At 37.8% G+C, this 100,991-nt stretch overlaps 1 protein-coding gene across 3 annotated transcripts; it reads left to right on the forward strand.

The window, feature by feature from the left end:
- Window positions 1–15,276: 15,276 nt before the first annotated feature.
- On the forward strand, window positions 15,277–95,714 carry PPP2R5E (protein phosphatase 2 regulatory subunit B'epsilon). Of its 3 annotated transcripts, XM_058162915.1 has the most exons (15): window positions 15,277–16,020; window positions 19,258–19,421; window positions 58,011–58,207; window positions 79,723–79,824; window positions 81,598–81,690; window positions 82,176–82,306; window positions 82,409–82,468; window positions 84,180–84,288; window positions 87,810–87,863; window positions 87,979–88,029; window positions 88,459–88,578; window positions 89,923–90,050; window positions 90,977–91,078; window positions 91,825–91,968; window positions 93,456–95,714. In XM_058162915.1, the coding sequence occupies exons 2-15, from the start codon at window positions 19,265–19,267 to the stop codon at window positions 93,553–93,555; spliced, it is 1,548 nt and encodes a 515-aa protein (XP_058018898.1). In that variant the 5' UTR covers window positions 15,277–16,020; window positions 19,258–19,264; the 3' UTR covers window positions 93,556–95,714. The 3 variants fall into 3 exon arrangements, with proteins under 3 accessions (XP_058018898.1, XP_058018897.1, XP_058018896.1); XM_058162913.1 differs by lacking the exons at window positions 15,277–16,020; window positions 19,258–19,421; window positions 58,011–58,207 and adding an exon at window positions 67,306–67,506; XM_058162914.1 differs by lacking the exons at window positions 15,277–16,020; window positions 19,258–19,421; window positions 58,011–58,207; window positions 91,825–91,968 and adding an exon at window positions 67,296–67,506.
- Window positions 95,715–100,991: the final 5,277 nt, after the last annotated feature.

The following is a 100,991-nucleotide window of genomic DNA, read 5'->3' on the forward strand; positions in this document are numbered from 1 at the left end:
ATCCTTTTTATATGATGTTGTGACAAATAAAATAAATAAATAAATACAACATAGCAGGTAAAGTGTTGTAGTGCCTCACATAAATGTATGGCTGCAGAGTACTGTGCTTAGGTTCTTATACAAAAACCTATGTCAAAAAGGTCACAAGAAATCAAATGTGTATTCTGGTATAAATTTGAAAATAGTAAGCACAATTAAAAAAAAGAATTTAGAGGGATTTAGCTGTCTTTAGTATCTTTAGAAATGTTTCTTGCTAACTAAAATATGGTATTTGTGTGCATCTCCATTTTAAAATTCTGTATGATTTCACAGGACTTTTCACCCAGAATGTTCCAAACAGAATTGTTCTTCAATTAGTTTCAGTGGAATTATCCCTGTTTAATAGACTCATGGGAAGCCTACACTTCAGGTTTTAGAAGACCTTGGAAGGTTTAGGACAGCCACAGGATTTAAAGTTTTGTTTTTATGGGATTTAAAATTCTGGTTTTTTTAGGTTGCTCACTTTATTTTTTTCATGAGAAATATGTTTTCTATTCCAATTCTTTTTCTATAGCCAATTTTTCTCCTTCAGAAATGGATTTTAATGACATAACACAGCTGAATACACAACTTCCCTTTCTAAAACACAGAAGTAAGAATTATGGAAAACATTTTACAAAGAAACAAAATCAGCAAGAAAAAAGAAACCAGGAGAAAATTTGCTGATTAAATTACAAGGTATAATATAAACATAATATCATGCTGTATTAGCAGAAGAAGATATGTGCAAGTAAGTAGAGTTACACATTGTTTCTTAGAAACTGGGAATATAAACAATATGTACTTCTAGCTGAAATTTAGTTGTTTATATGAACTGCAATACTTTTTATATGTTGCTTATTACTTAAATTACAATTCCAAATGAAATACAATTTGAATTGGATTTCAATATTTATGTTTTTGATATGAAAGAATTTTAATAGCAATTTATTTCCGTTATTCTCACCAATTTATAGCCTGCTTTTATCCAGAGTGGCAGCTAATCCTCTTCTAAGCAACCTATTCAATGTTTTTTGCTACCTTATGCTTCAGCATCTCCTCTACCTACTACATGGGAAAAATTGGTGAGAGTAGTAGTCACTGTATAACACTGCTCAGTTGCTCACACTATTCTTGTCAACACTGTTGTGCAAAACAGTTTCCCCCAGTGAAAATATTACAGGAAAGCATCTGGTTTAGTATCACTGCATAGACATTGTCTCTATATCCAGCATAACATTACTTTCTTCGTATCAAAAGCACTTACCTGAACTACTCTTATTGTTTTCAGTGTGATGTACTTAAACCTATATTGTAGAATCAGATCTGATGACATCCATCTGAACATTCGGATATAAAATTGCTCCAAGTAAAAGTAATTGATTTGTTCCTCATTCTTCTTTTCTTCTGTATCTAGATCAAACTTTAAACTGCCAGAATGAAGCCACCTTCTTGGCTTTGTCGCTGGCCAAAACAAGTCATTATCAATACATATTTATGGTAGTAGCTGACATACTAGCAGAAGGGATGGGCTCTGCATCTCTCCACATTTACATAGTGTGAGGACCCTGAATAGGTTGAGAGTTGGAGTGCCTAAGTGTAAAACCAATATGCTGAAGTGGAGGCTCTTAGCAGATAACAAGAGCTTCCACTTCACAGCATATTGGTTTTACACTTAGGCACTCCAACTCTCAACCTATTCAGGGTCCGCCAAATAGTATAAGGGACAGTACACAGAAGGGGCCTCCTTGAAGATTGTGGATCAATACTTCAAACCACAATTGGGCCTGTTTGTACCCTGTTTGCTGGCTAATCCTCCTCACACTAGATCAAACCTGGGAAAACCAAGGAAAGTATTCACAAAAAGGTCTTTGTCAAGACCAATTTTAACAATGATCTCAATAAAATTGAGGGATTCTCTAGCAATAAGAGTATCTTATTAGCAGATACGTGCAATTTGTTCCTCACATCTTACTCGGTGCCAGTGTGACACAATTAAAAAAAAAAGATGTAGAAAATATAGGAAAAAATGGTTGAAATGGTAATGAATGGTAATTAAAAACCCTTCTGCTTTTAGACTTATTCACAAAGGATCTTGACTTGAGTAAGTAATGAGCAGGAGAACACTGCAGATAGTGCTGAATTATTAAAAGTGGTAAATACCAAAATAAATGAGAAAAAAGTCAGAAGCATCTTTTTAAAATAGTCAATCAAATTTATTTATTTATTATTTATTTATTAATCACATTTATATACCGCCCTATCTCCCGAAGGACTCAGGGCGGTTCACAGGCAAGTAAAAACATATAAATACAAATTAAAATAACAATTAAAAAACTTATTCTAAAAGGCCGAATTATTAAAAAGCAGTATAAATAATAAAACCCATTAAAAACCAATATAAATTTAAAATCTAATCCAGTCCTGCGCGGATGAATAAATGTGTTTTAAGCTCGCGACGGAAGGTTTGGAGGTCCGGAAGTTGATGGAGTCCTGGGGGGGAGTTCGTTCCAGAGGGTGGGAGCCCCCACAGAGGCAAAAATGACAAAAATTGGATTTATTTTAAGTAACAATAAAGTGATGCATGCTGAGGCAAAACACCTAATTTCGTATGTGTGCTGGTGTCATCTAAGCTGGATCTTGGAGTCTTAGATAATGAAATTGACTTGGTGTGCAGGGGCAATGGAAAAAAAAAGGCGAATTCCAGATTAGGGTTCATTAAGAAAAGGATTTAAAAAACAATACCCAATGCTTTTATGCGAAGTTTTGGTGAAGGTAAATGTGCTAGTCGTTCCCAACTCTAGGGGGCAGTGCTTATCCCTGTTTCAAAGCCAAAGAGCAAGCACTGTCCGAAGACGTCTTTGTGGTCATGTGGCCGGCATGACTAAATGTCAAGGCGCACGAAACGCTGTTACCTTCCCACCAAAGATGGTCCCTATTATTCTACTTGCATTTTTTACGTGCTTTCGAACTGCTGAAAGTTTTGGTATAAACATATTAAAATACTCTGAGAAAGGATATAATAGAGCTGGAAAATATGCAAAACGTGAGCTGAGGAAGGACATGATAGACGTGCATAAAATCACACCTGGCATGTAGAAAGCAGCCATAGTTTGTTCCTCACCAGATGTTATCCAATAAAGCTAATTTTTAAGAGATTTAGAATAGGCAAAAGAAAATACCACATAATTATCTTTTGGCGTTTAAAAGATGATGTGGTAATAGTTTCAAATTGGTATGGCTTTAAAAGTGGTAAATACCAAAATAAATGAGCTGTGGCTCAAAACTGTTTCAAAGCCAAAGAGCAAGCACTGTCCGAAGACGCCTTTTGTGGTCATGTGGCCGGCATGACTAAATGTCAAGGCGCATTTAAACGCTGTTACCTTCCCACCAAAGATGGTCCCTATTATTCTACTTGCATTTTTTACGTGCTTTCGAACTGCTAGGTTGGCAGAAGCTGGGACAAGTAATGGAGCTCATCCTGTTACACGGCACTAGGGATTCGAACTGCTAGGTTGGCAGAAGCTGGGACAAGTAATGGAGCTCATCCTGTTACACGGCACTAGGGATTCGAACTGCTAGGTTGGCAGAAGCTGGGACAAGTAATGGAGCTCATCCTGTTACACGGCACTAGGGATTCGAACTGCTAGGTTGGCAGAAGCTGGGACAAGTAATGGAGCTCATCCTGTTACACGGCACTAGGGATTCGAACTGCTAGGTTGGCAGAAGCTGGGACAAGTAATGGAGCTCATCCTGTTACACAGCACTAGGGATTCGAACTGCTGAAAGTTTTGGTATAAACATATTAAAATACTCTGAGAAAGGATATAATAGAGCTGGAAAATATGCAAAACGTGAGCTGAGGAAGGACATGATAGACGTGCATAAAATCACACCTGGCATGTAGAAAGCAGCCATAGTTTGTTCCTCACCAGATGTTATCCAATAAAGCTAATTTTTAAGAGATTTAGAATAGGCAAAAGAAAATACCACATAATTATCTTTTGGCGTTTAAAAGATGATGTGGTAATAGTTTCAAATTGGTATGGCTTTAAAAGTGGTAAATACCAAAATAAATGAGCTGTGGCTCAAAACTGTTTCAAAGCCAAAGAGCAAGCACTGTCCGAAGACGTCTTTGTGGTCATGTGGCCGGCATGACTAAATGTCAAGGCGCACGAAACGCTGTTACCTTCCCACCAAAGATGGTCCCTATTATTCTACTTGCATTTTTTACGTGCTTTCGAACTGCTAGGTTGGCAGAAGCTGGGACAAGTAATGGAGCTCATCCTGTTACACGGCACTAGGGATTCGAACTGCTAGGTTGGCAGAAGCTGGGACAAGTAATGGAGCTCATCCTGTTACACGGCACTAGGGATTCGAACTGCTGAAAGTTTTGGTATAAACATATTAAAATACTCTGAGAAAGGATATAATAGAGCTGGAAAATATGCAAAACGTGAGCTGAGGAAGGACATGATAGACGTGCATAAAATCACACCTGGCATGTAGAAAGCAGCCATAGTTTGTTCCTCACCAGATGTTATCCAATAAAGCTAATTTTTAAGAGATTTAGAATAGGCAAAGAAAATACAACAGATATTTCATGCTGAAATGCATCTGGAAATGAAGTTTATAAAAATGATTTCTTAAGAAAGAAATAACATCCAAAATCAGACCCAAGATTTGAAACTTTGCAGCAGTGATTATTCAGGGAGGAATTGGTTATCTCAAATTCTATTTTTTATTGTTTGTCATTGATTTATATTTAATATTTTATCAAAGATTTCAAAACTGCAGTTATAGGATTCCTCTTTCATTCAGAGCAAGTCTAATCATATAGAGGAGGCAACTACATCATATTTCTTAAAACTATGCTTTGTATATTGTAAGACATTAAATGTATCTTTCTGCACTATGCACATAGTTAATTTTTTAAAGGAATTCCCATGCTCCAAAACATTTAGTTACTTTGTTCAGACTTTGTCAATATAGATGTGAATTTAATCCTTGAAGTTTTCTCAACCCAGAAAAAATGACTGAACCAACACAGTTTTCTTAAATTACTACTTTGGAAAATGAATGTATATACGTATGAAAGTACCTCTATTAAATCAGTAATAAATATTAATATTTTCCATCAGCAGAGATTGGTACCCTTAGAAGATTTGAATTGGGGTATAAGAATAAGAATTGGGTAATGTTTTCTAATCTTTGCAAGTTGATTTAAGAGCTGTTCTCAAATCAAGAATAGGTAAAATATTTTTAAAAGTAGAGGTTACTCATTCCAATGATGCCAACAGGCAAGATTTATGCAAATTATCTCAGAACCTTTGGCTAAGACAGTTGAGAAATAACTGCTATTTCTAGTTTTTTAGAATCTATCTGATTCTCAGAAAATTTCATTTGCTGAAATACAGTGTGACTAATCAGTTTCCTAGCAAAAGGTGCATGGGTAATAACTTAAATGTTAAATTTCTATTTTGGAAAAAAAATTGACAAGTATCAAAATATCAATGAACATTATGAATGAAATCCCACATTCCTGGGATTTTTATTTGCAAATCCTAGATATTAAACAATTTCAAATAATCAAGTCACATTTCAGTTAGCTTAACTCCTTGCCGTTGTACTTCTACTTTAAATATTGTACAATGCTCTAAAATTCTAAATTTAAGGATCATTATATTTAGGGATTATTAACATGACAAATGTAAAATTAATGAGAAAACATGACTATCTTTGGATTCTGGCTGTATATAAATAAGATATATACAATTAAACGGTACAATTTAGAGAAGTAATTTGAAGTGCACTGCTAATTTCTGGAAATGTTTCTAAGACTTCCCCCCCCCAACAATTTGTTTTGAATATTATTATTATATTTAATATTTTATCAAAGAATTCAAAACTGCAGTTATAGGATTCCTCTTTCATTCAGAGCAAGTCTAATCATATAGAGGAGGCAACTACATCATATTTCTTAAAACTATGCTTTGTATATTGTAAGACATTAAATGTATCTTTCTGCACTATGCACATAGTTAATTTTTTAAAGGAATTCCCATGCTCCAAAACATTTAGTTACTTTGTTCAGACTTTGTCAATATAGATGTGAATTTAATCCTTGAAGTTTTCTCAACCCAGAAAAAATGACTGAACCAACACAGTTTTCTTAAATTACTACTTTGGAAAATGAATGTATATACGTATGAAAGTACCTCTATTAAATCAGTAATAAATATTAATATTTTCCATCAGCAGAGATTGGTACCCTTAGAAGATTTGAATTGGGGTATAAGAATAAGAATTGGGGTAATGTTTTCTAATCTTTGCAAGTTGATTTAAGAGCTGTTCTCAAATCAAGAATAGGTAAAATATTTTTAAAAGTAGAGGTTACTCATTCCAATGATGCCAACAGGCAAGATTTATGCAAATTATCTCAGAACCTTTGGCTAAGACAGTTGAGAAATAACTGCTATTTCTAGTTTTTTAGAATCTATCTGATTCTCAGAAAATTTCATTTGCTGAAATACAGTGTGACTAATCAGTTTCCTAGCAAAAGGTGCATGGGTAATAACTTAAATGTTAAATTTCTATTTTGGAAAAAAAATTGACAAGTATCAAAATATCAATGAACATTATGAATGAAATCCCACATTCCTGGGATTTTTATTTGCAAATCCTAGATATTAAACAATTTCAAATAATCAAGTCACATTTCAGTTAGCTTAACTCCTTGCCGTTGTACTTCTACTTTAAATATTGTACAATGCTCTAAAATTCTAAATTTAAGGATCATTATATTTATAATATAATGGCCATTATATTTAGGATTATTAACATGACAAATGTAAAATTAATGAGAAAACATGACTATCTTTGGATTCTGGCTGTATATAAATAAGATATATACAATTAAACGGTACAATTTAGAGAAGTAATTTGAAGTGCACTGCTAATTTCTGGAAATGTTTCTAAGACTTCCCCCCCCAACAATTTGTTTTGAATATTATTATAATTAAAGATGCTCAGAAACATCTGATCTCTTAAATACTTAAAAAGCCTTATAAATATAATGGCCATTATATTTATAATATAATGGCCATTATATTTAGGGATTATTAACATGACAAATGTAAAATTAATGAGAAAACATGACTATCTTTGGATTCTGGCTGTATATAAATAAGATATATACAATTAAACGGTACAATTTAGAGAAGTAATTTGAAGTGCACTGCTAATTTCTGGAAATGTTTCTAAGACTTCCCCCCCCCAACAATTTGTTTTGAATATTATTATAATTAAAGATGCTCAGAAACATCTGATCTCTTAAATACTTAAAAAGCCTTATAAATATAATGGCCATTATATTTATAATATAATATAAATATAATGGCCATTATATTTATAATATAATATATAATGAGGTATATTATAATGACCTTTGTTTTCAGAAAGAAGCATGATGGAAGTTTTTCAATAAAGGGAAATATAGAAAAACTTAGTGTCATGCTCATATATCATCTTTACAGATGTTGTTAACACTATACTATGGCAGCATATGATGGTACAATGTTTCAATCAATTTCAGGATGAAAAACTCATCAATGAGGAGGAGGAGTATAATTTATTAACCTTGTATGATATCAGTTTCTCAAGGACTCTAGAAGGACCCGAGGAAGAAATCTCTGCCCCCTCCCCACTTTCCCTTTCCAACCCAGCCTTCCAAGGGGACCTTTGAGGGAGAAATCTCTGCCCCTCCCACTTTCCCTTTCCAAGGCAGCCTTCCAAGAGGACCTCTCGAAAAAGGCAGCTTTCTCCTGGCCGTTTACCACCACCACACCCTCCACGCTGGCCATCCTAGGCTGGGTTAGAAAACAAGGAGGAAGTTCAAGGACCACATCGATGGCACGAGCTCAGATTGCCGGCTGGGGATGATGGGCGCTGCAGTGCGATCTCGGGAGAGACTAGGGGAAGAAAGAATGACTGTTTCCCACACCCTAGGATTGGGGAAAACATTGACCCCCTTAGTTGCGGGAGAAGGGTTGCGCTTCAAAGCGGTCGCCTCCATCCATCAATCCATCCTTCCTTCCTTACTTCCATCCATCCATCCATCCTTTTTTTCCCAGCGAGCGGTGCGTGTGTGTGACATGCAAGCAAGGCGTCTCACAGGCGTGTGTGTGTGTGTTTGTGGTGGGGTCTCGTCCCAGCCACCCACCCACTCGCTCCCTTTCCCTCTTCGGGCGTGGGCTGTTCCCGTTCGCCCTGGCCTCCGTCCTCCGATCTCCTGCGCTGGGAGGCGGCGGGAGCCAGCTACCTTGCCAGACCTTCTACTTAAACTATGTTGCTTTCAGAGATAATTCAGAGATAACCTCAGAATTAGATAAATCAGAGCAAATATGATCTGAGCAAGTGAGCCACGGTGGTGCAGTGGTTAGAGTGCAGAACTGCAGGCTACGTCTACTGACTGCCGGCTGCCTGCAATTTGGCAGTTCAAATCTCACCAGGCTATAGGTTGACTCAGCCTTCCATCCTTCCAAGGTGGGTAAAATAAGAACCCAGATTGTTAGGGGCAATATGCTGACTCTGTAAACCGCTTAGAGAGGGTTATATAGCACTGTAAATCAGTATATAAGTCTAAGTGCTATTGCTATTGCTAAGATATAATGCATAAGCAGATATATTTATTATATTTGGTGTTCCTCATGTGTAACCTCATATGATTAGTTTTTATAAATGACAAAGAAAAGTTCACTTCCATTCATGTTCCACTGTTCTATCACTTCACAAACCAATTTAATTTTTGGTTTTGGTAACTATCTTCAAAGCGCTCCATGGCTTAGGGCCGGGCTACTTACGGGACCGTCTGCTGCCACCGATTGCCTCCCACCGACCCGTGCACTCTCACAGGGAGGGACTCCTTAGGGTGCCGTCCGCCAGGCAGTGCCGACTGGCGACACCCAGGGGAAGGGCCTTCTCTGTGGGGGCTCCCACCCTCTGGAATGAACTTCCCCCAGGACTCCCGCCAACTTCCTGACCTTCGAACCTTCTGCCGCGAGCTTAAAACACATCTATTTATTTGTGCAGGACTGGACTAGAATTTTAATTTTAAATTTAGTTTTAATGGGGTTTTATCATTTTAATTGTAATTCTAAATTTTGGCCTATTTAAATAAGTTTTTTAATTAATGTTTTATCTTGTATTATATTGGTATTTTTATCGGGCTGTAAACCGCCCTGAGTCCTTCAGGAGATAGGGCGGTATAAAAATTTGATTAAATAAATAAATAAATAAATAATTTCAGTACTGCAGATGACCAAGGCAGATGAGAAAACTACATGAAACAATAGATAATTATAATAAAGAAACAGAGTAAAGATAATTTTTTGTATATCAAGTCTTGTAAAACTTGGACTGCTTACTCCATTTTTTATACAGGATAACTATGTGAACAAAGAAGCATCACTGCTTCTCTCAAATGATTTACTGATTCACCATTTTGGACCCAATCCTTTCAAATGGAAGAACAGTTCTATACCACACTAAGTAAACTTGCTATACTGTAATGTAGTCCTTGACTTACAACTGTTAATTTAGTGACCATTTGAAGTTACAATGGCCCTGAAAAAAATGACTTATGACTGTTCTTCACATTTATGACAGTTGCAGCACCCCACTGTCATGTGATCAAAATTTGGATGCTTGGCAACTGGCAAGTCATTATCCCAGAGGCATATGATAACTTTTTGTGACTTTCTGACAAGCAAAGTCAATGGGGTAGCCAGATCCACTTAAAAACCATGTTACTAATTTAAAATCTGTAAAATGATGCAAAATCCACTTAATTGTCTTGCTCAGCAACAGTCAGTTTGGGCTTAATTGTGGTCATTAAGTCGAGAGCTACCTATATATAAATAACAATTTCATTTATCCCTGGTTAATAAAAATAAAAACAAAATCATTTATGTAAAAAAACTTCTGCTAATATAACTCATCACATAAACAGTACATGTAATCAGAACTGAACACAAATATAGGATTACTATCTCAATGTGAATAAGGTTTGCTTATGTGTGTAGGCTGGGCATTTTCAAATTGAATATTCTGAGACAAAATCAGAGGGTTTACTGACAGACCACATACATACTAAAGTTGATATAACAAAGATGATATATATAGCAAAGCTTGCTCTTTTTGAGGTTCAAAACAGATATTTATTTATAAATATAGTCTCTAAGAAAAGAAAATAAACTTCAGAATTTATTTTTTAGTGAATGGACACAAAATATAGATACATAATAGAAAAAATTAATGCACAGCAGTCTCAGTGAGGTACTTATACTTCTTCATATCTTTGGCTCCTGTCATTGACAATGTTGAAGTCAACAAAGTAACTACATAAGACTTGAGATCAACCTCAATATTGCCCCTGCAATACTCTTGGACCAATATCTTCACATACTGTAGGCATAGTCACTGCCTTCCCCTCCATTTTCCAAACAGGGATCGAAGTCTGTCACTTTCTACAAGGTACAGCTTTAATAGCATCAAATGATTACCCTAAACATTTTATATATTGTAAGCATTTTATGTTACATTAGCATTTTAATAAGGGTTACATTAGCATTTTAGCCTTGCAGTCTAGGCCTCTTTTCTAACTTTAGAAAAACAAGTTTCTCTTTTTCGCCAAGGCCATCTTTTGGTATGTGAGAGCTTGCCTTTTCAGCAGCTAAACAATATAGATAGCCTCAACTTATGACAATTGTGATATGGAATCTTGGTCGTTGAACAAAGTGGTCATTAAAACAAGATGTCACATGACTGCTTCATTCAATGACTGCAAACCAGATGCTTTTGGTTATGGTCGTTAAGGTTATTGAGCATATGGAGTACCAGGTAAGGCATATTGAGTGGCAGAGGGAGGTGGAGAAGACCTTGGGAGGCCTGGCACAGGCCACACACAAGTCTCCCCCTCCCCCATGCAACCCACATTTCTTATCTTGTTGCACTCTCTCTCTGCTCAGGAATTTAAAACATTGCTTGGATTTCTGGTCTCATTCATCTCTGGGGGCTGGTTGAAAAAGCTCCCTGCCAAAGGATTTCAGCTCTATCCCTACTTTGATTTCATAAGTGTGAATAGATTGCCAAGCACCCAGATTGTGGTCATGTGACTAAAGAGTGGTAATGCACTGTTTTGCAACAATCTGAAGTGCTTTACAGGCCATAAAGCACCCTTTCTGAGACCATCATTAAGAAAATAGTCCTAAATTGAGGATTACTTCTATACAGCATATTGTTAAAGTCCTTGAATACACTTCCAAGTTTTAAGGAAGATATAATAAGAAAGTAATGTAACTCACCAATTTACCACTAGTGCAATGTCACTTAAGAAGCAATGTTTTCTATTGTTCAATTCTCACACACTAATCGATTTTATTGTTTGATCACTTGCTTTCTGAGGTATCCCATACAATGAATATGTACCATTTTTTTCCTATATGTACCCAGTAAAAAATAATAATAATCCCCTTTAATAAATGCTTTTTGCTTTGCCTGGATTACTTGGCCATTCAAATTTTTGGCTGTGGGAAGAAGCCCCTTCCCAAAGGTCTCTCTCTCTCAAATTCAGGGATCAAATTCTTACCAACTCCATGCAAAATTCAGGGTCTCTGAATTTCAAGACATTAAGTCTTCCATTTTCAAAAGAAAATAAACTTCAGAATTTATTTTTTAGTGAATGGACACAAAATATAGATACATAATAGAAAAAATTAATGCACAGCAGTCTCAGTGAGGTACTTGTACTTCTTCATATCTTTGGCTCCTGTCATTGACAATGTTGAAGTCAACAAAGTAACTACATAAGACTTGAGATCAACCTCAATATTGCCCCTGCAATACTCTTGGACCAATATCTTCACATACTGTAGGCATAGTCACTGCCTTCCCCTCCATTTTCCAAACAGGGATCGAAGTCTGTCACTTTCTACAAGGTACAGCTTTAATAGCATCAAATGATTACCCTAAACATTTTATATATTGTAAGCATTTTATGTTATATAAACATTTTTTAAAAAATAAGTTATATAAACATTTTTTCCTTTTTCCAACCCTGTCCTAATATTAAAACATAAATTGAAACATAAATTAGAAAACAATTTGTCTTAAGAAACATCTGAGTTCTCGTTCCTTTTTTTTGCATGATAAATTCTTATGTCCAAAGGTTTTTGTTCACTATAGTGATGACTAATTGATGTGATATACTATGGCAGCCTATATAAATTTGCAGCAGTAAACTATCAACCACTGATTGATAACCTACTCTTTGGAAAGAAAAAAGCACAAAACAGCTCAAATAAGCAGATGTAATTTATTTATTTGATTTATATAGCTGCCCATATTCTATTTGACTTTAGTTGGCTTACAGAAAAAAATATAACCAAAATCATATTAACAAAAATCCATTAAAACAATCAAAACTATTACAAAGAAAACATAATCTGTGGAACAATGCAATCAATCTCAACAATAATCCAGCTATTTTGTGGCTTCTATACTATCACTACAAGAATTATAGGCCTGATGGCAAAATTATGCCTTCAGGCCCCTTCTGGAAGACTAGTAAAGTCAGGGCCTGACTGGTGAGTGAAATATGCTTAAACTGGCATAAAAAGAACAAGAGAAGAAATCTATATTAATGAGAGGCCAAAATGATGTATTGTAATGATTAATCTAGAATGTGTTGATCTTTTCTTTTATATACACTGAGAACATATGCACCAAGACAAATTCCTTGTGCATCCAATCACACTTGGCCAATAAAAAAATCTATTCTATTCTATTCTATTCTTTATATCTGTACTCAGTGAATTAAATTTTATTGGGTCTATTTTTCTTAACACCTAGCATCTTACAATTCTAATAAGCGGCATTTGTGTCCCCACAGCCTGCAGTGTTCAATTTCTAAGCAGCAGAGTGGAATCACTACCACATTAAAAAGTTCTAAACAGCCAATATAGGAATCTTCCAATCCGTCTTACCTGTTTCATGGATTATTCAAATGAAAGAGGTCAAAAACTAAAAAGTAACTGTTACGTTATTGCATTGAAGCAGTCTCATTACAACTGGTTCTTAATTTTCTCAAATGGAAAAGGTCTCACAAAAATCACTTTAGTCACCTTTTCAATTTGTTTCATAATGCTTTGTATAATTAAGCTTAACGTGCAGTTTGTTAATGCACACAATAGCTAGGTACCTGTCAAAATCCAATTCTACTTCATAGAACCATACTGCAAACCTTCAATCTGAAAATGTTCCATCAATTAAGAATTGCTAGCTTGGGGAATAAATGCAATATACTACTGTTACCTGGAATTTTAGGCTTCATTATTAGCATTTTAATAAGGGTTACATTAGCATTTTAGCCTTGCAGTCTAGGCCTCTTTTCTAACTTTAGAAAAACAAGTTTCTCTTTTTCGCCAAGGCCATCTTTTGGTATGTGAGAGCTTGCCTTTTCAGCAGCTAAACAATATAGATAGCCTCAACTTATGACAATTGTGATATGGAATCTTGGTCGTTGAACAAAGTGGTCATTAAAACAAGATGTCACATGACTGCTTCATTCAATGACTGCAAACCAGATGCTTTTGGTTATGGTCGTTAAGGTTATTGAGCATATGGAGTACCAGGTAAGGCATATTGAGTGGCAGAGGGAGGTGGAGAAGACCTTGGGAGGCCTGGCACAGGCCACACACAAGTCTCCCCCTCCCCCATGCAACCCACATTTCTTATCTTGTTGCACTCTCTCTCTGCTCAGGAATTTAAAACATTGCTTGGATTTCTGGTCTCATTCATCTCTGGGGGCTGGTTGAAAAAGCTCCCTGCCAAAGGATTTCAGCTCTATCCCTACTTTGATTTCATAAGTGTGAATAGATTGCCAAGCACCCAGATTGTGGTCATGTGACTAAAGAGTGGTAATGCACTGTTTTGCAACAATCTGAAGTGCTTTACAGGCCATAAAGCACCCTTTCTGAGACCATCATTAAGAAAATAGTCCTAAATTGAGGATTACTTCTATACAGCATATTGTTAAAGTCCTTGAATACACTTCCAAGTTTTAAGGAAGATATAATAAGAAAGTAATGTAACTCACCAATTTACCACTAGTGCAATGTCACTTAAGAAGCAATGTTTTCTATTGTTCAATTCTCACACACTAATCGATTTTATTGTTTGATCACTTGCTTTCTGAGATATCCCATACAATGAATATGTACCATTTTTTTCCTATATGTACCCAGTAAAAAATAATAATAATCCCCTTTAATAAATGCTTTTTGCTTTGCCTGGATTACTTGGCCATTCAAATTTTTGGCTGTGGGAAGAAGCCCCTTCCCAAAGGTCTCTCTCTCTCAAATTCAGGGATCAAATTCTTACCAACTCCATGCAAAATTCAGGGTCTCTGAATTTCAAGGCGACATTAAGTCTTCCATTTTCAAAAGAAAATAGGCGACAGGCAAGCAACACATTTCCAACCATACAGAAATGAAGCCAGGGAAGCGTTAGCGCTGAGAAGTAATTGTGGTAGCCTACAAAACCAACCTTTTGTTTCAGGAAACGGGGAACCCGCAGGAAGTGCCCGGTTCGCTTCAGTCAATTTTCTTATAACATTTATTGGGGTGGGGGGAGGGGAGAGGGGGAGGAGAAGAATCCAAACTTAGCCCCGAAAAGAAGTCATTTCATTTGCAAAAATTATTATTATTATTTTAATGGCAAGACAGCCGTTTAATTTGAAGACCGGTGGAAACTGACCATTCACCGAGGCGGGCGGCGCGCGGAACTCTTGTTGTCGGAGCTCTTCTTGTGCCTCACGGTACTGTCCGCGTCCGGGCAAAGAAATTCCCACGGCAATTCCAGGGAAAACCGGACCTTTCCCAAGCAAGTCCGTCAGCGGGAGAGCCGCTCAAATTTTATAGACGAAAAGCCAGCTTTCTTTTAATCGCCTTGTACACTTTCCCACAGAGAGCTCTTCCTCCTCCTCTCGGCGTCAGTCCTCCCCACAACCTCAACTCAACCCATCAGCACCACCATCCCTGCGGGCCTATCCAACACCACTGCGAGAGCGGCGGGAGGAAGGCCTGTTTGAGTGATTTTCTTGCCCAATGAGGCCGCGCGTCGTACTTCAGTGACAGGAGCGTCGCGCGCAGCCTAACGGCTCCGCCTCCTCCTCTGGCCCGTGGGCGTGTGCGCGAGGCGGAGCGGTGAGGGTAGCATGTTGGGGTGTGAGGGTGAACGGCTGGTTTGGGTGACGGCGTGAGCGCGAACGAGCGAAGGTGCGCGCTCCACGGAGAGAGAGAGCGAGCGAGCGAGAGAGAGCGGGAGAGGGCGCGAGTGAGCGGGCCATGGCCGGAGCTCAGTGACTGACTGACTGACAATAGAAACCAGCGAGAGCTGCAGAAACGCCCGCAGTCCCAGGAACAAGAAGAGGAAGGCCGCAGCCGCCAACAGAACGCCGCCTCTCGTTAGCTTTCGCCGAGCCTTCTTCCTCCCCTCCTCCTCCTCCTCCTCCTCGCACCCCGCAGGCAGCTCGGGCCGCGCTCGCTTAGCGCCCCTCCTTTCCCCAGGCCGACTCGCCGGGAATGTGAGAGAAGCAGCCGCGGAGAAGAAGGAGGAGGAGGAGGAGGCCTGGCAAGCGGCGGTCGGCTCGTCAGGAGGAGAAAGGCGGGAGAGGCCCCGGCCCGGAGCGTTGCATGGGACCGAGTGGAAGCTGCTGCCGCCTCCGATCCTGACTCCGCCGCTAACGTCGTCTTGCGCTGGGGAGGCCGACGAGGCCTACCAGGCTGCGGCTGCTGCTTCTGCGGCAGGGAGCGCACCGCAGAAAGAGAGAGGGAGGGAGAGACACGCGCCGACTAGGCTTGCCGCCTTCGCTTCAACCAGGGATCGACTTCGTCCTTTTCTCTCCTTTTCTTGTCTCCGGATTCTCTACCAGGAGGGATCAAGGTAACTTGCTTACCAGGCCGGGGAAGCCGACGACCCGCCTGCCGACGGGGAGAAATGGGGGGACATTATTAGAGAGGGGGCGGAGAAAAAGGAGCCGGTGGAAGAAGAGCGGCTGAGGGTTTTCTGTACAAACCCAGCACGCGAGATCTTTTAGGACTTGATCTCTTCCTTCTTGAGGGTCATCTAGCATAGGCAATAGCGAGCAGCCGATCGCAGATCGGGATTGGTGTCTCTTCTGTTATCAAAGGGTCCCTTCCCTTTTAATGCCCTTGGTATGTTTTTTTTCCAACCTCGTTTCCTAATTTTCCCCTTCTCCCAATCTCTGACGTCTGTGATAAATCAGTTGCTTTATAGTAATCATCTTTCCATCACCTCCTTTAAAAATAATCTTTCTCATGTCTGCACTGTCTCGGCGGTGCCGGTGGTGGGGATAAATGCTGCGGTTCACCTTAATAAATGGCAGTTATTTCAAGAATAATTTGTTATTCCCATTTTTAAAGAATGAGGTCCTATTTTAGAATAGAAGATATGAAGGAGGGGGTAACCCCTCTACAATCTTGTGTATCCTTATTGCTAAGGATGGCTAACTTAGAATGAGGTTTAATAATTTATAAAGCAAGAGAGAAGAACTGTTACTAAATTTATAGCTGAGAAGTGTTGCTTCTTGTTGACACAATGATCCTGCAGCTGAACTGATCTGCTTGAGGACTTGTCAGTTAATATAGTGAATGGTTCTTTTTTTGTGGAACTGTGAAAATATTTCTGAAGGGATGGAAATAATGTATTCTAAGAGTTATGGGCAGTGCAAATATAAACCATCCTTAATATATTCAGAACCTAAGATTCTAATCTAAGTACAGTTGGGGTGGGGGTGGGGCGAAGGTTTGTAGGACTTTTGGATTTAATGGCTGGAATTGTGCTGTCCATGTTACAGTATTTGGTGGGGATTTCTGATTCCCAGTGGAATTAAAGTAATACTTTTGTTATTTGAAGAACATTTCTCAGTATGCATAAGGTGCCGGTTTCATGCAACTAAAAATACCGATTGCAATGATACTCCTGTAGAAAGCCTACATATAAATTGTTTATGTTATGTTAAAATGATAACTATTATACTAATCAAGTATCACTATACTTTCATACTAAACTATGCAACTTGGTGAAATAATGCAATAGTGGCCTTGAGAATAATGACTTGATAAAGTAGCAGTTGATTTTGATAAATCTGCTTTTCCCACTGAGCATCAGTTGATGTGATCTTTGTAGTAGAAAAATAGCTCTTATGCACACAATTGTGGTTTGTCCCACTTATATTTTATAGCTATATTGTCATGCTAAATGTTTATAAATACCCAGATATCAAATTTCCAGTTTGATGAGATAAATTCAAATTAGTGTTCAGAAGTGTTTCATCATGGTAATAATACCCTTTGTCTTAAAAAGATTGCGTAGATGTCTCATTGTGTGGTCTTATTGACCTGATTAAATTTACTAAAGATGAATCTTGTAGTGATTTTAGTGAGTTTTTTTAATATGTAATTTTATTATTATGCTTAGTACCACTTGAAAATCTATTTTGGGCATAAAAACAGCTTGATTTAAAAGCTTGATATTATATATTTAATATATTGCCTCAGACCTACATCTCTATCAAAAAATCCAAGAGACCACTTTTTTTCTAGGAGTATATTTATATATATTTAAAGATAAAACATTTTTATTTTTATTATTTGGACATTCTTTTACTATATTTACTTTTCCATCTTTAGCATTATTGTCATCATTATAAGGTGGTAGCACACAAAATCTTTCTCTTATAATATGAGCAAGGTTGAGCTAAACTTCTCTGAATGCCAAGATACTCTAAGAATCTCCTCAGCCTCCATGTATTTGCTATTATATAAATAGATACTTTCGCATGAATGGACTGAAAATAGTAGAGGAGAAAATCTCTAAAACATGCAACGTGAGAAAAAGATCATAGCATGGAATTGCTATGAAGTTATGAGTTTGAAAAAATAATAATCTTGTGCTTATTGGAATGCTACTGCTGCATTTATATTTTCCTCTTACCCGGCTATTCCCTACATTTTGCTTAACTAATGCAGAGTGATATGTTTGGCTCACTGAGAAAGGTGACCATATGCCACATACCAGGTTTAGGAAGGAAGCAGCTACTTGACTGATAATGCTCATAGAGATAAGATGTGAAAAGTAAAAGTAGAAATCTGGTCCACCAGCTCCTCCCAGATCTGAATTAGTTGTGAGAGGGACAGTTCTTGAATGTGCAGGGAGCACACGTAATTGGTTTAGAGACTTGATCTATAGCTAACTTAGACAGCTTCTATGTTCCAACAGCATACCTCTGATTGAAAATCACTATCTGATGGGAAGGCTATGTAACGATGAAAAGGCTTTAATTTTAAGTTTAACTAGACAATTGAGTTATGTATCATCTACCGTTTTCCCTCCATTTTCTGTGAAGCAAAAGATAAAAGTAGCATAATAGCAGATATAGTAACTGTCTAACTTTTGCATAAACTCTTATTAGATAGGTGTCCTTGAATGTGGAATTTTTCAATTGTGATGACTGGAAGACACATACTCTTGCCAAAGTATAATGATTTTAGAAAAAATGTATTGCATGCATGTATGTATGTATGTATGTATGAATGAATATAAGTGTGTGTGTGTATTATTGGAGTGCTATTGCTATTAAGATATTACAGACTTGTTTTCTCTGCCTGTTAGTGGCAGATGAATGTAATAGATGCAGGAAAATTTTGAAGAGTATCTCAGAAGAAGGAGAATACAATGGTAATAAAATAAATTCATGGCCCAGGAAACTGAAATACTTGTAAAGCCAGACAACATTGAAAAGTTCAACTGTTGATTGATAGATCTGACTAGTTGCTTTCAAGATAGGGTAATCAGAACTGTATTAGGATAATACGGATTTAAAAAAGGTTAGTACATATGCCCAGTGTATTAAAAATACTCTTCCTCAAATATATTGAGGTTACCTTCCTGAATTGTCAGCATTGGTCAAGTTGGCTGGAGAATTCTTGATAAAATTTCACACAACTGGAAGGTATGCAGTTTGAGGAAGGATACACTAAACTATACACAGTAGTTGACTGTTACTTGGTACTGTGATCTGACTGAGAGAGTAAAACATGGACAGATTAGGATTTTTTTTCTTCATTTTTACTTAGAAATAATGTCTGTTCTTTTCAGTAGGGATATGTCCTCAGCACCAACCACTCCTCCATCAGTGGATAAAGTAGACGGATTTTCTCGGAAGTCCGTCAGAAAAGCTAGGCAGAAGAGGTCGCAAAGCTCCTCCCAGTTTCGGTCTCAGGGCAAGCCTATTGAGTTAACTCCACTGCCTCTGCTAAAAGGTAAGGCTTTGTAGCCCTTTTACGTATTGAGAAACATTGGTTATACACAGTCTATTTGTATGCACATTTACTATTGTGTTAGTAAATTTGAATATTTATATGTATGTATTCAGGTATGCTGTTCTTTAAGCCTGACAGGCATATACCTATGAATCAGGAATATTGCAGGCTCACCTCTGCTTGTAAAATAGCTGCTATTTTTGCAGGAAGTGCAAGATTTGTAAATTACTGCTTTATTATAACATCTATTTTTAAACATTTAATCTTTAATAAATTTGTAATTTAATTAGAGAGGAAAATGTGTGAAAAATATAAAACTATGGTGAATGTTTGTTTTCTATTCTGGGTGCAATTTTACTGGCAAACATTTCAGCCTATGGAAAAGTATAGTTCTCACTACATGTTATATTTTGTAAATATGGCAAATAGGTATTAGAACATTCTGTTTTGGTTATTTGAACCTATCTTCATTTTGTTCAACAGCTGCTCACATTTTCTCTTCCATCTGGTTATTTAGTTCATTTACAAAGAGCAAGGTGTAGATTGTAATTGAACAAAGATCATTTTCATTTTGCTAGAGTCAAATAGAAAAAAAAAGTTTATATGTATCTCATGGTAGTGAAAGTAGCCTGATAATTGTGACTTTGTATGGCAGAATTGGTTTGTATTGGACTTATGAACATACCTTGTTGATAGAGAGAGGTTGGGTCTTTACTCAAACTCAAGATCAATCAACTTGTCTACTTTTTAAAAAAACTTCAGATATTGGAGAAGAGAGGTAAAGGATATGTTGTCCTTTCCTAGTGCTATATAGTATGTCCTAAGACAAAGTAGCCAGATCCTCTGAAAATCCTATTGTATTTGCTTTGTAGGCTTTCACCAGTTTTCGCTATGTGCACACATATGTGTAGAAAACACTTCTGTTAGGACCAACTCATTATTTTAATATTTTGAGGAGAGCGCTTCGCTTACAAAATACCTTTTGTGATACTCTTTGCATTGCTCTACCAAAACACTGCAATCAACGTTCTTGCTTTAAAATATTTGATTTCTATCAATTTTGATTGGTTTTTATGTCTTGTTTTAAATGAAACAATATTGGATTTGAGTATTAAGTATTGTTTAAAGTTTCAGCATAAAATTCCATGTGACACTTGAATTTTACATAAATCTACCAAAACTAAAATATTTAGAAAGTAACGGAGCTGATTTTCCTTATATTGGGTCAAAAAAAAGTTGCAATTTGACTGATCAAATGGTGATTGAGACTAGAGAAATTATATAAGAGAAGAGGGGGTGGTAATAATTAGAAAAGTCTTGCTTCACAGATTTATAAGGCCTAAGCAATATTCTAAACTATTACGACCTAATTATTATAAATAATTTATGGATTGTTACAAATACTAGGAATTTAATATGGAACCTTCTGTATAGAAGATGCTCATTTTATAACTGAGCACACTTTCCAAGTATTGCAATGCCAACAGTTTTTTGAGAAGGTGGATTATTTTTATTAATTTTAAAAAATATTTATTTATTTATTTATTTATTATTTATATTTTTATACCGCCCTTCTCCGAAGACTCAGGGCGGTATACAGCCAGAATAAAACAGTAACACAACAATTAAAACAATATATCACTAAAAATCTAATTCAATTTGGCTAAAAAGTTAAAAAATAATAAAATAAAATTATAAAAACCCTATAAAACCCCATTAAAATTCCCATTAGGCCAGCCCTGCTCGATGAAATAAGAAAGTCTTGAGCTCGCGCTTAAAGGTCCAGAGGTCAGGGAGTATGTATAGCCCCACAGGTAGTTCATTCCACAGGGCAGGTGCCCCACCGAGAATGCTTTTCCCCTAGGAGCTGCCAGCCGGCATTGTTTGGCTGACGGCACCCTAAGGATGCCTATATTAATAAAAATTATTAATTTGAATTTGAATTAAAACAAACTAACCATCCCATAAGCAGAATCATTTTTAATGTGGAAGCAGTGATGATCAGGAAATTTCTTATCATGATTTAAAAGGGGAAGTATATTTGTATGTGTCCAGTCCTTGTGCAACTGGGTAGTAAAGAACATTGATTTGTTTTGTAATTGTTAGAAAAACATGCCACATTTTTCATAAGAGGTATTCTCGACTTCATAGAATAGTTATTTATTTAAAAAGGCTTGTTTTCCTCTCCAATCCTACAAGACATTTGTGTACATTAGATTCCTTTCTAACAAGTTAAAATATAGAACTGTATTTTATAATTAAATGGGATATTTGATCATGGACAAAATGAGCTTGAAAAACCTTGAGTGCTAGACTTTAAATTTAAAAAATACTGCTTAGGAATTCTATGAGTTACCTACTTAATATGCAATTATTCATATAAAATTCTACATCACACAGATAATATAAGTTCTGAGTTACATACTTTTTATAATTTCTCAAATCTCTCTATTGAATTGTTGGGATAAGAGAATGTTTCTGATTTCTCAATACTACCATTACATTGCACAAAGGTGAATAAATATTTAGTAATACTGTTGATCATTTCTTCAATGTTCAAAACATACAACCTACCTAACTGGGTTGTGGTAACAGTTGTTGAAATAATGTAGTTCTGCATTACTGTTCATATGATGGGGGACTCTGCATTCATGATTAAAAATTAAATTGTATACTCATTTATAATTCAGTCTGTGTATTGCTAAATTAATTTGGTTTAATTTCTTAATGTCTGCGGAAATGTTTACTAATTGAGATTTGCAGATTTAGGGCATAAAAAAATTTCAGGTTTTTGGCACAAATTTGTAAAAAAAAGTCATTTACTAATAAACTAAATACATATCAGAAGTACTTGATGACAATTTTTACACTAGAACTATGATTTATTCAATGAGTAATTTGTACAGGTATGCAGGTTTGATAGACCATTTTACGTTTTAATTCTAGAATGTTAACTTGAATTATTGACTACCTGCCAGGACTTCATTGATTTAGGTAGAACATTATATATTTAAAGAGTTAATAATTGTATTGGCGGCAGGTATAATTATGTCACCTGAAGAATTCATCTATCAAATGAAGGCTATTGAACTTATAAAGACTGTTGAATCTCTATATTAACTCTTGTGTTGTAAAAATAAGTTTACTTCAGGATTCCCGTTCATAAAATGTATGTTTGATATTCTTAAAATTATATTGTATTCAATTTTCATTATCATGAAATATTTCTTTTATGATATCAGAGTAATATTAATTGCTCAAATGAAAGACGCCATCAGTGGTGGTATTTAGCTGGTTCTATCTGAATCGGGCGAACTCGTTAAGGCCGACTGTGGGATGCCCCGCCCACCCACGTGGACATCATGACATCCCATTTTTTCATGTTTTTGAGGCTCTGCGCATGCACAGAAGGCCTTGCGCATGTGCAAAGATAGTGCATGTGAGCGATGTGCGGCGCGCACACACATTTGCAAACTGGTAGGGAAGGTAAGTGAATACCACCTCTGGATCCTATGATAGGAAAATGGGCAGAATGAATAAGTATTTTGATTGAACTACTTATCAGAATTTTATTTAGTGATGAAATCTTTTAGATAAGCTCAGAAGATCTAGTTATGCTGATTTTAACACTTTCTAGCAGAACATGTTCGTGGAAAGTTATGAAAATTAATAAATCTAGACTCGGAATAGAAGTATATGAATGTATATTATTTTCATTTTCCTCATTTTTTTTCAGAGCCTTTTGTGACTCTTCACATCTTTAATTGGTGCTGCTAAAAGAAGTGATAAAGAGATTAATGTTTATTCCATATGAGAGTTGGAAAGAAAGATTTTTCTAAAGGAGCCACATTTCATTTATAGATTGTTTTTGTGTTAACGTTGAATATTTCTGTCTGGTAAGAATGCTGCAAGAAGGTCTGTAGAAAACTGGACACAGTATCCCAAATGAGGCCGAACAGAAGTAGAATTGAGTTTTTCAAGTTCCTGATAATGTATTCAAAACAAAATTTGTCTTTTTAGCATCATATTGTTGGGTCAAGTCCAGTTTCTGATTCTTTTCATAATTGCTACCACTACAGCCCAGGCAAATTCCTCTTATACTGTAAGGTAGCTGTTATGTCCCTATAATAACGACTGCATCTCAGCTGGATAGTTGCCTACCACTCTCATTGGCTGAGATGCCGGCAACTATACTAGCTCCTATTAGTTCGTATGTTTTGACAGTTCCTTTTTAAGCAGTTGTCAGTTGGGTTTGTTTTGCTGCTTAGGTCTGGAGCCGTCACCAAGTTGCTCATTACTTGTTCTTGCTAATAAAGTGTTATTGTATCAACAACGTATCAATCTAAGCCGATACTTAACTCACAGACATATTAATAGCCTTCAACTTATGACCACAATTGGACCAGAAGTTTGGTCGTAAGCTGTGTCAGTTGTACATTGAGGCACACACATGATCAATCCCTTTTTGCAACCATTTTTACAGTGGTCATTAAGTGAATTTATAGAGTTGTAAATTGTAAGTAATAGTTGTAATCTATTCTCCTAAATGGGTGGAAACTGGAAAAAACTTTGCAAATTATGACATGTGATCACAAGGTATGTGTGACATTTTACAACAGCTAGAAGTGCTTTTCAGTTAAAGAACTGGTCTTGAATCAAGGACTATCTTTAATTATGACTTCTGCTTTTTTCCCCAGATGCAGAACTTTACATTTTTCACCTTAAATTTCATCATAGTTGTTTCTGTATGAACTTATGTATATCTTTTAAATCTTTGCTTTTTCTTCTGAAGAATTAGCTACTTCTCCAATTTTTGTGTCATCTGCACATTTTGATAATCATTTCCTCAACCCAAGTAATTAATAAAAATGTATACTCTAGGACATTTCATTCAGTATTATCTGTAATCTGTTGTAGAGCCATATGTCAGTATTTTCTGGATATGAAGGTTCAGTCAGTTATGAAGCCATCTAACAGATTTATCATCTGGCTTATATTGTATCATTTTATTAATTTTTAATTAATTTTATTAAGACATTATAAAATATTTTATTGAATGCTTTGGTGAGGTTAAGATATTCTACAGTATGTCAGTGGCATTCTCAAATCTATTAAACTTGCAATTCTCTCTCAAAGGAAGAGATAACGCTTATGTGACTTAACATTTTTGTGACAGACCCATGGTGGCTCTTCTTAATTGTTGCATTGTTACCTAAATGTTCACAGTTGACTCTATCATCTATTTTAACTATCTGCTTAAAAAAATTGCCCAATATGGATGTTAAACTGAAAATCTGTAAATTTCCTTATCCTCCTCCTTTCCTTTTTAAAATTTAGGAATATTTACTCTCTTCTATTTTTCTGGGACTTTACTGATCTTCCAGCAGGTCACCTACAGAGAAAGAACATGACACTTAGCAAAATTTAAAGTTGGGAAAACAAAAGAATATTAGAAAATAGCTCTGTCTTCATTCTTTTCGGCATAAGTGGGAGGGAGGGAAAATGCTGCCTTCAATTCTGTTACTTCAGGCCTATAGTGGTTCCACCTCAGTTTGGCATTTAATACAATCATTCCTCTGCATCTAGTAGACCAGTGATGGCTAATCTTTTTGCCATCGCATGCCAAAAGCGGGGATAGTGTGGGGGGTGGGGGGGAGTTGCGCACATGCCCACACCCATAATTCAGTGTGCCCTGCTCCTCCCGCTTTTGGCATGTGATGGCACAGTGGGCCCAGTAGGCCAGTTTTTTGCCTCTCCAGGCTCCAGAGACTTTTTTGGAGCCTGGGGAGATCGAAAACAGCTTCCCCCCCCGCCCCCAGAAGCCCTATGGAGACTGGAAACAGCCCGTTTCCTGACTTCCGGTGGGACTGAAAGGCCCATTTTTCTCTTTCCCCAGGCTCCAGAGGCTTTCTAGGAGCCTACGGAGGGTGAAAATGGCCTCCCCCCCCAGAGGCTGGAAACAGCCTGTTTCTCAATGGTGGGTCTGGAAGGCCTAAATTCAGTTGGCAGGTGTGCGCATGTGTGCTGGAGCTGAGTTAGGGCAACTCTTGCGTGCCCACAGATATGGCTCTATGTGCCATGCCACCTGTGGTATGTGTGCCATAGGCTCGCCAATATGGTAGTAGACAAACTGGGCCTTTTAGGCTTTAATACTCCTTTGCGCAACTGGATTCTTGATTGTCTTGTTGATAGGCCCCAGTATGTGCAAGTTGGGACTAATATTTCTAACACCATTTTCTTGGGCACAGGTTCTCCTCAGGGCTGTGTCTTAAATCTGCTGTTGTTCACCCTGTTGACCCATGACTGTTGTGCAAGGTCTGTCACCAACCATATTGTGAAGTATCCGGATGATACAATAGTAATGGGCCTTATTCAGGACGACAATTACCGCAAGGAGGTAGAGCGGTGAACAAGTGTAATAAAAACAGTCTTGTTTTAAACATTTGAAAAACTAAAGAGATCATTGTTGATTTCAGAAAATGTGATTTAATATGAACAAGGAATGGGAAGATTTTTACAGGTCTTTACAGGTTGTACTTGCTTACTTGTGGCCACTTGTGACCATTCAAAATTACAATGGCATTGAAAAATGTGATTTACTTATTTTTCGGTGTATAAGACACACCTTTTTACCCTCCAAAAAAGGGTGAAAATCTGGGTGTGTCTTATATGCCAAATGCACAGCCTGTCCTGAAGAGGAACAAACCTCTTTAGGATGGTAGGGGTGGGGGAATCTGCCCAGCAGCTTCGGCAAACAAGTTGGGCCCCACGGTTCGCGGAGGAACGTTTCACTTTAGGGGCTCCCGCTCGGCTCGGCTCCTGGGTATAGAGAGGGCTTAGGCGGTGGCGGCAGCAGTGGCTCCTCACGTTGCTGGGGAGTGAAGTCATCGTGACCATTGTCTGGCCTGAGGTGCCCGCTGGGCAGCCAGAAGGGTGACCAGCTGTGAACCGTGGGGCCCGCCTTGTTTGCTGAAGCTGCTGGGCAGATTTCCCCCACCATCCAGAAGAGGTTTGTTCCTCAGGCTGTGCTCTGACCCTCCCCCCAAAGCTATAGGTAGGAAGAGGGGGGCATCTACAGAGCAGAGCCTTCGGTGCCAGGTCCCTCTTCTGCCCCCATGAAAATCATCCCCCACTCCACTCATGCCAGTTAAATGCACTGTAGAGTGATAGGGTTTGTTTAAAACAGATGAAAAGATCTGTACTGCTCGTTATCAAAATCAAGTGGAAGTGTGGACGCGGCTGATCTTGATGCTGGTAGGCAGAGGCAGAATTCTTTTTTTCTTGTTTTCCTCCCCAAAAATTAAGGTGCATCTTATACTGTGGTGCATCTTATATATCGAAAAATATGGTATGTCTGATTTCAAAATTACAACCATTGCAACCTCTCTGCAGTCACATGATTGTGATTCATGTGTTTGGCACTGGCGCATGTTTAGAACAGTTGCGGCATCCTGTAGTCATGTGATCATCATTTGTGATACAAGTGGCTTCTGATAGTCAATGGGGAAGCCAGCAGGAAGTTGCAAGTCATGGTCATGTGAAGTTGTGTTTAATGATTCACAGTGATTCGTTTCATGAACACAACCAGAACCAATGCCATAAGTCAGCGACATTTTACTTAATGACTTAATGGTTGGTAAGTGAGCACTGCCAGTATAGAATCAAATTCTTAATTGGAAATCTATGTCTCTGAATTTATCTTGCAGAAGAATTAGTTACAAATTCCAGGCTGATTTCAAATACGATACACATAATCATTTATTTTTAGGTTCAGAATAACAGATTAACGAAGTTGGAAAGGACCTTATACTGTAGGTCATCTAGTCCAACTCCCCTCCCAAGCAAGAGACCCTACACCATTTCTGACAAATGGCAGTCCAATCTCTTCTTAAAAGCCTCCAGTGATGAAGCTCCCACAATTTCCAAAGGCAAGCTGTTGGTTGATTGTTCTTACTGTTAGAAAATTTCTGTTTGTTTCTAGATTGAATCTCTCCTTGATCAGTTTTCATCCATTATTCTTTGTCTGGCCTTTGGGTGCCTTGGAAAATAGCTTGACCCCTTCCTCTCTGTGGCAGCCCCTCAAATATTGGAATACTGCTATCATGTCTCCCCTGGTCCTTCTCTTCACTAGACTAGCCATGCCCAGTTCCTGTTTCCATTCTTCATGTGATCTTACTTGATCTATTGATGAAATATGGTATATGCCTCTACATCATTTTAAATCAAAGGAATACTTTTTGTGTTGTACAAGACTCTTAATGTCAAACACAGAAGGCTCTCTTCAAAGTATGGAAAAAATTTGGACTCTGATTTGGTCATTAAATCCCTCACCCTTTGTTTTATCATTAAAATTCCCAAACTCTGAAAAATAAACTATTCTACTCCAGCAATTTTAGTATCTCACTGGCTCTTGTGGTGTAATTTGCTGCAATATGTGGTCTCTCTAAGCCCATCTCCTAGAAGTTAGTAGTGTACCAACTATACAAGTTGGTTTTAAGAAGGTGGAATTTTTGTCTCAGTGTACAACCTGCTTAACATATTTCATTTGCCATATAGTAATTTAGTGATTTTTTAATAACCTAAATTATTTAATATCTCAAACTTTATATACCAGTATTTATTAGTTGTGGATCTATGCTTCTTGCGCTTTAACTGGTATGAAAATCTATCCTCTATGAATATTAATAGGTTAACTCCTTAGGTAAGGAGTTTTGTCAAAAACTATTTGAAAATCTAAGTATATAATGTAATATATTTTAAAATCCAATTTTAATAAGTTGATAGGGAAGTCTGAAGATGCTGTGTTGTTAAATGATCAAATATTTAAAAAGGACAAGCACTTAGATTGACAGAATAGCTTTGCTAGATTCACCTAGACTCTTTTTTTTTTAATTTGCCAATTACTTTTGATAAGGAGCTTCTTTTTCTATTTCACTATAAATAGCCAAAAGTGTGATCCTTTAACAGTCTATTGCATCTGCACTTAACAAATTCTTTGTAGCTGAATGTCGTGTTAAAATCTTTGTCATCCATTTTTTAAAATATGGTTGCAAATGCAAACTTTAAAAGGAAATGATAACCAGCCCTTTCAAAATAAATAAAAAGTCTATGCTTTGCTATTTTCAAGATTAGATCATTATTTTACATTGTCAATTAACAATAAGCAACAGTGATATCTGTATTACCAACTTCACAGTGAAGGTCCCTCACGTGCCTACCTATATGTTCCCTGCCAACTGTACTGGTTCCAGTTCTCCCATGCTGTTTAAGGCACTGTGCATGAATTCCTAAGCCCAGTCAAATAAAATCTATTTCTTAATGGTTCAGTCTTTTCTGAACACCCCCAGGGGTAATGCTCAGGAATCAAGAAACTGTTCGCTTTCTCTGCTTTTGAATTCCACTTTCTATCCCACTTTGGAGGAGGATATCACTATGTTTTTATAAACACTGAAGGGTTCTTAGCTTGCCAAAGTCCATTCATTTTTAGAGACACACAAGTTAGCTTTCAGATCACTGTGTATAATCTATAAATAACTTACTTAGTTTAATGTGTTTCATTTCTAATCTTCCTGCTGATAAAGGCAAATGTAAGTTTCTTAAAATATTAAAAATAATGCAATATGCTAATATATACCAAAAAAAGAATATAGTAGAATTATATAAAAACATATATCTCAATATAATATGGTCACCTAAAATAAAGCCCATAAAAATTATTTGAAGAAAATAGTTAAAGAAAAAGAAAGGCTTATTTCAGCATTAAAAACTGCCAGTGTGGGCATCAGGCTTCCTTTAAGTAGACATCTCGTAAATTGTAGACATCTCATAAAGCCACAACTGAGAAGGCCCTTTCTTTTGAGGTCATATACTTCTTTCACAGTTGTACATGAAAAACAAGCAGAAAGAGAATCTGGTTTCCCTTTAGGGCTTGAGTGTACAAGACAATTGACTGGTGTATCTGCTAACTGATGTACTGACAAGAAACTTGTATTTTGTTTCCTGTTTCTTTGTTTTGGTGTGCTGATTAATTGTTATGGCCTGACAAACATTAGGAAGGTATTACTTGACTATGTTGCTTTCAAGTGATGGCTCTCTTCCATTTAATTTTGTTTACTATCCACCAATACCTTTCACCAGTTTTCTTACTCATGTCTCATAAAGAAGTTTCTCATAAGCTTTGTCATTTGGGATGCTCCGAATATCTTCTGCAAGTTGCAGTGATTAGCTGTAGCCACTAGAGAGGGACAGATAACACTTGTGGGTGATGTTTTGCTGCCTGAAAACCCTATTTTATGAAGTGAGTATTTCAAATCAGTCAAACATTTTGTGTGTTCAGCAAACATACAGTATCTCCTGCAGTTTTAAGATAATGAAATTTGCATAATATGCTTACTTTAAATATGCTAAGTTTTAAGAATTTAACAATTCTATTTTGAGTAGAAATGCATTTTAAATGATTGTGTATATTATAAAAGTTGATTATTTTTTATGTTGCATATAATAAGTAAATGTCTTCTGGTGGTAGGGACTCCATAATTTAAATGAAATGCTGAAAAATGTAGAGATCAGTAAGCAAGTATTTGTATTGGTGCTCTTCTGTTGACGGAATTTTGTTACGTATATCATTTCATTTTTCTAATGTATAGAATATCTGCTTCATTTTAAAGACTTCAGAATCCCTTGGTGAACTAGGATTTGGTTAGTATTTATGCGAATATAAAACCAAAATTGTTGCCTCTATTCCCTGTTGAGATCTATATTAAAGAACGATATTTTTTGCCCTTATTTTATAAAACTGAAAAGAAAAGGATAGAAAAAACAGCAACAGCAAAAGGGAGGGAAAGTAATGCAAAAATAAAAAAAATGTATATGTAAGGGTACATACATTGAATGTGTATATGGGTGTATAAATTCTATGCAATTTCAACAAAGGATAACCATATTTCCTTATTATTTACAACTTGCTAATGAATTGGTTACCAAAGTTGCATATATCTCTATATATAAAAGTGAAAACCACTCATGCCATAATCACAAAATCTCCAGAACTGTAAAGCCTACAAACTTGAAATTTGCCAAGTATGTTCCACTTGGCTTCTAGGTGCTCACTAAGAAAGGATTTTTCGAAATGACCATCAGAGCATTAATATTTCCTATATTATTATTAACACGCTCTGATGCTAAGGAGTTCTACTTCCCCTCCCCACCTGAAAAGAAATCTGTTCCAAATACAAAACACAAGCAGGAGAGGAGTTTCATTTTCAGTTTTACTTTCACAGCAGGAAGCAGGGGATAGGATAGGGAAGGCTTCTGTGGGGCAAGGCTGAGAGAGAGAAGGGGAATAGGATAGGAAACATTTCTGTGGGGCAAGGCTGAGGGAGAAAAGGGGGATAGGATAGGATAGGGTAGGCTTCTGTGGGGCAAGCCCGATCACATAGTTTTTTAGCAGAGCATGGGTATTCAGCTAGTATGTGTATAGACACACACACACATTCAATTGCAGTAAAATATGGTTATATTTTGGAATCAGAATTGGAGGGGGGTGTCATCAATATTTAGTTGTCATAATTCTGTTGAGGCATTTGATCAAAGTCTTTTTCACACAGCTAGTAGCAAAACAGCTTTTCCCAACAAAGTATGTTTCCAGAAAACCATAGGGAATCCCAGTTTCTAATTACAGGAAATAATTACTTATAACCACATGGTGGTTTGTATCCATGTAATGAAGGCTGTGAATATCATATACAAACAGGCTCTAGATTTTGCTCAGATATTTTCAGTGTTAAAGAGTATGCTGTTACTGGTGACATGAAGATCTATAATCATGATGTCCACGAAACAAATTTAGTAACTAGTTGGGATATTTGAAAATAGTGGCATCCACGGGATATGTGTATGTCAAAATCAGCAGAATGATGGGTACAGCAAGCTCTGCCTGTTTTGTACATGTTTTAATAATTCATTGCAGTTTCAAAAGAGGAACAGCTTGCATTACAATCCTCTGTCTGCCATATTTTCAATTTTGATTCCTCTTCCTATGGACTGTTTGAAAAATCAGATCTTCCAAGTTATTTTTTTCTGAAATATTTTTGTGGATGGCTAGCAGCAATAGATGAAACAGAGAGGCCTCAACGTGGATGAGATAATGGCATAAGGAGGAAGGATATTTAAATATAATTATATAGGATTGCAGCTGTAATAGGATTGCCTTATACACTGTAAGCCGCCCTGAGTCTTCGGAGAAGGGCGGGGTATAAATGTAAACAAAAAAACAAACAAAAAAAAATATTTTATAAACTTGATTATTTGTAGATTGGATTTAGTAAAGATCCTATCCTGACAGGCCAATTAGAATAGATTCACTAGAAACCTGAATTAAAGCAAGATTCCTCTGAGAGAGATTAAAAATTGCTAATGATTTGGAGATTTAGAAATCTAGAAAATGTGTGTTTAGTTTTTCCCCTCATAGAAAAAAAATGGCTTAAGAGGCGAGTTGCAGAGGAAATTATGAAGTATAATTTTGAGATTATATAGTACTAATCTAATCTTCATGTTTGGGGAACAGGGTATTTCAATATTTTATTGTATGACTGTTTTAGAGTTTGCTAATTTTTAAACTTTTTGCTTCTGAAAGAGATAGAGTTTTGGTGGAGTCTTAGAAGAAGCTTGGTATAGCTTGTGGGATGTAGAAAGGTGTAGCATTGGGTGTTTGCTTAGAAAATTCTGGATGTTCAGGTCCTTCTGCTTCTATTATTTTTTGCTCACATCAATCATCCAACCTTGCACTTACTGTGATTTAGGTTTTAATTGAGAATTAGACCTAAAAAGCCTTTAATTATTTTTCATTCTTCACTTATTACAGTGATGATGAAATTTTTGGTTCAGTGTGTCAAAAATTCAAAAAATGCCTAATTTCACTTTGCTGGCATGTCTCTCTCACACACACATACACACCCAAACAAAAGAGAAACAACCCTAACCCTAATTTCTGCTTGATACAATGCTGCTAGTTGACATAATTAATCCAGTTCAAATAAACGGTTTAGAAAAATAAGTGGGTCTGGCTGCTGTTCTTAAAAACTAGAGTCTTTTATTTGAACCTAAGATTTAACGTTTGCTTATGTGTGCAGATAGGGAATTATTGTCTTGGTTTCTATAATTAAACAGAATTTGAAGAAATTTCATAGCAGTATTTGAAAATGGCAAATGGAATTGTAACATTGTAACTTAAAATAGAAGTAAAAAATCTGTGAGCATCTTCTTTGTGAATAACATATCATTTGATGGCTGCTCATCAAATTAGTATAACTTCCGTTTGACTTATACTTGTATTATCACCATTGAATTGTATTCGTCATCTTATTTAATAAATTTTCCATTGATACTAGTTGATGATACAACCTCAACTTTCAATAGTGATAGATCTAGTACAATTATGGTTATAAGTCCTGGCAGTCATAAAGCAGGTTATCACGTGATCGACTCATTTTTGCAACTTTTTTATTGCCATTAAATGAATCATCATAGTTATTAAGCGAATGCTATGGTTATTAATTGAACATTGTTGTTAAGCAAATGACCTTAAATGTGGGCTGGTTGCCCAGTGCCTAAAATGCAGTCATGTGGGGCACCTATCCAAACTTTGGAACCAGGTCATAAGTACGTTTGATGGATTCTGTCCTAACTTGGAACAGTTGCAAATAACTGGTTGTATGTCAAGAACTACCTGTAATCTCTACTACACAATTCAAAGTTCTGCTATTCTAAATTGTAACTGCAAGAGTCTTGCTGCTGTATGAATAGCAAAAGTTATAAATGCTATATTGTGGATGAGAAGGAAATCATGATGCATATGGTTAAAGAAACATAAGCCACTTCAGATTAATGGCTGGTTAAATGAAGTGTGACAAGTAATTTGTCACTACTTAAGAATGGGAATATATCTGCAAAAGAATGTATGCATCTTTTATACAGTACTGGTTGGAAAAGGGAAGTATTCAGATAGTGTGAAGCACTAGAAAACCTGTAGAAACAATATCCAAAATGATAGATTTTTATAAATACTGAATTTTTTTGTGGAGCAGTATGAATCTACTTTTTTGATTTGGATTCAAAGAACCATGTTAGTGAACAAAAGGAATGTCATTTAGGCAAGTGAGAGTTGCTGATACAGATAGTCTTCAATTTACAACCACAATTGAGCCTGGAATCTTTGTCGTTAGACATTGTGGTTATAAATTAAGTTACCATATGATAAAACTCGATTTTACAACCATCTTTGCTGGTTGTTAAGTGAGACATAGTGGTTATTAAGTAAATCATGTGATCATAAGTCCTAATCCAGTTTATCAATTGGTTGTGGTTTGACACTTCTTGCCTGAAAATGGCAAAAAATGTCACAAAATGTAATTAATTGGGATGCTGCAACTGATTGCTGTCGGTCCGGTTGCCAAACATGTGGAAAGTAACAATACGATCACAGGGGTAGAGTGTGGTAGTCGCAACTTTGAGGACAGGTTATAAGCAACTTGCTTTGAGCCTGGTTTACCTTTGAACGGTCATTAAGTGACTGTTGTAAGTCGAGGTTTACCTGTTCTCTTTTCTGGCTGTATTTATGATGTATAGAGCTTGTTGTGTTCAGTCCCTGATTTTTCCAGAACAGCTCTTTTGGAGGTATAAGAGAGAGTAGAAATGTCTGGTGGAAATATGCTATAGTACTTGCATTGATTTGGTAAGTCATATACAATTTTCATTCATTTAAAAAAAATATTATTGCAAATGACAGTGTCTAGCCAGCCGTTGTATCTCAAAAAAGCTAAGGTGTGTCAGGCCACTAGGAAATCCTGTTGCATGAGACTGGAAAGTTGAAAAAATTGCAAGAAGGCATTGAACTTTACTTACGTTGTGAAGAAAACAACTATCAGATCCAAGCAACTAGAACCACTAGTGGATGGGCACAAGTAGATATTTTATTGTTGATCTCTATGTTATCTGGCCAAACTGTCTGCCTTCCCTTAGGAAACATCAGATATAGATCTGAGGGTTTGACCTCAAATGTGTCCTCTCCTGAACAGATTCTAAATTGGAATGTCTCTTTAGTCCCTCTAGACAGGCCCTTCACCTTCAGCTGGTGGCTCTTATCACAACAACATAGTCATATCTATTTAGTGAACAGGAGACAAAGGGAACTTTGGGAGTGGGGGGTCAAATAACTAGAAACCTCAAAGTTGTTTAAATTTGAACAGTTAACATACAACAATAATATGAACAATATATTAAAATACTATATATACACTGGGCATAGTGATATTTTTTTTCCTCTAGCATTTTCAAGCAAGTGTAGGGGCCAGTTTTTTGGGAAAGGATCAATGTTGGTCCATTGGTTACAGCAAGAATTGACTGGCCAGCTTGTTGCCGATCTGACATCATTGGCTGAGAGACGATAAGTGACCTGAAGTCACACAGCTGGCTCTTATGAGTAAGGCAGGATGATTTTGGGCCAGTTACTCTTTCTCAGCCACCAAGTCGGTCTCAGGTGACAAGCTGGTTGGTCAATTCCAGTTGCAACCAATGGATCAACAGTTGGTTGATCCAGAGGGGGGAAAGGCAGACCTTGCACTTGTGGGAAAACACTAGGAAGAAAAAAAAATCTTTACTCTGTCCTCCGGGGTATCCAGCAGGTTCTAACAGGTTGTGGAGAACTGGTAGCAGAAATTTTGAGTACTTCAGAGAACCGGCAAATATCACCTCTGGCTGGCCCCAGAGTGGGATGGGAATGAAGATGTTGCAGTATCCTTCCCCTGCCATGCCCGCCAAGCCACGTCCACCAAGCTATGCCCACAGAACCAGTAGTAAAAAAAACTGGATTTCACCACTGCCTGTCCTTCCTGCATGAATGTATATTTTGTTTGTGCTTTTATTCTCCCCAGTTTTTCTGTTTTCAGATTAATTATTATAAGTGTATCTCATATCTCAGATGTGGGGAAGAGAACATGAATATGTGGGCAACCCCTAAAAAATACAGTAGTGATAATTTGCATTGTTTTAGGTGAATTAAGGCATACTTATATTCATAAGGATTTAATAATCTGTATTAGAATTATGAGCTGTATACATTATTCTTTGCTAATGGGAAACATCCTACTGGAGAAGGGTAGAAGGGATTTTAACTTTCCTCACTCTTTCTTTCTCTGAAAATTTAAATAGAGGTAAGAGACTCTTTTGGAACAACATGGAAGCAGAATTTTTTGTGACTGTGACCATCCTCTTTGAGACTATAAAGAGTTGATATTGACTTGATGATACTTAATTCAATTTTTCCAAGGAACCTTTTTTTAAGTATACTTATTATAGGATATAAAGAGTTGTAACTGAAAAAAAACCTCACTTGTTTTGCTTCTTCTGTGTTGAAGTTAAATCTTAACCATCTCCAAATAAGCATGAAAAGACTTCTTTGTGTAATCCTGATGACCCAAGTGATACTGTTCCTGCCCTCTCACACTGCCCGGAAGCTTGAGGGCCTGGATGGAGACAACAGGTTTCAGCTGAAACCTGGCAAGACCAATGGCTTTGGGTGTATGGGGCCCCAAGATTCGGGACTTGATATCTTTAGTTCTGGATGGGGTGACACTACAACTTGGGGGTTCTCTTGGCCTCTCAACTCCTGCTTTAAGAGCAGGTGGCAGTTGCAACTAAGAGAGCTCTTACAGAATGTTGAGTTGTGTGCCAGTTGCGGCCTTTCCTGATCAAGAGTCTCTGTGCTCAATCATTTGTGCCCTAGCCATCTCGCATTTGGACTATTCTAACACTCAGTTCATGGGGCCACTCTTGAAGAACATTTGGAAGCGACAGCTGGTGCAGAGTGTGGTGACGTGGATAGTTTTTGGGGCTCCAACAGTGGCCATGTAACACCATTGCTCTGCAAGCTGCACTGGCTGCCAGTTTGATTCTGGCTGCAATTCAAAATGTTGATAATCACCTTTAAAGCCCTTCATGGCATGGGTCCAAGTTACATCTCATCCCAATCAGACTGACTCACCTCACCTGTGCCGGCGGAGGAGTCATGCTACGGTCCCTATAGCCTGGGTACTCTGGCTGCCAGAATCCAGGAGAAGAGACTTCTCTGCTGTCGCTTCTACCATTTGGAACATTTGCTTAAAGAGTTCTCTGCCAGTTGCTTGGAGCTCCAGTGGAGGTGCTTTACATTGGAGGTATAACCTCACAACCCCAAAATTATGCATGACTTTTGCTCACTATGCTAATACCTTTGAGGAAGTTATAATTTGCGCAAAATGTAAATTTTAGACTCAAGTTCAATATCATCTAAGGTCAAGGGCTAGAAAAGATAAAATTTCTACAAAATACATGGCTATAGAAACACACACAATCATGCAGTACTCTCAAAAGGATCTAATGTTTTGTTAAGCTCTCATGTCTGTATTGATTGCTTCTGAAAAGAAGTCTAGGTACAAAAGGTCTCTATTTTGCAACTGAGTTCATTCTAAATCTAGTTATTCCAGTACTATTTCTTCAAGATAGTAAACCTCTACTTGAACTCCTTGAGGAGCTGTTGGCGTTCTGTTTAGCTATGGAGGAAGTAAGTTGTAGCTTGATGGAAAATCTACATTCCAGACATAGCTAATTCAAGGGTGTGTATTTGTACATCCAGGAGAGAAGGAAGTCATCAATCTGATGAAATAAAAAGACACATTATTTCAGATGCTTTTTTTTGTACCTTTGATAGAAACTGCCTTTTAAAAATGCTTGCTCAACAAAGAGATTATCATGTCTTATAAAAACAATAATGTATTTATTTCTTCTGAAAAAAAGAATCCAGAATATTAAATGATATCTTTAACCGTTTATTAGTACCATAAACTGATGCAACAAAATAACATGTATTCCCTTACTTTAAAGTGCTGTTCTGTTTTTCTTTCTAGTTTATGTAGAATAAATTTCTTTCTTTCTTTCTTTCTTTCTTTCTTTCTTTCTTTCTTTCTTTCTTTCTTTCTTTCTTTCTTTCTTTCTTTCTTTCTCTTTCTTTCTTTCTTTCTCTTTCTTTCTCTCTCTCCTTCCTTCCTTCCTGTTTTTTCTCTTTTCCTTCCTTCCTTCCTTCGTTCCTTCTCTTTCTTTCTTCTTTTCTTTCTTTTTCTGTCTCTCTCTCTCTCCCTCCCTCCCCTTCCTTCCTTCCTTCCTTCCTTCTCTTTCTTTTTCCCTCCCTCCCTCCCTCTTTCTTTCTTTCTTTCTTTCTTTCTTTCTTTCTTTCTTTCTTTCTTTCTCTCTCTCTCTCTCTCTCTCTCTCTCTCTCTCCTTCCTTCCTTCCTTCCTTCCTTCTTTTCTGTCACATTTATTATTTTTACAAATAACTCAAGGTGATGAACATATCCAACACAACTTCCTCCTCCTGTTTTCTTCCCAACAACAACCCTGGGAGGTGGATTGGGCTGAGAGAGAGGTGCTCAAAGTCACCCAGCTGGCTTTCAATATGGAATGGAATAAAAACTGTTCTGCAAATTAGCAGAAGATTGTGGCAACCCTTTTCATAGTTGGTAAATTTCAGCATAATAACCTCGAAACTAGGACTGCAGATTATTGTGTGGGGCTGTACATGGCCTACAGATTATCCACTCTAGTTTTATCTCCAGAGGGGTTAATGTATTTCCCTTGCCTTATACCTGGGGTCTGGCAATAATGGTGAGCCTTGGCAATAGCTATATTAAAGGATGTATGATTTACGTTCACCACTTGATTATGATTATATTTTATTAATTTTTTGTGATTTTAGGATAGTTGCATGCTGTTGCATTTACATAAACATAAAGTAGTTTTCTATGAGAGAATTAGAACAGGATCTTCTCTGTATTGGCATCCAGTTTTAAGAAAATATATTAACAATGGGTTCATGGCATTTGCTTTATTGTCTGTAATATTACAAAATTCTTGGTTATTTTTACTGCAATATATTGACAAATCTGCTTCCTTGGAAACAAAGACATTTAACTGTTTATTTATAACCAGTACATAAATTATTGTATTCCTGTTCCTAGCCTCTCTTCCCCCCCATTTCACCTTTTCCCTTCTCTCTCCCTGCTAAACAACTGTGTATCTATATTCTTCTCTTCAGTTCTAAAAACAGATACATCTAATGAAATTAATTATATTTTTTTATAATAATATTGGTTAATCTTTAAGGTAACATATAAGACTTATTGCTTTTATACAAAAATATAGAAAGGTTTCTTACAGAAATCTTGGATTTATCTCTTAAGCAACACTCTATAATTTCAAGCAGTTTTACTAATCCTACTAGGAATGGAAAGCATGTGTTCTATCCCAATGATAGTGTTGAAATAGCCTACCCACTCAAATTTGCTTCCTGTTAATGCTGCCATCATTTTAATGCCTAGTTTATGCAACATTCTCACTACTTGAGGTTTTCAAGTCATCTTCAAAGACAAACTTGTGTTTTTCAAGGCCAAATGAGAAGATATAAGTGAATTTAGATAAGATTTAGAAAGTTGAATGGATATGATGATCAGGTGATGAAACATGGTGGCCATGTGGACCTTTTGAATTTGGAACTGGAAAGAAATTATGTGGCAGAGGATGGAAGACAGAAGCCAAGGCTAATATATAATTCTCTAAAATAATGAATAGTAAGGGTGAAGTAGGAGTGGAGGATGACATTGCTTTCCTTGCTGATGTAATTGGAGTAGATGCCTAACACCAGTGATGATTAATCAAGCAAACAGGCTAGGTGCAGGAAGGTACATCACATATTGCTTAGTTGGGGATTTTCTGGTAGCATGCTGACATAACTTTTAAAGACCATGGCATTTCCATTGGCTATAGTGGCTATTGATGGGGGTTGTGATAATGTGCAGGGATTGCTGCCTCTATAGCATCTGGCACCTTTGACAATCTCTCTTTCTCTATAATTACAACTGGGTCAAGTACTTGCACTCACATTCTCCTTGAATAAGAAACAAGGGGTGAGGTGAGAGTGCTCACCGCACAATAAGAGGTTGGGAAGGTAACATTTCTGTTGAAGGAGCTCTTATTGAGGGGAAGCTGTTGCAGTACATGTGATTATAAGTTGGTTGGGCAAGTCAGATTAGTCTTCTTCATGCTGTTTGTTTGCTAAAGTATATCTGGATGTGGCTGATGGTACGTGTTGAGATTGAGATGGCTCAGGATGAGCGTAATTCCTTAGGTGCTTTGGCAACAGCCACATGTCAGGAGGTTTTGTGGATGGCATAAAGATGAGGGGTTAAAAAAGCAAATTTTGGTAGCCATGGGTTGGAGATAATCATCATAGGGCAAGGAAGACCAATGATTTAATGCTGATCAAAGATTCTGCCCTGCAGACTCATTCCTCAGTTCAGGAGTCACTATCACAGACAGCATCTGCTGTTGGTAAACACCAAATCTTGAAGTGATAGAGTATGAAAATTAAATTGTAGTGACAGGTTAGGGAACTTGCTCATTTACCATCCTGCTGCCTGACTAATTGCTTCCTGAGCTATAGGATCTCATATGAGATTGTCCCATTGGTATTTGAGGATTTCAATTTCCATGATTTGGGAGTGTCTTTTGGGAAGTCTCAGCAATTAATTATCTCCATGACACACATGAATTTGGGATGGGTAATTGAGACTCCAGTGCATACAATTATGCTGCTCAAGAGCAGTTGATACGTGATCTGAAGATGGGAGACATTATTCTGAATTCTTTGCCTCAGATAATGTTTTTGGTCCAGTTGATATTTCTTGTCTTCTACTTTTAAGATGATTTAATATATGTAAGTGATTTTAAATACTATATATGTAAGTACATTGTATATACTTTTAAGTTAGTGGAATATAGACAACAGTATATTGGTTTGTGTGGTGATAGCCAAATTGAAGATCTTAGATTGCATAGAACAGCAGGTATAGATGTTTGTTACTCTCCAGTGAGTTGTGATAAGAACAAAATAGTTCTGGAAAAATTATGTAGTACTCTGAATCAGTATGATCCAGAGGAAAAAATATTTGACACTGTGACATGTATGGATAAGCATGAAGAAGAAAATAAAATAATTGGGCCATTCAAAGAATGAATGAGAATAGTGACTGGTAAGCATCTCATTAAGGAAAGGTAATTTTGAATATATAGAAGAAAAGAAGAAAATGGGAATAAATCTGGAGTGAAAGCAAAATTACCGTATTTATCTTATGTGAAGACAAATTAATAGTTTATTAATCTCCAAACCTAATTAATGGCAAGAAGATATGGAAGCTGATTTGAACAGAGTAAAATCATTAGAATGCCATAGAATTGTGTGAAGGCACATATGCCAATTTTAATTACTATAAGTCTTAACAATTCAACTTAAACAGTTATGAAAAAGCCAAAGCTACTTTAGACATACTTTTATCTGGTAATATAGGCAAAAATGGGTAAAGTATGCCAGGTAAAAATGATTTTATAACATCATCATTGGCAACTTTAATCTTAATACTTTTGATATTAATTTGGAAAAGTTCAGTCCTTCCGACATGTGAATTTTGTATTCAACAAAGATGCCTCAAAAAACTCAAAAAACTTACTGTCAGTTGTAGATTGAAATTATTAAATGGTTCTAAGTGCCCAGGATTTTAGCCTTGATTATTTAAAACTCTGTAATGGTAGTCATCTACAGGTACAACTAGAGAAGTTACCTTGGTTCATTTGTGTTTTAATTTTCTACTTTATTTCAGCTTCTCTTATTTCATTATATATTTCTGGCTGCTGATGGTTAAGGATATCAGTGTGTAGCTTACTGATGCTCTGTGGATCTCAGTTGTTAGATTAAAAACAAGATGAAGAACAAAACAAATTTGACTCCTGGCCAAACTGGAGTCATGTTGAACTGCAGTTTGTTCTTCTCTCCCCCTGTGAGCTGCTTGAAAACTCTATCTGGACTGCTTGTTAAAAATAATTGGTAAGCAGACATATTAATTAAACTATTTTCTACTAAGTTTTGAATTGGGGGAGATTGAATGCCTTGTAAATACATGAAACAGACTCTTCCTGCTTCCATTTCACCCACTTGGGTGGTATTGTCTTGGATGGAGATAGAACAATTCCTACCAGCTGCTGATCCAATTATTCCTGTGTATAAGAACTTGGCTCCAACAGAAGAGGCAATTGTTTTGACTTATAACATGATTGAATGTCAGATTGGAGATGTGTATCAAGCAATATTAACTTAAGAGCTGCCATCTGAAATTGAGCCAGTAGTCACTAATTTTGAGCTGATTATCATGATATATATCTACAAGTAGAAGGATGACAAAATCTGAGTAAAATTGATACACCAGAAAGAGGGCTGAATCTATGCATAAGAAAACTAAAAGCTTGTTTGAATGCACGAGAAGAAGAAGAAGTGAAGTGAAGAAGTGAAATGAAAGATATAGCAGTTAGGAAGGAGGAAGTGGTACTAATTCAAAGACAAGAGATATAGAGTAGTACATTTTCAATATGTAGGGGATGAGCAGCTTCTAATGGTTCCTATGAAGAAATGTTTTTAGAAACTGAAAGAAATTAGTCATCCTTCCCGATTTGGCTTCAGAGCTTGATAAAAAGTATAAATAATTGAACTATGACAGCAAGAGAACAGGAGCTTTATTTCCTTATTCTGCAGTTTTTCTCTAATCTTTCAATGGAGCAAAAACATTTATTTGATTTACTGAAACTGTTTATATTCCTGCCCAGTTCACTAAAGTGTGACTCCAGGATTTATATATCTTAACCGTCTTTCAATTGGCTTCAGGCTCAGAGATGGAACCCAAACAACACTGATTGCATGTATGGATAACCTCTAGCAACAGTGGGATAGCAGTAGTGTGCCCATTCTGTTGTTCTTTTGACCTCTCAGTGGTATTCAAAAGCATCTATCACGATGTCCTGGACTGATTCCAGGAGTTGGGAGTTGAGGCACAGAGCTGCATTAGTTTCCTTCCTCTTCTGGGATTGGTTTTAGTCAGTGTTGATATTTATTTATTTTATTTATTTATTTTGTCACAACATCATATAAAAAGATTATATAGTATATAAACATATATATGAGTAAATATTAGGAGGTATAAGCATATATATATATATATATATATATATATATATATATATATATATATATATATATATATATATATATATATATATATATATATATATATATATATATGAAAAGGAAAGAAAAACAATAGGACAGGAACGGTAGGCACGTTTGTGCGCTTATGCACGCCCCTTATGGTCCTCTTAGGAATGGGGTGAGGTTAATAGTAGAAAGTTTTTGGTTAAAGGATTATGGGAAGAGACCACAGAGTCAGGTAAAGTATTCCAAGCACTGATGATTCTGTTACAGAAGTCATATTTTCTGCAATCTAGATTAAAGCGGTTAACATTAAATTTAAATCTGTTGGTTGCTCTTGTATTATTGCAATTAAAGCTGAAGTAGTCTTTGGAAGGATATTACAATAGATGATTCTATGAGTTAAACTTAGGTCTTGTCGAAGGCGACGGAGTTCCAAGTTTTCTAAGCCTAGAATTTCAAGTCTGGTGGGATAAGGTATTTTGTTGTTTTCAGAGGAATGGAGAACTCTTCTTGTAAAATATTTCTGGACTCGTTCAATTGTATTGATGTCAGAGATACAGGCGAGTTGTATTCTAGAATTGGTCTAGCAAATGTTTTATATGCTCTGGTTAGTAGTGTAGTGTTTTTGGAAAAGAAGCTACGTAAGATTAGGTTTACAACTCTTAGAGCCTTTTTTGCTATGTAGTTACAGTGGGCTTTGGCACTTAGATCATTTGACATGAAAACTCCAAGGTCTTTAACGGGGTGGGGGTCATCTGTAAGGTAATGTCCATCAAGTATGTACTTAGTGTTTGGGTTCTTTTTCCCTATATGTAAAACTGAGCATTTGCTGGTTGAGATTTGGAGTTGCCAAGTTTTAGACCAAGTGGTTAGATGATCAAGGTCTTTTTGGATGATAGGTGCATTGTCTGTGGTGTTAAATAGTTTGACATCGTCAGCAAAGAGAACACAATTACTTGCGATATGGTCACAAAGATCATTAATGTATAGTATGAAGAGTGTTGGACCAAGGATGCTGCCTTGAGGAACGCCACTCTTGACAGGAACAGGATTTGATAGAGCATTGCCAATTTTGACCACTTGTTGTCTGTTAGACAGAAAAGCAGATATCCATTTGTGAAGGGGTCCTGAAATACCATAGGATTTTAGTTTTAGGAGAAGTTTATCGTGTACTACTGAGTCAAAAGCTTTGCAGAAGTCTATATAGATTGCATCTATTGTTTTGCCTTGATCAAGATTTGTAGTCCATATGTTTTTACAGTGGAGAAGTTGTAAGTCCGGCTTCCGACCCGGGTACAGCACGGAGACAGCTTTGGTCGCATTGGTGGATGATCTCTGGAGGGCCAGGGACAGGGGTTATTCCTCTGCCCTGGTCCTATTAGACCTTTCAGCGGCTTTTGATACCATCGACCATGGTATCTTGCTGCGCCGGTTGGGGGGATTGGGAGTGGGAGGCACCGTGTATCGGTGGTTCTCCTCGGTCGCAGACGGTGTTGACAGGGGGACAGAGGTCGACCGCGAGGGACCTCACTTGTGGGGTGCCGCAGGGGTCGATCCTCTCGCCCCTTCTGTTCAACATCTACATGAAGCCGTTGGGTGAGATCATCAATGGCTTTGGGGTGAGATACCAGCTGTACACTGATGACACCCAGCTGTACTCCTCCACCCCAGGCCACCCCAATGAAGCTGTTGAAGTGCTGTCCCGGTGTGTGGAAGCCGTACGGGTCTGGATGGGGAGAAACAGGCTCAAGCTTAATCCCTCCAAGACGGAGTGGCTGTGGATGCCGGCACCCCGATTCAGTCAGCTGCAGCCGCGGCTGACTGTTGGAGGTGAGTTATTGGCCCCAAAGGATAGGGTGCGCAACTTAGGTGTCCTCCTGGATGAACAGCTGTCGTTTGAAGATCATTTGACGGCCGTCTCCAGGAGGGCCTTCCACCAGGTTCGCCTGGTTCGGCAGTTGCGCCCCTTCCTTGATCGGGATGCCTTGTGCACAGTCACTCATGCGCTCGTTACCTCTCGCTTGGATTATTGTAATGCTCTCTACATGGGGCTCCCCTTGAGGTGCACTCGGAGGCTTCAGTTAGTCCAGAATGCAGCTGCGCGGGTGATAGAGGGAGCTACGCGTAGCTCCCATATAACACCGCTCCTGCGCAGACTGCACTGGCTACCTGTGGCCTTTCGAGTGCACTTTAAGGTTTTGGTTACTACCTTTAAAGCGCTCCATGGCTTAGGGCCTGGGTACTTACGGGACCGCCTGCTGTTACCACATGCCTCTCACCGACCCGTACGCTTTCACAGAGAGGGACTTCTCAGGGTGCCGTCCGCCAAGCAATGTCGGCTGGCGGCCCCCAGGGGAAGGTCCTTCTCTGTGGGGGCTCCCACACTCTGGAACAAGCTTCCCCCGGGTTTACGCCAAATACCTGACCTTCGGACATTTCGTCGCGAACTGAAGACACATCTTTTTATTCGCGCGGGGCTGGCTTAAATTGAATTTTATTAATTTTAAATTCTTATTAATTAATTTTAAATGGGGTTTTTAGTTTATTGTATATTTTTATTTCTAAGGCTAATTTTAAAATAAGTTTTTTAATTGCATTTTAAATTGTATATTGTATTATCTGTTTTATTTTTTGCCTGTACACTGCCCTGAGTCCTTCGGGAGAAGGGCGGTATAAAAATCAAATAAATAAATAAATAAATAAAGTTGCACAATAATTTTTTCCTGAAACCAAATTGTTTATTGGAGAGTAGGTTGTTAGTTTCTAAGTGTGAGGTAATGGATTGGTTGATGATTGATTCCATGACTTTGCAGGTGATGCAGCACAGAGAGATTGGTCTGTAATTTTCAACTAAGCTGGGGTCTCCTTTTTTGAAGATAGGGATGACTGTAGCTAAAAATATGGTTAGTATTAAGACCAACCATTCTTTCCAGTTGTCTTTACTCACAGAATCTAATCTGGGCCAGTCACCAGGACCAAAGGTTATGTCTTCTGAGCTTTCAGACTCATGCTGGAGCCCATCCTCAGGGAACTTCTCTGTAGCAGAGAGTGCTTTGGACTATTGTGTGTGTCCCAAAGGTACTTTTTTCAAGAGGCAACTGGACTTTCTGATCCAGAAAGTCCAGTTGCCTCTTGAAAAAAGCACCTTTGGGACAACCATAACCTGGATGATTGAAAATCTCCATAGACAGATTATTCTCTCTCTGTGTTATTTATATAGAGCCTGGTTGTGGGTGGCTTTTTAGTTGTTGATTGGGGTGTTGATGACCGGCTATTAAGTTGTTGGCTGTTGTTTCCGTGTACCAGGGGTGAAATGCTTCCGGTTCGCACCGGCTCGCCCGATTAGGTAGCGATGGCAGCTGCTGGTTCGGAGGACCTTTAGCAAAAATCCCTGGCCCTGCCCCCCCTGCCTCTGCTGAGCCGCACCATCAGCAGGTTTTTTTTTCTTTTAAAAGTTTTTCTTTAGCCGAAACATGCCTTTAAAAGTAAAAAAAAATCCTCTGATGATCGTGGGATTGAGCAGAGATTATCAAACACTTTAAAAGTTTTTTTTAAAAAAAACCCTCTTCAGCCGAAGGGAAAAAAAGAAAAGAAAAAAAACCCAGGTTTTAAAAGCCTCCTCTGCTGATCCCAGAGGAGTTTCCTGATCCTCACAGGCTTTTAAACTCACTTTTTAACAGCCCCACTTACAAGAGCCCCCACCCATGCCCAGCCAATTCCCCCTCCTCACCTATAATTACTGCTCCTTTCAGGCTGCAATGGCATGCTTCTTTCAGCTACTGAAGAAAAAAAAAAGCTTGCTTTGACTTCCTGCTTTGCTGGCTGAGGAACTCTGGGATTTGAAGTCCACAATAAAATAAAATAAAATAAAATAGTAAAATAAAATATTTGTGCAACTTTCTGAGATTTAGTATGTTTCTGTAGTGTTTACTCTAACTACACAAACACACAAAATCTCAGAAAGCTGTATGTGGCATTTTGTGTGTGTGTGTGTCTGAGAGAGAGAGAGAGAGAGAGTTGTGTGTGTGTAAAGTGTGAAAATTGGTTTTTGATACCTCTTATTGTTTTTTTATACTTTGTTTATTATTTTTATTATTTATTGTTATTGGCCACGCCCACCCAGTCATCTGACCACCAAGCCACGTCCACCAATTAAGCCACGCCCACAGAACCGGTAGGGAAAATTTTTAGATTTCACCCCACCGTGTACTATCTAACCCCCGCCTCCAAATACTTGGTAAACTGGCAGTAAATCAACACTCCTATTGACTGACAGGGGCCAGTTTTGCAGACTTCAATCAGTTCCCTGGCTGTTTTTGTATCTGCTCATCCAGCAATCTTGGTAGCTGCAAAACTGAATGTGTGTCCTTGTTTGTTGCAATGTGAGGCTACCAATGACTTTGTGTCTCCTTGTCTGAAGGCTTTCTTGTGCTCTTGCATTCTGGTGGGTTAGCTTCCTCCTACCTAGTTACACGGGCAATCCATGCAGGGTATCCGGTAGATTACATTGGAAGTATTTCCTACCTCCAAGTGATCTTGACAATGCATAATTTGTCCTTGTATGGTAGCCTCTGGGCTGTGTGCAGTGCCCACTTGCAGAACTCAGAAATTGTGTTCTACTGCTTTCGAAATGTTTTTTGATGCATGGCAGGGTATGTCATGTGGTTGGTCTTGTACCTTGTTTCTTCCTTTCTCTCCCCACTGTGTTGCACTGACATCTTGTAATAAATGCTTGTGGGTGCCTATTCTGCCAGAATTGTTTGTGTAGGTACCTGCTCTCCAGTTGTTTGGCTTACTGGGTACTACAGTGGGTTCTCAACCTACCATATAATGTTCTGATGCAACTCTTTTTTATCTTTACTTGCCCCATCAGATCTGAAAGGAGGGGCATGATCCAGGCACCATTAAAGAGTATCTCTTAGTGATGTGTTTCTTTGGAACACCATCCCAAAGTGTTGTTTGGTGTTAATCCAACACCAACCTTGGATTAAGATTGATCCAAGTCGGATGATGTTTTAGAAAACCCGTAAGACCTTGCTGTTCTCTCAGGCATAGGGTTTGGAAAATTAGCTGAGTCTGCCGTTTTTTGCTTTTAATATGATTATAATGCTTATAACCTCTTTGTTTTATTGTTACATTGATATTTTAAATTGTACTTCCTGCCCAGAATTGCCTTGCTGAGATGGGTGGCTTTCTGTATATCTGCTTAAACTCATACATAACACAGAAAATACACATGCTATATACATACATACATACATATATACCTGCACCACTTGAAATTGCAGAAAATGGGCTCATCTATGATTCAGTTCCAAAGCCATTTTTAAAAAGTATTACTAAAGTCTATTGTGGTCTGGGCCACCCAAATTTTATTCGTGTGTGTGTGTGTGTGTGTGTGTGTGTGTGTGTGTGTGTGTGTGAATTGATGGAAATCATTGCAAAAGGCAAATACTGCAACATTAAAACATGTCTCCTAACTCTCATTAGATGACTTTTTCTCAGACAGGGCACCTGAGCATGCTGATCTGGGGAGAGGCAGAAATAACCAGACAGGTGGTCCCACAAATAACATAATCAAGTTGTGTATTGTAAGTCTTTGCAAGTGATAATAAGTACCTTGAAGGCTATTGGGACCCAGGACAGTGCTACATGTGTGTAGTGTGATTTGCCTCTAATTATCCAGGTTGTTGAATTGTGGACCAATTGCAGTTTCTGGATAGATTTCTGGAACAGCCCCATGTAGTGTATGTTGCTGTACTCCAAATAGGTGATCAAGGTGTGAGTAACGATGGGCATGTCCTTCTAATTTAACAACAGGTACTATCCAAAATGGAATGGCCATAGCTCTCACCTTCTCCAGCAGGAGCTGGGAAACTAGGAGGATTCCCCAAATTACATACCACTTCTGAGGTCATGGTTCAGAGGCCCCAAGTCTATAGCCAATAGGTCTCACTATGATTGAGTTGAAGCCTGTTCTTCTCCATTGTGCTGGGGAGAAAGAATCAAGGAATGGGTGTTGCTCTTCTCTTCTGCCTGTAGACTCAGCCTGTCATCTTTTTTGGTGATGCCTCCCTTGTCTGGTTGTCTCCTAGTTCAGCTCAGTCTTCAGCCAGAAGAGACGTTTGAAACAAAATGGCTTCAACAGCTACATTGATTCCTGGATTCTCTTCAGACTATGAGACAAAGGGAAAAATATTTTCTTCGCAATTGCTGAACAGCAATCTTGTCGGCTAACTGGTCCGCTGGTTAGCTGTCTCTTCACCTCTTTAAAAGCCAATGTCCCTGCCATTCCTACAACACAGCAGAGAGGGGCTTGAATCTGAGCCGGCTCCGTGCCAATGAGCCGAGGCCCCTGGCATATCCCACGCAAACAGTGGAGGGGACTCAGTCCCTGTCTGGCTTCGTTCGGGCATACTGACAGTGGCTGGCGCAATCGGCGCGATTACAACCTGCGGCAGCAAGAGCCCATTGTGGGTCAGCTCTGCCTATCGACGCATTGGAAAATGGCAACTCCAGAGCCCTCTACCAGCCACAGGAAGGGGACAATAGGGCTTTTCCTACAACACCCCCCCAGCTGTAGACAGGACTCCTCCAGCCAAAAAAGGCTGCCAAAGGAGCGATGGCTCGGAGTCATAAAACAGCCGTTGTGAGCAGCAGGGGCTCCAAAGCGTCTGAAAAGGAGGCCAAACAACTATAAAAAGCCATTGAAAAAGAACTGGCCAAAGCCAAAAAGGCTAGTAGAAGCCAGGACCTGGGAAGCCCTCCTGTGGGAGTTGCTGTCATTTTCTGCCCTTCAGAGGAACAACCATTACAGCCTTGCAAAGAACCAAGCCTCTTGCAGTAAATATACTATTGCACCTGGTCACCAGATGGTACTAGAGAGCTGATTTCTCGGGGTGGTGGTGGTGGAGGAGAGCAATTCTAGATCTGAAGAGGCTGAGCAAATACCTTACCTACAAACATTTAAAGATGCAGTCCCTCCAGTCAATATTGGAAAGCATCCGAGGGGGCGACTTCCTCATCTCCATAGATTTGATAGAGGCATACCTGCATGTACCTTCGATTCTTTTATGCAAGCAAACACTACCAATACAAGGCCTTGCCTTTCGGCCTATCATCAGCACCAAGGACATTCACAAAGTTGTTGGCAGCACTGGCGGCCCACCTGCGGGCACTGCCAATCCGAGTCCAGTGTTACGTGGACAATATCCTGATCCAGTCCTCCTCTGGGCCCCAGGCAGAGGAGGACCTACAGACAATGATCCAGGTACACCCGGACCATGGCTTTTCGATCAACACCAAGAAAAACCATTTCCCTCCAACCACCTAATTGCTCCATCTGGGAGCGATCATAAACACTTTGTGTGCGATCTCCCTTTCATCGGAGATACAAGACAGCTTACAGACCTTGGCAAGGCACATACAGAATGAAGGTACAGTATCTTTGGCTCTCCTGTCACAACTCCTGGGCAAGATGGTGTCCTGCATTTCCATTGCAGGGCATATCTACATGGCAGGACCTTACAATGGTTCCTCCTGCCTTATCAAAGGTCCGGCAGGAGCAACTCATCAGCCAGGGTCTGAGTTCACAGAAGGTACTGCAGTCCTTCCAATGGTGGGTGCCATCAACAGAGGATGCCTGTTCAAAGGGCCTGACTGTCTGACCACCATGACGGACACCAGTCTGTTCGCTGGGGGGCTCATCTCCAGTCATTGATAGCCCAAGGCCAGTGGACTAAGACGGACTTGAGCCACAATATCAACTGGCTGGAGCTCAGGGCAGCACACCTGGCTCTCAGGCAATTCCAGAGTACTGTGGCCGGACAACATGTTCTGGTCTTGACGGACAATGTGGCCATCAAGGCCCACATCAACTGCCAAGGGGGTACCCATTCCAGATCCCTCATGGAAGAAGCCAAACACCTGGGCCTCTGGGCAGAGAGACACCTTCTGTCCATAAGGGCAGAACACATTTCAGGGGTGCGGAATGTGCAGGCAGAATGCCTCAGCAGAGCAGCAGTGGACCATTCAGAATGGCGCCTGCACCCCACCCTATTTCAGGAACTGACAGATTGCTTCAGAGTTCCAGCCCTAGACCTATTTGCTTCACCTTGCAACACACAACTGCCAATGTTCTTCAGCAGGTTTGCATCACCAGGGGCGGAAGGCTACCTGGAAGGCCTTTTGCACCTGGTGCTCCAGGACAAACACTGATCCTTCTTCGGTGGCTCAAGTCCTGGAGTTCCTCCAGGAAGGATTGGACAAAGGGTTGCCACCTAATACCATTCATAGGCAGGTGGTAACAGTGTCTTCAGTCTTATCATGTGGGAGTCTAGAATCTCTCACTAAACATCCTACTGTGTGCAGGTTCCTCGGGGAGCTACGAACTTGAGGCCTCCTGTGGTTCACATGTACCCCACCTGGGACCTGACAAAGGTTTTGCATGCCTTCACCGAAGACCCTTTGAGCCACTAAGATCGGCTAGCAACCATTGTCCCAAGTCAGGCTGTGAATGACTGGGATAGGCTCATGGCTCACATGGGAGCCATTTACTCCATGAACAAATGGATAATGGACTTGTTACAATGTGACTTGGCATTCAGTAGCAGCAGGAACCAGAGTTGCTTTTTCTTTTCTTATTACAAATGGAATTACACTATCAAATAATTTACTAAGACTGTATTGTTATGTTATGTTATGTTATGTTATGTATTACTATTATTATCCTCTTCCTTAGTAGTATCTACCTCTTTCCACTTAATACTATAACCATGTTTCTTATATCTTTCAATTTATATTTGTTTGTATTTGTTTCCTAGTACAATTTGATAGCTTATTAGAAACCTTGACTATCACTAAGTGTTGTATCTTTTTATTCTTGATTAATGTATTTTATTCTCCTTATATACACTGAGAGCATATACACCTAAGACAAATTCCTTGTGTGTCCAATCACACTTGGCCAATAAAGAATTCTATTCTGTTCTGTTCTGTTCTGTTCTGTTCTATTCTATTCTATTCTATTCTATTCTATTCTATTCTATTCTATTCTATTCTATTCTATTCTATTCTATTCTATTCTATTCTATTCTATTCTTTCTCATCCCATCCAACATGTAATATTGAATCTGTTAGTGATGTTTGCTATCTTACTTTAGACATTTGATTTCTCATGCAATAACAATATTCAGTATATTCAGTCACTTGTTTAGTGACTGTTCACAAATATGATGGTAATTTTTAAATAGATCATTTTCTGACCAATGCATGCATTTACAGCCAAATTTTGTATGTCTGAGAACAAAAGCTGTCATTTTAAAATCTACTAGAAGGCAATTAAAGGGGAAATTTTAAATTTGACTAGTTAACACAGATTGGAGCAAAATAATTTAATATTGGATAGGTTGAAAATATTTGTGAACAATGGACTCAGAAGTTAATTTTTACAATCTCTGCCAAAATAGACTGTATGTAAATGATGTTATGGATGAGGAACAAGTTCTATTGGATAAGGCTGATTTTAATGTGGATTTTAAAATGACAGGCTTACAAGAATGATCTGGAAAAATATGATATATTGGACATATAAATGAAACCAGTTGATGTCTTGATAATTAAATACAGATAACAAACTGGAAGAGTGACTTGATTGGATTTGCAGAGGAGGCCTGTTGAAGTTTTGAAAACTGATTAGAAGGAACACACACAAAAAGAATCAAGCTCTAGGGCATTATTTGAAGGGATTAAAGACTGAAGTTTTGAAAAGTAAAGGGAAGGAATGTGAAATTAGTTTATTTGATCAAGGTTAAAGTAAATATTGCTATTTCTGGTAACCCTTAATGGACTTTTGCTGACTAGTACTGAATGACAGGGTTTTAAAGATGTGTAAATAGATAAGTGATGAAATATGGGATGAAGAGATTGCTGTATTTTAAGAGGTGATAAATTGTTAAAATTGTCTATACATGTTATGACAAAGTATATTTTTCTTTTTCCTTGCTATTTTTTCCTGCACTCTGTCTCTTTTCTTTTTTACACCTTTATTTTTTGTAATTTGTATTAGTTTTTAGCTGTATAAATGTAATGCTTAATAAAAAAATCTAAAAAAAGGATAACCAAGAGGCTATGGGGAAAAAAAAAGCTGTTAAAATGAATATAAACTCTTGATTGGTACACATTTAAAGAGGGATATTTATGGTAATTCCACTTATATTTTAGATAAATGACTAATTATTACTTTTATATGGAATTCTTGGCACACAAGTTTGTTTGTTTTTTTAAATTGAAGTTGCCTAAGTTTTTAATTTTCCTGATTCTCCATAGTGTGGCGATGGGAGGTGCCAGGTTTCAATTATATGTTGGGCATATAGGTAGGTCTCAATTTACAGCCATTCATTTAATGATGGCTCGAAAGTATAACAGCCTAGGAAAATGTGACTTTCAATTCGTTCTTGAAGTTATGACTATTGTACCAACTCCATGTCACATGATTACAGTTTGAGTGCTTGGCAACCTGCAATGTATTTAGGTCATGTGATTGTGATTTGTGATCTTTCTGGCCAGCTGCTGGAAACCAAAGTTAGTTGGGAAAGCCCTCTGCTTAATGACCACAAGATTCACTTAACTAGTGATTTGCTTAATTATTGTGGTAAAAATGGTCACTTGTGTTGATGTAATGAGTCCAGACTAATTCCCTGCTGGAGCCCTCCTCCTGACTGGGATGGTTCCTCTTCAACAAATTATAGCCAAACATTTACTATATTTCCAGGAAAGCAATTAGATACATTTGGATGAAATTGGGAAAGGAATTTGGGATTTCATGAGAATTTGTTTCATTGTTAATGATACTTCAAAAACCTTCGAGAGTCCCAAGAAGAATATAGCTGCCTAAACCCTTTGAATGCCAATCTATTCAGAAAATTCCACATGGATGACTGAGAATCTTCATCAACATATTCAAATAAACATTTGTTATGTTCTCATTTTGACCAGATGTATTGCATCTTCAGACATTTCTATGATAAATAGATAGTTTTCTTAAAACTAAACTGACAAATCAGTTTTCTTAGTAATTAAATAATTTTATTAAAGTAAGTATTTAATAATTCACAAGAAATTTGCAATGGAGAATTGGTCTATTCACCAAGTCTGTTGCTCTCTGGTTTCTAAAGAGTTGGAAATACATCAGTGTACCGGATACCAAAAGATGGCTTGGCAAAATGTATGAATTTTCAGCCTGAACTGGCTGTCCACCAAAGAACAATATGATTTTGTATGGCCAAGGTTCAATTTGTTGTTTAAAAACTGAGTTGTATACATATTGTGTGTCCATGTGTGTGTGTGCACTTTTTTATTTAGTTTTTCTCATACGTTCCATTTTGGGTTTTTGTGATCTATTAAAGTAATAAAATGTTAATATAACATGTTTCTCTTTTTTCTTTTTTGCACAAGTAACATGTAAAAACTACTAAAAGTTATAGGAGACAAAGTTATTGCACGCCACAATTATATATGCATAATATATTTTATATATATTATGTATATATAATTGCCAAGATGGCACCGACGAAGGCTGCCTCGGTGAAATGCTCTCTAATTGTTTCTTTATTTCTAATTGTTCTCTGTGACTCATTACGGATTTCCTACTCACGAGACCATCTGCTAAAAATTAAGGAACATTTCTTTAAGGAGCAGCTTTCTTTGATCTCACCCCCGCCTGTCTTTACAAACACGGAGGAGATTCTAATACAGGAGGAGGCAATTCCCACGGAGCCATGGACTACTAAAAAAAAACCAAATGACAGAAGAGAAAGAAGAGAGGTAAACGATCTGGGATCTTAATCAGGCTAAGAAATCGCATTAAAACTCCTCTGCCTTCAATTTTCCTAACAAATATACGCTCACTTACAAATAAGATGGATGAAATACTCCTCTTAAACAAATACTATTCTGATTTTCGCAATTCAGCAGTCCTATGCTTCTCTGAAACCTGGTTAAATGATTCAATTGAAAATAACAGCCTGAACATTCCAGGGTTTCAGATTGAACGATCAGACAGGATTCCAGAAACATCTGGTAAAAAGAAAGGAGGAGGCTTATACCTATATATTAATAGAAACTGGTGTCAAGATTTTAAAATAATTTACAAATTCTGTGACAACAATTTAGAGACTCTAATTATCAACTGCAAACCTTACTATTCGCCTCGTGAATTTTCCTCATTTCTTCTAATTGCTGTTTATGTCCCACCACAAGCCTGTGTAAACAAGGCATTACGAACTCTAGCTGACCAAATCATGGAGGCTGAAGCCAAACACCCTGATTCACTGGCCATTGTTTTGGGAGATCTAAACAAGGCAAACTTAAGGAAAGAGTACCAAAATACTTTCAGCATGTCAATTGTCCCACCAGAGGCAAGAATACTCTAGACCAGAGGTGTCCAAACTTGGCCCTTTGAAGAATGGTGGACTTCAACTCCCAGAATTCCCCAGCCAGCATGAGCTGTAAACATGAGCAAGTTGCTTGCTGGGGAATTCTGGGAGTTGAAGTCCACCACTCTTCAAGGAGCCAAGTTTGGACATCCCTGCTCTAGACCATTGTTACACAACACTAAAAGATGCTTATCGGTCTTTACCACGTGCAGCTGTAGGACACTCTGATCATTGCATGATTCACCTTGTACCTGCTTACAGGCAAAGACTTAAAGCCACAAAACCAATAATTAAATCAGTGAAGACCTGGACGGAGGAATCAAAATTAAAGCTACAGGCATGTTTTGACTGCACTGATTGGAATATTTTTAAAGATACCTCTGAAGACCTGGATGAACTCACAGATACTGTAACATCATATGTCAGCTTCTGTGAAGACCTATGTGTACTTGCGAATATACAGTAACAACAAACCTTGGTTTACACCTAAACTTAAGCAGCTACGACGTTCCAAAGAGGAAGCCTACAGAAAAGGTGATAAAATGCTGTACAATCAGGCCAGAAATGCACTAACAAGGGAGATCAGAGCAGCAAAAAGAAGCTACTCTGAAAAGCTAAAGAATCAGTTTTCAGCAAATGAACCAGCAAACATGTGGAAAACTCTTAAAAATATCACCGGCTATGGCAAACCTCCTTCCCAGGCTGAAGGTAATCAACAACTGGCAGATGACCTGAATGAGTTTTACTGCAGGTTTGAAAGGAAACTACAGCCACCTATCTCCACAACCCCCATCTCAGACACACCAACAACAGCCAAGCCTCCTACAACTGACCCCATTTCATTGGGTTCACAACCCCTAGTGATCACAGAAAAGGAAGTGCAGGACCTATTTCACAGACAAAAGCCAGGAAAAGCTCCAGGCCCAGACAAGATAACTCCTTCTTGCTTAAAAGTCTGTGCTGACCAATTGGCCCCCATCTTCACCCATATTTTCAATAAATCACTAGAGATGTGTTATGTTCCTTCTTGCTTCAAACGCTCTACCATCATCCCAGTGCCGAAGAAGCCCACCATCAAGGAACTGAATGACTACAGACCAGTTGCTTTAACATCTGTACTCATGAAAACCTTTGAAAGGCTAGTGCTTTCTTATTTGAAAACCATCACGGATCCGCTGTTAGACCCCTTGCAATTTGCATACTGAGCAAATAGATCAACAGATGATGCTGTTAATATGGCTCTGCACTACATCCTACAACATCTTGAGTCTCCAAAGACCTATGCAAGGGTCCTTTTTGTAGACTTTAGTTCAGCATTCAATACCATCATTTCAGACATTCTTCTAACTAAGCTAAACCAGCTACAGGTACCGGAACAGACTTGTAAGTGGATCACAAGCTTCCTAACAAACAGGAAGCAGCAGGTGAAGCTAAGCAAGATCACATCAAATACCTGTACAATTAGCACAGGGGCCCCCCAAGGCTGTGTGCTCTCCCCACTTCTCTCTGTATACCAATGACTGCATCTCCAATGATCCATCTGTTAAGCTACTGAAGTTCGCAGATGACACAACAGTGATTGGTCTCATTCGAGACAATGACGAATCCGCCTATAGACGAGAGGTCGAACGACTAGCCTTGTGGTGCAACCAAAACAATCTGGAACTGAACACACTCAAAACCGTAGAAATGGTGGTAGACTTTAGGAGAAACCCTTCCATACTTCCACCTCTCACAATACTTGACAACACAGTATCAACAGTAGAAACCTTCAAATTTCTAGGTTCTATCATATCGCAAGATCTCAAATGGACAGCTAACATCAAAAACATCATTAAAAAAGGACAACAAAGAATGTTCTTTCTGCGCCAACTCAGTAAGCTCAAACTGCCCAAGGAGCTGCTGATTCAGTTCTACAGAGGAATTATTGAGTCTGTCATTTGCACCTCTATAACTGTCTGGTTCGGTTCTGCAACCCAACAAGAAAAACACAGACTTCAGAGGATAATTAGAACTGCAGAAAAAATAATTGCTACCAACCTGCCTTCCATTGAGGACCTGTATACTGCACGAATCAAGAAGAGGGCTGTGAAAATATTTACAGACCCCTCGCATCCTGGACATAAACTGTTTCAACTCCTACTCTCAAAACGACGCTATAGAGCACTGCACAACAGAACAACTAGACACAAGAACAGTTTTTCCCCCGAAGGCCATCACTCTGCTAAACAAATAATTCCATCAACCCTGTCAAACTATGTACTGAATCTGCACTACTATTAATCGTCTCATAGTTCCCATCACCAATCTCTTTCCACTTATGACTGTATGACTATAACTTGTTGCTGGCAATCCTTATGATTTATATTGATATATTGACCATCAATTGTGTTATAAATGTTGTACCTTGATGAACATATCTTTTCTTTTATGTACACTGAGAGCGTATGCACCAAGACAAATTCCTTGTGTGTCCAATCACACTTGGCCAATAAAATTCTATTCTATTCTATTCTATTCTATTCTATTCTATTCTATTCTATTCTATTCTATTCTATTCTATTCTATTCTATTCTATTCTAATCTGTCTTGAAATTATTACAGATTGATTTGCTTATTATCAAGCCCATCAAAACGTTTTGAGGGATGTGAACTTTTATGTAATATCTCTCTTGTGCTGTTATATTTTTAGTAATATTTATTCTTCATTTTTTTTCTCTTTAAGGTATATGGGTTGCTCAGCATGTTCCACTTCTGTTAGGTGGGAATTTAGAATGTTATTTTCTTTTCCAGGACTTAGGCTATTTAAGCCACCATTAATTGAACTCCAAATCAGTGACCTAGCTATGTTGCTGAAATAATACACAAGTATTACAAATTGATGACTAAATAGGTAATTCTCTGCCCAAAAACTTAAGTATCAAAAATCTCCAGTTGTCCTTATTTTGCCAAAAATATGTTGTTAGTTATGCTACTGTCTTCTAAATCACGATTTAATTTATGCAATAATTTAAAAAAAATTTTTTTATCTTGCAGACGTTCCATCTTCAGATCAACCTGACTTGTTTCTAAAGAAACTTCAGCAGTGCTGTGTTATTTTTGACTTCATGGACACACTATCAGATCTTAAAATGAAAGAATACAAACGTTCAACTCTTAATGAACTTGTGGATTACATTACAATAAGCAGAGGGTGTTTGACTGAGCAGACTTACCCTGAAGTAGTTAGAATGGTAAGTTATTTTTTTTTTAGAAAATCATAAATGCTTTATAGATACCATTATTTAGTAAGCAGGTTTAATAAGAATATTACATCTCTGTTAGTATTCCATCTTAGTCTTTTCAAATGCGAAACAGGAAAGGCATTTAAATTGCAGTTGTTCTTAATTTCAGATAAATAATATGCATAGTAGAAGATGTGTGGGAATATAAAGGCATCTTTTATTCTTAGCTTATTTATATCCAGGGCTTTTATGTTAATTTGCTACAATTCAGAAAGATTTTATGCTTTATTTAAACACCGCGTAGTATTTTGATTATTTTAGGAAAAAAATAATGTTCATCTGTGAGGTTAAGAAATTTTCTGTGCCGGATATAATTATAAATCAGTGTTTTTAAAATGTGGTTTCAATTGCATCTTATATTATTATTTTGATTTGCAAAGTAGTGAAATTCCATTAGATTGATCTCCAGGTAACCAAAAATAATCTTGATTGCTTTACAGTACTTAACAATTTGGGACCTGAAATCATTTCTGGATACTTAAGGGGCTACTAACTGGAAATGCTTTAATAAAGCCATTGTCAAGGTTCCAGAAATACCTTTTCTGCGCAAAAGAAACTCAGAGACATTTCTTTTCCAGAGTTCTTTACTAGCATGAGGAGACTGGCACACGATGAGTGCAATTCCAAAACTGAAGTTCCGGATTCTTTCCCCCAGTTATACAAACCCCAAGAGTCCCACCCCCCTGAACCCTTTGATGGTCACATGGTCCCACGTTCTCCCAGTCCATTCGAATATCTTCTTGCCACTCTTCCTGCAGATGTGAACCCCATCCGACCTTGACCGTCTAAAGAATGTTACCATACCCCTCAGCCCCCCTTCTTCCCCTCAGGGGAAAAATGTGGCAGCGTCTGGAAACCTAAAGTCTAATATGGTTTCCAGGCCTGACAGGCGTCCCCTCTTGGAAAAGAAGCTATATCCTAGGAAAGAAAACAAAGAGTCGATAAAGAAGAGTGTCAGTGGTCCACACTTCCCTTCTACCCCTCCCCTCTCCAAGAGGTTTTTTAGGTTTGTCAGGGAAAGTGTCGTGAAATTGTTTAATCAAATTGTCCGCATTTACTTTCCAACTTTTGACCCAAGTAGATTCAGATAATGGATATCCCTTCCAGTGGACTAAATATTGTAATTGACCTCTATATAGTCTAGAGTCAAGGATTTTCTTGATTTCATAGTGGGTTTCACCTTGGATTATCAAGGGTGGTGGGGGAGCGGCAGGTTGAGGTCTCAGACCAGACTGTCTAGCAGGTTTTAATAAGCTGGTATGGAATACCGGGTGTATTTTCCCCAACATTCGAGGGAGCTTGAGTTGGACGGTAACGGGATTAATAATTTTTACAATGGGGAAAGGACCCAAAAATTTTGGACCGAATTTTCTGCTGGGTATCCTTAATCTTAGATACTTAGTAGACAAAAAGACTTTATCTCCAATGCGAAAAGGGGGTTGAAGGGAACGGTGTTTGTCAGCTTGGGCTTTGTAATTTCGAGCTGTCACAGCTAAGGCCTTTTTTGTGTTTTCCCAACCTTTCTTCAACGAATTCATCCAGTCCGTTAGGGAAACCGAAGTGGGGGGTTTCTCAGGTCCCAATCCAGTGACTCTCCCGATCCTCCAGGTTTTATTGTCCTCCAGTGAGGTTGAGAAGAGGGAGGGGGCTCTCCATTCCGTCCCGGGAAAATGTTTTCTCCCGACTGGCAGCTTACCCATGAATCAGAGTCCTTGGGCCGTGCTCCAAGCTGACAAGCAGGCTCTACCACTTCGGGGCTTCGGGTCCTCTCGTCAGATGGGAAATAGGTGACTTCAACTAAATCGTCAGGATCATGTTTCGCCGCTCCTTCTACGCTCTCAACTTGCTGCTCTTCCATCTTCACTGGGTCTTTGCACCGCTGTGGAGGTTGCGGAGACTGGGGCCCAGCACCCCTCTAACGGGCCCCCTCTGAGAGGAGGAGAGGGTACCGTTAGCAAAAGAAAGTTATGAGTTTTGGAATAATGTCAAGGTTCCAGAAATACCTCTTCTGCATAAAAGAAACTCAGAGACATTTCTTTTCCAGAGTTCTTTACTAGCATGAGGAGACTGGCACACGATGAGTGCAATTCCAAAACTGAAGTTCCGGATTCTTTTCCCCAGTTATACAAACCCCAAGAGTCCCACCCCCCTGACCCCTTTGATGGTCACATGGTCCCACGTTCTCCCAGTCCATTCGAATATCTTCTTGCCACTCTTCCTGCAGATGTGAACCCCATCCGACCTTGACAGTCTAAAGAATGTTACCATACCCCTCAGCCCCCCTTCTTCCCCTCAGGGGAAAAATGTGGCAGCGTCTGGAAACCTAAAGTCTAATATGGTTTCCAGGCGTGACAGCCATTGCTTTATACCAGATTTAGCTGGTGCAAAAGCTATTCATTTTTCTGAAAAAGGGCATCCCTAGCCAGAAATATTCATATAATAGTAATTTGTAAACTTAGTCTTTAGTGAACTGTATGTGGGATTAACTTTAAAACATATCTGGAGAATTATTTTGTGGATGCAATCCACTACTTCTCTACAAGGAAAAGGACTACTTGGAAAAATAATAGGACATGTTATTTTCTATATGGACTGGCACATATTGCCAGCCCATATATATTTCCTGATTATAATGATGAACAGCTGTTTTGGTGCCAGACCAGTATCACTATATTGCTGTTACGGGCATCTGCTAAGTCCCCTCTGTAACTGCAGATGTGGTCCCTTGAGGGCCACCCAGGAGAATGGGCCGGGTAAGGTCTTCCAGTGCGCTGCCTTCTGCTACGGTCCTTCGCTAGTTCAATTTCCATCTCTGCTGCCAGGGTATACCAGCCATACAATGTGGTTGGAGACGCTCGTGCCCGGCACAGTTCATAGAGATCTCCATTCAGGCCCTCTTTGTAAAAGTCGACCAGGATCACCTCCGACCACCCTCTCATCAAGGGGACTAGATCACTGAATTCCTGGGTATAATCAGCCACCGGTCTCCTCCCTTGCCTGATGGTTTTCATTCGACCTTTGGCTTTCTGCTCCCCCAGGGGGTCCTCAAACCTCCTCCTTAGTGCCGTAATAAAATGCTCGTAATTTTGCAGTAGGGGGGAGTGGTTTTTATACAGCGACACAAACCATGCAGCTGCTCTTCCGGTCAAATTGTGGGTCACAGCTCTAACTTGTGCTGCCTGTGACCAATAATCTCCCCCCCAGTCTAACATGTGGTCATTCACTATCGCCAGGAACAATTCCAGCTCCTTCGCATCCCCATCAAATTTTTCTAATATGGGGGGAATTTTTGGCTTTTTCCTTCCCCTGCGCGGCCTTGCTTGGTCAGCAGGTGGCGCCCGGCCCCCATCCAATTCAGCTTCCTCTGGGGAGAGAGTTTCTGTCTCTTCAGGAATCTCACCACCCTGGAAATCACCTCTAACGGGCCTCTTTGTAATTTCATCTTCCTCTTCCCCTCCCCCCTTGGAGGACTGAACAGGGGATTCATACCTTTGGCGAACAGCTAGCCTTACTTTCACCTCACGGAAAAGACGAAAGGCTTCTTCCAGCTGGCGTCTGTCTGTTATCTCTCTCTCTCTCTGCCAATCCGAAAGTCTCACCGTCCCTTGTTTTTCTCTTTTTGTTACTCCAGGCTGAAACTCTTCGGCACTTGGTTCCCACCTTTCCTCTTCCAGCTTTAATTGCTCAATCCACCGAGCTCTGCAAACTTCCAGCTCGGGGTTAAAAGTGTCAGCAAAATTCCTTGGACGCCTCCCAGCTCAGCCGGCGGCAGTCCTTCCATCACATTTGGGTTTCTTCCCCGGTATTGCGATTGCAATCCTGGTTGGTAGACATGGGTGGAGTTCCAGCTTAATGTCAGGCTACCCCCGACGGCAAATAGGAAAGAATTCACCTTGACTCCATTTGGTATGGAAACAAGTACTTTTACTTTTACAGTCTGGTTAGCAGCCAAGCAAAGCTGGAACTGAGACAAAATATGGCAAACATATCATATCCCCCCAATTGTCCCTCCTCCTCCAGGAGGTCAGGCTGGTCTGGTCCAATGCCAACTCCTTCACGGCCCCTCGTGGTAATCTTCTTCCACAGGTCTCTGGATGTCAGTCAACTCAGGAATGCAGTGTCGGTTAGGAAAGCGCGCGCTGATAACATTCAATCATTAATCACCCCTCCTCCCAGTTATGTCAGCCGACACTAATAATAAGCTCTTTTCCCTTACCCCGGACGGTGGTATGATTCACCTCATGATCCTAAAAGTTTATAATACAGAAATAAACATTTTACATTCTATCTACTGATATAATCATTTAAAAATAAATGAAGAGTGGAGTGGAGGCTGACATTTGGGGGCTCGTCCGGGATTTGAACCCGGGACCTCTCGCACCCGAAGCGAGAATCATACCCCTAGACACTGGTTTTGCTGTCAAAAAACCATTTTCCATGTGCTTTGTATTTGATCTATCCATTCTGATAAAGAGGAAACAGTAGTTTCTTCCTGTGGGAGTTCCGAGATAGGAACAAAATCTTGGCCTGAAGCTATTTTAAAGGGAGTAAATCCCGTGCTACTATGAATTGAGTTGTTGTAGGCAACTTCAGCAAAAGGTAAGAGATCAGCCCAATTATCTTGCTGGTAGTTAACATAACATCGGAGATATTGTTCTAGTACAGAGTTCGAACGTTCACAGCTTCCATTAGTTTGAGGATGATGGGAGGAGCTTAATCCTTGGGCGGAACCAATGAGTCGTAAAAATTCTTTCCAAAATTTAGAAGTGAATTGAACTCCTCGATCTGAAATGATGCGATCAGGCACTCCGTGAAGTCTATAAATGTGTTGTACGAACAACTTTGCTAGAGTCTTTGAGGAGGGTATTTTTGAACATGGAATAAAATGCACTTGTTTGGAGAAAAGGTCAGTCACTACCCATATAACAGTATTGCCGGAACTTTCAGGTAATTCCACTATGAAATCCATGGATATTTCTTTCCATGGGGTTCCTGGTCTGGCTACCGTTTGTAGTAGTCCAGGAGGTTTTCCCGGAGGTCTTTTGGATGATGCACAGACCGGGCAACTTGCCACATATGCTTGAATGTCTTTTTTAAGACTTGGCCACCAAAATTGTCTTTTTAAGAAGATGCAAAGTTTTCACAAATCCAAAATGCCCTGCCATCTTGGCATCATGGCATCGTTGTAGGATGGTTTCTCTGAGTGATAGAGGAACATATAGTTTTGTTCCAATCCAAGCTAGTCCATCACGGAGTGTGCATTCATGGAATGCGTTAAGTACCAGTCATCGGTGTTTAAAGCTTCTTTAAACGATTTGGTTAGTTCATCTGGGAGTGAGGGGTCAGCTTTGAGTGGCTTCTAGTTATTGCTGGGGCCGCCAACTGTTGCACGGGAAGTATTGGTTGAACCACCTCGGAGCGAGTGCAATTGTATTGGGGTAAACGTGAAAGAGCATCTGCTAAGAAGTTTTTCCCTCCAGGAATATACTGTAAAGTAAAATTAAAGCGGTTAAAATATTGAGTCCAACGGGCTTGTTTAGCGAAAGTTTTCTAGGAGTCTTTAGCGCTTCCAGATTTTGTGATCAGTCCAAACTTCAAAAGGATGATTTGAACCTTCTAAGAATTGTCTCCATGTCCGTAGAGCCCAATGAACTGCAAACGCTTCTTTTCCCAAATAGCCCATCGCCTTTCGGTTTCAGTCAATTTTAGAAGTGAAAGCACAGGGTTGTAAATTACCATCAGCATTGTTTTGGAGCAAGACGGCTCCGACTGCTACATCACTTGCATCAGCTTGTATTACAAAAGGAACATCCATGTCAGGGTGCTTTAAAATAGGTTCGGCGGCAAAGAGTCGTTTCAATTTTTCAAATGCTGCTTGGCATTCCATTGTCCATTCGAGGGTAATGATGGTTTGGGTTTCGTGTCTCCTTTAGTTTTAAGAGGTTAGTGATTGGTAAAGCAATTTGAGCAAAGGAGGGATGAATTGACGATAGAAATTTGCAAATCCCAAAAACTTTGGAGCTGTTTATGCGTGTGCGTGGGGGCCCATTCCAAAACAGCTTTCACTTTTCCTGGATCCATTTCTAACCCATCAGCCGAGATGCGATATCCTAGGTAGTCTATTTTGGTTTGATGGAAATCACATTTGGATAGCTTGCAATACAGTTCAGCAGATAATAACTTTTTGAGAACTGCTCTTACTAGTTTAATGTGTTCTTCCATAGTTTCTGTAGGACACTCTGATCATTGCATGATTCACCTTGTACCTGCTTACAGGCAAAGACTTAAAGCCACAAAACCAATAATTAAATCAGTGAAGACCTGGACGGAGGAATCAAAATTAAAGCTACAGGCATGTTTTGACTGCACTGATTGGAATATTTTTAAAGATACCTCTGAAGACCTGGATGAACTCACAGATACTGTAACATCATATGTCAGCTTCTGTGAAGACCTATGTGTACTTGCGAATATACAGTAACAACAAACCTTGGTTTACACCTAAACTTAAGCAGCTACGACATTCCAAAGAGGAAGCCTACAGAAAAGGTGATAAAATGCTGTACAATCAGGCCAGAAATGCACTAACAAGGGAGATCAGAGCAGCAAAAAGAAGCTACTCTGAAAAGCTAAAGAATCAGTTTTCAGCAAATGAACCAGCAAACATGTGGAAAACTCTTAAAATATCACCGGCTATGGCAAACCTCCTTCCCAGGCTGAAGGTAATCAACAACTGGCAGATGACCTGAATGAGTTTTACTGCAGGTTTGAAAGGAAACTACAGCCACCTATCTCCACAACCCCCATCTCAGACACACCAACAACAGCCAAGCCTCCTACAACTGACCCCATTTCATTGGGTTCACAACCCCTAGTGATCACAGAAAAGGAAGTGCAGGACCTATTTCACAGACAAAAGCCAGGAAAAGCTCCAGGCCCAGACAAGATAACTCCTTCTTGCTTAAAAGTCTGTGCTGACCAATTGGCCCCATCTTCACCCATATTTTCAATAAATCACTAGAGATGTGTTATGTTCCTTCTTGCTTCAAACGCCCTACCATCATCCCAGTGCCAAGAAGCCCACCATCAAGGAACTGAATGACTACAGACCAGTTGCTTTAACATCTGTAGTCATGAAAACCTTTGAAAGGCTAGTGCTTTCCTACCTGAAAACCATCACGGATCCGCTGTTAGACCCTTGCAATTTGCATACTGAGCAAATAGATCAACAGATGATGCTGTTAATATGGCTCTGCACTACATCCTACAACATCTTGAGTCTCCAAAGACCTATGCAAGGGTCCTTTTGTAGACTTTAGTTCAGCATTCAATACCATCATTCCAGACATTCTTCTAACTAAGCTAAACCAGCTACAGGTACCGGAACAGACTTGTCAGTGGATCACAAGCTTCCTAACAAACAGGAAGCAGCAGGTGGAGCTAAGCAAGATCACATCAAATACCTGTACAATTATCACAGGGCCTCCCCAAGGCCGTGTGCTCTGCGCACTTCTGCCTGTATACCAATGAGTGCATCTCCAATGATCCATCTGTTAAGCTACTGAAGTTCGCAGATGACACAACAGTGATTGGTCTCATTCAAGACAATGACGAATCCGCATATAGACGAGAGGTCGAACGACTAGCCTTGTGGTGCAACCAAAACAATCTGGAACTGTACACACTCAAAACCGTAGAAATGGTGGTAGACTTTAGGAGAAACCCTTCCATACTTCCACCTCTCACAATACTTGACAACACAGTATCAACAGTAGAAACCTTCAAATTTCTAGGTTCTAGCATATCGCAAGATCTCAAATGGACAGCTAACATCAAAAACATCATTAAAAAAGGACAACAAAGAATGTTCTTTCTGTGCCAACTCAGTAAGCTCAAACTGCCCAAGGAGCTTCTGATTAAGCTCTACAGAGGAATTATTGAGTCTGTCATTTGCACCTCTATAACTGTCTGGTTCGGTTCCGCAACCCAACAAGACAGACACAGACTTCAGAGGATAATTAGAACTGCAGAAAAAATAATTGCTACCAACCTGCCTTCCATTGAGGACCTGTATACTGCACGAATCAAGAAGAGGGCCGTGAAAATATTTAGAGACCCCTCGCATCATGGACATAAACTGATTCAACTCCTACTCTCAAAACGACGCTATAGAGCACTGCACACCAGAACAACTAGACACAAGAACAGTTTTTTCCCGAAGGCCATCACTCTGCTAAACAAATAATTCCCTCAACACTGTCAAACTATTTACTAAATCTGCACTACTATTAATCGTCTCATAGTTCCCATCACCAATCTCTTTCCACTTATGACTGTATGACTATAACTTGTTGCTGGCAATCCTTATGATTTATATTGATATATTGACCATCAATTGTGTTGTAAATGTTGTACCTTGATGAACATATCTTTTCTTTTATGTACACTGAGAGCATATGCACCAAGACAAATTCCTTGTGTGTCCAATCACACTTGGCCAATAAAATTCTATTCTATTCTATTCTATTCTATTCTATTCTATTCTATTCTATTCTATTCTATTCTATTCTATTCTATTCTATTCTATTCTAATCTGTCTTGAAATTATTACAAGTAGCAGATTGATTTGCTTATCATCAAGCCCATCAAAACGTTTTGAGGGATGTGAACTTTTATGTAATATCTCTCTTGTGCTGTTATATTTTTAGTAATATTTATTCTTCATTTTTTTTCTCTTTAAGGTATATGGGTTGCTCAGCATGTTCCACTTCTGTTAGGTGGGAATTTAGAATGTTATTTTCTTTTCCAGGACTTAGGCTATTTAAGCCACCATTAATTGAACTCCAAATCAGTGACCTAGCTATGTTGCTGAAATAATACACAAGTATTACAAATTGATGACTAAATAGGTAATTCTCTGCCCAAAAACTTAAGTATCAAAAATCTCCAGTTGTCCTTATTTTGCCAAAAATATGTTGTTAGTTATGCTACTGTCTTCTAAATCACGATTTAATTTATGCAATAATTTAAAAATTTTTTTTTATCTTGCAGACGTTCCATCTTCAGATCAACCTGACTTGTTTCTAAAGAAACTTCAGCAGTGCTGTGTTATTTTTGACTTCATGGACACACTATCAGATCTTAAAATGAAAGAATACAAACGTTCAACTCTTAATGAACTTGTGGATTACATTACAATAAGCAGAGGGTGTTTGACTGAGCAGACTTACCCTGAAGTAGTTAGAATGGTAAGTTATTTTTTTTTTAGAAAATCATAAATGCTTTATAGATACCATTATTTAGTAAGCAGGTTTAATAAGAATATTACATCTCTGTTAGTATTCCATCTTAGTCTTTTCAAATGCGAAACAGGAAAGGCATTTAAATTGCAGTTGTTCTTAATTTCAGATAAATAATATGCATAGTAGAAGATGTGTGGGAATATAAAGGCATCTTTTATTCTTAGCTTATTTATATCCAGGGCTTTTATGTTAATTTGCTACAATTCAGAAAGATTTTATGCTTTATTTAAACACCGTGTAGTATTTTGATTATTTTAGGAAAAAAATAATGTTCATCTGTGAGGTTAAGAAATTTTCTGTGCCGGATATAATTATAAATCAGTGTTTTTAAAATGTGGTTTCAATTGCATCTTATATTATTATTTTGATTTGCAAAGTAGTGAAATTCCATTAGATTGATCTCCAGGTAACCAAAAATAATCTTGATTGCTTTACAGTACTTAACAATTTGGGACCTGAAATCATTTCTGGATACTTAAGGGGCTACTAACTGGAAATGCTTTAATAAAGCCATTGTCAAGGTTCCAGAAATACCTTTTCTGCGCAAAAGAAACTCAGAGACATTTCTTTTCCAGAGTTCTTTACTAGCATGAGGAGACTGGCACACGATGAGTGCAATTCCAAAACTGAAGTTCCGGATTCTTTTCCCCAGTTATACAAACCCCAAGAGTCCCACCCCCCTGACCCCTTTGATGGTCACATGGTCCCACGTTCTCCCAGTCCATTCGAATATCTTCTTGCCACTCTTCCTGCAGATGTGAACCCCATCCGACCTTGACCGTCTAAAGAATGTTACCATACCCCTCAGCCCCCCTTCTTCCCCTCAGGGGAAAAATGTGGCAGCGTCTGGAAACCTAAAGTCTAATATGGTTTCCAGGCCTGACAGCCATTGCTTTATACCAGATTTAGCTGGTGCAAAAGCTATTCATTTTTCTGAAAAAGGGCATCCCTAGCCAGAAATATTCATATAATAGTAATTTGTAAACTTAGTCTTTAGTGAACTGTATGTGGGATTAACTTTAAAACATATCTGGAGAATTATTTTGTGGATGCAATCCACTACTTCTCTACAAGGAAAAGGACTACTTGGAAAAATAATAGCACATGTTATTTTCTATATGGACTGGCACATATTGCCAGCCCATATATATTTCCTGATTATAATGATGAACAGCTGTTTTGGTGCCAGACCAGTATCACTATATTGCTGTTACGGGCATCTGCTAAGTCCCCTCTGTAACTGCAGATGTTCTTCATAAAACATTTTACATTAGAAGAACAAAAGTGTATGCATAACTCAGAATCCCATCTTCCCTACATTATCTTTTCCCCAAAGCTATGTTGCATGTAGCAGATTTTTAACAAATACTCTGTATATAATTTGAGCATATACTATAAGATCTTTGTGTTTTTCCATAGAAAAGAGGAATTTTAAAATAGAATTCTAGAAAAATATTTCCAAAATCCAGAAAGAACTAAAATGAAGTTAGATATCTTTATTTTGAAAAAAATATAAATATAAGGTCCACTGAAATGATGGAAAAGTGAATCTGGCAGGTACAGGTAATATCTATAAGAATGTGGATAACCAAGATATTAGTTTACTTTCCTTGGCCATTTTTTGATAATGGTTTGGTGATATTATATTTGACACATTGAAATAAAGAAATATTCTTTTTACCTGATTTTGTTATCATATAAATTGCTAATAAATAAAGGTTTTCTTTATTTATTAGCAATAAATAAAGGTATGATTTGGCATCATCTGAATAGTGAAAAAGATCTAAAGGCAAAGCAAATAGTAAAAGAAGTCATGTGCAATAAATACTTGTTTCAACTAGAATATACTTGCATCTATATACATAGAAGAACTATACAAGAATGAACTTAACGTCCCTGATAACCAAGATGGGGTGGTCACTGACCTCGAGCCAGACATACTAGAATGTGAAGTCAAATGGGCTTTAGGAAATCTGATAAACAATAAAGCTAGTGGAGGCGACAGTATTTCAGCTGAGCTATTCAAAATCTTAAAAGATGATGCAGTAAAAGTGCTACACTCAATTTGCTAGCATATTTGGAAAACTCAACAATGAGGAAAAGGATTGGAAAAGGTCAGTTTACATTACAATTCCAAAGAAAGACAATGCCAAAGAATGTTCAAACTATCGCACCATTGCACTAATTTCACATGCTAGTAAAGTTATGCTTGAAATCCTACAAGCTAGGCTCTAGCAGTATGTGGATCGAGAACTACCAGAAGTACAGGCAGGATTTCTAAGAGGCAGAGGAACTAGAGATCAAATTGCCAACGTACGCTGGATCATGGAGAAAGCTAGGCTGTTCCAGAAAAACATCTACTTCTGCATAATTGACTATGCTAAAGTCTTTGATTGTGTGGATCATAACAAATTGTGGCAAGTTCTTAAAGAGATGGGAGTACCAGAGCATCTTATTTGTCTCTTGAGAAACCTATATGCGGGTCAAGAAGCAACAGAGAGAACTGGACATAGAATTACTGATTCATTCAAAATTGGGAAAGGAGTTTGGCAAGGCTGTATACTGTTGCCCTGCCTATTTAACTTATATGCAGAGCACATCATGAGAAAGGCGGGGCTAGATGCATCAAAAGTTGGAATTAAGATTGCCAGGAGAAATATCAACAACCTCAGATATGCAGATGATACCACTCTAATGGCAGAAAGTGAAGAGGAACTAAAGAGCCTCTTGATGCGGGAGAAGGAGAATGCAAAAGTTGGCTTGAAAGTCAACATTAAGAAAACTAAGATCATGGCATCCGGCCCTCTCAATTCCTGGCAAATAGATGGGGAAGAAATGGAGGTAGTGACAGATTTTATTTTCCTGGGCTCCAAGATGGGGACTGCGACCAAGAAATTAAAAGACACTTGCTCCTGGAGAGGAAAGCTATGGCAAATCTAGATAGTTTACTAAAAAGCAGAGACATCACCCTACAAACAAAAGTGTGTATAGTCAAGGCTATGGTTTTCCCAGTTGTAATGTATGGCTGTGAAAGTTGGACCATAAGAAAGGCTGAGCGCCAAAAAATTGAGGCCTTTAAACTATGGTGCTGGAGAAGACTCCTGCGAATCCCTTGGATTGTAAGGTGATCAAACCGGTCAGTCCTAGAGGAGCTCAACCCTGACTGCTCTTTAGAAGGCCAGATCCTGAAGATGAAACTCGAATACTTTGGCCACCTAATGAGAAGGAAGGACTCACTGGACAAGAACCTAATACTGGGAAAGATTGAAGGCAAAAGAAGAAGGGGACGACAGAGAATGAGGTGGCTGGATGGAGTCACTGAAGCAGTAGGGTGTGAGCTTAAATGGACTCCAGAGGATGGTAGAGGACAGGAAGGCCTGGAGGAACATTGTCTATGTGGTTGCGATGAGTCGGACACGACTTTGCAACTAACAACAAAAAAAACTTGTATATACACTAATACCCTTAAAACCTAAAATCAGACCTTCAACATTGATTGAAAATTATAGTAATAAAAATTGGCAGTTTTCCTACACTTTTAGCAGTATGAGATTGTATATAATGCAGGAAGCGTTATACTTGAATTTTTAATTTAATGATTATACTTTGTATGTAATGTCTGTAAATAAAGAATTGTTTGACTTTTATGGAATTTTCTGGTAGAGGATCAGCATAGTTTTATATCAATTGGTTGTACTTGGTCTTTGAATACTATATAGATAGTTCTCCACTTACAGCCACAACTGAGACCTGACTCAATTTTACAACCATTTTTACTGCGATTGTTAAGCAAATTTAATTGGTAATTAAATTAAATCTGGCTTCCCTCATAGACTTTGCGTTTCGGAAGTTAGCTAGGAAGGTCAAAAACTAATTACATAACTGCAGAACTCTGCAGCCATGGTAAACACAAGCTGGTTGCCAACATCCAAATTAGGATTGCACAACTGTGGGGTGTTATAATAGTCATAATTTTGAGGATAGGTCATAAGTTACTTTTTCTAGTTATGACTCTGAACTGTTAAGCAAATGGTTGTAAGTGAAGGACTATCTATATTTTATAAAATGGCAAACTGGATCAGAATAAATTAATCTCCCTTGTAGTGGAGGCAGAATCCAGGATTGGGTTGTCCTCATCTGCTAGCCAGTAGGACTGAGAGTGTCAAAGCTGTGAGGACACACCTACACCAATGGTCCCCAGCTTTTGTCTCAGTCCTAGCTGTAGACAGACATGTTTTCAATATTCCTGGATACCTTTGAGGTATTCTTAGGGGTGTTTATTCAAAATTCTTGTGACAGCTATATCACCATCGATCCCAGCGTGAAGTGCTTTTAGCACAAGCCTGCTGAAGGCTGTATTGCGGCATCAGCTGGTGGTTCTGACTGGGCAGCCAGCTTGAGTTTGCTCGCAGCACTGACCCTAGAGCCTTTGTCACCAAGGCTCCAGCATATTCTGGCTCGGTGGGAAGCTTTGCACTCTGCTTCGAGCTGAAGGGCGGCCAGTTGTTAGGAAGTCACCAGATTTTTGAAGAGTCCCTGCCCGATTGCAGGCACCTCTCTTCATCCCACAAGTGGTCAGCAGACCAGGGGCTCGATTCCCAAGCCTCTGCTCGCTTGCGGGCATGCTTGGAAGTCTCTGCAGGCGCAGCGAGGCAGCCTTTGATCCCAGCTGCTTCGCGGCTCCTTCAAAATGACGGATGCGGCTCCCGGCTTCAGCAGAGACGCCGCATTGCAAAAAGCTTCTTCTGGCGGCAAGGAGCCTGGTGAGGCACCCAGAAGGGGTGGCCACTAAGGCACGTATTAACAGGAAAGGGGGTACCCAATCAAGGACCCTTATGGAAGAGGCTGAGTGTCTCTGTCTTTGGGCAGAGTGACTCCAGATACCATTGAGGGCAGAGCACATTGCAGGGACCTCCAATGTTCAGGCAGATTGGTTCAGCAGGGCCACGATTGACCACACAGAGTGGCGCCTGCATCCGGATTTGTTTCAGGAGCTGATGGAGTGCTTTGGACAACCAACTGTGGACCTCTTTGCCACCCTGGACACCTGACCAGGTTCTACACAAGATTTGCGGTTCTGGGAGTGGAGAGAGTCGATGCGCTTCGCAGCCCTTGGCCAGCAGAACTACTCTACGCCTTTCCATCTCTTCCCCTCATCCCGAGGGTGGTAAGAAAGATTCTTGCAGAAAAAGTGGAGGTGATCCTACTGGCTATGCACTGCCCAAGGCGGCCTTGGTTTGCCGACTTAGTCGCCCTTTCGGTGGCCAGGCCTTGGAGAATACCGCCGGACAGAGTCTCCCTCAGCCAGGAGGCATTGGTCCACCCGGACCCTCAGTGGTTCCAATTGACCACCTGGCATTTGAGCAGAGGGCTCTGAGCCAGGACAACTATTCCTTCAAGTTCATTGATACAATCCAAGCCTCCAGGAGAGCTTCTACTGACAGAATTTATGATGCCACCTGCCGAGCATTTTGCTCCTGGCATTGTTTGTTGGGCCTGGACCCAACTTTGGTATCGGTCCTCCAAATACTTGACTTTCTGCAGGCAGGTCTGGATAAGGGGCTATCACCCAACACAATCTGTCGTCAGGTAGCAGCTCTGTCATCAGTTTTTTCCTGCAGTGGTCTGGACACACTGGCACGCCATCCAACCCTTTGCAGATTTATCAGGGGCGCTACAAACCTTAGGCCTCCAGTGGTTACCGTTTTCCGACTTGGGACCTCACCAAGGTCCTGCAGGCTCTGATGGGGGAACCCTTTGAGCCACTGAGAGAGACCTCCTTGCACTTCCTGTCCTGCAAAGTGGCATTCCTGGTTGCCATAACTTCGGCCAGGAGGATTTCGGAGTTGGCGGCTCTTTCTGTCCAACTGGACCTTTGTGTTTTTCATGCCGACAGGTGGTGTTACATTTGGACCCTTCTTTCATACTGAAAGTTAATTTGTGGTTTCACAGGGCCCAAGAGCTGGTGCTACAAAAAATTTTTCCCACCCCAGTGCATGCGCTGGAACGGAAATGGCACACGTTAGACGTGCAGAGAATACTCCGGATATATATCAAATGGACTTCTTCTTTCAGAAAGACAGTGTCTCTCTTTGTCTCATTCCAGCCGGCCTCCTTGGGGGCCAAGGCCACTCCATTCGACCCTGGGCCGCTGGATTAGGGCGTGTATCGCCAAGTCTTATGAGATGCAGGCCATTCTACTGCCCAAGAGTATTGTTGTGCCTCGTCCTCCCTCCTCTCCTCAGCCGGGCCCCTCCCGTCTCCTCCCGGGCCTGCTATCAGACTCGGAGTCTGATAATGAAGATGAACGGCCTGTCATGCCTCCAGCCCCCGGCCCTGGCCCCATGCCCGGACAGGATGTCAGGAATGAACAAACAAACCTCACTCATAGTGTGTTCCTTTGGCTCAGCCATCAGAGGAAGTCAGCCACAGATTGGAATTACTCAGGCCTACTCCTTCTGACCCCTCCCAAACAGCAGAAGACAATTCAAAGTGGGAGGATCCTCGCTTCCGGAGATCTGAGAGGTGACGCCAGCAGAAGGAAGGGAGGGGCAGGCCTGGATAAATGCTGAGTCATGGAGCCACACCCCACAGCCTATATAAAGGACCTGCTTGTGGCATTCCAACTTTGAGTCAAGCAAAGTCTCATCTAGCTTGCTGAAGTCACAACTTGGACTCCTGCCTGCCCTGAGAACCTCGGAGGAATTTGGCAAAGCTACAGAGGCTTCATTGCCACGCTTGATACGGACTTCCTAGACCCGGTCGTCGGAGGGGGAGTGGGACACGACAAGTATTACGGCACACTCCACAAGGAGTGCAAACATAAGTGCGGTGTGGGCAACACAGGCCTCTCTAGAAAAGGTTTGCCGTGCGGCTATCTGATCCTTCCCATCGCCATTTATCAAGCACTATAAACTGGACACATATGCTTCAGTTGAGGCGGCATTTGGGAGGCGGATCCTTCAACGGGTGCATACTGATGGGGGGACCTAGGGCCAGGCTGCGACACATCCGTAAGGACAGAATTCTTTGGTATGTCCCATTCTTGAATGCTGCCTCTACTACAAGGGAGAAGGAACGTTGGTCTTACCTGATATGATCCTTCTCGTTGAGTGGAGGCAGCATCCAGCCCCACCCTTGGTCCTTTTGGGGGGGGGTGGTAGGTAAAACCTTTTCTGACCTTCACACGTCGAGGCTGTCTCTATTCCTTAGCCAAAAGGCTAAGGGGCCTCTGGTGGCTCAGACTGCTAAGACAGTCTGTTATTAACACAGCTGCTTGCAATTACTGCAGGTTCAAGTCCCACCAGGCCCAAGGTTGACTCAGCCTTCCATCCTTTATAAGGTAGGTAAAATGAGGACCCAGATTGTTGGGGGACAATAAGTTGACTTTGTATAATATACAATTGGATGAAGACTATTGCTTAACATAGTGTAAGCCGCCCTGAGTCTTTGGAGAAGGGCGGGATATAAATGCAATTAAAAAAAAAAAGTTGGGACCATTGGTGTAGGCGTGTCCTCGCAGCTTTGACAGTCTCAGTCCTATTGGCTAGCAGAAAAGGACAACCCATTCCTGGATGTTGCCTCCACTCAACGAGAAGGATCGTATCAGGTAAGTCCAAAGTTCCATCTAAACTCATTAACATTTCAGTTAAAACAACTCAATTAATATAGTTTCTCCCCAGTTAATAATTTTCCTCTTCTTTTAAGGATTCTAATTTAGTAAGTACTTTTGGGGCCGTGGGGCTAATATTGAAAGTTTTTGGTGGCTACATGTGTGCTAGCAACCACAGGCTGTGTATTCTCTTTATAGTATAACTAATAACTTTTTCTAGTACCATCATAAATCTGAGCCATCAATAATTCAACCTGGATGTCAAAATGTTAGCCTTAATGTTAGCATCTTATAAATATTAATCCTGTAAACAGTATACTTATCATTTAATTTCTGGTGCATCAATTGACAAATGTTCCTATGAGAGATGTAATATGCTTCAAGAATTGCAAGAAAACCCTCCATCCAGTGATACATATTTATTCTAAAAAACTCCATAAATATTTCATTTTGCGTAAGGGTTTATATCAGGTATTTTAAATAGTACAGTTTTTACAGAATGCTTAAAATGTTATTTCCATGAACAAAAAGTTTTGATTATTGCTCATAATGAAGATATTTCCCCTTTCCCATCTCTAGAAATCTTAATTTTTTACTTTTTTGTTAGTGATTGGCAATATTAAGTAGACAAGTAGAAAATACTTTCCCTAGCCATTTTCTCCCTTTTTCTTGCATCATATACCCATGTTTTCCCAAAAATAAGACCCTGTCTTATTCCCACCAACAAAAGGCACCAGGTCTTATTTTCGGGTGGTGGGAAGAGGATATCGTCCACTGACTCACCTCACTTGTGCGCATCACCCACGGCCTTTTTTCCACTATCAGAGGTCTTCAGGAACTTCTTCGACCGGTAAGGCCAGCAAGGCTTTCCTGAAGGCTTCTGCAGCCAATGACAGAGCTCTGGATCGATCCAGAGCTCTGTTATTGGCTACAGAGGCCTTTAGGAAAGCCTTTCTGGCTGCAGCAAAAGAAATGGGCCGAGGTGTGCGAGGCCTGGCTGCAACTATCCAAAGGTAAGTAGTAAGGCAGCTCCACCTCTCTCCCCATCCCCACCCTAGCTTAATTTTTACCTGTGCATCCTGGAATGGGTGGGGTCTTAATTAGGGCTTATTTTGGGGGTAGGACTTATAACGGGCGAATGTGTAAAAATCAAGCTAGGACTTACTTTCTGAGTAGGTTGTATTTTCGGGGAAACACGGTATCTAAAATTACTTTTCTGATAGTTTAAAATAGAGGTTATTTCTGCTCCTCAGAAGGATGCCTCATTGTTGATTCTTTATTTGGAAGTGGGGAGGGAAATTTAAGGACATACAATTCAGATTAGATATATGACTTCTGTAGAAAGTGTAATCCTTTCCATAACACAGAGGATAATATGCTCTGTTTGCAGAATATTTAATCATTATTCTTTCAAGTGATTATCAGTGTCATTTTTTTCAGCTTTAATAATTTCCATAATTTTTAATATGTTTTAACAAATTAGACTTATGTTGATTGCTATGATAAGGGCCAGCATTAATATCAATAGCACTTAGACGTATATATCGCTTCACAGTGCTTTTATAGCCCTCTCTAAGCAGTTTACAGAGTCAGCATATTGCCCCTAACAATTTGGGTCCTCATTTTACTGACTATGGAAGGATGGAAGGCTGAGTCAACCTCATCTACCAAATTGGAGGCAGCTGGCAGTCAACAGAAGTAGCCTGCAGTACTGCACTCTAACCACTGTGCCATCGCGGCTCTTATTAAGTTATATTTGTAGAGATAAATGACAAAACTATATCCATTGGAACATAAAACTGTTGGAAAAAGTCTTTTTAGGAATCCTTCTTCATTTCTAATTTGATTGATTCTGTTGTCCATGCCTAGTCAAATAGTATGAATAGCCAACATTGATCCTGTGAGATGGGTCTTAATTTATGGAAAACAGAACATAGATTAACAGATATGTCCCAAAGAAAGATTAAATATATTGTGGTATTTATTACTAATTGTAAGGATTCTTTCTTCTGAAAATAACATACTTTGTGAGATACGTTCTAAGATCTCTGTAAAAGTAATCTTGTTTTTACTAGCAGTATATTAGAATGCACCCTCTTGTGGTGAGGAGATGCAGAACAATTTATTCTTAGTCACTGTTTCTCCGTACCTGTGTTTTAATTGGAAGTGGTTGCTGTTTATTATATTTGATAAAAATCTGAAGTGCCTATCAAATCCTGTGGGTATATTTCTTTTATTTACATATATAAAAATGTATGAATTACTATTCATTACTTTAAATTAATAATAAACTTTTAAATAATCTATATTAATGCTGTATTTCAACAAGTGATAGCATTTAATCAGTATTGACTAACTGACATTGGCAGGGAAGACTAGTAATATTGGAAAAAATATACTAGAAAAAGGCAGTGACAGACTGGATCCTTAACAACAAAACTGCAAGATTGCAGTTGAGAGTCAAGTTCAAATTGAGGACACATTTACTTTTATGCTGTTATTAGGATATGTGTGTGTGTTTGTGTGTATAAAATTGTCCTACTATGTAATGAATGTTTGATTCAAGTCACAGTAAAACCATGAGAAAAATAAACATGATTGAAATGAAGAACAAAATAAATTACTTGAATAAAATGGCATTAAAATTTGAAACCTTGGTAGTATCATATACTTTTTATGATGCAATTAAAAGCTAGAAAGAAGAGAGCCAAAGCAAGCAATGAGGAATTCCAGTCCTCACTTTTTATGTATTAAAATATGTTGTTTTCAAACTCATAGCATTAGTTATATATGTATATGAGAGAGAGTGAGACAGAGAGATGGGGGCTTCATTTCAAATCCTGGTAAGGTTTTTGTGGCATTTAAACTTCTTAGTCCAATGTTTCCCAGACTGGGCAACTCTAAGATGTGTTGAAGTTCCCCAGCCAGTCATGCTGGCTGATAAACCCTGTTCTACTGAAACTGAGGGTGAAATGACATCTTGAAAACCAGTGAAATGGGTTTTGAATGCAGTACAGTAGTCCTCAACTTACAATCATTCAAAGTTGCAGTGACTGAAAAAAGTGACTTAGAACCAGTCCTCATGCTTACAAAGTTTGCAGCATCCCCATGGTCCCATAATCAAAATAGGGCAGTTGGCAACCAAGATGTATTTATAACAGTTGGGGTGTCTCAGGTCCTGTGATCGCTATTTACAATTTTCCCAACCACTTCTGATAAGCAAAGTCAAATGGGGGAAGCCAGATTTGCTTAATGACCTTGTGATTCATTTAACAACTGAACATCTGTGGTAAAAAGGTAGTAAAATCAGGTGTGATTCACTTAGCATCTACCTTGCTTAACAATGGAAATTCTGGTCTCAATTATGAACATTAATTGAGAACAACCTGTACTCTCACTTGACCTGGATTAAAAATTAGGGTCCTTGGTGCCCCTCATTTCAACCCTGAGCTACAGATATTCTTCTTTATTGGATTAAGAATATGTGGTACAAATTCCTACATAATCCATTCCATTGATATTGATATTGATTGTTTCCTGATTGCTTATTTGTACCATATGACTATCATTAAGTGTTGTACCTTATGATTCTTGCTGAACGTATCTTTTTTTTTTTGATGTACACTGAGAGCATATGTACCAAAGACAAATTCCTTGTGCGTCCAATCACACTTGGCCAATAAAAAAAATTCTATTCTATTCTATTCTATTCTATTCTATTCTATTCTATTCTATTCTATTCTATTCTATTCTATTCTATTCTATTCTATTCTATTGTTTTAGGAAGACAGTATTCAAGGATAACGTTCTATTCTATTCAATAGTGTAGCTCCTTTAGGCTGGAACTTAAAGATGCTAATCAGTTTAGAGTATAGGTAGTCCTCGACTTACAACAGTTCACTTAGTGACCGTTTGAAGTTTCAACAGCACTGAAAAAAGTGACTGATGACCATTTTTCACACTTATGACTGTTGTAGCATCCTCATCGTCTTGTGATTTACATTCGGATGCTTGACAATTGACACAATTTATAACAGTTGCAGCGTCCTGGGGTTATGTGATCACCTTTTGTGACCTTCTCACAAGCAAACTCAATGAGGAAACCAGATTCACTTAACAACTGTGTTACTAATTTAACAACTGCAGTGATTCACTTAACAAATGTAGTAAGAAAAGACATAAAATGGGGCAAAACACACTTAACAAATATCTCACTTAGCAACATAAATTTTGGGCTCAATTGTGGTTGTAAATTGAGGATTACCTGTAGTAGCAAAAATGTAGCCTCTTTAGTGCTGTCAGAAGCTGTCACCTGCTTTTATTAGAAGGGTAAAAAAAATCTGACAAGAATCATTAATGCACTTATTAATCATATAGTGCCATATAAATTGTTACTATCTAAGAATAATTTTCCAGAATCTTTTGTAGAATGAATTCTTATAATCTGTAAATTATCCAAAAATATTCTATTTTAATCACTACATCTCATCTCTTATAACTGGCTGATTTTTGTAGTAGAAATTTGAATGTTCTTTCTTTGCCATTTCAAGGTTTCTTGCAATATATTCCGAACACTTCCTCCAAGTGATAGCAATGAGTTTGATCCAGAAGAAGATGAACCCACTCTTGAAGCATCATGGCCACATTTACAGGTGATTTTATTTAGCACAGTCTTCAAGCAACCCCAAATGCCTGCTGAAGAGCCATGCTTTCATAGCTCTCAAAACTATAATAGGGAGGGATAGGCTATTGCAGAGGCTGGGAGAGCAACTGTGGGATGTTTGAAAACAGGATGAATAAAAATCAATAATTTAAATTTTAAAAAAAATAAATCAGATTTTTAAAATTTAAATGGGATTTTTTTGATTTTTATCAGATTTATTTTAATAAAATGTTTTTGGAGTAAAACTCTATATAAAGATAGTTTTATATTTAAGATAGATTAATAATTTAGTTTATTCAGCATGAAATAGAGCTTAGTTATGTAGCATGAGGCTGTATATTCTGCAATATTTACATTCTTAGTAAACTCATTCAATAAATCCAAGCTCTGCAAGCTGAGATAACATGCACTCTAAATAGGAAACCTTCATTTTGTTTGCAAATAATAATAATATAAAGATTATAGCTACCAGCAAGTCCTTACATTTAAAGAGCACTTGTCTTTTCAGATCCAACATGGCAGCACCTCTTAGCAGGCATCCACTCACCTTGTTGTGTCACTGCTGCATCACCAGCTGTCCCATTAAAGTGAATGGGACTGTTGGTGATGAGTCAATAGCGGGTCAGAGGAGGAACCGTTGCGGGACCAAGATGACAGTTGCTCTTTAAAAATTATGATTTAAATTGAATTGATTTAAATCAAGCCTTTATACTAGTGATTTAAATCAAATCCAGCCTGTTTGAAACAACCCAAAGGCAACACTGGACAGTACATAACAAATGAGTAAAACCATATATAAAAAACACAGATACAACCCCCCCCACACACATATTTACATAAATACTATAAGAATAGAGATACAAACCTTAAGCAAAAATAAAAATAGCTGGTATTGGAGCCATCTAAACATTTCTCCAAGACCCTGGGAACGCTAGGCCTGATAACATAACCAGATCTTGAGGGCCTCCAGAATATTAGAAGAACATCTAATTTTGGGGGGAAGAATATTCCCTGAGGTTGGCATCTGGACTTACCAGATATTGGCCCTTAGTTGATGGCACCTAGAGCATGCCTTCTCTGACAGATCTAATGGAATGGTTTAATTAAGTAGGCAGGGCATATAAGTGATCTTCAGGTGGAAAGAAGCCAAATTAGAGATGTCTGATTAAATCTGATCAATCAATCAGATCAATCAATCACTCTTGCTGTAGTGTATAATAGTTCTAAGCATTTTCTGATAGCTATTACATGAATCTAAACAGTTTAATTAATTCTCTTCAGTGTTGTAATTGCTTTATTTTATGTGATTTCAAAAGTCTGGAGGGCAAAAAGAATATGCTGTTGATTACTCCTGGGAAATTTGACAATTCAGTGAACAAGTATACAGGTGGAGAGTGTTTGCTCTTAGCGTGAGTTCTTCTGATGGGAGTTAAATAAAAAGAATGAATGACCACTAGATTTAAGTCACAAAGATTCATGTGAACACATGGAAATAAGATACTCTTTGTCTAGATTTATATTTCATTTTTTAAAAAAAATTGGATTGAACAGTAGTGTCATCAACAGAAACTGTGTACATGGGGAACATTTAGGGCTTCTATATATGAGAAGTGGGGCAGCAGATGGGCAGCTGAAATGATCAAAATATATCTTTAAATTTCTTTTCTTAACAAAAATCACAAAAATAATAACACATTAATATGGGCAATAGAATTACAACATGCATTTAATCAGGACTAACCTGTGTTATTATTTTTTGCAGCTTGTATATGAATTTTTCATACGATTTTTGGAAAGCCAAGAATTTCAGCCCAGCATTGCCAAAAAGTATATAGATCAAAAATTTGTATTACAGGTACAAAGCTCTATTTTATTTAATCTTATGGTATTAATAAATATACCAGCCTTTGTTAATCAAGATGAATAGTAATGTTTAATTACTTGTACTCATTCAGTTCAAGGGATATTTTGTATGAATGTTCAACATTGGAGAATTACAGCTAAATTCAAGAAATCATAAATGCCATGACTAAAAATTTTATACAAGAGTTTGCCAGAATCCACTAATTGAAACATTTCTTGCTTCATATGAATATACACCCTAAGTCCTGCAGGAAATCTGAATTGACCCTCTTCGGCTATCACTTGCTAATAAGGAAACATGGCAAGAATTAGGCAGAAAGATTAAAAACTAATGACATGATGATAAAAACTAATGTGATTTTGGAACATAGTAAACAGAAAAGTGCAGGTTTTGGATAGAATAAACCATTTCAGAGATATTAAAAGCTGAAAGTCAAGTAGCATTTGTAACCCGCTGTGTTTTGCTTTATTTTTTAGCTTTTGGAGCTATTTGACAGTGAAGATCCTCGGGAACGGGACTATTTAAAAACAGTCTTGCACAGAATTTATGGCAAGTTCCTTGGTCTTAGAGCATTTATCAGAAAACAGATTAATAATATTTTTTTACGGTAAGTTTTAAGAGAATAGGGGCACAAGAAACGTCTTTTGGTGTTACATGATAGTATTACTGAATAAATATCAACATTTAATGTATGCAATTTGCTTTGCAGGTTTGTTTATGAAACTGAACACTTCAATGGTGTGGCTGAACTGCTGGAAATATTAGGAAGGTAATGAAGTCCCATTCTTTACAACTAAATAAGGATTTAAATATAGTAATACTATGTAAATATACTCCTCTTTTCAGAGTTTATATGTTAAAGCTATATTTATTTATTTATACATTAGAAAAGCTTACTTCATTAAAAGTAATATAAAAACTAAATTTAGATGCCAAATCACACAATTTATTCATTCATTCAAAAGACAAGAAAACAAATGACCAAAGGTTGTTTCCAGGCTTTAACCTAATTTTATTTGAATTAAATTTATTTATTTAACTTGGTAGACTGTCTAGTACCAATACCTTGGTATTTTACAAGAAATATAAAACAATACTGATGCATTAAAAATAGTTAAAATGGCAATTAAAATAAATAAAGGAAGTCAAATAATTAAAATCAGTCAAAGCCTTTACAAAAATGTATGGAGTCCTTGGTGGTCCCTGAGCTTGATTGTTTTCTTGCAGATGTTTCATTACCAAACTAGGTAACATCATCAAAATATGTTTTCAGGGCCTTTTTAAAAGCTAATAAAGTTAGTTTTTCTTATAACTTCTTGTATACTCTTTTTGAATCCCAAAGAAAAAGTGGAATATAAATATGAATAATGGATAATAATCTGCTACATAACTACTGGAACTACCACATCCAGTATCCAGACTTAACAATTGTCAATAAGAAAGACAAAAAAGTCTGAATACTGGACATGGTAATCCCAGGAGGCAGCAATAGAAGAGAAAGAATGGAAGAAAGTTCACAAAATACATAGATCTGCAAATAAAAATAGAATGGCCATGGCAAAAGAAAGCAAAAGTAGTACTAATAGTATTAGGCGCCTTGGGTGAAATCCCAAAACAACTGGAGCACCACTTCAACAACATCAGCATTGACAAAATCATCGATCCATTGCAAAAGGCAGCTTTGCTTGGAACAGTTTACTGTACATCCTGCTTACAATACCTTTAACATCATCAAACATCCATATCTGCCAATTCAAGGTCCTTGGGAAGAAATCAATAGGTGGACAAAAATGCCAAATCCCATCTAAAATTGTGGCTAATTGTGCGCTGAACCATAATAGTAAGAGAAAAGTATCTAGGCTTATTTAGTTATTTATCAGTATTTATAAACTGATCTGTTCTAGCAAATGGACAAAGTACATAAGCGAACAGTACAGAATGTCTCAGGAATTAAAGCAGTCAGAACAGTAAATCAGTCATCATCAACAAAATAGAATTATATGCACTGCTTTACATGTGGGCTTTTCAGAGTCTAATCCTGTATAAAAGTGATCAGTGATTATGAATGTGCAGTATTTTGATAACATATCCATAACATTTCTTGAATTCAGAGAGTGTTTTCTGAAACCTACATAGCTTCTATGCAGTTTCATGAAAACACATCTCTTTAAGGAGTTGCTTACAGCTGCAGAAAGTGCACTTGTGCCAGATCAGAAGCAGTTTTGCTCATTTCAGATTTCAGTATATTGTATATTGAGTACATTATAAGTAAGATTTAGAACAAGGTCCAGGGAGATCTAGGTTCAAGTGCACTCTTCACCATGGACGCTGACTGGGTTTGGACCAGTTGCACTCAACCTATTTCACAGGGTTTTTGTGGTGGGAAGAAAATGAAGATGGAGTTCAGTACGTTTGGAGGAAAAGCAAATTATAGTTCATATAACAAATAAATAAACAATTTCTTCTTTTCTTATTTCTAGTATTATCAATGGCTTTGCTTTACCTCTTAAAGCAGAGCATAAACAGTTTTTGGTGAAAGTATTGATCCCTCTGCATACCGTTAGGAGTCTATCGCTGTTCCATGCACAGGTAGAAATTTAAATACTATGTTATGTATTATATTTTTGTAAGAACTGTGTCACATTCTGTTCTATAAACAATGTAGAATATTACTAAGTTAAAACAAATTTACTACCATGCATAAAGAAACACATGCTGGGTCCACAAATTGTTCTAACCCATTCACTGTTGTAAACTAGGTTTATCAAATAGGCCACATTTGACTGGATTCTTATAGTACTTTAAGCTATAAAACTTGTCATAGTAACTGGATTTTCCCAATTTGTTAAGCCCAAATCAAAGAAATCACTGCTGTCTGCTTTAATTTTCTTTAAAATTGAAGAAAAAAAATATTGAAACAACAAATTTTAATTACATATTTTCCAATAAAAATAGTTAAAGTCCCCTAATACGGAATATCAGTAGCAACCATCTGCCATACATTGTCAGGTCTAGATTCAGTCTGGTTATTTCTTGGATGGGAAGCCATGAGGAAACACCGAAATTACAGGCTTGACTTGGAAGTCAAAAGACATCCTAGGCAAGAGGTAAACTGCTTAAATATTATTGCCAAGATGATAGCATGGATAGGTCAGTGCAGCCAGTAGGGGTCAAACTTGACTTGAAGGTGTCTTTATCTTAAAAGTGAATCTTTTTACACATCAAAGTCTTTGAAAGTCTGTGCAAAAAAGGTTTAAAGCAAATATTTGAAAAATTGCAAATGCCAAGTTACCAGAGCAAATTGACAGCGTTTAAACTCTGAAACTAAAAATTTTAGAAAGCTAAAAATGAGGTTACTTCAACTTTTAAAGCTCATCTTTTTACCTAGTATTGTGTGCTCAATATGCATTTCATAGAAAGCAAATTGATGTGGTCAGAGCCATCTAAAGTGAACGAATTGTTTAACAACAACAACAACAACAGAGTTGGAAGGGATCTTGGAGGCCTTCTAGTCCAACCCCCTGCCCAGGCAGGAAACCCTACACCATCTCAGACAGATGGTTATCCAACATTTTCTTAAAAATTTCCAGTGTTGGAGCATTCACAACTTCTGCAAGCAAGTCATTCCACTTATTAATTGTTCTAACTGTCAGGAAATTTCTCCTTAGTTCTAAGTTGCTTCTTTCCTTGATCAGTTTCCACCCATTGCTTCTTGTTCTACCCTCGGGTGCTTTGGAGAACAGCCTGACTCCCTCTTCTTTGTGGCAACCCCTGAGATATTGGAACACTGCTATCATGTCTCCCCTAGTCCTTCTTTTCATTAAACTAGACATTGTGACAGAGATTGCACCTGCATTGATAAGTGCTAAAAATGTGATAGAAAAAAAAAAGTGGTCTGACTAGATCTTACTAAGACTTTTTAAAAAATTGTTTAATGTTGCATTGAGAGGTACATTGGTGCAGTGGTTAGAGTGCAACTATTGCAGGCTACTTCTGCTGACTGCTGTCTGCCTGCAGTTTGGCAGATCGAATCTCATCAGGCCCAAGGTTGACTCAGCCTTCCAGCCTTCCGAGGTGGGTAAAATGAGGACCCAAATAGTTGGGGGCAATAGGCTGACTCTGTAAATCGCTTAGAGAAGGCTATAAAAGCACTGTGAAGTGGTATAGAAGTCTAAGTACTATTACTACATCTAGCAGAAAGATGGATGATGTTTTGGTAACTGTGCTACAGTGAATGATATTGCATAGATTTAAGCCACATAAGTATGATTGAAATTCAGAGCTGGGTAGGTTCCCTTAATTTTTTAAGAGTTAAACTATTTTATGCTTCTGATACATTTATTCTACCTTAAAGTCATGGAAAACTGTCACAGATTTACAGTAATCATACCAGTAACATTCAACAGCTTGTTTGAAAGATGCTCTGAGGCTACAAAAGCAAGACTTTGAATCTTTATACAGCTTGAGGAGCCCTCCCTTCCCCCTACAAATTAGCACATTTGGATGAGGACAAAAATGGAATGGGTTCTGTCACCAAAAATAAAATAGGTTCTTGGTCAAGCAGCTATCTATATCTGTGTCTGTTTATTAGTAGCTGCCGTCTTTCTTTCAAAGTAGGAAATTCAGGGTTTTATGTGTCATATTTGACTGGGGAAAAGCAAATAGTCATAATAATTTACTTACATTTTTTTCCTTTCTTAATTTACTTCTTGGTGAATTCTATGTCCGTTGAATGTTGTATCTGAAATGGAATTATAGAAAATAAGAGGAGTGCTTTATATTTTAAAAACAACCCCTTCTATTCAGTAAGGAGTATGGATAGAGCTAAAAAAGCTTGTTTCTGATGTTATACAATTAACTACTTGTGTCAGATGTTATCATGGTGTGTGAAATATCCAGCATGAATTTTAATTGGTTCCTGTACTTTAGGTTTTAGAATATTCTTATTTTCTTAAACTGATAATTGTTACCATACTGCATGCCTAACCTTCTCAATCATTGAAAGCATTGTTTGGTAAACATTTCTTCTAACGTTCCTGCTTTTCTTATATCTATTTTCTACAAAGCCACTAACTCATCTTATAAGTTCTCAGAAGATGCTTAATGCTGCCAGAAATGTAAAGGAAAAATATCTTAAAGACAAATTATTTAGTGATGAATTGTAAGTGTTATGAAATTCACATGTATGTAGTTGCTCTGGCACACAGGTACTCATTGACTTATGACCACAATTGAGCCCAAAATTTCCATTGCTAAGCAAATTAAATAAATTTTGCTCCATTTTATTACCTTTCTTGCCAAGTAAATCACTGTAGTTGTTAAGTTATCAACATGATTGTTAAGTGAATCTGGCTTCCCCATTGACTTTGCTTGTCAGAAGGTTTGCAAAAGGTGATCACATGACCCCGAGACACTGCGATCTTCGTAAATATATGCCACTCGCCAAGCCTCCAAAGTTTGATCATATTGCCATGGGCATGAGTCACTTTTTCCAGAGCCATTATAACTTTAAGCGGTCACTAAATGAATGGTGGTAAGTCAAGGACTACTAGAAATGTCTTTTTATTACTGTTTAAATCAGAGGTGGGGAACGATGGGCTGTCTCAGGAATTGGCAGTTGGAAGTCCACAAGTCATAAAAGGGCCATTGTTCCCCACCCCTGGTTTAAATGATACATCAATCATCATGGACTACCTGTATTATCTGGACTACCTGTACTGTGGAATGTGATTTAGAACAAACGGATTGCAGTCTTGCTTGCAGAAGCAGAGTATGGCTTGTAGTGAATAAGACCTATATCCCAAACAGTCCACTTACAGACAGACAAGATAATGCAGGAAGATTGGAACCCCTAATCTGCCCTTTTATATTACAGCTTCATTCATTGCTCCTTGTTCTGTTTTAAAGGAATCCCCCAGACTATAGTTGCAGTTAATGAAAGGTGGAAGACACTGTGGCAAAAGGTAGAATGAAAGAACCAAGAAGTACTAATGGGCATTCTGTCCTTACTAGTTATGATTCAAACTATGCATCAAGTTCAGTCGCTTATAACTATTTTTTTTCCTTTCAATTAAAGATTTTAATGTGCATGTTTTCTTTTGTTTTTGCAGTTGGCGTATTGCATTGTGCAGTTTCTAGAGAAAGACCCTTCACTCACAGAACCTGTAAATATAAGAAATACATGTACAGATGAACATTTTAAAATATTGAATAAAAATTTTGTGGACTGGTATATTATTATTTCTAATTGGTCTATTTACTTTTTCTGCTTTAATTTAGGTCATTAGAGGTTTAATGAAATTCTGGCCGAAAACTTGCAGTCAAAAAGAGGTATATTTGATGAGCTTAGTTTGTTTTCCTATTTAAAATAGATTATTAAGAAAAGGGGTAATCTTGGGACAGAAATCAATTGTATTTCATAAACAATATTATTAGGCCCCATATTGTGGTAGAAATAAAGCAATACTTTCTTAATGCCATCTGGAAATATAAAAGGATGTTCTTAAAAGTAATATTTATTTTTAATATTAGGTACCAATCTGAAATGCAGTAAACAATATTGAAACATGCTTTACGTGATATTATCGATTAAAAATGCACTTACAGTATTTCTTAAGAAACAGCCCAATAATTACAGCTAGTATTAGCAAATGAACATTACTTTTGTTCATAAAATTCAATTGAATCAATGCTTCTTTGGAAACGTAATAGATAGGTTGTAAGGAAAATGTATTTAATTTTTTTTTTTTTTAATTTTAGGTCATGTTCCTTGGAGAGCTGGAAGAAATATTGGATGTGATTGAACCTTCACAGTTTGTCAAAATTCAGGAACCCTTATTTAAACAATTAGCTAAATGTGTCTCTAGCCCTCATTTTCAGGTCAGTATTGCAACTAGATGAGACTAATTATTATAAATGTGTTATGTCTGCAAGATTAGGTTCAGATTGGAGTTTGGGAAATGGCTTAAACATTAATGTGGAGTCTGATTGGAATTGACATCCTCATTTAGATCTAATTCTTCTTCAGAAGCCCATTTCTATCATTTCTATTATTACAAATTAAGTATGAGAAGACGATTGTTCAAATTTCAGTCAGATAGATATAAATGGCTTTGGGTGATATTATTATACTAGTAATAGTTGCTGATACTATTATTAGTATTATAACTGCCATTATTTTTAAAAGGACAATAATGTTAATTCTATTTGCTGGAAAAATATAATGAAATTTGTAATAATATTTTTTCCTTTTAGATGAATAGATTCAGGATTTTTGTTTCTTGTTTTTATTCATGCAAGATTTTCATAGTTTGTGACAAGCAAGTTCGACATTGATCTACCACTCACGCCTTTTTTTTCTAGTAGGAGATTGTTATGAAAGAAACAGTATTGGATCCATTCTAATAAAATTCTTACAGTTTACTGAAAAATAAATGGAGATAAGTGTAAAAATGTTTGCTTTTAATTGTTCATGGAAATCATAGAAAAATTAATAGGATAGGGAAGAGTGATAGATGGAAAATGTATATACGATTGTGAAAGATGCATCATTTGCTAAGTACCATGGACTCTTTGTCCCTCATCTTTCTGTGTCAGAAGACTCCATCAGATGTAATTTAATATTTCAGGTCCCCAAAGAGAGAAATAATTAAGGGCATTTAATTAGAGATATACAAAATTAGCAGGATGTACTGTTCTGATGTTCTGTGAACATTCCATTTTTCTTCTGGTATATAGCTGTCCAACCATTCTGGGGGGGTAGTTCGATAGTTTTTTGGAAGTCAATAATCAGGAATAGGAAATAATTTATGATATTTCAGTAGTGGTTCTGAGAACTCTGTCCTTGCCCCACATTCCCTTCCAAGCTAGTAATTTTGACTTGAGGTTGCTTTACTTTATTTTCTCTTATCTCCTCCCACCAACACAGAAGTATTTGTAGGGGTGAGGTCAACACTGGCAAGATGGTGGATGGAGTATTGTAATGCAGGCTGAAGGGCCAGACAATTATGGCTCAGTATGCACTCAAATATCTCTGCCTGTGTTGGGAAAACTTTATTGAATTTCTGGGGGAGACAGCTAAGAAAATTTACTCTACATAAGCAAATTCCTGCTTTTGTCAGTTGGGAGTTACCGTTATAATTTATTTTGGGGGGCAAGTTTTTTTACATGCTTTTTTTGCAGTTAGACATAAGCAGTTTTGAAAATAATACTCTTTTTTTTCAGGTGGCTGAAAGAGCTCTTTACTATTGGAATAATGAATACATAATGAGTTTGATAGAGGAGAATTCCAATGTAATACTTCCTATCATGTTTTCCAGTCTATACAGGATTTCCAAAGAACACTGGAATCCGTAAGTTGTTGAGGTTGCTGTTGCTGCTGATTTTTCAGTACATTTGTTTGAATTTAGTGCTTTATTTTGTATTGTAATATGGAGAACTACACATGAATGGTAGTAATGTTATCACTAGTTTACTATACTTACTCGGTATTTTGTATACCAGCGCCAACTAGGGAAATGTAGACCATAATATTATTTCAGTCATCTGATAGAATAAAGCATCCCGTTGCTACTTGAAAATGCATATTTTTTGGGATAGAACTTGATTAAGTTTATTTTTACAAAAATCTTCACAATGCTTTTGAAGAACTGAATAAGAAATGTTTAAGTGAAAGAAAACTTGTGAAGAAAAATGTGAAACTAATAGGATCATTATTTTTAATTTTATAATAAAGATCTTTTTCTGAGGTTCCACATTTTTAAAGAATTTAGTGTGAGAAATACAATTTTAAATGTAAGGGTTTTTTCTCTCTTGTGCCTTCAAGTAACTATTTTATCTTCATTCTGTTTTTCAAATTTGTACCTGTCAGTATTATTAAAATATAGGTCTAAATTTCCTTTTCTAGTATTGGGCCAGATTGCAAAAAATTAGCATGGGTTCTTAATAGATTTGGGGAAGTAAAGAAAGGCCATATATCAAAAGAAAATTATTGTCTTTTATGGCCAGTGCATCCAGAAAATCTGTTTAATCAATTTTAATAATGTTGAAGATGCAGAAAAGCCTAAAAAATTGTAGGTATGGAAGCTGACATTAATCATTCAAATGAAATGTCTCCAAGGGTTTCTCAAAGTCTTTGAGATTAGATTAGAATAATTTACCTTTTGTGAGTAAAATGAAAGGAATTTGAATATTACAAACATGAACACAGAACAAATCTACTACAAAACGTTTTCTAACCTTTTTGAGAAGTTTGATGAGTTTCTTTCATATTTTACAGGGCTATTGTGGCATTAGTATACAATGTGCTGAAGGCATTTATGGAAATGAATAGTGCCATGTTTGATGAGCTCACAGCAACTTACAAGTCAGATCGCCAGCGGTAACTTTTTAAAGCTTTTTGTCAGCTTTGCATAAAACCTGCAGTTTTTGGTTCGTTCCTTCCTTCCTTCCTTCCTTCCTTCCTTCCTTCCTTCCTTCCTTCCTTCCTTCCTTCCTTCCTTCCTTCCTTCCTTCCTTCCTTCCTTTCCCTCCTGCCCTCCCTCCCCTCCCTCTTTGCAGTAATTGCATAATTTTCACACACAATTGATTGCAATGCCTCATTTTTTTTCTCCCTGCATGCTCATTAGCCTGGCCCTTGCAAGACATAGATGGTTATTTTTTTTCTCCCTTTATGAGATACAGTACCCATTGCGTAGCTTGTGAACTTGCATTCCTCACAGAACTTCTTTTGGCTCTATGTTATTAAAGACTTACATGTATCAAGAATTTAGGTCTAATAAAAATCATACAGTTACAAAAAAAATAACCCCTCAACAAGTTAATCATCACTTTGCTTGAAGATAGTGTTCAGAATATACTAGACTTTTTGGTGGGGTGAGAAAGCATTTGACACTAACCCTTGTGATTTCTACCTGATTATTTACTGAAATCTCTGAGCAAAGTGACATATTTTCAGTCCTGCTTTTCTGCATCTGTTATCTTGATACATCCAAGGCTTTGACATTGCAGGATCTAGAAGAAGTGCCATTCATACAATCATTAGTTGCACCTTAGATAAAATGTTTCTCTGTCTTTTCCTTAATAATCCTTCTCCAATTATAGTTCATCTTTTGTCTGAAATTTCAGCTTATCCAAAGCAGCAGGTGAAACTAATGAGGAAACTTCGGGAACTCTGGGCAGTTTGCGACTTGGTGAAAGTCGTTTCTTTTGTGAGACTTGGGGTTCCCACAAGCAAAGCGAAGGGTACTGTATGTCATCAAGCCTTGTTAGGTTAGTATAGCCTCTCACATATTTTTGGAGGCCACAATGTTGTTTAATTCGATTACCAGGCTCTCATAGCTCACTGCTTTTTAAAAAAAATTTAGAAATTTGAAATGTAATTGGTGGGGTAATAGATGCTCTTAATATGATGTGCACCAATTGATTCTATATTATGCTTTCTTATTAACTTTTTCTTTCAACTAGACAGAAAGTTTAATGTGCAAAAATTTCTAGAAAAACTCATACAAATAGTTGCTACTAATATAATATGAATCATTTTGTAAACTTGATTCATATTCATAGAGAAATTGTACATTCTCAGTTGTCAAGCATACAACTATCATATTTTGGGCATCTTGGCCGGAATCTTATATTAGTTAAACTCAAATTGTCAAAATTAATTTTCACTGATTTTCTATCAAATATATTTTAAAACTATATCCTTTTTACATAAGAATTGAAAAAAATATTTTATAATTTTAGAATGATTCTTCACTGGTGTGGTTTGTTTATTCTTTTATTTAAAAAAAATAAAGCCAACATTTCAATTATTACAAATCCAACCACAATATTGTTTAGAACCAGGTATTAACAGCAATGTGGTAATTATAAATACAGAAAACATTGATCAGCTATAGGATGCAAACCTTTTTTTTTTTTGCTTTGGTTTTTATTAAAAGAAAGTTCTAAGATTTCGGATTGTTCATGAGTACAATACTATAGTTTCTACATATGCTTGATATGTATTTCATTCTAGGGATAAATGATTCATTCTATTATACGATTTTGGTTAGTTAGACTTTGGAAAACAAAAAATGAAATATTACAGCGCTTGTAAACAGAAAAAAAATATAGATCTAAAATAGCTATTTTGTAAAAAGCTGGTCTCAAAAATTTTGATCACCATTCAATTACAGTTCAGGGTGAAAATTAATGCTACCAACAAATGTTTTCATAAATAATGAAACATAGGAATGTTATAAGTAAGGAGAGAACAAAAAATGTAATTCCTAGAAAGAAAATGTACCCCTCTGGTGCAGGTTTATACTAGACTTTGTGGAATGGTAACTTCTCAGTGAAGAGATATATTAAACACAATATAGTTTTAAATGGCTTTAAATTAAGGAATTACAACAAACCTTTTTTTAAAAAAAAAGAATAATACCACAGTATATATTTGATACATAGCTTTAGTTTATTAACTTCTAGTAATTTTTTGTTTCTATAGAGCACATTTTTATTCAACAATGAAGAAATTCAGATACATTATGAGAGCCAATGATGCAACTTTTGGATTTGAAATAATTGAATATTACAAGGCACCATTGGCTTGTATTGTTATTTAAATCCATAATGTTACTATGACGTTTATCTTTTTTTATATTCAGTTTTTTATTTTCAGAGAAAATTGGATACTTGGTGCATAATTTACATCTAATACTGTTTTGTAGTGGTTCAAGTGTTAAAATGTTGCCATTTTTTAAAAATTTTGCTAGTGAGAAGAAAAAAGAGAAAGAACGTGAAGAACTATGGAAGAAACTGGAAGATTTGGAACTGAAAAGAGGTCTTAGACGTGATGGAATAATTCCAACTTAACAAAAAGAAACAAAGCAGCATTAATTAACCTGTGGAGTCACACATGTATGTAGTAGAAGATGGAGCAACAGTTTTCTGTATTGTGCAACTTTACAGTAGATTTCACATTTGTTTCATTATTACAACAGCACTGTATATATCTGTCTCTAAGTAAAAAAAAAAATAAGGACTTCAATCCAAAGTTTGGACAACAGATGGACTTTTCAGAACTTAAAAAAAAATCATTGTTTTAACCCTTTAAACCAGTCTTCAAAAGATCTGTTGATGAAAATTGCTATGTCCGAATTCCATTGTCAGGACCTGTTCCTTATTTATCATTAGCAGAGAGTGATACAACTTCAAATGTGAACAATCTTAAATTTAGCTTGTGTTTCTGCTAAACTGTTAAATGTATTTATAGTAAAAGAGAAAAAAGACTGTCATTTTCTTATGAGTTTGTGTAACATCTTTCTCCTCTGATAACTATGATGTAATTTGACTTTTTTTCTTCCTTTTTGCACATCTTCTTGAGTTGAATGTTTATACAGAATAGGGCCATGAAAAATAGAGGTCCTTAATACTAAGAAGTTTTTTTTCCTGGTATAAGCAACTTTTGAGTACCAGACTTGCTTTGGTGCTCCTTCAGTGTGAACTTTATAAATAGTATGAGGTGGTTATAATCAGGATTGGGAAATATGCTCTGAATTCGTCAATGCATCAATTGACAGTGAATCAAAGCTCATCTCACCAATCCTTAACTAAGTGTGCAGTGGCAACAACACAGACTTCAATATATGATCAGTATTAAATGTACACCATTGATCATATGATCAGATTTGTGTTAGTAATACTGAGACTAAATTATTGTATTGCTATATTTTTCTTTAGGCCATTTGAAAATAATTTAAAAAAAATACACCAATGAAATGGGTCTATGACTGTCATGATGGATCGAATATGTGTTAACTGGTGAGGGATGAGTTGAGTAAAGAGTTTGAATTATTTGAAGTTGTTGCCTTCCCTCTCTAGATATATATTTATTAAACATTCCAGCCAAAAGAAAAAGAAGAAAAAAAAGAAAGAAAAGATGTAATCTTTAGGGAGGAAAGATTTAGTGGTGAGCATGCACCCTAATGGTATTTCTCATCACAGTAATGTCTTTTTTTGCTTTGAGCTGGAATGGATTATGGATAACATGTTTCAGCATCCTAAAGGTGGATGCCAATCCCAGTTTTATTTGTTATCAAAAGCAGTTCTCAAGATGCTATTGAAAGAAGAATAGCCCAATTCTGGCAATCCTAATGTCCTGAGTATTAATAATAAAATTTAAAATGATTTTATATCAAAGGTGCATTGTGACCAAATTGTTCTAGGTTTAAAAACAAAGGAAAAAAGAGGGCTGTATTATAAGTATACATTACTGGCTATCTGCTTTGTATTTAAAAGTGGAATCTCACATCTTTGGTAGATAAAATGCTGATAAGACTTGTGTACAGTATATATTTAGCTAATGCAGGTGCATTATTATATACCGTAAGGTATGTGTTTTTCAGGATTTTTCTCCAGGATGCTTTTGAACTGTTATAGACAGCATATGACAACAGTGACTGAAAATCCTAAACTATTGATCCAGCATTACTTACAGTATGAAACTGAGTTGTTGTTCATGAGTCTTTTGTGATATTTGCAAACATGAATTTACAACTTGTTGACATTGACAAAAATGTGGTATTAATTATAAGCTTATATTTTTCTTCCTGCCATATAAATATCTGGTAGACTATTGTGGGTTTATTGTTTTCACCCCCAGCCCCAGCTTCAGCCCCCAAGACAACTGGGAAAGAGAAAAAAACAATCCTATCTGACTATTTTGGGATTATGAGGTCACAGTTTGTACATATGGGTCTTTCATACTGATGTTGTGAATTGAAGAGCTTTGTAAAAACTTGACACTGCTAAATCAGGGCGAGTTGGGGGATTCAGAATTAAATTAGTCATATATAACACTAAACACAAAATGGTTTAATGGTATTGATCTACGCCTCTTTTAAGAACATTGACTGGAACTCAATGTAAATTTGGCAGATGTTGCCATAGGCAAAATGTTCTATTTTAAAAAGTGCTGGAGCAAAGGTGCAACCTGAAATTCTGAAGATGAAATAAATTTATAACAAATCATATCCCTCAGACCTTCTTGATTTTGACGGTCCTTTTTTATTGTAGGTTTTCAGTTTAATCTGTTTCTCCATACCTAAAATATTTTACAGTAGCCATTTTTTTTAAAAAAATCCATGTTTTAGAGTTAGTGACTTCCAGTTGTTTTTAGCAGTGTTACTTTAGGGAAAAATGATTTTAGTCATTTTTTTCTTTAGAGAGAAAAAATATTATTCTACAGGCAGAAGTATAAATATTTAAAATGAGATGCCTTCCATTAAGTGGCTTTCTCTGAGTAAAGAACCAAGATGTCTCTGATTACTCAAGTCTGAATCCATTGCATTTCCTTCACAGATACTAGGTTTTTTTATATTTCTTAGCCACCCATCTCTCTAGGACAGGGACTCTTGCAAATGCCATATTGGTGGAGAGTAGAGTAAAAACAGCTTCCCAAACAAAAAATGAGTTCATCCCATATATTTTCACATAGGTAAAATAACGAACAAAATATTAAATGAATGCTAGCAAAACAATGGCTGCTATTATGCAAGTGCTAGGCTGTTAAACTGCCCCCCACCCAATGACAATTATAAAAAATTTATACAAGTCTAACTTGTTGTAGAAGTCTAAGCCTCTGTTACATCCATAATGGTGGAACACATTTAACAATTTTATAGCAAATCGGAAAAAGTGCTAAATGCAACATATTTTTAGCTCACAAAAGATAAATATAGAAGTAAGGAGGAGATAATGAGGAGGAAGGCAGTGACAAGTTTCCACAAGATCATGAAGGAAAAGATTATTTCTATAGAGGAAATAGACCAAAACAGTTTTAATGCATTGTAAAGTCTGCACACTGAATAAGAGGAACAAAAGACACCTTCAAATAATGAATTTGGAGTTGATTACTGAAAGTAATAAGGACTTCTTGAAGAACCAGCCAGTCTTGGACAACATTTATGTTGAGGTGATGATGGACAAACAGTAATTCACATACTTTGGTCATGTGAAATGAGTAGATAATGAACCAGAAAAAAATGGCTATCTTCAACAAGTTTGAGGAAAGGAAGAAAAGGACCATGAGTCACACAATGGATAGATCAAGGACATTACCAACATGTTCATGTAAAAGCTTCAGATTGCAGCCAAGAACAGTTTAAAATGAGGGCCCTTCGTCCATTCAATATCAGGGACCAGATGCTCAGGGCACTTTATATTTGAAATTCTTTTGTTTTTTTAAAGGACTTATTTGAAAAGAATTTGCTTTTGTTGAAGTGCAGTAAAAATGATGCTAGGGACACAAACTGCTCTGGAGAGAGTTGTAGTGTTGGAATCCACTACTAAAACTGTTTTTCCATTAAAAGCCACCATCTGCCCAGGGGTGGGCAATTAATTTTCCCAAGGGACCCCATGAGAAACTGGGACTGTTGTGGAAGATTACCACCCTGATTTTTGTCACCCTAGCCCCCTGATGCTCCCCACCTTCCCCCTTACTGCTGCTCTCCTGATACTGCTGATGCGCCATCTGATGCCACTGACACAGGCAGGACTGGGACTGCCTGTGGGCCATATGTGGCCCACAGGCCATAAAATGCCCAAGTTCGCACTTGCCCAATCTTACTTGATAGATAGTTGAAGCATAGCCTTTCTGCATCAAGCAGAACTCTATAAGCCCCCCCCCCCCAAAAAAAACCTGAATTTTTCAAGGACAAAATTATTTCCTTTTTCAATGTAAAAAGTTTTTTCCAGTTGTTAAATTATCTGAATCCTGGCTGAAGATAAAGAAATAGCATTTAAGCATAGTGCTTTGAGATATGAAGTCTCAAAATAATATTGTAAACTGTCTAGAGTTACCTTGTGATAAGTTGGGCAGCCAATACATTTAATAAATAAATAAAATCTAAAATAAAAAGACTCAGAAAATAAAACCAAATTAATTGACTTCAATCTTTTTTAAATATTCAGGAATCAATATACTATTTTGTCTACTTTGATTTACTATCCCAGCTTTATAAACATTTCATTGCACATATTGTTACTTATGTTTTAAACTTTAATTAAATGCTTTAGACCTGAAATCCCCAATGTGCAACTCTTGGATCAATATGCCCATAGACCTCTTTCTTGGGATCCATCGGAATCCTGCCCATTGTTTAATATTTTTAATTTAAACAAAATGAAATCTAAAGGGGTAATTCCAACTGAGATAGGTTTCTATCAGATGCCAGTTTTTTTTTACTCTCTTCATCATTTCTTCATTCCTCCTCCTAATCCTGCTGTTCATTTAATCCAGTGAAATCAATATTGTGGCCTCAGGCATAATATGCAGAAATATGCTCTAAACTCTTGTTTGTTTTACACACACACCCCAATTCTATTCATGGTGCACAAAAGCTCCAATAATCAAAAAGCATATATTGTTGGATTCTTAACAGTGAGGCAAATATAACTTTTCACTCCGGTCTGTGGGTTTCTGACTTAGAATAATGTTTCAAAATCTTAATTGTTATATTTTGTTAACGCTTAAAAAGAAATCTAAGAAAACATTTAAGTTCTTTCATACTTTGCTGAGCAGAAAAGAAACGAAAAAATGCATATGCGTTTTTAATGAAACAATTCATTTGCAGTTCGATGATGGGATTTGTGACAAAAAGGACTAGATAGATAACAGGAAATTTGCAATAAATCAGGTTAAAACCATCCATCCTAACATGGGTATCTGCCAGGACAGGTGTGTCAAAACCTCCAAGATATTGGGTGAGGTATAACAGTCAAACTCAGTCTTTTTGTATACCTAGCAATGTTGCACAGGGACTTCAGTTGTGATGCTGTGCCTAACATCTTGGAGATGTTGACCTCACTGCCACAAGCAGTGTTTAGATAGATCTTTTTGTTGGGCTTAAAGCAAATACTGATTTAGCCTCAGTTACTAATGCCTCCCTCCTCTAGATCTATTTATTTATTAAATTGATAGGTAATTTATTCAATCTGTCCATATTGAGTAAATAAAGATCTCTATAGCAAATATTGTTAGATGACCTCAAAATTCTAGCATCCTGATAAGGCTAAAAATGTATCACCTGTCTTTGTCTCCAAATCATTCCTCATTTCCAAAGCTTGTAACATGTCTATATTTAATCACTAAATCCTTGTGTTTAGAAGTTTTTTGGAGGCATATATTTCTCTAACTTGGTGTCACATAGATGTATTCAACTATGATGGCTGAAAACTATGGAAAATTTCTCCTACATATTTATTTACATTATATGCTATTTTAGTAACTACTTGAAACAGTCTGGTGTAAAGCTAGTTCGCCCCCTCCATGGTGCACCATGGTTAGGAGCAGTGTAAGCGCTGAACAGACTCAACAAGCGCTTTAGGCTGTCAGGACTGCATTGTGTATCTAGCATGTGTAGATTTCCCTGACATTGTATGCCACACGAGAAATAATAAATAATACTTGAAACAGTTGATAATATTCTTAAAAGTATAAGATGCATAAATTAAATAAAATAGGCACAATCTGAGAGAAAGGGTGAAGGAAGGCTGATATATTGGTACCTTTAATCAGTCTTGATTAATGCTGGCCTGGGACCATAATAAAGATTGTTTGTCAGTCTTGATTCCTGGCAACCTCACGGACAAGTGAGGAATCTTTGGTGCTCTCTGAGCTTGCTTCTTTTCTTGCAGATGTTTCATTACCAAACTAAATAACGTCATCAGTGCTGGTTCTGAAGTGTTTGACATCCATATGTGGTACCAATGAAGGAGAATATCTGCTAGCAATGATGATGTCACCTAGTTTTGGTAATGAAATGGCTGCAAGAAAACAAGTAAGCTCAGAGAGCACCAAGGACCTCTCATTTCAACCCTATTCTCCTTTATTGGTACATGCACAAGTTCAGGGAATTTTCAGAAGTGATTTGCTGTGGCTGCCTTCTTCCTAGTCCTGAGGGAAACTCATTGGGGTAATTAGCTTCGGTGCCTAAAGCAAGAATTCAAGATTCCCATTCCAAGCCCCAATTCCTTAATCACTAGATCGGATCTTTGATTTTAGTGACTTAACTTTTTTTTTGAATTGTGTTGTGGTTGATGGCTTCAGCACAAGAGGGCAGTAAAAGCTTAATTTCAACTTTGTAAAACCGTTGAGGTCCATTGCACTTTTTAAAAATAAAAATCCATGAAAATATTTGGAAGCCAGTGGAACTAGTGCATAGGTATGAATGAATAAAAGAATGAATGATTATCATTGTTTAAATAAAAGAAAAGTTATGTGGAATCACTGTGAGCTTGAGTATTTCTGCAAGGGGACTGGTAATATTTGCTAGTTATGAACTTATGAAATAGTAATCTAAGTTATAAGTCTCTTCCTTGGACGTTGTAGCACAAATTCCCAATCTTGGCCCACATTTGCTGGACTTCTGGGGAAGAAATAGTGAAGATTGTTCCACTGAATGCAGAGCTAACTACTACGGCAGAATGACGAGCTAATAAGTAGAGCAACTCTGTAATTCTCTGGAAAAGGAGAAGACTTGAGATCACCCATAATGCTCCAGACAGTTGCTCCTCACAAGAATACTGCAGAAAAGACGAGAGAATGTCATCTTCACTCAAACCAAAGTTGGCGTATTTATGGACAAATTTATGGTTTTCATAATTCTTTTTTTTTCTAATCGGTTTTATGAATTGTTAACAGCTTTTTCCTTGACTTACAATAGTTCATTTAGTGACCATTCAAAGTTACAACAGCACTGAAAAATGACGTATGACTGCTTTTCACACTTACGACCATTGCTACATCTCTATGGTCATGATCAAAATTCAGATGTTTGGCAACTGACTCATGAGAATTACAGTGTCCTGGCATCATGTGATCACTTTTTGTGATCTAACAATCAAAGTCAGTGGGAAAACCAGGTTCACTTAACCATGTCACTAACATAATAACTGCAGTGATTCACTTAATAAATGGGGCAGGAAAGGTCGTAAAATGAAGCAAAATTTACTTAAACACTCTCTCGCTTAGCAAAAGAAATTTTGGGCTCAATTGTGGCTATAAGTCAAGGACTACATATATGGAACCTTTGGATTGACAAGTCTGAAAACACCAGGTGAGTTTCCTTCAATCTTTATTGAAAGAAATTTTAAACAAGTTTAAGGAACGACTAAAAATAATCCAGTTTTGTTTTTCTGAATAAACAGTGAATATACGGCTATGATGTTTATTTTGGAAAGTAACAGGCAGTCTAAGGGTCCAGATGGATTTGAAATGAGATTTTGAAATTAATTATAAAAATCCCTCC

This window comes from Ahaetulla prasina, chromosome 1 (assembly GCF_028640845.1).
Source record: "Ahaetulla prasina isolate Xishuangbanna chromosome 1, ASM2864084v1, whole genome shotgun sequence".
In the NCBI taxonomy this organism is placed as follows: Eukaryota; Metazoa; Chordata; class Lepidosauria; order Squamata; family Colubridae; genus Ahaetulla; species Ahaetulla prasina.

What these genes read in the sequence shown, in the direction of transcription:
- PPP2R5E (XM_058162915.1), top strand. Translation starts at nt 19,265, where the DNA reads ATGTCCTCAGCACCAACCACTCCTCCATCAGTGGATAAAGTAGACGGA. An exon ending in TCTCTAGCCCTCATTTTCAG is followed by an intron (nt 88,579 to 89,922) that starts GTCAGTATTGCA and finishes CTTTTTTTTCAG; the next exon opens with GTGGCTGAAAGAGCTCTTTA. An exon ending in TCCAAAGAACACTGGAATCC is followed by an intron (nt 90,051 to 90,976) that starts GTAAGTTGTTGA and finishes CATATTTTACAG; the next exon opens with GGCTATTGTGGCATTAGTAT.